The 144,179-nt window shown below is 39.9% G+C and overlaps 1 protein-coding gene across 1 annotated transcript; it reads left to right on the forward strand.

Moving 5' to 3' along the window:
* Positions 1 to 30,284: 30,284 nt before the first annotated feature.
* On the forward strand, positions 30,285 to 105,825 carry LOC134538631 (transcription factor SOX-8-like). Its single transcript, XM_063380066.1, has 5 exons — positions 30,285 to 30,381; positions 72,424 to 72,570; positions 96,536 to 96,742; positions 99,156 to 99,328; positions 102,144 to 105,825. Exons 2-5 carry the CDS (start codon positions 72,464 to 72,466, stop codon positions 102,791 to 102,793), a joined length of 1,137 nt encoding a protein of 378 aa, XP_063236136.1. The 5' UTR covers positions 30,285 to 30,381; positions 72,424 to 72,463; the 3' UTR covers positions 102,794 to 105,825.
* Positions 105,826 to 144,179: the final 38,354 nt, after the last annotated feature.

A 144,179-nucleotide genomic window follows, 5' to 3' on the forward strand; every position in this document is an offset into this window, starting at 1 on the left:
AAGCAAACCTCTATAGAAATAAAATCTTATAATGAACTATATTTCAAATATGATATTTAAATAAGTAAAAAATTAGCTTATAATTAAAATATAATTAATGTCTAAGATGTGGTTACTTATAGAGACTTTTCTTATGGAATTTTAAAAAATTTGCATGCAATTTGTTTTCATAATAATTTTCTTTTTGTTTCAAACTCTTATTTTATGAAAATCTGTTTGCAATTTTTTTTTTACTATACACTGTAATGACGTTTTCTGTACATTCAGGTACCCGCAATGAAAATATCTAGCCGAAAAAACCAATCCCATCAAACTCAATTTGTTCAGAATCTATTTTTTTATGTACCTTATATCATCTTAATCCCACAGCCTTTTATCGTTTTATTTTGGTAAGTTGGATAATCATGTCTTATAATGAATCTTCTGACAATAATTAGGCAGAGCTTGGTTTTTTAAGTTCCTTTGTAAACACTCGGTATTGTTACAGAAATCTAGAGTATCCAAAATTTTTTGGAGAGAATAAACACTCTTGGGATCAAGAAGTTACGGAATACAATCTTGCTACTAAAGTTAATATTCTGCAAATTAATAATTAATTTATAAATTATTAATAATAAAAATTCATAACTAAATATATACTCATTTTCCATGCAGTGAAAATATTGTGAACATTTTAAACTCAATGCATCCAGAATTGAATAGCTTAGACGAATTTCATTTTTGCCAACTAAGGTAATTATTCAATTGTTTTAACTTCAAACGTTAAAATACATTAATACATGCAATTTATGTTTTTTACTACATTTCCGCGACCGCCGCAAGAATTCACTGCCGCAGCAGCTACGTCGACTACTGAATCATTTCATTAGCAGAAACAAATTTTAAACTATCTAATGAATCGTAAATTATAAAATTGTGAAAAACTAGAAGAAAAAAAAGTACTAAATTCCGGCTTAGTATTTACCAAGGTAACACCATTAATAACAATTTTTTAAAAATCCCGAAGAGTTATCTTATTTTTATGTTTTTTTTTATAAGCTGTGTATTTAGGCTGTATGAGTTTATTTTTTCTTCGGGCGCGTTGATTGTTGAGGGTTAGTGACGCAGTGCAGCTCACGAGGGAAAGGGGAGGGAGGGACGGGGGAAGAAGGTGACTGCGCGGATTCCAGTGCCCCTGACCTCCCCCCCCCCCCCCCCCGGGGTCGAGCGTGGGCGATGACAGTCCTCTCGACTGGAGGGTGCACCGCGCCCGCCGTGGGCCCCCCACATCGAGGGCAGCGCCGTCTTTCATGTCGCCGCGCCGCGTGGCTCGTGGGGGAGGGGAGGAGGAGGTCACTCCCGGAGGCTGCGATCGCAGAAGGTCGCGAGTTCGATCCCTCTCCCGCCTCCACCTCGACGGCGCAGTTCTGTGAAGCACCGACCTCGGGCGAGGCCTGGATGCATAGTGCGGGGCAGAAGTCTGTGTAGCACCGACCACGGGTGATGCCTGGATGCATAGTGCGGGGCAGAAGTCTGATGCATGGATGTATAGTGCCGGGCAGAAGTCTGTGAAGCACCGACCTCGGGCGAGGCCTGGATGTATAGTGCGGGGCAGAAGTCTGTGTAGCACCGACCACGGGTGATGCCTGGATGCATAGTGCGGGGCAGAAGTCTGATGCATGGATGTATAGTGCCGGGCAGAAGTCTGTGAAGCACCGACCTCGGGCGAGGCCTGGATGTATAGTGCGGGGCAGAAGTCTGTGTAGCACCGACCACGGGTGATGCCTGGATGCATAGTGCGGGGCAGAAGTCTGATGCATGGATGTATAGTGCCGGGCAGAAGTCTGTGAAGCACCGACCTCGGGCGAGGCCTGGATGTATAGTGCGGGGCAGAAGTCTGTGTAGCACCGACCACGGGTGATGCCTGGATGCATAGTGCGGGGCAGAAGTCTGATGCATGGATGTATAGTGCCGGGCAGAAGTCTGTGAAGCACCGACCTCGGGCGAGGCCTGGATGTATAGTGCGGGGCAGAAGTCTGTGTAGCACCGACCACGGGTGATGCCTGGATGCATAGTGCGGGGCAGAAGTCTGATGCATGGATGTATAGTGCCGGGCAGAAGTCTGTGAAGCACCGACCTCGGGCGAGGCCTGGATGTATAGTGCGGGGCAGAAGTCTGTGTAGCACCGACCACGGGTGATGCCTGGATGCATAGTGCGGGGCAGAAGTCTGATGCATGGATGTATAGTGCCGGGCATAAGTCTGTGAAGCACCGACCTCGGGCGAGGCCTGGATGTATAGTGCGGGGCAGAAGTCTGTGTAGCACCGACCACGGGTGATGCCTGGATGCATAGTGCGGGGCAGAAGTCTGATGCATGGATGTATAGTGCCGGGCATAAGTCTGTGAAGCACCGACCTCGGGCGAGGCCTGGATGTATAGTGCGGGGCAGAAGTCTGTGTAGCACCGACCACGGGTGATGCCTGGATGCATAGTGCGGGGCAGAAGTCTGTGAGGCACCGACCTCGGGCGAGGCCTGGATGTATAGTGCGGGGCAGAAGTCTGTCGAGCTGCCAGCGCAGGGAAGGGATCGTGAAGGGTAAGCTAGTGGATAGAATGGAAGGGAATACGTGTGTGTCAAGTTAGCTACTACACACTGGAATTTACAGCTCATAATTTGTCAATAATCAGTGTGGTGGATTTGTTTTTATTTTTGGATTATAAAACAGGTTTTTTTGTTAAACTTACAGCAAATGTTTTATCAAGTGGTAAGTTGGTTACCACACAAATTATCGCCAGTTTGACACACGTGATAGGGCACGGCAATTTTCTTCGAAAGCTATGCCCATTCAGAATGTTATGAACACGTAGTGCTCGACGACCGATATGTAGATACATGCACCAGCGTCATTACGATGTTTGATGTTTTTAGAACAGTTCATGTGTGAGCCTCCGAGCAACGCGTTCCCATCTCTCTACGGAGCCCAGCTCGTAAGACATTTAAACCCCACTATATATGTTACATTTTAAATGATTTTAATATTAGGCCCACAGATATATATATATATAATCCGGCGTGACTTAACATTTATAAAGTCCTGGTTGTCAGCCACATTGTTTGGAACCCACGGAAAGCCTATCTCTTAAGTTGGTTTTGGTTTTCCTTATTTTTCTGATGAAAGATTTTCATCAATAAATATTACTATTCAAGTTAAATAATTTAATTACAATTATTGTACCTATGCTTTCCCAGTTGGGAGGAAAAAATAACTCATAGGCACTAATATCAATACAATTTAATGACGAATTAGTTTTTGTAAATATCATTAAATTAAACGATTACGTATTGGGAAAGGGAGAAATCCCCATGGCAGATTAGATCTAGTATTTAAAGTTTTACTTAATAAATACTGATATGTAGGTACATCTCAGAAACATTGCGCAATATCGTTTACAAATAAAACCAAAACGCGCATTACTGTGTAAGAATTAAGTACTTAAAAGTTATTTTAAGTTGTGTGTGTGTGTTGTGTAACATTTTAGCTCTCTGTATACGGTAATTACGTAAATGTGACGAAATTCAAGGAACGGAAAAGTGTAACAACCACGTGTGGCGGATGGCACGGACCGAAGTTCACAAACGGAAACTATATTGTATTAATTGTTTAAAATGTTTTAACAAAAAAAAAAAAAAGCAAACTCAGAATTACAGCACAATTCCGTGAAGAAAACAGATGTTTTTTTGTTTATCAGCGACGTTTTAGAAATAAGAAAAACAATAGCCGAGAACCAAACACCTGGCCACGTCGTCAACACAGCAGACACAACTCTGTGTGGCCGGTGACACCCGAGATGCAGCCTTTGCGTGGCCGCGGCTTCAGTGTGAGCTGGCTGCAGACTTCCGCCACCAGAAGGGGTGGGGGTGGGGGAGGGGCGGAGCCCACGGAGTGACTGGTCGGGACGTGATAGGTCTGTACGCGGCCAGCGCCCCCCCCCCCCCCCTGGTAAACAACCGTAAACAAGCTCGGGGACTCCCGGGGCGACGACCTGGTTCTCCCAGATGCCGCCTGGCCCACGGGGTGGGGGGGGGGGGGGGGGGAGTGAGTCTTCCAGTTCTCGCCGGAGACGTCGTAACTAACATCTTTGAATATATATACTGTGTAGAAGTCGCCAGCCCAGGTTAAAATTTCTAATACGGTTTTGAGGTAGTTGGTTAATTCGCCGCCGCAATCGCCACCATCTCTAGGGGCATCGACTTGCGGCGGTCCCTAGCGGACAAGTGTCGAACTCTTCAAACACCCCTTCCCCCTCCCGTTGAACGACCTTGAGCTGCAGTGAATGATAGATGGGGGGGTGCGGGGAATGACAGCGGGCGACAGTGCTGCGCTCTAACGTGTAAATAACAACTAAGACGATACAGGGCGTTACGGCAGCGCACTGCAGCGGTGAAGTTCCCAAGCTGCTCATTATACGCTCCTGAAAAACGTAGAGTAAATCCTATCCACTCGCGACTTCTATGCAGTATATATATTCAAAGCTAACATGCAACCCCGGTCACGTCCTCACGCTGCCGACACACTTTACAACACGAGCACCACGAATCGCACCCTGAGTACAAGACCATCGTAACTCAAGAAAAATTGAGTTTATGAGATATTTTTTTTTACCTTTAAGCAGCAAAATATCATTATCTAGGCACTGCAAGACTATCGCAATATTATATTAACTTTTACAGGACTTATGGCAAATAATGTAGTGTTGCACTCTGGAAAACATTTATATAAGAACATGTGCAAGACTATGGCATCTGAGTTGTGATGGTATTGCACTGATTTTTTGAGTTGCGATAGTCTTGTACTCAGGGTGCGAAATATAGGTACGCAAATAACGTTCGCAGGGCTTTTCATGGCCGTTGCCTGAAGTTAGCTTGGCTTCCGTGTTTGTAGCCGCGTCCTTGAGCGAATAACTCACCCGACGCGACGTCTCGGTCGAACATTGCAGTCGCCACCATCCGTAGGTAACTGCTCCCTAATGATGGATATTGCAATGTCGACCCGAAACGTCGGTGAATTGTTCGCCTAGTACGCGGCTACAACCCAGAAGCCAAGCTACTTTATAGGCACGCAAATTTATGTTTTCAACTACAATTCTAGACGCGAAACACTCCTGGTATCCGCACCCGCGGTCAGAATTATTTGTCGAAGCAGTAACTTCGACTATCGAATTATTCCAATTGCAGACCAAAATTTTAAAATAAATATTGAAACGGCTCCGATAAAAACGAAATAAAAGACTTTTAAAAAATTAATAAACACCTGCTTTAGACCAAATTTTCGACAAGGGGATTTTTATTAAAATACTTCCCATCTTGTTAAAATTCATTAAAAAGTTGATACTCTAGTGAGTTTAAGAAGCTTCGTAATGTATGTCCACACCTTCATCAAAAATGTGCTTAGGCTTTGCTAGATACACACGGAATTGCATTAATTTTAGTATTTTTTTGACGTGATAACGTCTTATAAATCGATGAACGCCGGCTGCACGCACGAAAATTTGTCACGTTCCGCCTGAGCCGAGCGTGCAAGAACCGGCCAACCACCGTTAAGGCGAGTATTTTAAAACTAATTGTTCGTGATTATATTTAAACAAATTATTTAAATTACATTTGCGAAAAAACTGTAAATAATATTTGAAAATTAAAAAAAAAGTATGCAATTTTTCCATCTATGTTTTCTTATGACGTTACCGCGTAAAATTATCGTCCGTAAACCGACTTTACAGACAACACCCCCTTTTTTCTAAATTTTCTTCAACTTTTAATTACACTTGTATTATTCACGAGTCTGTTTTCAGCTGATGTTATTCTGCGCAGATCCAAGTTTGTTGGCAAGAATAATTGGAAACGTGTTGTTCTGAATAGCACGTGGACGCGGGCCCGGGCTCCGGACTGTTAGACGGTGGACCCCAGCAAACACGCGCGTCCCGGAGTCCACAGAGCTGTCCACACGTCCCTGGTCCACCAGAGACAACAGCGCCGGGTTCGCGGTGTCGCGCTGCGGACCCGGGCGTCGCCAATATTTACTCGGCAACAGTACGCCCGGCTCGAGCGCAAACTGCACATTTACCAACTCACAATATTATACTTCCTTTTTTTTGGGGGGGGGGGGGGGGCGTGGGCCCGTGGGCCCCGTGTGCGCCGCTCTGGCATGACTTGAGTGTCCAGTCGTTACCTTCTCCCTGGCATTCTTCTTCGCGACCATCGCACCTGGCTTGTAGGCAACACTTCGTGCCGTGCCTGGAGTATAGGCAACACTTCGTGTCGTTCCTGGAGTATAGGCAACACTTCATAACGTGCCTGGAGTATATGCAACACTTCGTGCCGTGTCTGGAGTATAGGCAACACTTCTTGCCGTGCATGGATTATCTAGGCAACACTCCGGTAGGACAGAAAACTAAATTTGCCCAGTAGGCAAGACTGGCTTCGGCGAGCGGAGAGAGTATGTGACGCCATGCTTTTTAATTTACGCAGATTTACAGACGCGCAGTGATTTAAAAAAGGTTACTTTTCTTGCTAAGGTATCACAATTATCGATCACTTGATAATACTGTATGTGTATATTATTTTTAAAACGTGTGTTAGAAGTGTAACTTTACAAATAAGAGGAAAATGGAAGTTTTAGGGTACTATAATATTGAAAAACGTATAATCATGAGCTTAATATAGACCTTAATTCACTGGTGTCTGATCACGTCTTCAATGGAATATAAGAATTAATTAATGGATTTATGATATCTACAATTTGATATATACCCTGTTGGTAATATCCATACAAATTTTTACAATTCTACTGTTAACACCAGATCTAACATCTGAAAAGATAGTTTAGAGTAGCGAATCACGAGTTGTGAAAGTATGAAAAAGAATGCAAAAGTATGCTGCTGCTGATGTCTTCTGTAACCGACTGTAAATATGTTTCAATACAAAATCTTTATTTAACACTGCGTCATACATTACAAAAAGTTACACACGTTAACTCAATTGCCTACTCAGTACCTTACATTGTGATTCTTATATTACTCTACCGACTGTAAAGAAAGTTTCAATTCAAAAATTATCCTTCTTGATTCATTCGTTTACATGAGCCACAAGCGAGTTAAATAATTGTCACAACTTCAGGCTGTAACACCGTAAAATGGCTTAGGTATATATTGTTTGCACGGCCATCACTCAATAAATTTGGATGAATGCACGTTTGAAAACTGAAATTATAACAAAAAAATAAATAAATCCCGGATCTCCCATATGGGGCTCGGCTAGTCAGGGGTGAATTTGTGTCAGAGAGGCGACTCTCGCTGGTGCTTCTAACGCGGTATCGCCCCTAAGCGCAAGGCTCTGAACTGGCGCGCAGTCTTCTCGTCGTGCTTGAGGCAACTATGATGTTCGTGCAGGAACCATAACGTTATATGACGTAGAAATGAAGATAAATGTGTAATGCAAGTCCCTTGAGTGCTTTCAAGAATCTCTAACGGAAGTTTCATGCCAAAACATTTTTCTGATAACACGCTTTTTTTACCCACTTTCACTCTTCTAAAAATACAGTTTTTAACCAAAATACGGAAACAAAACTAATCATCGACCTTCAGTGTATTCTTGAATGCTTTTCGTGAATAGACATCACCCGAGCAACTTGAGTAGTTTTCAAAGCGCGTTTTTTTCTCTGAAGTTTTGTATACCGTGTGTGCTTCCGGGTAGAGGGGTTATAAAAATCTTTGTTACGAATGTCAGGTTCGAACCCAGGACCCTCCTTCCACCAGCAGAAGATCTAACGGATTATTTTTTTATTATTTAATGATTGGATTTGAGCTTATATTTTAATAACCAACAAACCTATCGTCCTCCATTTTAATGACTAATTTTTTGGCAACCTTAATTTTAATCTTGACAATTTGATCGTCTGTGACAAGACTTGGGACGTATATTCAGACAATTTCTCATTTATAACAACTTGCCTCGCCCGAGACTCGAACCCAGGAACACTCTGCCATGCAGGTCGGACGGCATTAAATGAAGTTATCGAATGATACCTCTGAAGTTAAGAGGAGCGGGTTATTTGGGAGATTTTTCCCCCCGCGTGCCTTGAAGACGTGCGTTCAACTCCCGCGGTATTTACACGCCTGTCCGCCCGTAGCCGGGGCGCCTCGGCTGAAAGAAACTCTCCCTCTCTCTCTCTCTCTCTCTCTCTCTCTCTCTCTCTCTCTCTCTCTCTCTCTCTCTCTCTCTCTCTCTCTCTCTCTCGGCGGACGGCACCTCGCCTGGAAGCTGCGCGCACAGTCAGCGGAGTGACACATTTCACGGTCGAAACCTCCACAAGCCATCATTTCTCTGAGTAAACAGCCCCGGAGAACTCCTGCTCTTTGTTTATACACGCACGCGATGGAGTTTACACTTCAGCTCTTCTTTCTTCCTCCTCTATTCTTTCTTCTTTTTTTTTCGCAGCCCGATGCTTTTTAATGGGTATAACCACAATAACGTTAGTGAATAATTAAACATTCGAAGGGGAGGGGGCGAAAGGAGCAGAAACAGAATGTGTGAACGGTTTACGTGGGGAACTCGAACGCAACGGGTTTACAACACGTGTTTTAACTTTGTCCTTTTTTCCTTTACGTCTGTCAGGAACCAGGAGGTTTTTGCTCCGGGAAAAAATCATTTTATTCCCTCTCGCCCCCGCCGACCTTTTGCCCCGCCATTGTCACGTGGTGCGCGCTCGCTATTCCTAGAAACAATAAAAATATACGTCCGCGGAAGCGGCGCCACTCAAGCCCGCCCCACTCCGCAGTATGCAAACATTCCCCTTAAGTATTTATAAGTGGCTCGCGGCTAGAGCCGAGGCTAAACGAAGGAGCGCGGGGACGTCTGTGTTTTTCCAAACCACACTTGCACGTTTACAGGCCTGCTCCCAGTGTTTATCGTTGACTTAAAATATTTACCTTGATTTATTTCTGGGCTCTTCGAAAATTCATGATGTCATTATTTTTTTTCCTTAGATTCCCATTGCAGTTTATTTCATCCCACATTCATTATCTGCAGAGTTTGGGTGAAATTTTTTTTTATTTCGCATTTTGGAACTACTAAAACCACCCAAAACATATTTATCTAATTTTTATAGACGCGGTAGTTTCTTATTGCCTACAGGACATAATCTGTACCCTGGTCGTGTTGTTTCTGTATGTCAATATTAATAATTAACATACTATCAACGAGACCATAAGCTCAAATGAAATATTTAAAACGTATTTTCGCTAAATCAAGATTGTGATAGAACTCAAATTAGGGAATTCGCTTTGCACTTCAATTTTTGTGTTTATTTTATATTGGCTTCTCTAGCATGTTGCTCGAATCCTATTCCATAATTATTTTTGTTTTCAATTTTTAAAGTAGGATTTATGAAACACATACAAACGGCATCACATGTTTGTCAATGCCTAAAAACTGTTCTCTGAAAACGTTTTTACAATAATTAAGTAAGTAATAATTACCTACGTGAAGTGCATATTTATAACAGAATACATTTTTGAAATAAAAAATATTACATTTATAAATAAAAAAACATCTTATACGCTTGTCTCTTTATCATAAATATTTTTGTAGCAAAAAAATGTTTTAAGATTAAAGTCTATATAGTCTTTTTAACTTCCTACACATCTAGCGTTCCAAATTTAAACTTTTTGAGCAAAGATAATAGAAAAAAGCCTTGTGTGGATTGAGCTTTTCCCTAAAATTTCTAATGACATAAATCTTAATATAATAATTGCGCTCACTTACATAGATAAGATGTTACATTTAACACAGATATTCCTACCTTTCCTCTAGTCCTCATAACTTCACTTTCTTAATTGTACCCATCTGGCTAGTTACTAGGTCATGTATAATGCGAGCCGTCCGATGAAAAATTGGTAAATGTTAACTTTACCAATTCCCAACAGAAAAACCTTCAACAAAAGAAGTGCCGCATCTCAGTTAACAGGAGTCACGGAAGCATCTTGTATGCATTTGGATTCTAGCCTGTCGAAAAACGCAACCTCGAATTATTCCAGTACTAGACGTAACATTAATTTTAGTAGTAATAGCTTTTAGTTCTTTACATAACATTCCCGTGATATAATGTGAAAAAATATAATAATATCTAGCATAATCTTTTATTATTTCATGTGGTTATGCAGCAGGGCGTTACTGTCCGCATCCCTGGTTGCCTACCCACCAAGTGTCAGGGGCTGCAGGCTAGTTCATAGCTTCGTAACGAAGTGTTCACAAGAAACATTAAAAAAAAACTATATTTCTTATAACTTTATTTTTACCTTTCAGAAGTCTGTTAAAATAATTATGACTACAACAAACCGAGTAAGGCGACAAAATGGACGACACAAGTGACTCTAACTAACATGACAAAAACAATATAACAAAAGCCTGGGAACAAAATAGAGGTACAAACGGCCAAATAACTTCTCTCAGCTGAATTACGATCTGTGTAATGTTTTATTTTTTCTATTGAATGTTTTATTAATTTTAATTGAATTTTAATGGGTTATTTTTTATTGAATTTCGTCATTACTTTTATTTAAGGGCTATTTCTAAAAATTTAACTCGATACCTCCTTCACATTTGTTGTTCTGCCATAGACAATTTTCAACAGATATTTAAGTTTCGAAACGTGAATATCTGTTGAATATGTTTGTGGCAGAACAGCAAATTCAAGGGGGGTATAGAGTTAAATTTTAAGAAATAGGCTTAAAAGAAAGTAATAACAAAAAATAATTGCTTGTCTGTAAAGTCGGTTTACGGACGATAGTTTAACGTGACAACGTCATAACAAAACATTGATGAAATGATTGCATACTTTTATGAATAAAATTGTATCATTTTTATTGAATTATCACTATTTTGTACGGATACAAAGAAGGAGTGAAATGAAATCTACAATTTAATTGATAAATTTACTTTTATTTGCACTCATTAATATTTTTATTACTTTAACGAAGAGATTATTTTAACTATAACTTTTATACATGTTTGCTATTTAACTTCTTCCAATCTGTGTTATTCTGTTAAGGATAGGACGACGATAGGAAAAGTAGGAAACGAATGGGAGTGTTTCAAGGATGATGTGAAGGAAAATGGCTTACCCAACACCAAGATGCAGTCAAAAATAATATTTTTTGCGCCACGGACTCTGCAGCAATGCTAGGAGGAACGGGTTAGCAAAGAGCAATGAAAATGTTACATTGAAATGCATGAAAACAGAACTACGCCACGGACTCGGTCGCAATGCTAGGATGTTCAGGTTAGCAAAGAGCGATATAAAATGAGCGTAACGGGACACAGCGAAACGGGACAACGTGCGTAATGGGACACTTTTTTCGTGCGTGCAGCCGGCGTTCATCGATTTATTAGACGTTGTCACGTCAAAAAAAAAACTGGGTCGACGATTACTCGTAGGTTTAGCTAACCCCGCCGTGGAACGCCACCCCCCCCCCCCCCCCCCTTTTCCAAACACACACACACAGACCGAACTCCTTCCTTGTGATTGCGGTAGGAAGCATTAGGTCCCAATTAGCTGTCGGCGCGCCCCTTGTGTCGGCGACCGCTCTAATGGGCGAATCAAGCCGCCCGTGGGGGTGGAGGGGGTGGAGGGGGTGGAGGGGTGGGGGAGAGGGTTGTGTGTCACGTGGTGCGACCCCGCCTTGTGGCGCTGGAAGCACCGACACACATCCCTTCCCCACACACTGAAGCAAAAAAAAACGGAAAAGTATATTTACTGTTCGCTATCTGTCTATCACTTCCACAATGCACTAATGAAATGCCATTCAGTGTGCAGAAATGTTGTCATTTCAACTTGCGCAATTAAATCAAACTTGACGGCCTCCTGAATTGGGGATGGCAGGTATAATTCCTCTTACTCTTATGCGTGTACTTATGTACGTGCGTTAGAAGTTATACATACTTAGCGTAATAAATAAATAACATTAATTTTTCCATGCAAATAATTAATATAAATAAAATAATAAAAGGACTGGAGTAAAATTATAATTACCGTGGGTAAGTATAAATGCAATCTAATTAAAAATGAAATAAATACTCATTACTTAATGTTAATATAAATTCATTATTAAATTAATTATTTAATTTAGTAAAATAATCTAGATTAATTTTAATTGATAATGATAATCAATAAATATGCTGATAGTTTATTCTAATTTATTAATTCTAATTATTTATTAAATAATAACATTTGAATAATTTATAATGCTAATGAATTATACATACTAGAACATAAATCACTTACATAAATACACTTTAAAATAGATTCGAAAAGTTTATAAACACAATATATATCACTAATATTCACATAAAGAAATGTTTTTAATGATATGAACCAGTATTCAATATAATTCACTAAATTATAATATTTATAAGCACATATGTAATTGTTATTTGTATGTAGTCTTTTTTGTAAGGAGGTTTTTTATTTCATCCTGTGAAAATTTCGTTGCATGGTGCGCGCGCATAGTAAAAAATTCACTTTTTTTTTACAAAGCGTCCAAAGTAGTATAAGTTCAAAAATTTATTGAAAAATAATTTTCAAGTCATTTTATTTCGACATAACACATATGTTTTTTTAAAATGCACGTTTTGCAGCGATTATAACTTTCATGAAACATAATTTATAATGGTATACAATCCTACGTTCAAAGATCCAATATTAATTTAATCTGTTCAGTAGTGTCATAAAACATCCTGTACATTTAATCGAGATAAAATATACAAAGGAAAAAAAAATTAATCGCAGCCGTAAAATCAATTTTGATTTCAACATGTTAATACTGTCATTAAATAAAGCTGAATTATTAAGGGAATTGCTGGGAAGAAGACAGTGGACTACTCTCCTGAACAATTGAGTTTACATGACGTGGTGTGCGACCGAGCATTATAATGTAAAATCATAGGTTTTCAGGGAAGACACCTATTTAGATAAACTTGAAATGCAAAATGTTAACTAAATATAAATTCTCATTTAAATATTTAGAGCCGTTTCCGAGTTACGAGAGATGTAAGTTTTTTATATTTATAAAAAAAATTGTTATGTATGTTTTATTTACGCGAGTAATTTAAAGTTAAATGTTTTATGCAGTGTTGTATCTCTTTGGCGGCAGAAATGTTTTAAAACCACAGTGGTAAGAGGTAAGGGAGTTTGTGTTTGCAATCTTAGCCATGTTAATACCTGAAGTCAGTGCTAACGAGCTATAAAGGAACATTTAGAGAAATATTTTTTGGTATAAAATCACGGTTTTTTTCTTTAAAAAAAATTACCTATGTAGATAAATTTGATAAGCAAAATTTTATCAAACTAAACACATTTATCCAAATCGTTAGAGCCGTTTCCGAGATGCTAATGTATATAGATAATAAAAGTAAATTTATTTCAATGGAAGCAGTATCTTGTTTAGGCCCATTCTACAATGGTACGGAAACGTAAAAACAGAAAGGGATCAGGTTGCACAAGATATTTACTGTTCACTATCCGTCTGTCCCTTCCACAATGCACTAATAATATTCACTGTGCAGAAAACTTGTCATTTTAACTTTCGTAGTGATACCCATTCACACGACAACAAACAATAATACACAATAAAACCATACATAGAATTATTACAAGAACAACCCTGGTAACAATGTTGGCAACAAAGCGAAATTTATTGAAACCAACTACTTAGTATTTTGTTTTATCTTCTTAGCACAGATAATATATTATTTATTTATTGGTGTTATATCCCTTACACATACGTTTAGTTTAGCTAATATATCAGTGGATATGGGGGAAAAAACAGGAGGTATGATGGACACAACTAATTAATTTCAAATGTCCCACATACAAGAAGTATTAATTGTCAAAATATCTGTATAAACTGGGTCATCAACCATTAAACTATTTTTAATTTGCTCATGAATAGTATCTCAGGGTAGTTATAAGCACAGTCTTTTCGTTTCACACCACTGGTTTAACAATCCGCACTAATGTTAAAATATTTAATTTCATCTTGAGGGTCCAAAAAAAAAAGTAGTTTTTTATCTGATCCAAAAAAATTGTTTTGTCTAGAGTTTTATTTTTTTTCACATGCTCATGCCTGTAAAGAACGAGACTGTGAAACAGGTTTTATGTCAATACTATGTCTCATCTAAATATATATAACTCAAAGGTGACTGACTGACATAGTGATCTATCAACGCACAGCCCAAACCACTGGACGGATTGGGATGAAATTTGGCATGCAGGTAGATGTTATGACGTAGGCATCCGCTAAGAAAGGATTTTTATTAATTCTACCCCCAAGGGTATAAAATACCACTAACTGACTCACTCATCACGTGATCTCTAAAACTATACACCAGATTGACTTGAAATTTAGCATAGTTACTTATTTTGTGATGTAGACGCTCACTAAGAACGGATTCTGCGAAAATCCGATCCCAAGGGGAGTTTCGGGGGCGTAATATATCAAAATTTCCAGTTTTTGGTAGGAAATCACCATGGCAACGGCTGTTGCTTTGTTGATGCTTCATTCGTCTCTATGTCAACGACTATTTCATTGTTAGTGCAGTCCTCAACACCGTTGAAATATTGGCGGGTACTTTAAATATCTAATATTGCCCCTTTTTTCAAGCATATATATTTTACAGACTTGAAACTTCACAGTAATGTACCTTATGTTACGCAGGATGACATTTTCCGAAAATTAGATCCCATGGGTGGTTAAAACCAGGCAACAGTGGGTACTTTGTCTGCATGAGAACAGGATTTTGCATTGTTCATGCCTTCTGCGTCTCCATGGCAACGGGCATCGCGCGGCAGTGGCGTACCCACAAGGAGGGGCATGTACGAGCATAATGAGCGGCGCAAGAGTGATCTGCCTGTAGACTGCCGTAGCGAAGTACGGGTTCATCAGTTGTACGTTGCGTGCACGAGTCGGGAAACCATCGGTGCTATTCATTTTCTCTCCGGTACATTATATAGGATTGTAATAAATTTTCACTGATTTTTTTTTAATTTACCATTACTGTAAATGGGAGATGTGGCTTAATTTTTTTCCATTAGTATAGCCGTGCGAAGCCGGGTCGGGCAGCTAGTGGAAAATATGTTTTAAGATTTTGTGCTTACTGTGTGCACATGTGCCAAAATATGGGCAGTGTACAGCACACGGGCATCACATCCGGAGATGTGGTGTCGGTTAACCCCCCCCCCCCCCCAACCACCCTAATGGTCCCTGCTGTCGGTGAAGTTTCACTTGCGACGCGCGTGGCGGCAGATGGCGGGACACTTGAAGGAGTCGGCGGGACGATGGCTCGCAGATGCGTCGCCCGCTAATTCAGGCAAAGTTTTGAGGTGATGGTGAGGGGGGGGGGGGCAGACACTTCCCCCCTCCCCCCCTACCCAGGTGTGGCTTCCCGCGGGGGCGCGCGCCCCTTCTTTGACGCGCCGCCGCCCGAGGGAGGGGGGGGGGGGTTGTTCCGGTCCGCGTGGAAGCCCCGGGGTCGAAACACCCACGTCGAGAATACCCCCTCCCTGCCCCCCCCATGTGGGGCCCGAACCCACATCCGCGATACTTCTCCAGCGCCCGTTCATAGACCACGAGTACAGCATACACGTTCATTTAAAATACACGAGTAATTCATTAAAAATTCAAATTTTTTTTAAAAATTATTTCTCATGTGTTTATACGTATGAAATGATAAAAAAAAGAGCACGTGTTAACTCACTACACATTACATTATAGAAGTGAAACTTCTATGACAAGTCCAACCTCGACTCGTAATTATATCGTAAAGGGTGAACCGGCAGCGGGAGAGAGATAAAGAAGACAATTTTCGAAATATTTACACCACAAAGAAAAAAACTGTGCATGTTACTGTTTATTCAAGCAAATTATGCCATTTGGATCACGTCAAATCTTTGAACGAAATATAAAAATCATAACTGGTAGCGCTACCTGTGCGGGAAATGCAGGGACTGTCTCAACAGAGCTCTCTGCGCTGCTGGTTGAACGAGGAGGAACGCGAGTGCGCTGGTAGCAAATATACATACAATTCAAGGCACTCACAGCTAACTGTATAGTATACCTATAGTATCTATTTTCTGAAACAATGGGCATGCGCACACTCTGTCTTATTCTCTCGTTCATCAATCTCTCTCGGTTTTTTTTTCTTTTCGCGTCGGACACAAATAGTACAACGAAAACGAGCCCAGAAACGTATATTGCATAGTGCTCTCTTTATATCTCTTTGGCCAAGTACCTATTCTCTGTCCTTTTCACGTCAGAAACGATTCACAAAAATTTTTTCACGAAAACGTTGCATTAAACCTTCAAATTTCACTGTAATTGCACCCAAAGTAGTTTCTCTTCAAATATATTTCACAAAAAAAAATGTTTTTAATGAAGAACCTCCTGAAAAACTATATTGTGTCTTAATTGTCTCTGGTCATTCATTAATCTTCCTTGCTGTGGATTCGATTCTATATTCACCAGGATGGCCACCATATTGGCCTTGCGATTCGTATGAAGGTGATCATTTTATCATTTGAACAGAGTTCGCAACAAAATTAGCATGCTGCAATTAAAATGATCCTTAAAATGTATTCGCGATAAATTTAATCCTATAATTAGGCGCTGTAAAATGGACACAACCGTGGTTGGCAGATTCATATTTAAAAGTGGAGGCCAACAACTTGAAATACATTAAACCGATATAAGCGGCCAAAACGTGGCAAACTAAGCCACGGCTCGCTAATTTATCACTGGAGAATGCTGGAACTATCAACCTCGTCAAGCTATGACGCTATGCCCCTATGCATGTTAACTTTGTGCCACGGACTCGGCAGCAATGCTAGGAGGAACAGGTTGGCAAAGAGCAATGAAAATGTTACACTGTAAAGAGTATGAAAACAGAGATCTTTCAGCGTTACAGAGCGAGTCATTTAGTCAGTCAGTCAGTCAGTGAGTCAATGATGAGCGTATTTATATTATAAAAATTTAATTAGCTAATAACCCGTGGCTTTCCTCGCACAATTTCAGGGTATTGCTGACATTATACCATTTTAAGAAAAGTACGTATTTCCAAACTTTTTTTAAGAAGGAAATTGACGCAATAAACTGTCAAGTGTATTGAATATTTAATTTATACCAAAACCTTTACAAAAATTATAAAAACGCTTACACATAACCGTATAAAATATCATTCTTAAACAATTTTGTTATGAATTAAATATTTATACAATTGGAATTTTATTGTGTCAATTACTTTCGTCAAAATGTTTGAAATTACATTATATTCTTAAAATGGTACAATATCGACAATACCCTGGAATTGCGTGAGCGAATTCGCGGGTTATTATCTAGTTCCAAAAACGTTCCAAAACATTCTACAAAATTCTGTCGTGTTCGTGCATTTTTGCTACCCAGTTAGTGAGTCTATTCTAAACAATCCTAAAACATTTTTGGGCTTCTCATTCGAAACAAATGTGTTAATTGCAGATTTTCACCATCCACTCCCACCCACGCACAGATACTGCTACCTAACTATCTTATTACCAATGGGAGACCAAGGGATATCTACCACTATAACCGCAGTGGATAGTTGGGGAGGAAAGTTGTGAGTTTACGAACACACACTTGACTTTTAATTATGTACTAGCAGAATCCATCTGACGTTGTCCTGCCTGCATGTATTTATTTTATTTTTATATCTAAAAATGAATGGTTTGTATTTTATCTAGAATCTAAGTATAATGCGTTATAAAAACATTTGGAAAAATTAAAGATAACTTATGGTGATAAGTTTAAATGGTATTTTCAGGTAAATTCTGATGAAATTTATTGCAAATACTGTCTGTAATATAAATATGGCAACGTAAATTTGTGTTGTGCTTCAATAGTGTAGCCGAAACTATATTCAGTTACAGAGATCCCTGATCCTGATGTCGCCGCCCTACTGTTTGCTTGATCCTAGCTGCAACTTGATCCTGTGATTCTCCAGAGATCCTTAGGCATATAGCGTAGGCCTACCCGGGGCTATTTTCAAAAAAGGCAGGGATATTTTAATGTCAGTACGTTACGGTCAGAGCAAAGACTGTTCTCCACCATAATTGGTTTTAAATTCCAAGTGAATATTGTTCAATAATTTTATTATTAGTTAATATATTAATATATTATTAATATAATAAATTAATGCGGATCCTCTCGGGAGCCAGTCACAGACACAGATAGTAACTCGGGTACGTCTGGCAACACTGATGACTACAATTGCAATCTAAACTCGTGGTTCAGCCGCGTCTCCATGGCAACGAGTGTAGCAGGAAGTCAGTGCGACACACGCGGCGTTGTTATGAACTACTTGCCGCCGGGACGGGAGGCGGCGGCTGTATTTTTAAACACTTGCGCCATCTAGCGCCGTAACCGCCAGACACTAGAAGCCTTCAAAGCTATCGCAGCGCCTGCGCTGGTGAAGGGTAACTAGACAACTAACTGTGGAGGCTGGGAGAGTCTAAACACCAGTAACTTTGTTTTAAATTAATAATTATTAAAAAAAAATTTTCATAATTTTTTGTACGATAAGGAAATTTTGTAATTATATAACGGTTAAGATTGTAAGTGCAGCATCACAAATTTTAGCACTGCTTTAAGGTTTTATATTAAACGATATAAATCTCTAAAAGAGTAGTTATATCACCTCACTTATTAATACTGAACCTTTTTATGTTTGAAAAATGTTATTACTTCTAAAATAATATTATTTGGTAAAACTTAAATATTTTTGACAATCAACTTGTAAGTGATCTTTTCCTCTCGCATTTATTTTGAACCATTTATATATATTTTTTTGGATTAAGTGACGTAGTTATCTTACTTCTTTTATTTATACTGCCGAGAAATCTTATGGTAGGTTCTTTGCGAAGTACCCATCTATTTTTTTAATGCAAAATAGGTATTTAATGGTTTTGACCCAGGGAAAGTTGGCTAACGTATGATTTTTTTTTTTTACTCGCAATAATTAAATTCCTTTTAAAATTCGAACATTGTTATTCTAAAGAACCGGAAATCGTGGTCGTTTCCCTTCTCAAAAATAATATTTTTAAATAGACGAAGGATACATGTTATGAAAGTAAAATATGTACACACATTTTCCCTGGGAAATGTGAAACACTGTCGCATTAAAAATGAAAGAGTGGAAACCATTCATTCATTTTATGTTTTTGTTTTTTTGACCATTTAAAAATTCATGGATTTTCTCACGCAGATTTTAGGATAATGTTTATGTTGTTACATTGTAACAAAGTGCTTAAACAATTTCGGGGTATTGCTGCAGACACCATCAGGGTTGAGAAATTAACAGTCAGTTGATTTCTCAATCCTGAAGTTGCCAGCTGTAAAGCAGAGCAAAACTTCGAGAACCACTTAGACGCGACTCAATATCGAAAGCCAATATAGTTCATTAAATACAGGCATTTTAACTAATACAATAGATGCAATTAAATGTAATATTCAGTACAATTTGTGTTTGTGAAAAATCACATCTTCCGCTTGGATTTTGTGTAATCGATTCTATATGTTACCTCTAATAAGTCCAATCATATTCAGTGTTATAAACCTTAGACATCCAAATAAAAATCTTGATAGTAAACTTACAATTTTCAAATTATATTCATAATGACATACTTAATATCACCTGTTTAAGTAGGAGTGTAATGTTTTTTGCAAAACAAACATGTAAATTTTTTGTGTTTTTTCTTTCACAGTTTCATACTTCCCGCTTAGGTAAAATCAGAGATAAATTTTTTTTTATAGAATCACTCACCCCTTTTACATACCTATTAATGTAATTTTCAAAATTTTTCCCAATTCTTAATTGTGGTAGTCAGGTTAGTTTTTACCTCTTGCCTTAGTTGATTTTGTTGATTTGGTGACCTGGACGTTTCTTTATAAAACAAAACTTAAATCTTTTACACCCGTATGGGAGGAAATATCGTAATGATGTGTAGCCTGGTTTTTATATGCCAAATACAGACAGCCAGAAAAAGACACATTTAATAACTATACATTTATGTTCTATATCATGTAAACACTGTTACCGATAGCAAATTTTTTTAGTCCATGTTATGTACCAACTTTCTATCCTGAACGGTTTATAATATTTGTACATTTACTAAAAATGTAAAGAAATGACACAATAAAAATGTTAAAAATTGTCTTGCACTATGATGTTATATTATGATTTTAAAAGACATGGTAAAATCAGTAGGTTTCTACTAGATAATTCGATCAATAAAATTTTATAGTATGATAGATTATTCACTCAAATTTAAAATTATCAGTCCAAATTTTAATGGAATTTTTCGAAAGGCTTGTTTCATCAAAATATTAACTTTGCAAACTTTATTTTCAAATAGTTTGGGACTAACGATTGACAGTTCAACAGTGATGATTGACAGTTCAACAGCTGTTACTAATATTGCTTGGTGTTTTAAACATGCTGTCTTCATAATATTTTTCTTATTTTGTAATTAAAAGCAAATAGCAAAAGCAAATATAAATGTATTGAAATAATTAACAGATGTAAACAGTACATACTACATGAAATATTCTGATGTATGTTGAACTTTGTTACATACATATATGTTTATAATGTATGTTCATGTTAAATTTTGTACTTATACATATTGATAGAACCAAGTATTGGCTTTACATTGAAATTCCAGTGATAAAACCAAAATGTTTGTACTACTAACGAGTGCATCGAGCACTTAAATCAGTTGATAAACCTTTTTGTTGTACCTAAACCCAAATAACTGAATGAAAAGATGTGTCTGTCGGTGATATTAAAATTATTACATATTCAACCATCTAAAACAAACTTGACGTTTGGTATCTTTCTGTCTGATCTAAACTCAAAACTTGCTGCTAATAATCATTTGAAGTTCACCAGTGTTTTAGATAATAGCCCTAAGATTAATTTAATAATTATTTAATTTTAGGTAGATTTCAAAGAGATACTATATTGTAGCCGTCACCATGGTGCGACTTCCAGTAAATGTTTGCATAGTTTTTCGATTCATTGCCAGACATGATTCAGTCGAAGAACTGCGCACAACGAGGATGATTCTGCAAAATCCAGGAAGTGGAGTGAAGGCCGAATATTAGACGAATATTAGACGAATCTCGAAGAAATTGAAAATGCTTATGCTAACAATACTATTCCAGATTTCGCTAATGGTTTTTTAATTAAAAGTTAACCAATAAAGTAGCGTCTTCATGGGAAAATGAAAAACATTGCGAAATCGAGAGCAATACAGAAACGCATGAAGCTGACAATATCTAAGTGTATGATGAAGCTCTGAGACCATAACAATAGATATTGTCAGGAAAATTTGTAACTTGGATGCTGCTATCTATGGTGAAGTTTGAGTATTTTAAAAAAAATAGGGTTGAAAATGTATTGAAGACCTTGCTTCATTATATATTTTAAAATTATTCGTATCTTTTGATCAAATGATTCAATAGTCGACGTAGCTGCTCCGTCTGACTATGCTCGGCATTAATTTAAAGAGTTATACATTAAATATCATGTCCGAAGCCCCCTTTTTTGTGTTTTAAGTGTATTTTTATAATTACCGACGTTAGATGTTACACATCTCAGGCTAGTACTGAAATAAACTATCAAATTTTTCTACGTAACTCTGTGACCCCCTTCCTCTGCCTTCCTTCAGGGGGTTCAACACGAAAACCCGTTAACTAACACATTTAAATTCAAAAAGCAAACTGTGTAACAAACTGCAGAGTGAATAGAGGGACAAATAATAACAGAGAGCAAAATTAAGAGGGAAATAATCTGTGTTGACTTCTTATTGCGTTTTCACAAATCTCAAACCTACAAAAATTAATACTAAACTAGTAGTCTCTGTTAAGTATTTTTTTTGTGCCACCAATTTATCACAATTCTTGTGTGTGCGAACGCGTCTCTGCACGACTCGTGAACGAAAATAATGTGATGTGAAAGTTTATTGATAATGGCTCCAAAACTTAAAATGCTTTGCGCAGACAGGTCCAGGATGAAAACTGAAAGAATAGTTCGTAGTAGAACCGCAGTATTATGCAACAAAAAATAAACTGATGTTCGCAACAGTTCTGGCAGTGCAGGCCTAGTGTAGCGAGCCTGTCACTCCCCCACTCCAGACGAGCAGGCGGCTACCGCAGGGGTTATTACACTGCACGCGTGCACCGCGCTCGCAGTCCATTGCGCGAGGCTTGATTACCCTGGACACTAGCCTTGGCCCCCACATTCGATTACGGGCCCTGGACCCAGGATCAGTGACGGAGGGGTGGGGGGGAGGGTTTGTGCAATTTCACAGTCACGTGCTACACATTTTAATTGCATGCTCATTTCTTACCTACACTCTTTTTATAATGTTACATGACCTGAAAATACAAGGTATAATTATGGTTACTATTTTATAAGTCCAAGCGAAGTTTTATTTATAAAGTTATTTTACTTCAGAATAACCACAGCGAGTATGTGTGTTTATTTCACACGCTGAGATGAAAGTACACAGGGCTGGGCCCAGGTCCTGTACCCAGGGGGCTACAAACCCCCCCCCCCCCTTGTGGGGGCCATGGGGAGTGTACTGCTTGCCATAAAATTGTCTCGTGTCGGAGGCGCGCGGAAACGCAACAGACGTCACGCTTTAACATTAGTTCCAAAACTAAAATGAAGTTGTTGCGGGGCTGTGAAAAACTGGAAAAATAGTTCTAAAATAGATCCCCCCCCCCCCCCACCAAAAAAAAGTTCCTTAACAAACTGTAAAGGCACTTCTTCCGTGAGACACTCAGAACAGATTTCCGTCACCATTGAGGCCGAAATACTGGGCGGATCTTACTTGTGGCAGTTGAGATGTTGCAGCCACAGTCCAGGCGGTGCTCGTCGCTCTGGCGTCGAGCGCCCCACTCTCCGACGTGTGCACACCACCAGGCGTCACGAAGACGATCAGCGCCGCGCATGCGCACCGGAATTCTGGTATGAGTCACAAGCACAGGGTGGCACACCCACACTTATCGTACACTTCCGGTACGCCGTTCCTGAGTTGGTGGCACCTTTACTCTGTTTAATAAAAATATTTTTTGTTTAAAAAAATATATTATTTTTGAAAAGCAAATTAAATAAAAGTAATGAAAGTAAATTTAAATAAAATTGACCTTGAAGTGAAAACATGTCGACAAAACACAAGTCATGAGGCGTGCCAACCAATTCAAATTTTCTCGTTTGATTGAGCTTTATGTATAGCATAATGGGATTATATAGCCACGATTATGTATAGCATAATGGGATTATATAGCCACGATTATGTATAGCATAATGGGATTATATAGCCACGATTATGTATAACATAATAGGATTATATAGCCACGATTATGTATAACATAATAGGATTATATAGCCACGATTATGTATAGCATAATGGGATTATATAGCCACGATTATGTATAACATAATAGGATTATATAGCCACGATTATGTATAACATAATAGGATTATATAGCCACGATTATGTATAACATAATAGGATTATATAGCCACGATTATGTATAACATAATAGGATTATATAGCCACGATTATGTATAACATAATAGGATTATATAGCCACGATTATGTATAACATAATAGGATTATATAGCCACGATTATGTATAACATAATAGGATTATATAGCCACGATTATGTATAACATAATAGGATTATATAGCCACGATTATTTAAAACAAAAACTAAAAAAAAAATAAGACAGTCATGGGGACTGCCGACAGAAGTGAAAACTTAAAACTTTGTAATAACTATGGTCTATTTTTGAATTAGTTATAGACTGAATAATTCCATAATTTGTAAATTGAAATTATTAACTTTAGTCTGGTTTTCACATCTATTGGAACTCCGAACAATAATTATATTTATTTTCAAATAGTTTATTTATTAATTAAAACGTATGATGGGCTGCACAAGCTCAGTACAAAATATCAATACTTCGTTGAAATAATAATTAGTATACAATTATACTATTTATTTATGAAAACACAATTATATTTAAATATTAAATAAAATAATTCAATATGACTCAAATACAAAAAATAGTAGACAAAATATCGCAACACTCGGGATCCGAACCCAGTATATATAGCTCGCCAGACGTATGCGCTATTCACAACTCTATGCAACCAACTTACAGGCATGTATTTTAGTAAGTGATTTAGTAAATCACGCCTCTGAAAATAACAATATTTAAGGGAGAAGGGATAAAAAGTCATAATCACATGTACAATTATTATGTACGCAGTTGGAAAATATATAAAAGTTGTAAAAATACTTACAAATTAATGAAATATAAATTATTGATTTATATTTTATCGGGTGAGGGCTTCAGAAGATTTTATACAAATAACAGCATGATATCATTTATCCTTACATCATGTTTTAGTCAACAGATGTCAGTGGTATGTCAAAATTTTGTAAAAATTCATTACCCCTAGCTATGACTTACCAGTGATGTCAGACCTAGTTCATGTGTTCACTGGGCAATGCACAGTATACACAATTTGAACTTCACGTGGTCAATTTAACCTCACTTACTGCTACTACAGCATGTCGGTGACGTGAACTCACAATAACCAAAAGAGTCCAACACGCACATGATAAAATCGAGTATATACTGCGCGTCGCCCGTTTGGCGCAACACGTCACTAGCATTTCGGTGACGCGATCCCGTAAATTTTTCCCCTACCAAAAAAATCACTCAACGCGGCTAAAGAAGTTTTCACTTCAAAAAATATTTTTTGCAAAACTCCGTTCCCCCGGAGAAACCCCCGGAATGGCCACCGCATGGGGAGCCCAAGAAAAGAAACGGGCTCCCCATTTGGAAGCCACCTGGTAGGTTTTTTTCTGTTCCACCCACCGTTTCTTTGGTAGCCTGACTTGTTACAAGGGATTGTATTCCAACCAGAAAAAATGCCACCATTTTATCTGGGCAATCCGCCTTGGAGGAGCCGGGGCGCGAACCCGGGTCCTACAAGTCACAAGGCAGGCGCTCTACCCCAGAACCAGAGCGGTAGAGCGAATACTTGCAGTCTTATTAACACTGACAAGATGTCATTAGCCCATTTGGTTTGTCATTAATGCTCACTTGGGAAGCAATAATATACGTATGTGGCAATCACGTAAGTATGTAGTGTATTAAAAAAAATAGTAAGCCAGATGAAATATTTGCCAATGATGTTTAAACATCTAAACTCGGCAACGAGCAAAAATTCGAGTGTTCTCATGTTACAAATAAACCCGAACACCAAATTTAACGTAGAATGCTTTCAAAAAATTCCAAGTGTAATAAATGTATGAAAATTAAAGGTTTAACAATATTTTCTATCGTTTTTGAGGTTACAATTCTTTAGGCGCGTAAAAAAAATGCAACGAGATAAGCGCGCATTACACAGTGTAATTATGACAGGTTGAAAGTATAATGTGCATGCATGCAGAAACTGCAGTCACGAGTCGAAGACGTCAAGATTGTGGACCCACATGGTGTATTGGTGTACCATATTAATTTTTATGGCACCGAAAGTATCCTGGAATACAGCAACCTTAAAAAGACATTTAATTTTTTTGACGTGACAACGTCTAATAAATCGATGAATGCCGGCTGCACGCACGAAAAAGGATTACTCATTGTCCCGTTACGCTTATTGTACGCTTGCGCCGCATCTATCTCTCTTCCACTTGATTGGAACAACCATCGATTTTACTTTTTCGAGGCACATAAAACTTCAAACATTCTTATTCGTTTCCTACTTTTCCTATCATCGTCCTATCCTTAACAGAATAACAGAGATTGGAAGAAGTTAAACAGCAAACATGTATAAAAGATTTAGTTAAAATAATCTCTTCGTTAAAGTAATAAACATATTTGAATTAATGAGTGCAAATAAAAGTAAATTTATCAATTAAATTGTAGATTTCATTTCACTCCTTCTTTGTATCCATACAAAATAGTGATAATTCAATAAAAATGATTCAATTTTATTCATAAAAGTATGCAATCATTTCATCAATGTTTTGTTATGACTTTGTCACGTTTAACTATCGTCCGTAAACCGACTTTACAGACAACCAATTTTTTTTTTTTTTTTTTAGCCAGGAAATTTTTAGTAGGACGAAAACGTCGTCATGGATATTTAACATTTTTTTAATACGAACGTGGCGCTAACCATAAGTTGCTGTCCAGTTGTTCCCCGGACTACAGGCAGTTCGAGAGCTTGTGCGTCAGAGGCCTGTAGCGTGGGCCGCTGCCCCGCTGAGCCAATAGGAAGAGACGTCTCTCCCATGTTGGCCATGTTGGCGGAACGTCCTTATTGCATAGTCTCTTTCGGGGCTGGTGGGTGGGTAGGAGGTCTCTGTATACGTACCAACCTCAGTCAATGCAGACGGAAAACAAAACCATCAAATAATATATATATATATATATATATACATTTAATATGTAGACGTGCCTATATCATGCATACTAATTCAGATAACTTACACATTCGTGTTAAAAGTTTCGTTTCTTCCTTTTGTCAAAATAATTTTTTTATCTATACATGCACAAAAAAAATTGTACGGTCATGCAAGCAGGGAAAAAAAAGGGGGGGGGAGGATTTCCTTTTTTTTTTACATATGCCTTCGTTTCGTTTCCTCCATTTCCTCCTGATTTCCAAATTTTCCAAACAATTTCAATTAGAATTTTTTTAGTTATCTAGCAACAAAAACCGTCAAAGTATACACGTGCAAATGACTATAAACATCTGCCACAAAAACAAAATCAAGTAAGTACCAGTGTGACCACTCTTTCGGAAAATGCGATATACGTCTAATATAAATGTGATGGTTTCCATAAACTGAAATTAAATCGTTTTATAACCATCAGATATTTCAAGACGCAAAATTAATGATTTGTAGTTTACCGTGAAACAATAAAGTATTTTCGCTCGAAAACAGAATAATTTTACATCATACGAAGTTGGTAGTAGTCCTGGACTGCCCCTGCGAATCCTACAGTTTTTGAGGACCTAATAGCTTTTTACATTTCCTGCTCCTTCGACCGTTCAAGGTTTTTGTTCTCTCGTTGTTCCCCACAAAATGGCGGGCAAACGAAGATATGATGATAGGGTTTATTGAGTGTTGGAAAAATAACCGCTGTTTGTTGGGACATAAAAAATGTATTATTCTTTTTCAAATCACGATACCCGAAACGTGGCCAACAACAATTTGTCCGGATAAATTTTAAAAAATCCAGCCAACTGATCATTGGCCTCGCATTCTCTCTCGGACTGTCCTAGCCGTGGTTTGGTCCGACAGTGGGCACACTAGCCACGAACAAGGATGGATGGTTCGTCCGAAAAATCTTATCTGAGATTTTATCCGTAGTGAGACATGAACCGTGCCAATTTTCTATCGTCTAGTAATCAAAATTTGGCTTCGTTAGGATCCCCGGCTGCCCGGGGTCACATACGGCTGCTGAGAAAAAAAATTGGTTGTCTGTAAAGTCGGTTTACGGACGATAGTTTAACGTGTCAACCTCATAACAAAACATTGATGACATGATTGCATACCTTTATGAATAAAATTGAATCATTTTTTTATTGAATTATCACTATTTTGTATGGATACAAAGAAGGAGTGAAATGAAATCTACAATTTAATTGATAAATTTACTTTTGTTTGCACTCATTAATTCAAATATGTTTATTACTTTAACGAACAGATTATTTTAACTATAACTTTTATACATGTTTGCTATTTAACTTCTTCCAATCTGTGTTATTCTGTTAAGGATAGGACGATGATAGGAAAAGTAGGAAACGAATGGGAGTGTTTCAAGTTTAATGTGCCTCGAAAAAGTCAAATCGATGGTTGTTCCAATCGAGTGGAAGAGAGATAGATGCGGCGCAAGCGTACAATGAGCGTAACGAGACACAGCGTAACGGGACAATTTGCGTAACGGGTCACTTTTTCGTGCGTGCAGCCGGCGTTCATCGATTTATTAGACGTTTTCACGTCAAAAAAAAACAAGAAGTTTGAAAACCGCTCAAGATATCAAAGTGGTGTCTGTTTACTAAAAGCATTTAAGAATAATCTGAGTGCGGATGAGTGGTTCCGTATTTATAGGGGAGTGCAGATTGCTAAACCGAGTGTTTTCACATTGATTTGTAGACAGAAAGTCGTTTCTCCGAAACGCTCTTCATTAGCAGGGAGCATTTTAATTCACAGTTATTCTCTTTTTCCAATACACGATTCCTGCCATTAGCTCTATCCTTATTTCGTTGCGCTCAGTTGCCAGATACACGCCATAGAGAACAAAAGATTAAACACTTCTTTTTAATGTAACAAAAAAAAGCTTTTTTTAAATGTTTCTGAGCCATTGTGTTTTGTAAAGAAAAAATTGAAATTTGAATTTTAGAAATATATTTCATTGCAGAAGGTATTTCTTTAAGAGCATCATCAGTTAATACTCAATTTTTAATTCTAAGGAGCTGTAACAGAAAGCCGCCATCTTGGTTTCAACCGTTTGTCAAACAGGTTTTTACACTACTTAACATTAAAAATGTTGTATCTGTTCGAGTTTATCACTTAATGGAATGTTCTGTTGATAATAGGATCGACTGCTACAAATAGTTTCTACTGCATGACAATAAGTGGTGTTCAGCACCGAATTATTATTTATTTACCTTTCAGAAAAGACTACGACTTCACACTTAATAAGATTTTCTGGGTCGTTACCACAACGCCGAAATACCACAACGCCAAACGTACAATAACGCCGAATAGCATAACTCCGAATGCCAAATTGACCGCAACGTCGACAGCTATAAAGCTGCTGTGTACCACAACGCCGAAATACAGTAACGCCGAAAAATGTTGTTGAGGGGAGGGGGGACCACAGAAGCAAAATGAAAAACAACTGTATGAATTTGTGTGCTAACCTTACCTTACCTAACCTAACCTTCGTGGCAGTCCTGCAGTGACATTTATCGGCGTTAATGTATTTCGGCGTTGTGGTAATTCGTCGTTGTTGTACACAGTAGTTTTCTATCTGTCGGCGTTGTAGTCAATTTGGCATTCGGCGTTATGGTTTTCGGCGTTATTGTACGTTCGGCGTTGTGGTATTTCGGCGTTGTGGTGCGTCCCCAGATTTTTCTAATGTAAACGGGCCGGGTTAACGTCAGTCTGACAACAGTGGGCGCCATTTCCTCAGAGCGCGAAACACGCTACAGTGAACGCCAAATCGTAGTTCACCTCCCTATGTCGGCGCCGCTCGAGATCCGGTCCGTGCGTTTAAGGGCGACGGATGATTTCGAACGGCGTCGACGTTACGCCCTACGTGCCGGCGCACAGCTGAGCATCGCGTGCGTCAGCGGCGAGGGAAAAATAAAAAAATAATAAAAAAATAAATAAGCCGGCGCGGCATCTGTGCGGTTAATTTTTTTTTTTATCCTTCTCGACTCTTCTCGCCAAAAGGAAGTCTCGGTCCGCGGAAGACGATGCTTAAAAATCCGCCAGAATAATTAACTTCTCGTCGACGACGCAGGGAAGGTGTCGTGGTGGGGAGAATGAGGAAGAAAGAAAAAAAGGGGGGAAGGGGGGGGAGAGAGAGAAGTTAAGTAGGAGGTGGGGGAGGAGCTGAAGAGGAGCCTCCGTGATTGGTCGCCGCAGATCCGAGGCGGCTCGCGGTTGGATGGTGGAGAGCGGAGACACCAACACTCCCCGGGTAATTTTTCCCTCTCTTTTTTTTTTTTTTTTTTGCGCGGGGCCACGTCTTCGCGTCGTTATTATTTTTTTATTTTACTTACTTGCTTGCCCCTCCTCCCCCTTAAGGGCCCGCCTGGGTTCTTGTTGTGCCGGGCCGACAGGGAGGGAGGGAGGGTCGGGAGGGAAGCAGCGCGTGATAAAGTGGTGTGGCGGCGCGAACAAGCACCCATTCATCAGGCGCTCGTGCGCCGGGTACGTAGCGCGCGCGTCCCTTCACTCGGACCTGGGTGGGGGGCAGAGTCCCGGAGTCCTCGCGCGCGCGATATGCTGTCCGCGGCGCTGCTGCTGGCCGACGGCTCGGAGGCGGCGCATCCGCCGCCCCCGGCCGCGGCCCCCAGGCCCGTGCTGGCCATCGCGGCGTCCGCGGGGGCGGCGGCGGCGGATCGGCCCCCGGCCGGAGACAAGCCCGAGATAGTGGACGCCGTCACCAAGGTGCTCGAAGGCTACGACTGGACGCTAGTGCCTACCGCCACCAAGTGAGTGCCCTCGGTCCTCCACGTCTTCTACACGTCATTGTTTCATAAACATAATACGTATGCACCTATTTTAATTTTCCTTTAAAATGTAAATAGGGGCAGCATAAGTAGGGACCGGAAAAATTCGCGGGTTCAATGACCTGTAGGATGAACTCCATAGTTCTACTTACACTCGTTCAAATGTGACCCACTCATTGGCTGCTGTCTTGTGAGACGTCCCAGTGTAGCAGCCTGTGATTCGATACAGCTTTGGTTGGGCGTTTCTCACTGGCCCAGAGTCATCCAGGTGAGTTGTGAGCCAATAGCAGAGGCAGCACTGAGGTATAACTATTTGTACTTCAGCCTATCGCGAAATGAACTCGCGAATTTTTCCGGTCTCTACTAATTAGACTGCAACACGGTACCTATACCCGCACCTGTGGTTTCTTCCCTGGTGATTGGCGGCCGTCTAGCAGAGAGAAGTCGTTGCCTTATTATTTTTGACAAAGGGCCAATTCGGGACGCGTTTAGGTGCTTCCGCGCTGAATCACTGTGATTGGTGTTGTTGGTTACAGTCGAATTTGCACCTCGGAGGCAACTCCGCCCAGTCACGAAACACAGGCTGTGCTAACAGTTTTTAAACTTTTATCCAGTCTCGAAATCTTTTTCGCGAAATCTGCATGCCCCTAAATATAAATGCCAATTTGTATGTCATTCGTAGCATGTATACAGTTTTAAATATTCGTTTGTGTGTAGCCTTTGAAATATACATTACTTGATTTTTTTTTGTTTATAATTGATAAATAATAAATAAATTTTTGGATTTCCAAAACCCTGAAAAAAAAAATTTTTTTATTGATTTTATGAATCTCATACAAAAATTAATTTAATGCGTGTCATAGGTTTCACAAAGTAGATTTATTTAAAACTGTATTACAACACGAATAGGCGCATGCCCTTGGTTCGTGGCATTAAGATTTAAAAAAAACTATTGAATAAATACGTATTACATTTAAAAAAAACGCTGTATAAACAATTAGCAATAGATAAATGATAATTTATTTAAAATATTAAGCGAAACACTAAACTATGGAAGCATGGAAGCAAAATAATTGAGGATACAACCAACTTGATACCATAAAATAAAACTTGTTTCTTCATAAAGAACTGTGATGTTATTTAAAACTCAATATTTATTTTTCTTCTTATATTTCTTTTTTTGTACAGTTTTTTAAATTAATTTAATAAATAACTTAAATTATTTAATAAAGTATTTTTCTACTAAAAAAAAGTCCTTATTAATGGTGTTTATTAACTTAAAGACAAATTTTTTATCAGTCCTAGCAGAAAACAATAGTGTGTTATAGACATGAAACATTTCCGAAACCATATAAACCTATGTTTTCAGGGTTTTGGGGAAACCAAATTTATTTATTGATTGAATGAATGATATGCTAAAATAAAGAGTTTTAAGATGAAGGCTACATACGAACGATTAATCGAAAGCTGTATACCCCACGATTACATGCTTACTAGAAAAACACTTTTATAAACAATCAAATATATTATATTTGGAATATTTTTGAAATAATGAACAAAAACATGAAATAGGTATTAGAAGGAAAATAATTGAGCATATTACCGCCTCAGGAAACCAATATTCAACAGCTATGAAGAAACTATCATGATGTTAACTCAAAATATATTATATTGTTGAGACCGATTTATTGCTCAATTGTCTATTCTTAGATCTGTTTCATCACACTCCAAAACGACACGAAATCAAGGAAAAAGAAAGAGCGAGTGTTTGTTGATATAAATTTGCCGACAAAATTTGGGATTCTTCATTTTTTTTTTTTTGTAATTTACCTCGCTGATTAAAGGTAGGCTATTATTGCATTAAGATACAGGAATAATACAAATACGTTGTATTGAATGATATTTACAATTATATGCCTGGTTTTAATCAGACTGGTGTGATTATCAAGCCGGAGGGCAATTTTTAATTGGGTTTCATCTTAATTTCTGATCTACTAACTGGCCTGGTACTGAAACTCCAAAAAATGTATGGCTTTATATCGGTGCCTTGAAGCTACGCTAATTGCGAGCAGTGGACTCGCCGCTGCTGTTCCCGTCGCTCGGTGTGGCCACCTGTTCCACCAACCACCTGGGATCGCCCTCCGAGCCGAACAAGCGACCCAGACCCTCCTCCTTACGTCAACGTCACATTTCCCAAAATCCTTAAAAAAAACACTACCGTGGCCATAACTGCACTGCAGATTTCCAGTGAATTTGATTAGAAATAGACTAGTAATTTTCATACTTATATCAGGGTAAAACACACGCATTAAAAAAAATTTACTTGTAACTTAACTGGGCCCATGCAACCCTCCCCCCCCTTTTTTTTTTCAAACTCCATGTCACTTCGTCTCTTCTCGTAAATGTTTGGTTTTCGTTTTTCTTTCTTATTACAGACTTTCACGAGGATATATATATATATATTTTTTAATTTTGGAAAAATTTAACAGTGTCGTGTGTATTTAAACAGCTGAGTAAACACAGTAAATGGAAGTCTAGTGAGTGGTACGACGCATTTATGTAGGCAAAAAAAAATTAAATTATGAGTGATTGCCTGCGACGTTTTACAAATGGCACTTAACATGCCTTAACGGACCTGACGGGGGAAAAAAATAACAAATGGATGTAGCGTGTAATGCTTGTGGGTGCAGTGAAACTGGCGTAGGGATTGCAACAGTTTTGCCAGTCATCATCCACACAATTAGGGTACAGTCACGCCTGCATTCGAGTACAAGAAGTTCTTTCTTTGGGGTGTTATTCTGGTACATACACAAAAATAATAAAACAAAATATTGCTGACTTCTTTAATACAAATATCATGTACACTGTTATGTTATTGACCGTAGGATTTTAAAATGTGACGTCGAGTGGTTGGGAAACAAAAGAGGGGCAGGGATAATGTAAACTGATTTTTAAAATTATTTTTGGAGAACTATATATGAAAATAAAAATTATATGGCATGTTTACGGCGAGGGTCTCACAATCTCATTACTATAATTTTATCACGATACACAGTAAAAAATATTCTGTACTTTTACAAAATATTCATTAGGAAATCAGTTTCCAAGAAATAGTTTGTAATACTACGGGAAAGATATTGTAAATTTATACAACACATGGCTATGGTTATTTTTGCATGTGATACATTGGTTTTTCGAGATAATACTAACATTTTTTACAAAACTTGGCTAAACTTTTTTATTTTATTTTAATTGAGGTTTCAATTCAGCAACATTTTTTTTGAAACCATGGGGAAAAAATAATCTTATATTCAATAATTGTACTTATTTTTACTATGCGTATTAAAAGTGCGCAGTTATTACTTGTAAACTATTCAGGGAACGGTTTACAAATAACTTTAACTATTTGAGCTACTGGAACAACACAAAGAATAAAATTCCCGGGTAAGAATACGAACCCAGTATTACCGAGAACACTGTTTTGTAATGATACGGTTGTTTTATGTAAATGTAGAAATTTACTGATATTTCTAATTTTACATGAATATTACTGTTACATTAAAAAAAATTACAGTAAACATACATAACTCTTTCGCACTGCTCACACATGCCACTCCTTGTGGGTACGCCACTGACGCGCTTTGGAAAGAAAAAAATATATAATTTAAAAAAAATAAATTTACGAAAAAAACATAATAGTTACAACTAAGATAAATGGAAGGGAATATAAACAAAAAAAACGCCATCTTGGAATCAACAGTTTTTAAGAGGCCTTCGAATTCGCATTCATACGAAGACAAAAAACATAATAGACGTTGCCATGGCGATTAACGAAAAGGGAAAAAAACGTGGTACGAACAGTCACCAAAAAATAAAATTATAAAATACTAAAACTAAAAGAAATTTTGACAAAATCTCCAAGGTGCAAACGTACTTTCTCTTCCACCCCCCCCCCCCCTTTTTTTTTCCGCCCCTCTTCGAACACTACCCTTCCTGAAAATCCACGCACTATATTCTACGGTTCCAGGCCTCAGTTATTTGCCCTACGCTAACTACAGACGGACAAAGTCTCCCTTTTATCAATATGGATTTCACTGATTCATATAAATCGTGGACCTATATGTTTTTTTTTCCTGGCCTCTTTCAGTCTCTGGGAAATGAATGTGCTCCAATAACTTTAACGCGATCCTAAATTATTATTTTTTTTTTAATGACGACTGTATCGCCGTTGACAGAGAAGAAGACTCGCGAGTACTCGAGAATGTCAACCGGGCAGTTCTCTGAGGCTCTGCCCAGTGTTCACTCCCTGCTTTTTGCCCTCGTCCGCCGCATGGCGACAGCAACACTGCACAGACCCTGCGACTTGAAGACCCGCGCAGACACAATGGCTTGTCCGGGGCAAGTGGTCTGATCACTGCCTCCTGTCTCTCACGAAGAACTGGGGAGGAAAAAAACCCAATCAACGAATTTCTGTTAAACAAAATTGTTCTACAGTTTGGTTGTTGGTATTTGAAGACTTTTGAAAGCAACTAATTACGAAGTGGAATAGTGACACTGCAATTTCTGGGAGAATCCAGAAACACTACAACCTTAGAATTGTCTTCCAATTTGTAGTTTTATTATTGTTTGGCACCGTACAATATATTGAATTCCCGAAAATGCTACCCTGTCCCCCCCCCCCCCTTTCCATCCTTACATAATCACCGCTAAACCATGATATTTACAAATGTTAACGGATTTTTGTGAACCTCAATTTCATTGGTTTTTATTGTTTTAATTAACTGTGGTATTTAAAAAAATATATTTAGTTGGTCATTTTGACCAATTAACTTGTTCCAAGAAGCAAGTTGACTCGTTTCGTAAGTAAGGTATGTTCTGTTTTGCTGGTTGCAAAAACTCAGATTTCTTGTTCATCAAGTTTTGTTTATTACTCAGTATACATAACTACGTCTGGAATATGGAGGCAACTAATCAAAACTAATATTTTGTTGGGTGTTTTTTTTCTTTTAGTTTACCGTATCCATTACATTGCATTTCAAAAATGAAATAAAGTAGATCTACTTGTATTTATTTTCAGGATCAGAGTAGAGCAAAATAATAAAATGAGAATCAAAATAATATTTTGGTCTTGTGATGAAAAGTAACGTTTTCTGTCATGTGCGAATAAAATTATGCTAGGTTGCTAATGATTTATGAATTAATTATTACAAATATAAATTAATTTTCACGTAGAGATTTTCCAAATTGTGTGTGCTGCATGAATTAATAAAGTAATGTACAGACATAAAATAAAATACACATAAAATAAAAAAAATTAAATTTACAGTTTTATATAACTCTTCATAGGGTTAATTAACATGTATATAGTTGGCATTTATAAAGCAGGTACAGTAAAAAGTGTTAAAGGGTCGTTAGCATTGTAACTCTTGTCATTAATACGTTCCTTAATAATTGTTTTTGCCAAGTGAAAATAATTAATGATTTGTAAGCACAGTGCTTTTTAATAATAAATGTTATGAAAGGAAAAGTCTGTAATATGCAGATGAAAAAACCAAGACTCGTGGAAAATAAATATTTGATCGAAATAACGTAAATATCCAACTTTAATATTCAACGAACGTGTTATAGTTGTAGAAAAACTTTACTCCCGTTTGCTACTCCACAGTGAGAACTACGGCTTGAAATGCATGCCTAAAACACAGAATTTTACTAGAGAAATTTATTTTATTTAATAGCTAAGGTCTTGCAAACTTGTTTATTAATGAAAACACATTACAATTTTGTGGTGATTTTTATATAGGGGGCCTACTTGAATTTTTACTCGGGGACTTTAAAAAATATTCCAGAGATTGCAGAATGTCTGACTTCGGAAATGATAACAGCCAAAAACCAACTGTAAGATGTGCTACATTTATGTGAATTTAATTTGTTTATGATATGAAGGCTGCATTTAATTGAAGTAATAATTCACATATTTTCTTAAATTGCGTGAATTAATATTGCAGCTATAATTTTAAAATATCGAGATATAAAATAAAAAATTAAATGAATTTTCGATAGTTAAATTTGGCGTTAAAATATGATAAACTTAGAGGGGTCGTAGGTTTGGCATCAAGATTGCAATTCGAATAAGTTAATTTTTAAAGTAATTCTCAAAAGGGCTTCTAATCCAAAAACTTCATGTCCAGCAGAGAGTCTATAAACTCATAGCAACGTGATTGTGAACTAACTAAAGCTGTATTTAAAAAGTATGTGACTTACATTTTAAAAAACTTACAAATGAGGGGCTCCATAATATATTTACTTAAGTCATATGTTTCGCAAATTTAATTTTGCCATTACCAAATAAAATTTTAAACTTTTAAGACGTGAAATACATGAGTATCTAACCCAAAGTACAAAATTTTGGGCTTAACAGAGCCCCTTAAATAACTCTCAAGGAGAAATTTATAACAAATGTTTTAGTATGCATATATGAAAATTAAATCAGTACATGTAAATGTGAGGGTGTATCTATACCTAATTAATATCATATTTACATTTATTTTTACCATGTATTGTTTGGTTGAAGGAATATGTGTGTCCCTAGGTTCTTCAACTGGCTATATAAATTACCTGGGTTTGAAAATCAAGCTAAAAATTGATAAATGTTTAAAATTGAACCTAAAGTCTCCTTGACGGGGAGGTGATTATGTCACAGAAAGAAACGCAACATAAAATCGAGGATATTAGGGAAGTAATAGACCATCTTGCCTTGATTTACGTCAGGAAACAATAGAAAACTGAAACAGGGAAATCTAAAATCGAGCCGGTATTCGGTGTCTCGCCACTTCTCGCCTGACTCCGTTAGAGATAAATTATTATTACAATTCAAAGTGACAGCCTCCAAACAAGGGAGATCAATTTTGCTATTTCGCGCAGTTTAGAGGTAACCAATTCATTTCAACCTTATCGTGGCAGAGAGAACCAGCCAACCGCTCGGGACAACCAGATCGATTGGTTCAGTATTCATTTCGGTGACACGGATACACTCTCTCCTCATAGATTACGTAGTTACTCGGCAACGGCGTTCTTTCTGCAGACAGCGTTGCGCAAGAGGTGACGCTCATTCTTAAAGTTTCAACGGGGGTCGTTACCGCAACGCCGAAATACCACAACGCCGAACGTACAATAACGCCGAATACCATAACGCCGAATGCCAAATTGACCGCAACGCCGACAGTTAGAAAACTGCTGTGTACCACAACGCCGAAAAATGTTTTTGCGGGGGGGGGGGGGGGGGCACAGGAGCAAAATGAAAAACAACTGAATGAATTTGTGTGCTAACCTTACCTAACTTAACCTTTGTGGCAGTCCTGCAATGACATTTTTCGAGGTTGATATATTTCGGCGTCGTGGTAATTCGGCGTTGTGGTGCGTCCCCTTAACGGTGTTTGATTTCTGTATGTCATTTTAAATACATTGCACTGATCTTTAGACGTTTAGGAGTGTATCAACTCAAAAAAAGTAAACACTTGAAGAATTTTCAAACACACTGTGAACATCAATATGACGAGAATGCTTTATTTTCATGGATTAAACATGGCCAAATAATAATTAGTTAATTAATTATTAATGTGTCTACCATTTCAAATTATTCTTTCAAACTTATATAATTACCCAATGACTCATGTAATGACACAATCTTAGTTCTTGCACCACTCACGCAACTTGAACAGTTATCAGGAGATCTTTATTTACTGCTGCTAATACGTGAACCAGAACGTTGAACACATTGGAGCTGTGCGCTTCTGACACATTTATCGCTGGACATGACTACATCTCTGACATGACTTCGTAAGTGAAGTGGCGTGTCAGGTTAGTGAAAGGCAAAGTTCTTGTAAACATTCCTCGGTGATGTCTGAACGGAATGTTAAGACATGCAGTAGTAAAAGTTAATAAAATCTAAATGTTTCATTTACCTACGTTCAAATATTTTGGGTAATTAATGTCAAATAATACTCTCTATTCTTCATCTTGCCTGGTTTGTATGGTAAAAATGTATAATATTATATCTCGTTTATTTATTTCTTAATCAATTTTCGGACAACAGACTTGATCAGTTTTCAGACAACAGATAAACACGAGTGAATTTCGAGCCAAAGTAGCTGGTATGCTTTAGTTTAAAACTGCTGTGGAATTAGCCCTACATTTTGCCATTGTACATTTCATTAATTTAAATTGTAGTTCCCAAAAACCTTTCATGAAACGGTTTTCAAGTTTTTATTTTCCTCTCTCTACAATATTCCTTATAAGTTGTGCCTTATAAGGATGGTCTACAAGATAATGATAAGTGTCCAGGAAATAAATAAAATGTTTTGTGTTTTTTTTGTCCTGTTTCAACGGCGAAATTCATTACACATTATTGCAGCTTATAATGTTGCACTCTTTTGTACCTTTTTACAGGTTTTCTCATAGTTTACAGTATGTATTCTCAAATTTAATATTCTGTTTGGTTATTTGTTCATAATATTCACGTGGAAGATGATTTTAGTTCATCAGTGGCCAGTGCATATATATATTCAGTACAAGGTTAGTTGTAATTGGTAGTTTTTCCACCATGAAAAAATAAGTATTAATTAATATATAAATTCTTCTGTTTTCCAAGGGGGCCCGTAGGATTAAATGTATTATTCCTGTTTCACAGTTAATCTCTTGCAAGTGCCAGAGAAGGGCTTAGGGATTCTAGGGGGGCTGCCCCCCCCCCGTATCTACGCCCCCTAATATAAAGGGATGGTAAAAATTAGTAACATCGCAAACTTGCGACGCGAATAACTCAAACAAATATCCAAAGAAAACATTTTTTTCAAATAGGCATAGTGGATAAGAAATTAAACGAAGTTCTTCTCCCTTTTAAAATATATTTTTTTAACAAATCTACATGAGGATGGTAAGTTTAAAAACTCGATAAAGGCCGCCATTTCGTTTTTATTTAAATATATTAACATCTTAATGTGTATCAAGATTGCTAAGCCAAGGGTCTTTTTCACAGTTTAGATATATATGGGTAATAATTCTGAACGCAATGATTTTTTTTATTAATGGCACAACTGGTAGCTTGATAATTTAAAAATAAAGAATAATAGGGCGAGCATGTGTGGTTCGTACTCGCTCGCCGAAGTTTGTGCACCACGCGCCCATGTCGGCTCTTAACTTACAAGCTGTTTTGTGCAGAATTATCCTCGGTATTTTTTGGTATATATATATTTGTCATAATGGACACATAATTTAAAACCGTAATCCATTAACTATTTATGGCAGTAAAATAAACCTTCTAAAGTGCCATCCCAACTATCATAACTTTAAACCTCATTTAAAAATAAACATAAAGGACGTTAACGTTCTACTTACTTAGCTCTTTGTAACGATGTCTGGATTAAAGACTTCTCTTTGCATGTACATGGATTGTTTTTCTAAAATAAATCATACAAAATTTTGAATGCGAATTTCAGAGGTGGATTGAAGAAACGCATTGTCTGTGGAAATAGAAAATGTATAATTGATGCCGTTTACGATCTGAGAAGGCAAAACCACAGACAGACACGAACCGTTGCCACAATAATAGCACTCCGTGTTGAAGAGTACATATCCCCAAAAAATTAACGTAAATAAAATCTTATAATTATTATCGAAATGAGATTTTCTCGTAAAACCAGTATTGAATTTTTAAGTCAAATTAAGTATTTAATAAAGAAACAGATAATTTTGTGGACTAGTTTGGTTTTAAACACGCTGGTTTTTATTTTCCATATTAATGTTTTAAAAACAATTTAAAATCAAGCGGTATTTTCTCTGTCATTGATTATAAACTATTTAAGGCAACCAAAAATAAACGTGTAGGTACATCCCATTCTAAAACTTTCTCATGCTTCGTAATTTTCATATGCTTTGGCACTAATACACCCCACACTGCGTTACAAATCGTTGTCTGCATATTTCAATGATACACAGAAAACATTTTTCTGGACTTCTACAAAAGATTCTTTTAGAAACCGGTTGCCAAGAAAAAATTTGTAATACCACAAGAAAGATATTGTAACTTTGTACAACTCATCGATATGGTTATTTTTGCGTGTGTGAAATAATTTTTTCGAGATAATACTGAGTATTTCTTACGAAAATTGGTGCACAATTTTATATTTTAATCGATATTTTTTGAAGCCATGGAAAATATAATCGAATATTCAACAATTTTACTTTATTTTGTTGTATATTGCTTATTATGTGCGCAGTTAATACTGGAAAACTATTCAAGTAACAGTTTACAAATAATTATTAGTGGTACTGGGACAACACAAATCATAAATGCCCGGATAAGAATCTGAGCCCAGAGTTACTATAAAAACATTTTGTGGTGACAGCTAAGTACAGTTGTTTTCATGCAATTGTACAACTTGACAAGTATCGGCAGTATTTCATGAATACTTCTGTTACATGTACAAAAAAACATTACAGTCTGATGATTTCTCGACACTAATTTCCGCACTGCGGTTTTCATTGGAAGATGATTCTGCAATAAACTACTGTTGCCGTCTGCAACATGTATGTGATGGGATGACACAGCAACCTGTCATAAATCCACGAATGTAATTTTTCTGTAAGTAAAATATTCACAACCTAGTCGGGATCGAACAAGGGACCTTTGGCTCATTAGCTAGAAGCTATGATCACATCCAGCATGTTTTACCGCGCATGTACTAATAAATTATTATTTAATCTGCTCAATTTAAGCGCGGGAGAAAAACTTAAATGCTGTGTACAAGAATTTTTAAAGTTCATTTTCCAAGCTAAAGGCACTGCCTCCTTATTCAAAAGATTAAATTAAAATAATCAATCTAAAAGATTTAATAACAAAATATATTTTTTAAACATTTACATTAGTTGTCAAAATGATTTATTTAAAAAAAGCTGTCTAATGCACATAAACTGATAGTTATTTTAATTGTACTATATGTTTATCAAGAATATTCTGTCTTTAGAGAAATAAATCATTTTAGATTCAGTTTTAAACACCATTTTTTTTGCTCCTTATAAAAATAGAACACAACTTTTATTAATTTTTCTTCCCCATATTTATACTAAAACTAAATGAGTGAAAAATACTCATAACTTTATGTGCTTATTTACAGGAAATAATGGTAGAATCTACTGCAAGTACTAATTCCACATGTTATAAATAGTTTTACTAATTTAGCCTTAAATAGGCTGAAGAGACACATAAGTCCTTCCATAAAATGTAATATTCGAATAATATTAAATTATTATTACTATTTTGGACACAGAAATGAGTGTTCCTGAAAGGCATTGATGATATTGTAATAATAATACTTTAAAAATCCATTACAATAAACCAGTTTTAAATGTATATAGCACTTTTTTTAATGTTCATTAACTACTAACCCACGTATCTGATATAACTTTAAGTAATTAAAAATGATGTACTTAAAAATAAGTTCATGTAATATAATTAAGTTTTTACATAACAAAGCTCACCATAAATTAATGCAGGTAATATTTTCTCAAAATATAGGTAGCATTAGATTAATTTTAAATTTTAAAGGTCTATTGGATTTACGATATATAAAGGATTTCTTTTTTGCATTTAAAGAGTGTTTTTTTAAGTTAATTATAACTATTGTTTGAAGAGCTTCTTTCTTGAATCTCTATTTTCCCAAACCGGCAGTATCAAAAACAGTGTTTATCTCGAGTGTAATTATCTTGTGGTCATAACAAACAACAGTTGAGTGCCGAGCAAACAGTACCTACTCAAGATGTCGGGAGGTAGACAAACACAATCATCTACAGCTTAGTCGTACTTACGTCTAGTGCATATCACCATGTGTAGGTCACTGCTTTGATTCTGACCACGGGTATCAATTTAAGGCACGCTCTTGGGTTTTGTTTAGATTAGATTACGTCGTCCACGCTGCCCGTGTTTTATGTTAGCGATTCTCTTTCACTGCTCCACTCCAAGAGTTCCTAACTTTCTTCTCGGAGTTAAAATAATATTTCACAAATGAAATGCATAAACAACTAGTACCTTCTTACTTTTAACACTAAACTGTTAAAAATACTGCAAAACAGTGACTTTAGATGGAAAATCTGTTTGAACCTCGTAATAGTCGGCCATAAATGTATGTTTTTTTTTTATTTTTAACTGCAGTCAAACGCCATTAATTAAATAATTTAAAACAGGGTCATATTTATTCTCTAATGAGACAATACTCTCCGTTATATCTATTACTTGAGTTTGAAGCTGAACTTCGCAGTTGGTTCGTGATTAAATGAATGAATGTCTGTGAGTTCGAAGAGAGGATGATTTCCTTGGGGTTTTAGCGACCATCAATGCAAAACATGCACAGCATAAAAAGATTACTAAAACAATGGCCAAAACTTTCATAAAATACAATAAAAGATTTATGGAAGAGAAATATTATAGTTACATTTAAAGATGCTATATTGATACAGAATGTAAAATACTGAACAAACAAATAGTTTTGAAGTAGTAGAATATTTATCTTCAAAGACTCCGAAGGGAAGTATCGGTAGTTCAATGACAACAGTGCTGTTTCTGCGCTTACCTCTGCGGAAATAATTATATAAAAAAATTAATACTTAATTCAATTTTTAATGTGAGAAATTAGATTTAATGAAAAAATAATAATTTCATGGTGTATTTATTATCCGAGCGTATAAAAAAAATAATTAAATAACAAAGTAGATTTCCGAAATTTCGTGATAAACGTTAATCTTCAATTATTTTAATCGAATTAGAATAAAAAGAAATACTGTTCTTTTGGAATATATGAACGATAGGTGCATGTATTTTTCGCGAAATAATCTGATCCTTCATTAGACGGCAATAAGTAGGGACGTGTATTTTTTTTGCGAAAAGATCTGAACGCTTATAAGACTAGGAATATGTAAATCACTAGAACAGGCGTCTTCGGGCAAAATTTTCACATACAAAAAAAATCTCAAATTAATTTAAGTGCAAAATATTAATTAAATTACTTGCTGGGCTTTAAAGTTTTGAAAACTGGATAATAATTCGAGATATCCTAAACGTGTTTTTTTTTTTGTCATTACTTAAATTTCTACGTATAAACGTTGGACTTCTAAAACTCTACCTTTCCCTGAAATTTGAGTGAGGTGATTTGTTTTTAACTTAATATTAAAGAAAATTTACTCATAAAAATGATATAATGGATTTAATGGACCCCCTATAGGCATTACACACCGGTACGCCTTGACCCCAAGTAAAAATCTGAAATCACGGCTCTGCCGCCAGGTGGCATTACTGCGCTCAGGACCTCAGCTAAGGGGGAGGGGGGAGGGGGGAGGGGGTGTCCTTGGGGTCGGGACCCTCCCTTCCAGGATTTAAAAGAATAAAGACAGAAAGAGAGAAGAACGACTTAGCTACGTAAGTTCACGCAGGGATTGTTGTAATCCTTAGTGGACTACAAGCATGTGTTCCCTCCCTCTCACGTCGCGACGTGTCATGTGTTAACAAACTAATCCAATAATTGACTTATGAAAAAAAAATTAATAAAAGCCATCACATAAAAAACCTATACATACATTTTTTCTCGAGCAAAAGCATTGCTTAAATTTCCATGTGTAAACTTTGGAGTTCCAAAAGTCTACTTTTCCCTGAGATTATCATGTAATAATTGACTTATGAAAAAAATAATAAATACCATCAAAAAACCTATATATTTTTTATCGAGCAAAATTATTGCTTAAATATCTATGTGTAAACTTCGGAGTTCCTAAGTCTAATTTTTCCTGAGAGTATAATGTAATAGTTAATACAGAAAACTTCCTCATGAGCGTGACCTTCACAGAATGTTGGCCACGCCACGAGAGCGACTCGGTAAGTCCGACGATGACGTCAGACAGCCGAGAGAGAGAGAGAGAGAGAGAGAGAGAGAGAGAGAGAGAGAGAGAGAGAGAGAGAGAGAGACAGACGTCTCTCGCGGGACCGCAGCCTCCGAGGCAAGAAGCGCCCTCGTGGTACCAGCCCCGGCTACAAGCTGCTGCCTCTTGCCGCGTGTCGGCAGTCCACGCAGTCGCCATCGTCAGAGCCCACCGCAGTGCACGTGGCAGACCGAGGCCAGACCAGTGGCGGATCCAGAGGTTCGCCTCGGAGGGGGGTCACTCTTAGGATTTCAGAGTTGCCAGAGAAAAAAAATTCTCTTAAAATTACTAAATTTGTATTTAATCTACTCACACTACACATACATAACATCCCACCACCAGATTTTATGATTCCACGAGAAATTCATTAATTATATTAAAATATTTCATTGGTTTCAGAAACAATCATTTTTGTCGGCAATATTAATGTTGCAGACAACTGGTTTTTCGGTAGTTGAGGGGGGGGGGCACTTGCCCCTGGTGGACCCCCTCCCCCCCCCCCCGCCCCCCTTGGATCCGCCAGTGGGCTAGACTCACATTAAGCGAGTGCGCAGCAGGCCATACGCACGGCTTGTGCCAATTGGGTTCACAGTTGATACCCTAATGATAATTTTAGCCAATAAGATTTCACTGACAAGAGTTTTTTTAAACATTTAAATTAATTTGGGTTATGTAACATTTTTAGTTAAAAATTCTAGCCATGAAAAGTATTTTTTTTTACATTAATTGCTATTGACTTTTTTTATAACTAATAGCATAAATAATTTTTTTAAAGTATGAATTGCACATGAGCATTGTAATATCTCGACAATTTCTTGCCACAATATGATTGATAAATACAAACAGTTCTCCAGTTCCACCAAAATGGCTTCCTACTCTACTCTCACTGGTTGGTGCGCCGTGCGTCCGTAACAGAAGATTTGAAGAAGCGAAATTTGTAAAGATGAAATTTCCTTTTTTTTGAAGTGAAAACTTATTTAGCCACGTTGAGCGATTTTCGGTAGGGGCAAAACTGATGGGTTCGCGTCACCAACATGCTAGTGACGTGTTGCGCCAGACTGGCGACGCGCAGCGGCCTGTGTACATGTACACGCATATATACACTAACACATTGTATATACTCGACTGTATCATGTGCGTGTTGGACTCTTTTTTGGATAAGTAAAATCTCGTGAGTTCGCGTCACCGACATGCTGTAGTAGCAGTAAGTGAAGTTATATTGACCACGTAAAAAAAAAAAAATTTTTGTATACTGTGCATTGCCCAGTGAACACATGACCTAAGTCCGACATTACTGGTAAGTCATAGCTAGGTAATGAATTTTTACGTAATTTTGACATACCACTGACATCTGTTGAGACTAAAAAATGATGTAAGGATAAATGATATCATGCTGACATCGTACTGATATAATACCAAAATCCTTTTCTTACGTACATTTGACGTAGAAATGATGTCATATTACACATTTAAAAACAAAGTTTTAAGTTTTCACTTCTGTCGACAGTCCCCATGACTGCCTTTTCGTTTTTTTTTTTTTCAAGTAAATCTCCTACAGACTTGAAACTCGGCAGTGATGTTCCTCACATCAACTGAGAACGAGATTTTCCGAATGTCATCTCCCAAGGGTGGTTTAGCCCGGGCAACGCCGGGTACTGTATAAGGCGCGATACTAAATGTGCTGCTATCCGGGTCTGAAACACGAAGTTTCGCGATCCCAGTTGGAGGCCGGATTCCACACACACACACACATTCCCCAACCACACCGCCACGGATCACTTCGTGAGTGATGGTATCTCAAGGTCACGGCCAGACTGCGGTCAGCAACACTGATCCTCGGCAGAGTTCTGTAAGAGAAAACCAAGATTAGTTCTTTTTTTCTTACGTCAAGGCTATTTTTTTTCCTCTGCCACTGGATGATAGAGCACGCCGGCGAAAAGTTGTTCCGTTTTATTGTGCGCTTTCGGGTATACGTTGTCGGGCACACAAATTTGCGCAGAGCTTCACGAGAAACCACGTGACTTGATAAAAACAAATCTGCTCACAAAGATCAGCCGCGGGTATATTTGCGAGAGAAAAAATAAGAATGCGCTGAGGTTGGGCAAGTTGTGTCGTTTCCGTATCTAGTTTTGAAATGGTTAAAACAATAACTCATTTATTGCCAAGATGTTGTTTACTAAATTTATCTGTGTAAACTCAGAAATGTGTTCACATTCCTTTCCTTTTCCAACTGAATATTAAATTTCTAAAACACATGTCGATTTAATAAAATAAAAAAATTGGGTGTGTCTACTTATGTACGCGCGTTATAAGTTATACTTACGTACTTGGCGTAATAAAAAAAGCTAATTTTAATTTTACTTGCAAATAATTAACAGAAATAAAATTATAAAAGTAATGGAATGATATTTTAAACACGGTTGGTAAAGTCTAGATTTAATCAAATTAAGAAGCATAAGTAAATAATTCAATATTTACATAAGCCCATGTATAAAATTAATTATATAAATTAGCAAAAAATCGAGTAATTAAAACCAATAAATATGCACATTTCAATTAAATAATTTTAATTGTTTTTTAATAGTGTAATAATTTATAATGCAAATAAATTATACTTACACACGGGAACATAACCACACTTATATGAACACACATTGAAATGAACGTGGAAAAGTTATCATTAGTATTTATACTTTTTTGAATAGAGCATTTTTTTTGTAATCCTGTGGAAAACTCGTAGCATGGTGCGCGTGCATCGTAAAAATTCTTCATAACGCCCCAAATAGAGTGTTACTTGAAAAAAACCTGCAAGAACAGATGGCTGTCGTATGTTCGGTACGTACGTAATGACAAAAAGAAAAAAAATTATGTTCGCAGGCTTTCACGGCCCGTTGTCTGAAGGTAGCTCGGCTTCTGGGTTGTAGCCGTGTCCTTGGCGAATAATTCACCGACGTTTCGGTCGATATTGCAGTCGCCATCATCAGGGAGGTGTTACCTTTTGTAGGTACCTCAGTAGGTAACTAACTGCTCCCTGATGATGACGACTGCAATGTCGTCGGTGAACTATTCGCCTAGGACTCGGCAACAGGCGAATTGCCTAAAGGCGGTTTGCCTAAACATTAATTCGTTACGGCGATTTGCCTAAAGTCATTTCGCCTAAAGGCGTTTTGCCTAACGTCGAATTGCCTAACGGCTATTTGCCTGAAGGCGAATTTTCCTAAAGGCGATTTGGCCTAACGGCGTTTTCCCTAACGGAGTTCTGCCTGACGGCGACTTGCCTAGCGGCGTTTTGCCTAACTCCCATTTGCCAAACGGCGTTTTGCCTAAAATGTTACTATGATGACAAAACCTCGTTTTTGCCTAACGGCGTTTTGCCTAACTGCGAGTTACGTAACGGCGAATTGCCTAACGGCGTTTTATCTAATGGCGAATTGCCTAACGGCGTTTTGCCTAACTAGGATTTGGCCAACGGCGTTTTACCTAATGGCGATTTGCCTAACGGCGTTTTGCCTAACCTAACTTAACCTAACCTAACCACTGTCAGAAAAATCCTGTAGGGCTGCCCTTCCAAGGGGCAACAATTCAGACAACCTTTCAAAAACACTACTGTCAGAAAAATCCTGAAGGGCTTCCCTTCCAAGGGGCAATAATTCAGCTCCCCCCTGCTACCTACGGGCGCCGGTAGCTGGCGCCTGAATGCCGGCGTAAGGCGCCATCAGGGTCTTCCCCGGGGTCTAGTCTGGGGGCGGCGCCAGGACCTGCCCCCGGGTGGGGAATGTTAATAGCCCAAACAAGTGACAGACGCCGGGCGGCGCGGAGAGACGCCCCTAGCGCCGGCGACGAGCCGTCCTTCGTCGCCGCGGCGCACACGGGGCTGCGCCGCTGTAAACATCCTCTCCGCCGCCCGGAGCCGGGGGGTGGGGGGGCGGGCTACACTATATCCACTTCTGCGGGGCGTCGACCACGCTTCTGTCCATTAGCAGCCGCAGATAACACCGGCGCGCACCTTGGCTGAGTTACGAGCGGACCCCAGCCTCGGGTGGTGTGGAATACCTCCCGGCTAGATGGGGAGCCAGAACATTTTGTTTTTTTAAAATCTAGCAGCCACTCAACAGGCTAGATAAACGCATTTCTGAGGTCTCGATAAGTCACTATAACATCAGTGGGTAGTTTTTTTTTTTTTTGAACGTAAAATTTGAAAACAAAAAGAAACAAAAAAAGCCTGGTAATGGTTATAATTAAAAATGTTTAATCCAAAGTTGTTTATCAATGTAACACACCCTACATTTTTTTTAAAAAAATCATATATCATTTTTATGTTATAAATAATCCGAGGTATTCCTCTCACACTTGCAGACTCGGTCATATTTTTCTGGTGTTAGGGATGCACCCTTTATATGCTAACAGAAGTTTAATCAACCACTTCCACTAAAATTTATATAATAATATTAAAAACCTACCATAAAACGGGGTAAATATGATCAGAGAGATGAATAGGATCAAAAGTTTGTAATATTAGATTATAAAATATAAGTTAGCAGAAAAAATTATACATTTTACATAGTTATAATATATAGTTCTTTGTATGATTATTTTTTGCTATTTTATTTTTCAAAATACGTTACCAACTTTTAATCCTATTCACCCCTCAGGTTCTATTCGCCCCGTTTTACGGTACTTGAAATGTCAGGTGCGGCCTTGAGTAGATTTTGGTTTTATTTCTAGGGGTTGGGGTGGGGGTATCCCCTCACTTAGGCCCGCCACTGCGGTTGGGGTGGGGGTATCCCCTCACTTAGGCCCGCCACTGCGGTTGGGGTGGGGGTATCCCCTCACTTAGGCCCGCCACTGCGGTTGGGGTGGGGGTATCCCCTCACTTAGGCCCGCCACTGCGGTTGGGGTGGGGGTATCCCCTCACTTAGGCCCGCCACTGCGGTTGGGGTGGGGGTATCCCCTCACTTAGGCCCGCCACTGCGGTTGGGGTGGGGGTATCCCCTCACTTAGGCCCGCCACTGCGGTTGGGGTGGGGGTATCCCCTCACTTAGGCCCGCCACTGCGGTTGGGGTGGGGGTATCCCCTCACTTAGGCCCGCCACTGCGGTTGGGGTGGGGGTATCCCCTCACTTAGGCCCGCCACTGCGGTTGGGGTGGGGGTATCCCCTCACTTAGGCCCGCCACTGCGGTTGGGGTGGGGGTATCCCCTCACTTAGGCCCGCCACTGCGGTTGGGGTGGGGGTATCCCCTCACTTAGGCCCGCCACTGCGGTTGGGGTGGGGGTATCCCCTCACTTAGGCCCGCCACTGCGGTTGGGGTGGGGGTATCCCCTCACTTAGGCCCGCCACTGCGGTTGGGGTGGGGGTATCCCCTCACTTAGGCCCGCCACTGCGGTTGGGGTGGGGGTATCCCCTCACTTAGGCCCGCCACTGCGGTTGGGGTGGGGGTATCCCCTCACTTAGGCCCGCCACTGCGGTTGGGGTGGGGGTATCCCCTCACTTAGGCCCGCCACTGCGGTTGGGGTGGGGGTATCCCCTCACTTAGGCCCGCCACTGCGGTTGGGGTGGGGGTATCCCCTCACTTAGGCCCGCCACTGCGGTTGGGGTGGGGGTATCCCCTCACTTAGGCCCGCCACTGCGGTTGGGGTGGGGGTATCCCCTCACTTAGGCCCGCCACTGCGGTTGGGGTGGGGGTATCCCCTCACTTAGGCCCGCCACTGCGGTTGGGGTGGGGGTATCCCCTCACTTAGGCCCGCCACTGCGGTTGGGGTGGGGGTATCCCCTCACTTAGGCCCGCCACTGCGGTTGGGGTGGGGGTATCCCCTCACTTAGGCCCGCCACTGCGGTTGGGGTGGGGGTATCCCCTCACTTAGGCCCGCCACTGCGGTTGGGGTGGGGGTATCCCCTCACTTAGGCCCGCCACTGCGGTTGGGGTGGGGGTATCCCCTCACTTAGGCCCGCCACTGCGGTTGGGGTGGGGGTATCCCCTCACTTAGGCCCGCCACTGCGGTTGGGGTGGGGGTATCCCCTCACTTAGGCCCGCCACTGCGGTTGGCTGCTGGTCAGGAGACTCCTCTCCCGGGTTCGATTCCAGGAGAGGCCACGCCCTAATGTTTTTTCGCAAGTGAGAAACTTGGCTTACGTTTCCGTGAGCCACCACCGAAGACCTTTTTACAACAGTCATTAACAAGGAACTTCCCGTCATCATTTTGCCTGATCAGGCACAATGATGACGGGAACAGTTCCCGAAACGTCGCAACTGTTTCGTCACAGGAAACCTACTGTGTTCGTTTGTGTTGTAGTCGTTGTGTTTTCCATAATATCTGTTCTTTTTTCCTTCGTTGTGTTCGTATATTTGCTGCGTTGTCCAGGTTTTGTTGTCTTTCTGCATTTCCTGTTATTGTTTAAACGGAGGACGCACCACAACGCCGAAATACCACAACGCCGAAATGCCAAATTGACCACAATGCCGACAGCTAGAAAACTGCTGTGTACCACAATGCCGAATTACCACAACGCCGAAATACACTAACGCCGAAAAATGTAATTGGAGGACTGCCACAAAGGTTAGGTTAGGTTAGACTAGGTTAGGTTATGTTAAGATAGGCTAGGATAGGCTAGGTTAGGTTAGGTTATATTACGCTAGGTTAGGTTAGGTTAGGTAAGGTTAGGTTTGATTGTTGTATTTCGACGTTAAGGTACATTTAAGGAACACACACAAATTCATTCTGTTGTTATTTCGGCGTTATGGTATTTCGGCGTTGTGGTAACGGTCTCGTCTTTGTTAGACTGCTGTGTGCTTCTGAGCTGTAATTATTTTTTTATGACTAAATTCCTCCCAGGGTATTCTTGTGCTGTCTGATATTTCAGTTTTGATGTGTTAGTCTGTGCTGTCGCCGTTGTGTTGTCCATAATACCTTATTAGGTCCATCGTTGGGTTTGTATATTCGACATCAGCTGATTTAGGCTTGTTCTCTGTTTTTTTTTAAATCTTATTTTTCAATCATGGTTTTTTTCTCATGAAAAACAATGCAAAACTGCAAAGGCGTATGTACAAGAAATTTAATTGTATATTACAGATGCGAGGCTCCGACATTGAACGGCCAACAAATGTAGGTAACCGTCAGGAAAATGTGTCGTGACGTATGCAGTTGGCACATAGCACCTTGCATGTTAAAATTGCGATGCAATCAGATGCGAGGCTCCGACATTGAACGGCCAACAAATGTAACCGTCAGGAAAATGTTTCGTGACGTATGCAGTTGGCACACAGCACCTTGTATGTTAAAATTGCGATGCATTAAGGCCCCACCTATCTGGGCACACATACTGTGTGAAGATCTTGAGATAAAACCACGTATTTTAAAAACTATTTAAGATATCAGAAGTTGTCTATTTACGAAAAACATTTAAGAATACGGAAAGAGCGAATGAGTAATTAGGTAATGTAATTTTAGAAGAGTGAAAATGGCTAGAACGCGTCTTTTCAGAGATTAATTTTTAGGCACACATCCAACCTAAAGTCCATTTCCTCCTAAACTTTGGCTAACAAGTCCGGAGTAATGGAAACAATAGCCTCTTCAATTCCGTGTCTCAGCTCTGGCAAATCATTAGGTAGCGGCGGAACGTAGACACGATCTTTTATAAAGCCCCAAAGTGAACGTGGAGGCCAGTGAAAAAAGAGCGCTGTCGTCTCGACCATTACGACCAATCGAACAGTCATCTGTCTTTAAATCACGTAGCAACTTTAACCGCTATAACGAAACGCATGTTTAACTGAAATTACAGATTCACACTTAGCGAACTGCAGAACACAAAACGCTTTACGCTAAGGAGTCGCCATTTTGCGTTGGTGGCGCTGCAAGCGTGAAAACAACAAAGCAGTACTTGCGAATGCGCTTATCTAAAAACTGCGATCTTGAACCAAAACTTTACAACTCCTACAGTTGATACTATTAGAATTTATAACTGGGACATATTTAAGTACAGTTCATTTTACAATGTGTATTGTAAAACCTGTAAGCAAAAACCAGTCAGTAAACCAAAATATGTAACCAACAAAAACCAAGTTCCCAAGGTTAGCCTCCACGCTCGCTGTCTCCCGACACTGCTGAGCGCGGCCTAGCGGAAATGCGGTCGGTCGATGCGTAACGGAAGTGTGACGCTCAAGGGAGAACGGAAGTGTGACAATCAGGAGTGGGGCGCTTGATGGCATGTTTGCAGTTGTACCACTAACGTATGCATCCTTGCACAATCGCTTTCTTGCGCACATACTCATACAGTCTTACACCTCCAGCTGTGAAGTTTCACTTGTAACGCGCGTATAGCGACCACGCTCACGCATGTTTTTTTTTTTTTTTTTTTTTAAGTTGCCTTTTAAGAAATTCCTCAACGCGGCTCCAAGACTTGGCCTCTTCCTCGTAGTGTCTGCGATGATAATTATCGCGTCTGTCGTAACTCAGAGCAAATATGCAAAAGAGGAAAACATTTCTGCCACAAATTAGAGTTAACTAGGAAATGCCGCGAGTATTTTTTTTTCCCCTCGCCGTGCGCTGTTTTGTAGGAGTCATCGAAGTCGTTAGGATGGTGAGTCGGCCGCCCGTCTTAATGGGTTCGTTAATTAGCTGACCGTCTTACGTATTCCACCAGAATGCCTTGGGAGGCGCGAAAAAAAGCTTTCTTACAACTCTTTTTGTGGCTCAAGGCACTTCGCCTGGACGTATAGCTCTGAAACTGAAAATGACTCAAGCGAGGGTTTACAGTTTGTAGTGCTTATCTGTTAACACGGAAATAAGCAAAAACGCGTTTTGTCTTTCTTTTAAACAGTTTTAGAAGATTGAAGGTGTTATCTGGTCTCTACGGAAATTTTTAAGCTCCCGTGGTTTTCGCTGTGGCTGACGTAACTTAAAGTCAAGGGTTTGATCTGTAACTTTGTTTGGAGAACTGTTTACAGAAATTTGCAACAATTCTAACGTGCAGACCATTTGATGATAAAGTAATTTCAATGATTACATTTACATTCTAAAATGATTTTTTTTAATAAATCATATTTTGTAATTTCAGCTTATACTACTGAGGGTCCCGCCTAGTCAGCTATGTACCTGTGTTAGTGAAGCGGGATGATAAGTGCGGTGTTCGCTGGTGTTTCTAGCGCGGTGTCGCCTCTAAGCGCAAGGCTCTGAACTTGCACGCTGTCCTCTCATCTTGCATAGGGAAACTGTGGGGTTTTAGCGGTGACTATAACATTACATGGCGGAGAAATGAAGATAAAGGTGTGATGCAAAGGCCATTGGGTGCTTTCAAGTATCGTCAACCGGGCGTTTCATAGTTAAAAGTTACTCTGAAAACACTCTCCTAAAAATACAGTTCAAAAACAAAATATGGAACCAGAACCACCCGTCCGCCCTTACCGCGTTCTTAAATGCTTTTCGTTAACAGACATCAGTCGGATAGTTTGAGCAGTTTTCAAATCACGTGGTTTTTTTTCTGAAACTGTACATACTGTTGCGTGCCCGGGTAACACAGATTTAAAAAATAAACATAGATCCAAACTATTTTGTAGCACTTGATAGACCAGACACAAAATGTACACAAAACGTTGCAATTCCGTCAACATTAACCAAAATTTGTATTTTTTTTTTATAAATCATTTCATGTTGCATTGCGCACACGTCCATTTTATTCTCGAGCTATACCTTTCCGAGCTCACATGTATATATATATAAGAACTTCCTAAAGAAAGTGGGAAAAAAGATAATTTGATAAATTTTTTGTAGAGATTATCTGTTTCCTGTTTATTCAACATGTCACAGCCGATAAACACAATCTAACATCCCTTGTGTTTTCTACATGCTTGACAGATAGCTTTAGTTTGATATACGACCATTTCCCAATATTGTCACATCGATGCATGTCTTATCTACCTCTCTTCCCCTCCCCCTTAAGGTTTTTATTTCACTCCAGACGCCGAAATTCAAGTTCAGAAGTATTAATGGAAAATGGAAGAATAACAGCTTTCCTCCAAGGTCACAAAATACTATTGATAAAAATATCTTGTTGTTATTTGACTTCCCCAGTCGTCTGATAGTACATAAACTTTGGACAGCTGCCAGGCGGGAGAAAGAGAAAAAAAAAACCTTTATCTTCCCGCGTTTTTGTGACGGTAAACCGAAGAGAACATCAGCTACGAGACAGGAGAATGACGTCACAGGGTATTTCATAGGGATTGCCGTAGATTCATAGTTGAAAGTGTAATTTGTTGGGGTTTATTAAAAACAATAGTTGTGGTACCCGACTTTACAAGGGTTGGTAAATATTTATAACAAATCAAATTTTCATTTGAGAATTAAAAAAAAAAAACTGAGATCTGCATTAATGTTAAGTTACAACTTTTTCTAATCTGACCTTCAAATTCAAATTAATGTAATCAATATTGTGTCTGCATGGTGGCCAAGAAAATAGCAAAAAGACTGAATTACGGTCTGAAAATGTTGATCACTCGTGAGAGATATAATGAATATTATATATATAAGCCTAAAAGTACATAAGATGCCATATTTCGAACACACTCACGCATTAATTCCAGTGTGATATGATTATTGTTATATTTGTAGGTTTTAATCAGCGTATTTCCATTAAGCAGTTAATATGATCGCTCTCGCATGTTATAGCTACAAATATTGCTATATATTATCTGCTATATATAATTTTTGTTAATGAAACACAGGCTATATCCTTATTGTTCAATGTCGCTTGTTAACGGTGAAATATGAAAATATGAAAATTATGAAAATATTGATTTTTCCTAATCCTGTTGATGCCAAAATTAATTGATGTGCTAGTGATTGGCAAGAATAGAAGAGGAATTTTGCATGCAAATAGGGATTTTAAATTTCTACACGTGTGTGTGCATGTGTTTGTGTACAAAGTGAGGTATAAAAAACGGTGAAACTTTAAAGTAGTATTCGTGAATTCCCGGGTGGTAATACCAATCCATTATTCCTGAACTGCATTTTCCACCGTTTGCAGAATTCACTCCATGCAAATGCTGGAATGGTTCCTTGCAAAAAAATGAACGATAATAAATTTTCTGAACATATATTCTAATTTATTAATTATAATTATTTATTGGATAACAATGTAATAATTTATTATTTATGTTCCAAAAAAATTATACATATGGGAACGTAATCTCACTTGTATAAATACACTTGAAAAAGTTTATAAGCACAATTTCTATCACTAATATTCACAATAAATAAAATATCTTAATTATATGGATAAATATTCAGTATCAGTTACTAAAGTGTATGATTTAAAAGCAATATATAATTTTTATTTGTATGTAGCCTTTTTTTTCATCCTGTGAAAATTTCGTTACATGATGCGCGCGCATCTTAAAAAATTCACTCCCATCATTTTTTATAACGCGCCTAAAGAAGTATTACTTCAAAACTATATTGTGTGTGTGTGTGTGAGTGGGGTTAGTGTGTAAGGGGGGGGGGAAGTGTGTACAGGCGGTGGAAACTTGTCAGACTTACGGCGGGACAGTTTTATTTTTCATTGGAAGGGATCATCGTCCGTGGCAACCCCTTGTATCACCGGGCGGTTCTATCAGGTGTGAAGCCTCCCTGCTTCCCTCCCCCTCCCGCTCCACCCCTTGGCACAGACCGACCTGCGAGGAGGACGGGCGATATCTCTCGCTTTGTTCTCCCCCGCAGACCGCCACACGCCTTGTGGCGCGCGCCGTTGCCAAGTCTCCCACAAGTCACGGATTTCACGAGATTCTTCTTTTTTTTTAAATTCTGATTGCACTAGAAGCATTTCAAGAACGCATATCGAAAATTATAATATTTTATACTATCACGCTAATAAATTTGTAATAAATCACCAATATTTTTTTCTTTACTTCAACTTACAACAAGAAACCGTGCACACGCATTCATTGGCACGAATTCACACGATAATTGTAAAGTGAACTTGATGAAGTAATTAATAATAACCACGGCTGACCGAAGCGACACCCCTTCCACAAGAGCAGCGCAGGGCTGACCAGAGGAATTGTGGGGGTGGGGGGGGGGTGGGGGCGGTTGCGATGACTGGGACGAATTGGATGAGGCGAAACTTTTCAAATACTTTTTCCCGTAATTTTGAATTTCGTCAGATCTACAAAGCTCTCCTTCCATGTTTTTCAACTTTTCTACTTATTTCCCCCCTCCCCCAGTTTTCTTTTGATAATAGGTTATAACCGTGTGTTATTAAGGCCCCCGCCTCGTCAGGGGTGTATCTGTGTCGGCGAGGCGGGATGATAAGCGCGACGCTCGCTGGTGCTTCTAGCGCGGTGTCTCCTCTGGACTGGCGCGCAGTCTTCTCGTCGTGCACATGAGCGGTGACCGTGACATTATATGGCGGGGAAATGAAGATAAAGGTGTAATGCAAGACCCTTAATGCTTTCATAGAATCTGTACCGGTTGTTTAATGCCAAAATATTACTCTAAAAACAGGGCTTTTGTTCATTTTAACGCTTCTAAAAATAAAGTTCAAAAACTTAACCCGGAAACAAAACTGCTTATCGGCCCATATAATATTTTGGGCGTCACAGAGCGTAGATAGTAGGGAAAGGGCAGCGGATCTGGACCACACAAAGAATAAGCAAATTTGGGTAATTAATCACTGTCACCTCCTCCGTTCACTGCTCGCCATTACACCTCCCCCCCCCCCCCCCTCCTTCATTCTATTGGACATACTGGGACAACACAAAGCATAAATTCCCTTACTCAATTTTCGTATATTTATCACACTCGGCATTATTATTTTTTTAAGAATTCTGCGATTAAATTTGGTGTCCGAATTTCGTTGTATAAGTTTTTTTTTGCATCATTAAAATCATGATTTTTCTCGTTACCGAGATTAGATTGTACACTCGCCGAGATTAGATGATGCCTACACATCTATGGCGAGTACTAAAGCACTCTCTCATTTTTTTTTCCTACCGAGTTACTTTCAAGCTATTAAACAAACATCTAGCATTATACATGATACATATATGGTAGGTTTTGCTAACCCAATGGTAACCAGAGTGACGTAAACGTGAGACCAGACACCCACTCCATAGACTAATGCCGCCATTTTTTTGTGTTACCTTCCTGGATTTGAGAAGTGATTTTTTTCCCCCCAGAATATTCTCAAAGTACCTATATTAAAATTGTTACACCAAATATTGTAATCTTAAAACCCCTCATGAACTTTCCTCACGCGTTTGTTTTTAAAAAATGTTCGCGTAATCAGTCGCTCCACGACGAGAAATTGCGTGCCAGTTCAAGGCCTTGCGCTTAGAGGTGATACGGCGCTAGAAGTACCAGCGGGCGTCGCACTTATCCGCCTCGGTAGGCGAACTACTTAATTTTTAAAGCATGACATTAACGTTTTTTTTTTTTTTAAAAAAAAAATAAAGCGCCTGAGTTTCCTGACTCTGGCTCACTGGCGGCCGAATGTTTATTTTTCCTCTTACGCAAAGCTTACACTTCGCGCTGTCGACAGAAGGAGGTGGGGAGTAAGGGCGAGAAAAATAGATGTTTTGGGAAGGGGGGAGGGTTTTTTTTAGGGGGGAAAGGAAAAAAAATAATAATTTTCACGGTTCGGGTAGGTATTATTTCAATTAGCAACAATTGTCGCGCACTTGTCGGCAGTTTGAAAAAAAAAATCCGTGTCGCTCGCGTTTTTTTTTTCCGGCTGAAAGGCGGCCGTTATGTGCGCCGACAAGGCGGCCCTTTGAGCGCAAGTCGCGGCTTGTCGCGCAACAATGGCGCCGTTCTGCGCGCGGCGGGGCGGTGCGCCCGCCGTGTGAAAGTCGTGTGCCGCAGTTAGCGCTGGTCCGGTGGGGCGTAGACACCGCTCCCAGTCGGGGTGAAGGATCTCCTACCCCCTCCCTCACACACACACACGTGCGGCATTCGGACCGCTCTCGCGATATGTCGTAGAACAGGGGCGTAGCCAGGGAGCCAGGGGAGTTTTAGGGGTTCAACCCCCCTCCCCTTAGCAACCAAATCTTTAATTAATTTCTTATTCATCACTCAAACAACTTTCATATTAAAATTAATAAAAATTTTACTATTACAATATTTAAATTTAAGAACCGAAAACTGCTAAAATAGCACTATTTTACACCTTAAAATCCAAATTTTCCCCGGGGGAGGACCCCCGGACCCCCCGCTTTAATACGGGTGCGGGGGGAGGGGGAAGCCATGCTTCTTAACACCCCCCCATACACAAATCCTGGCTACGCCACTGCGGTAGAAGTACACACACGCAAACAAGCTAAAAAAATCAGGCGATCTGTAGCTTTCCCGTGGGCTGACAACGAGGAGGCTGGTTTTTTTTTAAAGAACAGATAAAAAAAAGCGGGGGGTTTGTCTGTAAAGTCGGTTTACGGACGATAATTTTACGTAGATAACGTCATAAGAAAACATTGATGAAAAAATGCATACTTTTTTTTTAATTTTCAAATATTATTTACAGTTTTTTTTTGCAAAAATTTAAATTTAAATAATTATTTGTTTAAATATAAATCACGAACAATTAGTTTTAAAAAAGCCCGCCTTAACCTGTTTGATATCATAGACGGTTTTCTCGCACGGTGGTTGGCCGGTTCTTGCACGTTCGGGTCAGGCGGAACGTGACAATTTTTCGTGCGTGCAGCCGGCGTTCATCGATTTATAAGACGTTATCACGTCAAAAAAAAAATTATGAAACAAATCACGTGATCGGGACAACACGGCGACGCACGGGCGAACCCACAGACGAAACTAAACAAGATACTCGTGTTGGCGACAGGACGGCGTCTCATGCAGACGCAGCAGGCTTCCTGAAGACGAGGACAGTTTTTGACTTTCCGGTAACTGGCGTCTGTTCCCGTCATCAGAAAACTGACCTAAAAAACGGTTGCTCAACTCTAGGTTCTGGGGTGACTGAAATGCTACCCCTTGGAAGGGCAGCCCATTAGGATTTTTCTGACAGTAGTGTTTTTGAAAGGTTGTCTTAATTGTTGCCCCTTAGATGGGCAGCCCTTCAGGATTTTTCTGACAGTGGTTAGTTTGTAAAGTGACCTAACCTAACCTAACCTAACCTAAACTAACCACTATCAGAAAAATCCTGAAGAGCTGCCCTTCCAAGGGGCAACAATTCAGCTCCCCCGAGGTTCTGCTACAACCGCCACGTAGACTGAAGGTGGTATTTTGTATTACTTGCCCCGGGTGTGTGTTGGAAACTAGAAGACGAACCTTACGTGAGTTACCCGTGACGCAGTTATTCAGAAACAAATTTTTGGTTAAAATATGTTCTCTGGATTTCTAAAACTATAAGATACCAAGTTTTTGTTGTGTGCAAACAAAATTTGCTTCAAAACACACAGTGCAATACGTTCTTCAAAATGGTTCTTGCAATGTGGATGGTTTATTTAATATTTCTTTAGGACATACGCCACTCTATGGCATAAAGAACCTCAATAACGGACAAAAAAATATGACTATAAACACACAGAAAAGAAGCCAAAATCAACCTATGTCAAAAGTTAAAAACATAGCACAGAAAAATCCATGGAAGGAATTAGTCAGAAAGTTCCAACGTTGTGTTTGTCTTTATTTAATTTTCTTGTTGCAACTATCTCCTCATTGTCAGCCCGCTGCGTCCTTCTTTGCTGTAATTATTTTTCTGACGAATCCCTTCCACGGATTTTTCTTGTTCTATGATTTTAACTTGGGCTCGTTCTCTGTATTTGCGTGTATTAGTTCCAGATCTCGTGAAGCCAGTATGTTATTTTTGGGTGATGCAGGGCGGACTGTTACAACGCCTGGAATAAAAAAAAACACTAAAGGGAGCGATGCGTGTTGAGAAAGATAATGCAACTGCCCAAACATCCTTTAGTTGCCTTAAATTTATATATATATATATATATATATATATTCCCCCCAAATCCCCTCTCGAAACAAATTCTTGCATCCGCCACTGAATTCCTTATTTCTAGTGTTCCAGTTCATGCTCCATTTTTTCTTTCCTCCGGTCCAGCAGCCAGGCACGTGAAAGACTTTAGGGTAGGTAGCAAATGTCCTCACACCCCCCCCCCCCCCTCCTTTTCCACCATAATAACAATAACTACAAATCCGATCTGGGGTCGTCACCCTGCCTGGTCTGTGTCCAGTGCGCGGGCTTCGCTAGCAGCTGAGCGGACAGCGTCTAATTGACGGACAAACATTCAACACGGTAGCCGCTTTGGGTAAACCCTCCCCCCACTCCCCCTCAAACCAACGAGGGCCGGATGTGCAGGAGTTATTCGGGGTAACGCCCGTCGCGTAAAACCCCTTACACTGTAAAAAAAAAAATAACATCCAGTCATTACACAATGTTTCCGGAAAATATTTACAAAGATCATTTGTATGCCAACTGATTAACGTTGCTAATCACGGCTGTTCGAATAAATAACGCGGTGCGTCAAACGAGGTTAGTCAACGAATTATCGGACAATTATCTGTTTTTGAGCCCCGTTCTACAAAGACACGTAAACGGAGACGGATCTCACAGGACAGGGGCGACGGAAGACTAACATACTGGAAAACTACCATAATGACAGTATTACGCCTGGCCTCTTTGAAAAAGGCGTAAAAGTACCATAATGGAAAACTGCCATAATTTCAAAGGACGAGGCGGAATTCTGACACATTTTGTTATACACTCCATGGAATGAGTACAGCTGCTTTTCTCTCGAAGTAGTGTGAAGAATACATCGCTAGGCAGCGCTGAAAACCCCCTAGTTGTTTCTTAGGTTAACTTAAAAGGTTACAGATAGCGCTTCTGACGGTGACTTTCTGTAGTTCCAGCCATAAATCAACTCAACAGATCGTGCACTAATAGAAACAAATGTTTCCAAAAATGGGTTATAGGAAGCAGCACTGTATACTTATAACCACGATCTGTTAAAATAAAAATAGGGTATCTTTCCATTATGGCACATTTCCTCCTGTTTTGACGGGGGTCGACGGAAGATGTCATACAGGAAGACGGCCATACTGAAAGACTGCCATAATGTAAGACTACCATAATGGAATTATTCCGCCTAGGGGCGACGGAAAACTACCATAAGTTAAAACGTGACTATACAGTCCTAATACTCGAACGACAAGATTAAATTATGTCTTTTATTTTAGAAAAAAATTTGTATAAATAAGTAGCATACAAAGTCTTGTGATTCTAATTAATGTTTTAACTCCAGGTCACTAGTTGAAATGAAATGACCGAAAATCACAATTACCTAACAACCGACGGTTAAGTAAAATATTGCATGATTTATATCATATGTTTGAAATGCCACGACAGATTATCACCATCAGGTGTACAGTCATCTATAGTACTGAGATGGCAATTCAATTGAGTTATTTTACGTCATGTCTATCAAAAGAACGATAAACTAAACTTAAGCATGAATTATTTAACAAAAAAAATTACGTTACTACATCTTTAATAATACCCACATTATGTTTCTGATGGGCTGTTGGGTTGCACTTTTCATGGGTTGACTTCACTACGACCTTACTTCTTAATGGCTGTGGTGTTGTTTTTGTCATCTCGGGGCTGTTACAGGATATTGTGATTCCAGCATTATGTTTTTAGCATGTGCTGTGAAAACCATTAGAAAAGTATATTAACATATAGATGTACAGAAAAACAATTGCCATTAAGAATAGATCAAAACAATCACAAATGTGAATACGGAATTGTGAGAGCGATTCATGTTTGCTGTTAAGTTTTATTGATTAAGTAGTTGTGACATTAAGCCTATATTTTAACTGCGTCAATGACTACGAAATCATTTAAGAATATTAATTTATAAAAGCCTTGAAATCATTTTGATATTTGTTTACCAAGAGAATAGCCTATTTCCGATATTTTTTCTTCTTATTCTAAAATGCTTGCTTGTCCGTAAACATATTAATAGCGAGGTCAATGAAGACGACAAAACACAACTCCACAGTAGAGCGACAATGTGAAAGGAAATGGCCATGACCTACAGTACGGAACCAACCATCCTACCAATTTTCTAGAAAAAATCGGTGGGGCTGTATCGAGACTCACGGCAGTTGGTTTCACGTGAAACTTCTGTGTTAGCGAGTCGCTTTTAGTGTAATGGTTTAAAATAAAAATAATAAAAACGAGACATTGTCTACGTACTAAATATTTTAATTCAAAACAGACACTAAATGGTAGCTTACTATTCATTTCAATTAATATTGGACTAAAATTTTATTTAACATTGGCCTGTGGTATGAGATATCGAAGACATAATATCAACATTAATGTTTTTTTGGTGAACGTACAATCTGTAAAGCCCAGTGTTTTCGGTTCTCTATACACAAACACACGAATCACCGCACTATCATGTCTGAGTCGTGAGCTACACTGAACAGAATTATTTTTCTAACCTAAATTAAAACTACGTGTACCTATTTAGGAGGTCTAGGTAGGAAACAATATTAAGTGCGTCTCAGGCCGAAGCCTATATAGTTAGGAAAATATTAAAGCAAGATTATACAGACATTTTCTTCTGTTCTGGTGTCCATATGTTTCGCTGTGATTTTAAGACGATTCACGTCAAAACGATATGACAATGGCCAGCCGGGATTTTACCAGTGTTCTCTGGGATACTAATCTAGTGTCTTACGACTTGATCCATAAACTTCGATAACGTATCTTTTCTCATCTTCAGATTGCCTTGTAGTGATGCTTCATGTTACAGGCGTGAGTGTACGATCATTGCATAACATTACAAATACATAGTTTCAGACTATAATACTTCATGTAGGCTATCATCACATGTCTTGAAAAATTATTGACATCTAATATTATAAGTACAATTACCAAAAATTACAGTTACGAAAATTTTAATTCACGTCTTTTGAGTATATCGTGTACTAGTGCGTGTAACTACATGTGATTTTGTTTACACATTTACCATGGGTGTAGATAGTATTTGTGGAAAGGGAGGGCAGAATCCAGTCCCTCCTCCGGAAACTCTTTTACAAAGATAATGCTTGAAAATATATTTTTAGGCTATTTGACGATCCCTTAAGTGCTTTTGAAACTCCTGCCATTATAATTTTTGTAAAATATTTTTTTTTGTCTAAACAAATCTGGCCACCCTGCCGCCAACCCCTCCTCTTTTTTTTTACTACGTTCTTGACACTTATTGTTACAGAAACAGGTTCCTCTTTTGAGTAAGCTTCTCTGCACTCAAACCTGTGCCTTCTTAATATAAGTGTAAACAAATATGCACATAAAACAAAACAAAATACAAATCTGTTTAAAGAAAGTCAGTATATAAGTGAATTTCAAAAATAGTGTAGTTCATTGAATAAAATTTCAACCGACAAACAACATTTTAAATAATAGGTAAATTAATTCAAGATGTAGTTTCGGACATACTCTATTACTCATTAAACTGTATGTCACGAGAAACCTTAGTCTGTTTGTGCCTTAAGAAGGCAAAACGTCGCAGCTGTTTTCTTGGGGAAAACATACTGTGTTATTCTGTATTACCATCGTTGTGGTTTTCAAAATATCTGTTTTTTGTCGCTCAACTGTGGCTTACGGTGTTGGTCTGTGCTGTCGTCGCTGTTTTGTAACATCGCTGGGTTCACCTGTGCGTCTCTGTATAACAGCTGTTTTTTTTTTTCTTCCAATTTTTATCTATTAAGTTTTATTGTTGGGTTATTCTGTTTGCCGTTGTGCACAGTAAATTTTCTTTGTAAATGGAACAGAGATTTTCATGTAAACTTACATATTTGTTCATTTGTACATTAGCTTGAAAATAACTGTATCACTACAAAATAGTGTTACCATTTTTGTTTTGTGTTGCCCCAGTACCTCCAATATTTAAAAGTTATTTGTAAACCCTTGTTTGAATAGCTTTCCAGTATTAACTGCGCATATTAAACACGTTAAAACAAAAGAAAGCCAAATTGTTGAATATTTGATGGATTATCTTTTCCATGGTTTAAAAAAAATAATTAAAAATGTACCGAATGTAAACATCAATTGAAGTATAAAATTATTAGCCAATTTTTGTAAGAAATACTCAGTTATACCTCGATAAACCGTATTTCAGATGTTCCAAAATAACCAAAGCTATGTGGTGTACAAAGTTATAATATATTTATTTTAGTATTGAAAACGATTCCTGGTCAACTGTTTTCCAATAGAATATTTTCGTAAAAGTACTGAAAAATCAATTCTGTGAGTAGTCCAAAGTATTTTTCGTCTTTATTTACTATTATTGTTGCTAATATCTCGTCTTTGTTAGCACACTGTGTCCGCCTGTGCTGAAATAATTTCTGTCTATGTTTTAAATGTTTTGATGTTCCCTGAGCTTCGCTTGTTTTCTGTATGTTTGCAAATTTATCTTACTTGTCCGTTATTGAGGTTTATGACATACATTTTAATCAGCATAGTGTATGTCCTAAATTATATATATAATCAATCTCCCCAAATTACAAGAACCATTAAAAAAAAAATTAAAGTATTTATTTTGTATTTGAAACCCGTACATTTGCAGAAAAAAAGTATTTAAAATAAAATTATATATTATTTCGCAAAAATCTCAAAATATCAAGTGTAGTATGTATGGAGAATTTAATTTCATAACGAAATTATTATATCTACTTAAGTTGTTGAACTGAAGGAAAGGTTCGAACATAATAATTTAAAACAACAAAATTATAAGAAAAGTGAAATCTCTTGTTGCAGAATATTTTTTTGTACAAGTTATTTTTTTGGACAAAAATAAACATACACAACCATTAAATGAACTTTTTATACTGTAACAGTTAAAACATAATACATGTTTTATACTTTTACACATCCAAAATAAAAACACCGAATTCCAATTTTTGTTACAATTAAAATTACAAATAATTAAATAGCGATGTCACTGCGATGTGTACAAATATCAAATAAAAACTTTCTGTAGTTGTGTACTCAAAGAAGTTCATGTTTAATAATCCCGATGATCTAATTTTCTGAGGGTTTGATTATATGAAATAAAACATTTATGTTCCTGCTTAACCTTGAGGTAAACTATTACCAAGAATTATGTACTCAGGAGTACTTTAAGTTCCAATAAAATATAGTTGGATTCAAATAATGTGAATATTTCTCAATAAGTAAGCAAATCTCACAAAACTAGTATCATCTAAATTCTTAGTCAGTATGAAATGTACCTTTTAATTTGACATCTCCAACACTTTCATTGATTTAGTACTTAATTTAAAATTTTGAAAATGCCTATTTGCAAACAGTTGTTTTAATAGCTTTCCAGTATTAGCTGCGCATATTAAGCACGGTAAAAAAAAAATGCCAAAAGTGATATAACGAGGTTAACTTGCCTGGCTTTAAAACCAAATAAATAAAATATTATACAATAACTTCATGCTTGTAAGTGCACACATATTTTAACTAAACACGCTTATTTATTTTATTTCAAAATAACTTTACTATCGACAGTGCAAGCTCTTTACATATTTTTTTACTAGTCTATAGTTCTATATAATTATTGTACAGCGAGACTGTAAGTTTGTTTGCAGAAAATCAACTAAAAAATTACCAGACTAGTTATACAAATTATATTTCACTGCTATGAAATTACATAATTCATGCTGAACGAACAACATAAAAACACATAAATTTGTTCGTTACCGAGGTTAGATGTTACTGCACGTGTTAATGACACATGAAACTACAGTAAACTCGTTGAATAACATCATGTCAGTGTTAAGAAGACTGCCGATTGTCGCTCTACCACTCTGGTTCTGGGGTAGAGCGCCTGCCTTGTAACTTGTAGGACCCGGGTTCGCGCCCCGGCTCCTCCAAGGCGGATTGCCCAGATAAAATGGTGGCATTTTCTCTGGTAGGAATACAATCCCTTGTAACAAGTCAGGCTACCAAAGAAACGGTGGGTGGAACAGAAAAAAACCTTCCGGGTGGCTTCCAAATGGGGAGCCCGTTTCTTTTCTTGGGCTCCCCATGCGGTGGCCATTCCGGGGGTTTCTCCGGGGGAACGGAGTTTTGCAAAAATATTTTTTGTAGTGTTTTAGTTTCTAGTAACTGTAGCATTATCATTCCAACATGTTATAAATAAAGCTCAAACAATCATTTAAAACATTAAAACAAATATATATACATAATACTGTGTGTGTTAAAGACAATCTTCCTTATTGAAAACTACGTGGTTTTTCAGAAATAATATTTTTAGGAATAAATGTGCCTATAAATATTTGTTTCGTCAAAAACATCTAAAATACTATTAGTTGCACTTGAAGATCGTAGGTCTTATTAAATTTATTACTTTCTCTGCAGCAATACATGATTATATTCTTTGTTATTCAAATTGATTAGCTATGAAGTAGAATATTGTGTCGTATTTTTTAATTAAATAACTAATTTTAATTGTAATAGAATTGAAAGTATGCAAAAAAATTCTTAAATTAATATTTTAAAATTTTTGGCTATTAAATCCCTTTTAAATATGCTACATTCCTATATTTATTTAATTTGCATTTTCTATTTACTAGACGTTCAATCAGTGATAAACATTTTATTATATACGTTTTATTACGATTTTTGATGCTTCAGACATAATATCTCGGTTTGGATTAAGAATTTCCACTTGCAGTTATAGAATTAGTGACACTTTTAAAACCATTAGTAACTATAAAATTTGTAACAAATTATAACTTTTTGAATAATCTAGACATTTTCATTGGTAAAAAACTTAAGCAAAAAGTTCTTTAAAACTTTTATAATATACATGTTTATTTTGTTAACACCGTTTATGTTTAAGATTTTTGTGAAAACTAAAGTAACCAATTATAACCAATTAGTTACTATGAACTTTATCAGTCTTTATCTGTATGATGTGTTGTTTCGTGTTCTGTCGTAAAGTTATTGATGTGTATCATTGTATGTCTTGTATAATGTGTTTTTGGTTGTTATTCTATGTGCTTATATGTGTCATTTTTAGTTTGTAAGTGTCGTTCGGCACAAAAAACCGAATTTCAATTTGATCTGACAGTTATAAAGAAGCATAGTAATATTTTTTTATTTCGTAATAGAAAAAGTACTTCATTTATAGCAGAGTTTATTTTTGAAAGACTGCAAACCTTTGTAAAGTCTTTGTCTCCCCTAGAGCGCCTGTGCTGCTTGACCTACTACACTACACAAAAATATTTCCCTCGAATTTCAGCATCTTAAAAATACATTTTTTAGACTTTAATTTAATACGGACATAATGTCCGTTAATATCGGAGATTTTTGTGTTCTATCACCCTAATAATGAAATAATTACATAAGAAAACCCTTGAACATTTGCGTTGGATTTGCACTAATTAAATAATGATCTACAATTACTTCAATTATTCGAGTGTGCAAAAATGTAAATTCTTTGAAGCTATTTACATTGCAATTTTATGATTAAGGCCGATTTCCTCATTCCGTGGAATGTATAAGAAATGTTCGTCCATTTTGTTATAGCAGTTTTCCGTTATGGTACTTTTCCGCCTTTTTCGAAGAGGCAATTATGGTAGTCTTCCGCGCCTCCACAGGACAGAGTTTTTACAATATCAGGCCAACGGAGGCGAACCCGTACGGATTATTCCGTTCACGTTGTTGCTGCGTTCGACCAATAGAAGCCGAGTATTTGGTTGCGGAGGTAGCCATGTTTGTTCATGTTCTAAATACGTTAAGACTGTTAAGTACAATAATATGTAGTGTTCTATTATTACTTGATGGTTTATTTTTGTTATATATGTAACATATGTTTGTTATGATATCGAGGCATTATATATATGTATATAATGCCTCAATATCATAACATAACACAAATATATATGTATAAAATTCATATTTCGTAACCTTGAAATGCAATCTAATTGGTTGCCATTTGTTACGTTACCATACATTGTGGAAGCAGCAGACGCGATAGTGAAAAGTTCTGGTAGATCCGTCTACGTTTACGTGATCCGTTAACGTTTCCGTACCGTTGTAGAACGGGCCTTATCGCTACTAACCACATAACCTGAGGTCTTACGAGTAACGCATATGTGTTAGTCCTTGAGAAAAATATTATCTGTGTTCGAGGAGGAGACTTGTTTTCATTTTGATAAGTTGTTTCATGAATGGAGCTTCTTCTCTCGAAAGAAACTTGTGAATGAACGGGGAAGAAAATCCTGGCCAGCATATTTCACGTTTTGTTTCCTTAGGTCTCTGTTTTGCAACATCATTAAAGACGAAGATTATGAAGCATTTTTAATAGTTAAATATATCTGACAACCTTTTTACATATATAATGGTTTTTGAAGTAATTCTTAGTTCGGCGCGCTGTGAAAAAAAAAATGATGAGAGTGAATTTTTATGATGTGCGCGCAATAAAATGTTCACAAAATTAATAAGATGCTACATACAAATAGAAAAAAAATTATGTGCTTTTACATCTTATACTTTAATTATTGATATTGGATACTAGTCTTAATAATTAAACATTCCGTTATTTTGAATATTAGTGAGAGAAATGGTATTTATAACTTTTTTTAATGTATTTAAGTAAATGAGTTTATGTTTCTTATCTATAATTAATTTGCATTAAAAATTATTACATTATTTTTATAATGAGGATTTTAATTCTTGGTTGAACCGTCATTTGCATGATGCCTACCTCCACCTTAATTTGGGATATATCTGTACACTCTATGGCATTTAGATACGTTTCTTTCTTTAGGTAAGACCATTCACGCTGGTATTTGAAGCTTGATTAAATTTTTATTCAGATGTAAACTAAAAGATTTTATTACGTTTTATAATTTAAAAAAAAAGCACTAAATCTTTGTATTATTTTCTATAAACCTTTAGTACCACGTGCAAAGGTAAGTTGCAACAGATATTTAATTTTTTTCTTAGTTTTTCTTTTAATTATAAATAATTTGATTTCATATTTTTACATTATTTACACCATGACAAAGTATTTTAACACCCACAAATAAAACTTGCGCGCGTGCACTACTAAACTCTTTACTCTACGTGCGGTATTTTAAATATTTAAACCATACTATAAAAATTACAAAAAAAAATTAAAAACCGCAACAATATTAAATGCTACATATTTTTTTTAAAAGAGCAAACGATTTTTAAGTAAAAAAAAAGTATTATATTGAGCTAACTCCCATGCACTAAAACTCTATAAAAATTAATTTATTTCCTGTCCACCTTAATTTTCAAGAGTGATGGTTAAAAAACAGCCTGTGACACTGAACCTTGTCGACCTTTTTTTTCTTTGCCTATAGTGGTGGGTTCTCCCTCTCCTCGTCTGATGAGCTCAGTATCTCGCAAGGGAACGATTTATCTGGGCTCTATTCCCCCCCCCCCCCCCCCCAGACATGGGGTCGTCGAGTGTATTTCGTTTTTCGCAGACGCGCTCAGTCGCACCGCGTCTGGATTTATTGCGTGTCATCAGCGCGGCAATTATTCTTGGCACGAGTCACGAGGCGGCTGTGATTAGCAGACACAGCCTTTTCCAAAGAAGGAATCAAGTATCACTGACATTAACTGCGTACATGACGAACATTTTTTTTTAAATTTTATTTCACTCTATTTATTTTTCATTGTGCCGTAATGATTGTAAATACTATTGCTCTCAAAACTGTGGTTTACCATGAGACTTGATAGTTATTCGAGTGTTTTTAAATACATTTATTTACATGCAATAATTTTAAAAAATGATTTAAATATCAACATAATTAAAAATTAGACACTTCATAAAGAAGGGGAAAAAAACTTGACAATATTTAACCTCGTCTAAAACAAATTGACCATATTCAATACGATGAATACCTACTAAAGACAAATGAGTCGAAAATAAAGACAATTTATTATAATGTAATGTTCTTTGGTTTTCTATGAAAGGCACACACACAAATTTATTCTTTTGAAATTGGAGAGTCTGAACAACTACCTTCATTTGGCGAGCGAACACTAGTAGTACGTTGAAAAGATAACTTCATTTATGGCCATTCGCAACTACCCTAGGTTTTCTGGACCACCATTTCTTGTTAATGGCTAACAATAAATTGTATTAAAATTCGATTCATATATAAAATTGTTATAATATCAATACAATTAAAAATAGTAGTAAGTTTAAATACCCTGAAACACATTCTTGTTCATTTAACAATTTTTTGTAGGATTGGATCCGTTGTAGAGTATTAACCACGAAGTCAGTTGCGTAGCCAGGATTTGTGTATGGGGGGTGTTAAGAAGCATGTATTAAAGCGGGGGGTCCGGGGGACCTCCCCCGGGAAAATTTGGATTTTAAGGTGTAAAATAGTGCTATTTTAGCAGTTTTCGGTTCTTAAATTTAAATATTGTAATGGTAAAAATTTTATTAATTTTAATATGAAATTTCTTTGAGTGATGAATAAGAAATTAATTAAAGATTTGTTTTAAGGGAGGGGGTTTGAACCCCTAACCCCCCCCCCCCCCCTGGCTACGCTCCTGCACGAAGTTAGCAATTGTCAAGAGATGTTATTGCTGAGACTTCAACGAAGTCACTTTCTACAGCACCGTCGCTATGTTTCAACGGCAAGAACATTGCGGAAATAAGTACAAATCAGAATTACCATCGTTAAACACAGTCACTGCCATAAAACACAGTCCTTTGTAGTTGTTTCCACGATAATTTCGGGTGTCACAGAGCGTGGATAGTAGGGGGTGGGCAGCGGTCCTGGACCACACAAAGAATAAGCAAATTAGGGTAATTAATCACTGTCACCTCCTCCCCTCACCGCTCACCATTAACCCTTCCCACCCCCCCCCCCCCCCCCAACCACTATTGGTGGTACTGGGACAACACAAAGCATAAATTCCTCGGGTAAGAATCCGAACCCAGTATAACTACGACAACTATTTTGTAGTGATACAGTTGTCTTCATGTAAATGTACCAGTTTACAAATATCTTTTATTTTAAATCAATGTTTCGCTTCCATTTCCAAAAAAAAAAAAATACAGTGTATATTTTTAACTGTGTGTAACTTAACGTAAACATATTGGATGTTCGTCTTTCTATATGTTATCGAGGGCCTTGTACAGCGAGATGAAGAGAAACTTGTTTTATAACTGCACAGAGTGTCGAGGGTTCGGTTTTCCTCCCCTGTTCTTCTCGCGTCCTCTGGAGATGGCCGTACTCGTCCTGCAGCGACTCGTGGCCACAGCAGTAGAGCCGGGCTTATGAACCACGCGAGGAATGCAAGAACACAAAAAAAAATTCAAACAGTTCAGAAATTGTGTTTTCAAATACTCGTTTATGAGCTACACAACATGCAAGAAACACACACACAACGTAAGTGTGTCCCGTCAGGCGGTAATGGTATAGGGACCACTAAGATTTTACTGAGCTCCAAAATATTTGCTTGACGTCTTAAGTGCTCACCAATTAAAGCCATGCCCGGAGTGTTGGGATCGAACCCTCGACCCCATTAACTGAGATAATATTAATATTGTTACGAACGAGCAAACATCATCCCTTACATCGCACCTCTGTCGCAACACACTACCTCGCTCTACTCGCACACAGCACAGTCCCGATGCACCAGTCTCCCCACGAAGCCAGTGGCACAGTCCCGATGCTGTATTTTCAACTTCTTTCCGTTTCAGCTTGCGTTTCCCTTCCACATTTGAAGTGAAGAACAATAATAAAAAACATTTAGACATGCAGATGTCGTGTGAATAATATACATGACGTTCTTGCTTGTTGAACTGTCACCGGTGAATTGAAATAATATTTTAAAACAAAATAAGTTTTCGTGATGGACATCACATGTATTATCAATTTCAAGTTGTAGGGCGTGGGGCATCTTCATGAAGGATTGTGATTATCTTGTGTTTTTTTTTTATTGAATCTTTGTATTCCTTGTGTGTTTCATAAACCCGGCCTGAGTGAACAGGTACGCTGAGAGAGTAATTTTTTTTCTCGTTGTGCTGCCTGCAGGGCTTCTTCTGACAAACGGAAACTGCACGTGAAGAGGCCGATGAACGCCTTCATGGTGTGGGCCCAGGCGGCCAGGAGGAAGCTGGCCAACCAGTATCCTCAGCTTCACAACGCAGAGCTCAGCAAGACATTGGGCAAGCTCTGGAGGTGAGCCTGTCCTTCCGCCAGGGTGCGTCCCCATCGCATGGTGAAGCCTGACCACGTCACTGCAGTGTTGGTCCGCCGAAACTGCACTGGAGTTGTATGTTCTCTCAATGATTCTTGCAATGTGGAAGATTCATTTGAATTGTTATTTTTGGCATACACCGCTGCTAGTTTGGACTGTACGTCTAAGATATTATCTTTGAAATATTTGTGAAATGGGAGTGCATGACGTGATGTAAGCTTTTGGACATATGCCATTGCTAAACACATTTGTTTAGCAATGGCGTATGTCCAAAAGCTTACCTCAAGTCTTGCACGTCTAAGAGAAAACCTGGAGGATGGACAAAGGAAGATGAGTACACAAACACACAGAGGAAAAGTCAAAATCAGCCGGTGTCAAATACGTTAAATGTAAACACAGCACAGATAAACCCGTGAAAGAAATCAGTCAGAACAACATCGTTTGTATTGTGCTGTGATATCCTTCTGGCTACTTACTTCTGCAGAATTATCTCTTCTGTCTTTAATTTAACATTTGACAATGGAATATTTTGGCTTTTTTTTCTGTGAGTTTGAGAATTAATCTTTCTTTGTCCTTTCCTCAGGTTCTCTCTCTATGACATACAGTCCAAACAAGCAGTGGTGCATGCAAAAAATAGTGATTTAAATACATTGAATTGAGTAGAAAATTCCTTGCGATCGGGGCATCAACCAGGAGGAAATGAGGTTTCACTCTACTATTTCACACCTCCCAATGCCATCACCTTCCCCTCAACACCATTCCACTCCTCGTAAACATAACTTAGAAATGAATCGGGGGTTTTGTAAAGAGCACCAATTTCTTTTTGATACATAAAATTAGTTATTAGTGTTGTTGTGTTCTTGAGACTTTTTTACTAAAATAATATTTTCTACACCATTTGTAGGGACACCTGTATTTCGCGATTTCATTTCATGTCAAGGTATTTCACAAAACACTGTAGCTTTTTCTAAGAGTCATGGCAAATTGTGAGGGTGCAGCAGTACGGTGACCACATTCTCATTGGCCCCGTCAAGAGCGGGACGACACCTCTCACCGACCTCAGCCAATAACCACAGGAGAAAAGCTACAGTATTTTGTGAAATACCTTGACACGAAATGTATTCGCGAAATACAGGTGTTCCTAACCATTTGATATGGAGAGGAAACCAATTCAATGATTAGTGTGACTGTGGTATGAAACTGAATTTAGTGTTTGTTTTGAAAAGGGCATCAGTCATCATTACTCATTTGCTATAGAAAAAAAAGTTTAAAAAGAAACCCCACTGTGCATTTAAAATGAAATTGCACTGTTATGTTTTACAGAAAAAGTGTTCAACATTTGAACATTGATAAATACTCAGTAAGAGAAACTTAAAATAGCTAACTCCTACTAATTATTTTATAGGTGTGTTCTCTTTGGATGCATAATGCGTTTTTTTTGCAAGCAATATTGTGAAGAATGGCTAAGTAAACCCCTATCCTGTAATGTGGGTCCGCTTAACAAAGGGTTTGTTGGTTTTAGTAAGGTGGGATGATAAGTGCGAAACTTGCTGGTGCTTCTAGCGTGAAATCGCCTCTAAGTGCAATGATCTACACTGGCATGCAGTCTTTATGTCGTACATAGATTAATGTAACATTAATTGGTGGACAATCGAGATAAATGTGTATTTAAAGTTACTTTAGTCTTTAAAGAATCTCACGGAGTTTCGTTTTTAGAATTACTACCTATTGTACTTATATTTGTTTAATTACATGTTAAAAGTATAATATCTCGGGGGATCGTAGAAGAATAGGTATGAAGAAAAAATTTATTTGCATAACGTCATAGGTTTTGAAGTAGCTTGGCTTCTGGCTTGTAGCCGCGTCCTTTGGCGAATAATTCACCGACGTTTCGGTCGACATTACAGTCGCCATCATCAGGGAGCAGTTACGGTGAATTATTCGCCAAAGGACGCGGCTACAAATCCAGAAGCCAATCCATCTACTTCAGACAAATGGCCGTGGAAAGCCTGCGAACATGTCAGAGGTTTTTTGATGTTAATTTTGTAAATTTATTATTTTCTTCTGAATCTTTTTTTCCCCCTCGAATATCGAATCTTTCGAATACCAAAGATTTGATGGTGTTTGAGGATTTGACTGGCCCGTCCCTAGAAGAAGGAGAAAGTATGGATGCCGCCCCGCAGACCACGTGACGTGCTGCACGGTCAGGCGTGGGAACTGGGCGCGGCTAACGAGGACCACATCTCCCAGTAGGGTGGGGGGTGGGGGGGACGTATCGGCGGCCGTCATCGGCCATTAGCGGCGCCCCTCCGCGGCGAGACGCCGTGTCGCGCATGCGCGTTTCATCAGCGGCGGCCGCGCCTTCTTACTGTCGTGCGGGGGGGGGGGGGGGGGGGGGGCTGACAGTCCCCGGGCCCGGACACACGGCATTCTCTCTCTCAGCGGACGACAGTTAGCATAAACTTATGTGCACACGCTAGATGTTATAATATGAAAAAAAAATTAATTTAATTCTGCATGCCAATATTCAATAGAAAAAAAAATAATAAAATTCCTGGAATGATATTATAAAAAAAAGTTGGAAATTTAAATTTTTTTTAAATAAATACTCTGTATTCAATATTAATATTGCTACATGTATAAACTAAATTATTTAATTTAGTAAAACAATAGACCTGCTAGGACCTTACAGGACATGCTAGGACTTGCTAGGACCTTACAGGACCTGCTAGGACCTGATAGGACCTTACAGGACCTGCTAGTACTTGCTGTTTGACGACCCCGTGTCGCTGGTGGGGTGTCTCGAGGTAAACTCGCCACCCCCTGCATGCTGAGAGAGAGGGGGGGGGGAGAGAGTGAGAGAGTGTGAGAGGGGGCTGAGGGAACGGCTCTCGGCTGTTGCCCCACATTCCAGGCCTCGTTATCACCGCCGCCGCCGGGAGAGCGCGTGTCTGGGGGCAGGCCCGGTGTTGCCAACCTAGTTACCCCCTCCCCACTCTCCTTGCCTTCTGGGGTTCCCATTGGCACTTTGGCAGGTGACGCTTCCTCTCTTAATACATACCGAGCTCCATGTATAGAGTTAAGGAAATTTCGCGCAATCATTTAGTCGCAGGTTTGAATGCGAACTTTCACACTCTCGCCCTGTGCTCGTGATTGGTCCGCAAGTTATCTGGACCAGGGGTGTAGCCGGGGGGGGGGGGGGTTAGGGGTTCAAACCCCCCCCCCCCTTAGCACCAAATCTTTAATTAATTTCTTATTCATCACTCAGACAAATTTCATATTAAAATTAATAAAATTTTTACCATTAAAATATTTACATTTAAGTACCGAAAACTGCTAAAATAGCACTATTTTACACCTTAAAATCCTAATTTTCCCGGGGGAGGACCCCCGGACCCCCCGCTTTAATACCGGGGGAGGGGGGGCATGCTTCTTAACACCCCCCATACACAAATCCTCGCTACACCACTGATCTGGACACGCCCCTCTACGACCGTGAGCCAACGATGTCCAGCTAGGAGAGAAGTAAGCGAATCAGCTAGTGCCAACTATCAGGGATAAAAATGTTCGCGCTGAGAAATCAACCAATGGGAAAGCAGACATGGGTTGAGCACACCTACAAATTCGAATTATACCCTGAGGCCAGACGAATCCGCGAAAATTTCCGGGTGTCCAATACATGTTCTTTTCGCGAAAATATTTCAATCCCAGCTGTGTGTTTAAACTGTGTAGCATTGTCTGTGTTCCGTGGTTGGCTGGGTTTATTACAGGCGCATGTCCGCTGTCAGCGCACCAATCAGAGTCATCAGCGTCCTGAATGGTCCGGCCAAACAGGGCAGCCGCCTGTCACAAGGGACCAATCACTAGCCCGGGCATACCTCATTGCGGTCTAATGAGAAATCAGATTATTTGGCGAAAATTACATGACACCATACATACCTACCGCTTTGTCCCATTGATAGGGAGCGGAAAAATTCGCTGTTTCAATGACTTGCAGGATGAACTCCATAGTTCTACGTACACTAGGTCAAATGTCACCCACTCATTGGCTGCTGTCTTGTGAGACGTCCCAACGTAGCAGCCTGTGATTCGATAAAGCTTTGGTCGGGTGTTTCTCATTGGCCCAGAGTCATCCAGGTGAGTTGTGAACCAATAGCAGAGGCAGCACTGAGGTATAACGATTTGTATTTTAGCCTATCGCTAGAGACCGGAAAAATTCGCGGATTCATTTCGCGATACGCTAAAATTCAAATACATATACCTTTAATCTGCTTTTTTTTAAAATTGGTTCACTGTTCATCCGGACGACTCTGGGCCAATGGGAAACACTCGGTTAAAAAAGTATCGTATCACAGGCAGACCAGTTGAGACGACTCACAGGTCAGCAGCCAATGAAAAGGTGTTATTTTCTCGAGTATACTGAGGACCGTGTAGTCAATCCTGAAGGTCATCGTAAACGCGAAATTTTCCAGTCCCTACCTATCGCTTAATGAATTCTGCGAATTTTTCCGGTCTCTAGTTACCACGTAAAATTATCGTCCGTAAACCGACTTTACAGGCAAGAGTGCAGATCTGCAACGGTAGTTTGTCCCGAGAACTGGGACAGCGAGCGACCGCAGCGCCGCGGCGGCGGGAAGGACAACTGCGGCCGGCCTCCCAGGCTCGCTGACGGCCAATTACGGGCCGGACAATCAATATCCCCGGCGGAGATGAACGACCGGCTGTTTTGACCGCCCGCTGGAGGCCGGACACGACCCCTTGTCGGCGCCGGAGACCGGCCCGTTCGGCCGGGGATTGACTCGTCAGCGTTCAGCCGCGTCATCGCGGCAGATTGCCTGCAGCCCCGCGTGTGCGATCGCCCTCGTCGAGATTAAACACCGCGCAGTCGGTAAACGTTGAACATTAAAATAATTCGGTTATACCTATCTCTCTTTTTGTTTTTATATCCTCCTCCATTGATATTATCTTTGAAAGATTTGTGCAATGGGAGTGCATGACTTGATGTAAGCTTTGGGACATACGCCATTGCTAAGCACATGTATGTCTGTAGAAGAAAACTACAAAATACCCAAAAGACAAAAAACACAAACTAAGCAAAAAAATTGCTGTTGTCAACAGAATATAAACACCACATAATATTCCATAACAGGAATATGGTCAACAAACAGAGAAAAACAAAGAAAAATGGACTAACAGAACGAAAAAAAAACCCACAATAATGACAGCACAAAAATATTTAACCCAAAAAAATTCAGTACAACAGTTGAAACGAGACAAAAACACGACAAACGAAAAGACGAAACAAACACAATAGTTTTCCAAAACAGAAGAGAACGAAAAAAAAACTCTAATGATGACAGCACAAAAAAAATTTAACCCAAAAAAAATTCAGCACAACTCGACAAACGAAAAGACGAAACAAACACAATAGTTTTCCAAAACAGAAACAAGCGACGTTTCGGGAACTGCTATCTACTCCCGTCCTCAGGCAGAGACGCACATGGTACGAAAATTGGTTTAATCTTGTGGGCATACATACGTATACGTACAGTCAATAATATTATATTAAAAAAAAAAATTGTTTTAGGAACTAAAAAGTAATTTTTTTTTAAATTTTTTCCATATTGATTTTTTTTTTTTTTTATAAATTTAAACAAATTCATCCAAATTCAAAGTCCCAAAAATTTCGTGAACAAATCACCTCCCCCCTGAGGAGGGGCGGCGTAGTTTGAGCACCCCGAATGGCTCGGAGAAACACTCCAAAACGAAAAAAGAATCAGTTTTTGACATTTTCGATATTTTGTGGCTTAGAATGTTCTCTCTCTCTCTCTCTCTCTCTCTCTCTCACACACACACACACAAACCCCCCCCCCCCTCCCCAAAAAAAAATGGGGCAGTCGTATTCGGGTATATTTCACACCATGTCCCGGAATCATGGATACACAAAAAGCATGATTATTGCCCATTGCATTGTGTTTTTTTTTCTCCAATAATTTCCCTCCCCCGCCCCCTTTTCGCAACATCGGGTCATAGTCATGAAATTATTCTACTGTCAAACGGATTACATATAACTGTACAGTTTCAAATCGATACGACATTTAGAAGTAGGTTAAAATGGACTTCCCAAATTTGATTATTATTAAGTTACAAGTGAAGCTACTAAAAGCGTGTTAAAAACAGAAAACAAACAAACGTGGATATGGACAAGGAAAATTCGTGTTTTTTTTTGTGACAGTGTAAACAACAAACATGGGTTGGACACGTCCCTCTACGACTGTAGACCAGTCAGCTACCAGCGGAGACCGGTCCAGGGGGCGGGGGAAACTACCATACTGGAACACTACCATAATGATCCATAATGGAAGAATTCCCTTTGGCCTACTTTAAATATAGGGGAAAGTACCATGCTGGAAAACTATCATAATGGAAGAATTCCGTTTGGCCTACTCGATACACATACTACATGTTTAGGTTCAACGTTGGGTTTATGTGTTTGACATCAGCTGATTTAGGCTTGTTTTCTGTGGGCTTATGTTTGCACTTTTATTTCATATTGGGCATTTATTAATTTTATCCCATGAAAAACACAGTTCTAAGCTGCATTGGCTCCTTTCCGAGAAACTGTATGATATCTAAATACATCATTGTGTGGATCAGTTAAAGAACTGTAGTCCGATGATGAGCACAGTGCGAGAGGTTGTAGGGTTTTCCTTACAACTTGCGACTAATTGAATGCGCGAAATTTCTGTGTCTGTTGTCGGATCCCACGCCTTGGTTCTGTCTTTGTCGTGACCTCCTGCTCTTGCGTCGTGACGGCGGCGTCGCGGCGCCAGGCGTCCGAAGATGGCGTCGCTTGCCCTTCGCGTCTGAATGACCGCGCGCTTTTCCTCTATCTCTCCATCTCTCTCTCTCTCTCTCTCTTTCTCATCCCATTTCTCCCCCCTCTCCCCTTCTTCACGAGTTCACCCACGTCAAACCATCTTTGCAAGACCCCCTATCCAACCTCGCGGCGCTCAGGGTTGCCAACTCCGTCGTTTTCCGACCAAGTCCGACTGTGCGGCAAAGGCGGTCGATTCCTTTGGAAACCAATTGCAAAGAAATAGCTTGTAATAACACAACACAGATATTGTAAATTTTACAGCATACGGCTGTCGTTATTTTTGCATAAACGAAATAAGTTTCTCGACATAACACTTGAGTATTTCTTAGGAAAATTTGGCGCAAATTTTGAAATTATTATTTAATGTTTCATTAAAGAATTTTTTTTTAAAACCATGGAGAATATATTCAAAAATTCAATAATTGGGCTTTATTTTTTATATATAATGCTAATTAATGCGCAGTTAATACCAACTTGAATTCCAGGGAACGGTTTACCAATAACTGTAGCTAACTATTGGAGTTTCTGGGAAAACACAATGCATGGAACAAGACTGACGACAAGGCCCGTGCTATATGCAGAATATCACCGACGTTTCGGTCGACATTGCAGTCGCCATCATCAGGGTAGAGCTACCTATTGAGGTGAACCTCAGTAGGTATGATGATGATGATGATGATGATGATGATGATGATGATGATGATGATGATGATGATGGCTATTTACTAGAGACCGGAAAAATTCGCGAATTCATTTCGCGATAGGCTAAAATACAAATCGTTATACCTCAGTGCTGCCTCTGCTATTGGCTCACAACTCACCTGGATGACTCTGGGCCAATGAGAAACAACCGACCAAAGCTTTATCGAATCACAGGCTGCTACGTTGGGACGTCTCACAAGAAAAACAGCCAATGAGTGGGTGGCATTTGACCGAGTGTACGTAGAACTATGGAGTTCATCCTACAGGTCATTGAACCCGCGAATTTTTCCGGTCCCTACTAATTACTATGTTATTTTACAGTATTGTTAGTTGGTTTCGGAAGGAGTTCCTAGTGGGGATGTTTTTTTTTCTTCTCCCGAACGGTTGGCCACACTGCAGGTCGACTTCACGGAACATCTCGTTGGGGAGCGGCGCACGTGTGCGGTTGGTGCTTCGCGAACCTCTTTCGCGGAAGCCGAGATATGATCCCCCCCCCCCTTCTTGCTCGCGAGCGGATTGGGCCGGCGCCATATTGGGGCCTCGGCCTTCGACCGCGCGGCGAGATCAGTGGAGAAGTAGTTATTTATCTCGATGCCGTGGCCAGGATCCACAGTGCAGCCTGTAGGTCATTCTTTTTTTTTTTTTTAATGAGTAAGTGTTCTTCGTAGTTTATGTTTAAAGTAAAATTGATTATCACACTGGAATCACAGGGAATAGCATAATTTAAGAACTCCAACACTTACTCATACAAATTTAAGTAATAATTTTGCCTGGAATAAAAAATTGAGCATTAGTTAGTATACATATAAATGGAAACAGGTTCCAGGGTGTGGATTGTGGATTATGTCCGCCATATTGGATTGTGACGTCACGGAGGCCATCTTGGTGTATAATTTACTCATAATTGGCTCAAAATTATTAGAAATGTCCCTATTTCGAGGGGAAAATTCCCGTTTTCCGGGAAAATTCCTCTTTTTTTTCCCCTCAAAAATATCCGGAGCAGTAATTTTCGTCAGAGAGGCTTAAATTCCTTTAGAGAGGCTTGATTTTCTTCAAGGAGGCTTAACTTTCCTCTGAGAGGCTTATATTCCTTAAAATGCAAAAAAAAAAAAAACTAAGCCAGCGGGTCATGACCTTGACCTTGATCAGAAACTTGTAAATCTTTAATTTTCAACCAAAACAGCTGAAGGTGAACAAGAAAGGATTTCAGTGCTGCCAACAGCACGAAATTTCAATGCGTACTCTTACCCGCCGTTACCCTACTCGGTGCTTCTTCCTCATTGGCCCAGTACAGGGAGACATCCAGATGAGCAGTGAGCCAAAGCAGCTGAAGGCACGTGTCGCTGAATGTCAGACTACCGCGAAAGGTATTCGGTAATGCATGAAGGGGTTGATGAAGGGGGGAATGGGAGCGGGGAAAACGCTCTCCTTCTGTCTCGTCTGTGCACGTCGCAGCGGCCGAGCTGGGGTCCCGTCCGCGCCGCCGCACAGTGGAATCCGGACTCCGTCGGGCCGGGAACAATCGCCCTTAACTACCGTGACTGGCGGTCCGGGCGGACAGCGGCAACACGCGCGCGGCTTGCCTTCCTGTCACTCCCCCTCCCTGGGGGATCACGTGACAGAGGGGGGTGACAGGCCTCGTCGCCGGGTCAACACTGCAGACACCCGGGTCGTTACCACAACGCCGAAATTTCCACAACGCCGGATCCCATAACGCCGAATGTCAAAATTGACCGCAACGCCGACAGCTAGCAAACTGCTGTGTACCACAACGCCGAATTACCACAACGCCGAACGTACAATAACGCCCGATACCATAACGCCGAATGTCAAAATTGACCGCAACGCCGACAGCTAGAAAACTGCTGTGTACCACAACGCCGAATTACCACAACGCCGAAAAATGATTTTGCGGGGGAAGAGGGGGGCCACAGGAGCAAAATTAAAAACAGCTGAATGAAATTTGTGTGCTAACCTTACCTAACGTAAGTCCTGCAATGACATTTTTCGGCGTTAATGTATTTCGGCGTTGTGGCATTTCGGCGTTGTGGTGCGTCCCCCAGACCGCTCCCGCAGCGCCGGACCCTTCCTTCGGCGCAAGGCAACCCGGAGTCGTTGCCAGACATTCACCACACTGGAACATTATTATTATTATTGACGTGACAACGTCTAATAAATCGATGAACGCCGGCTGCACGCACGAAAATAGTGTCCCGTTACGCACATTGTTCCGTTACGCCGTGTCCCGTTACGCTCATTGTTTCGTTACGCCGTGTCCAGTTACGCCCATTGTACGCTTACGCCGCACCGACAGAAGTGAAAACTTAAAACATTGTTTATAAATGTGTAATATGAAATAATTTCTACGTCAAATGTACGTAAGCAAATGAATCTGATTACTTATATAATTTCAAGTATTTATTCTTTTATTACTAAAAAAAAAGTAGCATATGTCGGCGAGTGCAGTTATAATAGGTTATGTTAGATATTTGATTACAGTTTATTTATATGAAAACTTGTTCATAATTAAATTTAAACTTTTTAGCTAGAAGCCAGTTTTTAAAATTAATAATACAAGTCATCTACACGTGAACTGTTTCGTCGACTGTTTATAAAGTGAAGTGAAAAGTTAATGTGGTTTTCATTGCTTATTACAACAACAATTTCGGCAATAAAGGTTAATTATTCTTGCATTTTAAAAATCTGATTACTAGTATAATTTCAAGTATTTATTATTTTATTATTAAAATAAAAATGATTCAATTTTATTCATAAAAGTATGCAATCATTTCATCAATGTTTTTTATGACGTTGTCACGTTATACTATCGTCCGTAAACCAACTTTACAGACAAACTTTTTTTTTTGTAAATTGAACAGAACACATAATGTCCGCAGGCTTTCACGGCCGTTGTCTGAAGGTAGCTCGGCTTATGGGTTGTAGCCGCGTCCTTGGCGAATAATTCACCAACGTTTCGGTCGACATTGCAGTCGACATCATCAGGGAGCAGTTACCTACTGTTGTAGGTACCTCATTAGGTAACTGCTCCCTGATGATGGCGACTGTAATGTCGACCGAAACGTCGGTGAATTATTGGCCAAGGACGCGGCTTCAACCCAGAAGACCAGCTACTTCGAACAGAACAAAAATTACATGGTATTTTGAAAAAATTGGTACATTTACATCAAAACAGCTGTATCACTACAAGAAAGTATTCGCTGTAGTACCGGGTTCGAATTCTTACCCGGGCAATTAAAGATCTGTGTCGTCCCAGCACTCTCCAACAGTCGAATTTATTTGTAAACCGTTCCGTGAATGTCTCACAAACCTTCTTTACCTTGTTGCAACCACGTATTTACTAGCAGTCTTTAGTCTGTAAGCGCTGCGAGGAAATAACTTACTATTTCACGCAGGCAACTTCAACTGCCATGGTAATCACACCAGTCCACAAGTGTTGACTTCGACGAGTAGCCAAAGCCTACTATATTATCTTTGAAATATTTGTGCAATGGGAGTGCATGACTTGATGTAAGCTTTTGGACATACGCCATTACTAAGCACATGTATGTCAGTAGAAGAAAACTACAAAAAACACAAATGAAAAAACACAAATAAAGCAAAAAATTGCTGTTGTCAGGATATACCTAAACACCACACAATACTCCACATCCCTGACCATATTATTGTTGTGGAGTATTGTGTGGTGTTTATATCCTGACAACAGCCATTTTTTGGTATTTTGTATTTTTGTCATTTGTGTTTTTGGTAGTTTTCTTATACAGACATACATGTGCTTAGCAATGGCGTATGTCCAAAAGCTTACATCAAGTCATGCACTCCCATTGCACAAATATTTCAAAGATATCAATGCTCGGTATGGACCCGGTATGCATATTTCTCTGAGGAAGGTTGGAAAAGAAAATAATTGATCTATCAAAATGTTCCAATAACTTGACTTTTCTCTGTAAATGTCGCAGTAAGGGAGTCATTCCTAGGGGACCCACAGTCAAATCCCCGGTCAACAGCAAACAGGCTCAACAAATAACGCGGAAAATTGCTTAGCAATGGCGTATGTCCAAAAGCTTGCATCAAGTAAAGCATACTATGCCATGTCAACCCCAAAAAAATAATAATTTATCACGGAAGCTGGAAAAATTCGCGGGTTCAATGACCTACAGGTTAGACTACACTATCCTCTACACACTCGGGCAAATGCCAACTGTTCATTGGCTGCTGACTTGTGAGTCGTCTCGACTGGGTGGCCTGTGATTCGACACTTCTATGAGTGAGGGTCTCTAATTGGCCCTCATTACTTTAGATTAACAGTGAACCAATGGCAGAAGCAGCACTAAGGTATAATTATTTGAATTTTTAGCATAACACGAAATGAACCCGCGAATTTTTCAGGTCTCTAAACATAATATATGAAATTGCCCCGTAAGGGCTGTTTCATTGGTTCCCTCCCGTGACGTGTCGATGGCGACCACCCCTGTGTGCTGTGCGGGGCCTCAGGGGGAAGTGAGATGGGAGGGGGGTGGCGGGGCAGTTAGCGGCCCGGTCGAGTGGCGAAGTCGTGTGAAGTGGCTCTAAGCGGGGCGGCAAGGCTGGCCCCTACCTTCTGCGTCCCCAGGAATCCAGCGCCCATGGTTCCAGTGACCTTGTTCCTGCTGCGACGTAAACAACCTGCAACCGCGGAGTGACGTGCATGGTTGAAGTCACTTCTCAAGCTCGCCATCGCCGCACGACATGGCGGGAATTGCGGTTTTTATAACGTCTGACGGTGGTTAGCGAGTGTGAACTAGAATCTCCAAAGTTACAAACAGCCACTCTCGTGTGCTTGGGCTCCACCGGTGACAGAGGAGTAAATTATTGCCTATTATTGTACAGGGAGATTATAAAGTCCGTAAAACATTTCATAAAATCGGTACAGCGAAATGGAAAAGAATAACGTAACAAATTATATACCTACCACGTGAAAGAACAACTATCAAAGTTTTTTTTTTTTAATGTAGCGCCAAAAAGCTATTTTAAAAAACAACCGACAGGGGCGCTAGTGCATGTAGTTGCTGAAAATGGCTGCGAACCAGGCAGAGAAAGCCTTTTGTGTGCTTGAATACGCACGTAGCGAATCGGTAGTGAGTGTCCAAAGAGCTTTCCGTGGCAAGTTTAACAAAACACCACCCGTTTACAATAGCATAATGAAGTGGTACAATAAATTCGAGGAAGACGAAACATAATTCTTTTTGGCTAAGGTCTCAGGGGAATAAAATTATATGCAACTATGCAAGTATGTGACTTCTAAATTATGCTATAGCGCAAGTATGCGAGTGTGAAAGTGTGCAATTATGTAGGTATGCATTTTAAAGTAAGTATGCAAGTATGCTAGTGTATTGGTTTTCGACGTCCAGGTTCTATTTTTTAGTGACACTATTAATATTTTCATTTTCAATTTACGAAGCACGCTGGTTACAAATTACACATGGTTCTTCGTAAATTAACGGATACTGAGTTAGTTTACTTTGAACATGAATCCAAAAAAATAATCTGAGTTTTCAATAACAAAACAGTAAAAAAAAGCGGTGAATTCTACAGAAAGAGCCCTTTTCTTTCGTCCACCTTGTTAAGAACGAAACAATACAACTCGGAAGTCGAAATACGGGGTGTTTTCTACTAATATTCAGTCATTTGAAATTACGAAAAACTCTGGTTTTATTTCAAGTGAATTCTTCGTTGGAAAGTCAGTAAAACTACTGTAATTTCTAACAGTGTACAAACAGGGAAAACACACGTGGGAATAAATAATTAGGTTTTTAGCAGTAGTCTTAACAAGTTCTTTAATGTTTCTCTCACATACCAAGATTATTCTCGTGTGTTCATTTTCAAAGTACGTGAACTTAGAACCCGCAAATCTACGAAGATAACGGTAAAATTTACGAATATCCCTGGGTAAAATTCGTAAACAAGCGTTCTTCGTAAATTTATAAGGTTTTAAAATATTTCTAACAGCGTAGTGTCTCGAAATATCCTTCCGCGAATAAATCGCAAGCCCCTTACCCGCGAGCTGTTCGGAACCAAGATGGCGTCTCACTGTCGCGGCGCGGAGTGACGCAATGCGCCTCGTGTTTGCGCACGTGTCGACAGCTGCGCGCGCGCCGTCTATTGTTGCTTCCTGTTAAAGAAACTGTGAACCCCCCTACCCCCCCCCCCCCTTAAGGATCGAGCGGGAGACTCCTGTAATCTGGGTTTCCGCAGGTGTTTCCGGGGGGGGGGGGGGGGTCGCGAGTCGTCGTGAAGGGGTTGCCTTCATGCCGCGCCCTGCCGCCGTCGATAAATAACGCTCTTTATTACGATATCTCGGCGCTGCTTCCCCCCCCCCCCCCTCCTCCTCCTCGGTCGGCGCAGCTGCAAGTATTCCTGTCACCTGGGATGCACCGGATTTCTCTGCCCCTTCTGAGAGGGAAGCCTAAGATGTACATCAAGTTGTCCCTGCCCGAACACGCCCGAATATTCACCTTCGGCCAACCTCGGCTTTATTTATATATATTTATATTTCTCTGTTTATTTTTATGTAGCGATACTAAACTAACTAACCGTCCAGAGTGTTTTAATGCAGCTAACCTAACCGACCACTTTTAATATTTGAATTCATTTTTCCTGCGCAAAAATAAAACAAATCCCGAGGATGGCCGAAGGTGAATATTCGGGCGTGTTCGGGCAGGGACAGAACTTGATGCACATCTTAGGCTTCTCCTTCTGAGACGTCTCTAGCACTTCTCACCTTCGAGCTGCAAACAACCCTGTTACGCATTATCCAGGGATCTTCCTACATTTTCTCTGAACATGACTCTCACTCCGAACATGAATCTAGACATTGGCATATTAACAGAACATTGAAATACTGGTTAAGTATACAATAAGAACACTCTTAATTAAATCCACGTGTGTATCACGTATGTGTCTGCCTTTGGTTAGAAACGAAAAATACCACTAGTAAATAAGTACAAACTATTTATTTAAATTCCAAATTTCATCGAAAAAAATGACTCATTAATATAATGTTTGATTCGATCGATTCATATTCTTTGTTCGATTCTTGGTCAATGCAAAAATTAATTTTATGTAAAAAAAAATATTATTAAGTTCAATAAATATGATGGAAAGTCCTAAAAGAGGTTTATTATCCTAGCCAACCAGCCTGAAGTAAGTCGATTAAGACATATTGACCACCATTTTGAATATCTGTAATAATTAACCTAGAAATTCGGGAAATATTTCTATGACGGCATTGTTTCCACAAAGATTCAGTTATTTCGAAATTACGAAGAACTCTTCGATTGGTTGAGTTAAATTGTACGTTGAAAAGTCTATAAATTTACTGTAATTTCTAACAGTGCAGTGTTCCTCTTTCCGGGTCTCCTATATGGTGACGGCAAAATTTGCGTTATAAATTGGTGACAGTCTTCAATACCTGCATGTTTTTTTTTAAATTGATATAGCCAAGAAAGTAATTTATTTTATTTTATTTTTACATTTAAATGTAAAAAAATCACCGTTTAAAAAACACATTGAAGTGATTTCATAGATAAATATAGTGATAAGAACCAACAAAAATTATAAGAATAATAAAAATAGAACTAACCACCAATTCACAAGTTTAACCATCTTTCGAAAACATTTTGAGACGCATTTCAGTACAGACGCGTACCGCTACGCGAAAAAAATAGAAAAATATTTTCTATGTCGCAGTCCGCCATTTCGTTCGCGCTGTCGTGACGTCGTGGTTGCGTGTAACGTGATTGGCTGCAGCGCCGTCGCGCTACAGTGGTTCCAGAGGCCTCGACGGCACCTGTGGATCACGGCGTCTGTGACTCGTCGCGAGGGGTCGGTGTTGTTCTGGGAGTGGGGGGTTGGGGGGGGGGGCTAGCACCCCCTAGGCTCTGCGCAGCATCACTCCTCGCTGCTCTACAGGGCTCGCTTATCTCCAGACGGGGGTCCTTGTGCCTCCCCCCCCCCCCCCTCTTTCACCACGGGGTTCACCCACCTTTTCCTACCCTCATCACCAGCTACACGAGTGCTGTTTGGCTTCCACATGGCCTTCATTGGACTTTATTGCCGTCTGCTTCGTATCCCGCGAGGAAAATAACTGTATCCGAACAATTTTTCTTTTAAAACATATAAACCTGTTCCACGTTTTGGGGGCCCGTGCTTGTTAGAGAGAGAGGCGGGGGAAAAAAAACCATCCAAAGCTTATTATAATGCAATAAGGTCTGTTCCACGCCAGCGGTTGGTTACTTGTGATTGGTGGCCTGGAAGAGAAGCAATTGCCTTATATGGTCGGATCATTCAGGACGCGTATGCTTCCGCACTGGATGGCTGTGATTGGTGGGCCGACAGTAGACATGTATCTAGGAGAAACTCAACCAATCAAGCTATACAAACAACGGAACAGTTTTTTTTTACCACACAGTCTCGAAATCTTATCGCAAAAAGTTCATGCCCCTGGTTATTATGCTTTCGTGAGGCTACACTGTAAAAAAATTGTACTTTATACAAGGATAGCCCTTGGAAACTCTGTTGTGAACGATATCACTTGTAAAATTACAAATGGTATAAATCTCTGCCTTGAAGTTTTACAAGTGATATCGTTGGCAACAGGGTTTACAAGGATTTTACTTACAAAAAAGTATTTAAAAGTTTTTACGTATGGGAATAACCTTCTTCGGTAGTTTTAAGTTTAAACTCGAAAATGACATAATTTCCGGAGATGTGATTTGGAGCCAAATAAAAAGTTTATAAGTAAAAAACGGAAAATTTCGCGGTTTCATTTAACGATAAGCAGTTGTGTTTATTTTAATTTGGGCTTTATGTCCCTGCATCGAGATCAGGCAGAGCGAGACGTACGAGCAAAACACTGCGTCGTAACCCGGGGAATAACCCCGCCATGGCCTGCGCAGTAAGAAACCAGCCCAGCATTTCCCTGTAAGGACTCAGGGAAACAAGCGGGGCTCTGCAGTCAAGATGGTGCTGGCGATGTAACTGCAAGTTCCGTGCGAAAACATTCTTGCCTTAAAGGTATTTTTTTAAAAAAAAACGACATTGCCTACAAAGAATTAAAGTTTGTATCTTTATGCATAGATTTCAATAACAAAACATTGTGCTTTCATTTGCCAATAAACTAACTAAAATTAAAAGATCTGAAGTGATATTTTCACTTATCCGTCAAAAATTCTATTTAAAAAAATTATTATTTCATATTTAATATTACGTGAAAGCTTCTATGCTTATGATTTCGTTTTACGTTTTTTCCTTGACAGAGGGTTTCCCAAATAATTCACATAAATGTGGGCATCAACTAGAAGAGTGACGACCAATCCCTGGCCCGTCAGCCACTGCCATTGTTAAACCTCACTAATCGACTGGTAAATAAAGTTAGATCAAACAGTTACCTACACATTAAGGGGCAGCTGAATTGTTGTCCCTTGGAAGGGCAGCCTTCAGGATTTTTCTGACAGTGGTTAGTTTGTAAAGCGACTGGAAGGGCAACCCTTCCAGTATCTTAAAATGTGTATATTTTCGTAATTTTAAAATCCTGAATTGTTGCCCCTTGGAAGGGCAGCCCATCAGGATATCTTTAACAGTGGTGTTTTTGAAAGTTTGTCTGAATTGTTGCCCCTTGGATGGGCAGCCCTTCAGGATTTTTCTGACAGTGGTTAGTTTGTAAAGCGACTGGAAGGGCAGCCCTTTCAGTATATTAAAATGTGTATATTATCGTAATTTTAAAATCCTGAATTGTTGCCCCTTGGAAGGGCAGCCCATCAGGATATCTTTAACAGTGGTGTTTTTGAAAGGTTGTCTGAATTGTTGCTCCTTGGATGGGCAGCCCTTCAGGATTTTTCTGACAGTGGTTAGTTTAGGTTAGGTTAGGTTAGGTTAGGTTAGGTTAGGTCACTTTACAAACAAACCATTGACAGAAAATCTCCTGAAGGGCTGCCCTTCCAAGGGGCAAAAACTCAGTCGCCCCCACATTAACAACCGTGCCTTGACCGGGACTCGAACCCAGAACCCGGTGTGCTCTGCGCTACGGAGACCACACACCGCCCTAACCACTGCGCCTCTTCCCTGCACTCGGAGTAACTCCAAACAATTTATTATTTAAACTACGTTTTCTGGTTCCCCCTGTTTTTTTTTTTCTTTCGAGATGGGGTCCACGTGAAACGTGGCACACACATAACACTCGAGCGTAAGTGGTGTTAGGGCGACGTGTTATGTTACGTCGCCTCGCGCGCGCCCGCACGAGATATCGACATCGAGTAACTCTCGAAACTCGTTTCTTTTTTCTTTTTTTCGTTTTTAAAAGAAGGGTGGGGATGGTGGGGATGTGGCGTTTCTTATCTGGCGGCCCCACACGCAGCCAGCCGGAGAAGTGAAGAAGAGAGAACATGCGCCCTCAGCCCCCCCCCCCTCCCCTCATCAAGAGGCTACTGGCTGGTTCTGGTCGCGTGGGGCCCACCGGACAGAAAAGAAAACTCCCTACTTTTGTAAAAGAATCCTTTGGAAACCAATTTCCAAGCAAATTTTTGACGTGACAACGTCTAATAAATCGATGAACGCCGGCTGCACGCACGGAAAAGTGTCCCGTTACGCACATTGTCCCATTACGCTGTGTCCCATTGCGCTCGTTGTACGCTTGCGCCGCATCTATCTCTCTTCCGCTCGATTGGAACAACCATCGATTTGACTTTTTTCGAGGCACATTAAACTTGAAACACTCCCATTCGTTTCCTACTTTTTCTATCATCGTCCTATCCTTAACAGAATAACACAGAATGGAAGAAGTTAAATAGCAAACATGTATAAAAATTATAGTTAAAATAATCTCTTCGTTAAAGTAATAACCATATTTGAATTAATGAGTGCAAATAAAAGTAAATTTATCAATTGAATTGTAGATTTAATTTCACTCCTTCTTTGTATCCATAAAAAATAGTGATAATTCAATAAAAATCATCATTTCATCAATGTTTTGTTATGACGTTGTCACGTTAAACTATCGTCCGTAAACCGAATTTACAGAGTAGACAACGAATTGTTTTGCAATGCTACGAGAAAGATACGTTCTTTAAACGATTCATGCAACTAGGAAATTTTGATTTAATGCAGGGTTTTTTTTGGACGTACGTCACTGCAGTTGTACACTGTTTGTCATGGAAAAATTCCAAAAAAATAAAAACAAAATTAATGAAAATATGAAGATAATATCACAGAAAACAAGACTGAATCAGCCGATGTATAAGTTCATTCAACGGAATTCTTGTGCTCTATATTTTATATGTTGAATATTTCTTTTTGTATGTGAAGTCGTCGTTGTGTTGTGTATAGTAGAAATAATACTTACTTGTTTAGTTTCATCTTTGGTTCTTTTTGTCCGACATTCAGTCTGGTATTCTGTGAATTTTTTATCTTCATAATTTTTTTTCTGAATTTTTCTATGCAATGGCGTATGTCCAAAAAAAACTGCATTAAATACAAGAAATATATTGTAACTTTTGATTCAGAACATTTACAACAATACTTTTTTTTTTTTAGATAATACTGAGTATTTCTGAGTGTTAAATCAAACGAGACTGTTTTTAATGGAAAAAATTGCATGCAATATTTCAACACTTGCCAGTGACGTGTAAAATTCTAACGTCGGTAACTAGCAAATTCGTGAGTTCTCATGTCGAAAATACGCATTTAAAAATAATGCCCAGCGTGATAAATACGCGCAAATATCGTTTTCAACTAAATTTCTTGACGCGAATCAAGCGTAGTTCCCACACCCGCCGCTAGGCTTCACTGCCAGAGCAGCTGCGTCGACTACAGAATCATCTGACTAGTTGACGGAAATATTAAACTACATAATTAAACAGCTCCGATAAAAGCGTCTTAAAAAATACTAAACCCCTCGGCTATGGACAAGATTTTCGAAAAGTAATTTTATTAAAATACTGCTAATCTTGTTAAAATTCATTAAACAGTATTGCTTAAGGTAAAGTTTCCCCTTTGTCTTTTGTGAACATTGCTTCGCGCCGTTCGCCACAGATGCCAGAACCGTTGTTGTTACACATTTCCGTCCCATGACTTTGATCGCATTCACGAAATTACCCCCACCAAGTGTCGCATACCGAAAGCTAAGTGGTTCCACATTTTAAAAATAATAATGATGTTCTTAATTTTTAGGCTGTATTGCTACAAAGACTCCGTTTCCTTCGTTATTCAAACTATATATCTATATGAGAATATTAATATATTTTATACTCGCTTTTTACTGCACAGTAATCGTATACTTAAGTTTAAAAAAAATTGAAAAAAAAAACACAATTTGAACAGATATAGTGTTATCGTTAACACGTCACGTGACCATGTCGATGACGACTTACATGAATTTACTCCCTATCCAAACCTTCCTATAGACGTTTTCACGTCAAAAAATCATACGGATAGGGGGAAGGGGAAGAGAATATCATAGATAAATAAACCGTTAAGGAACTAATTTTGTTTAAATAAGATTATTTCTCTATAGTCGGGTACTCTGCCAGAAACGAGGTCCAGTGGGCCTGCTGCGGCGGTGCTCCACAGTGATCGGAACCTGCTTGTACGGCCAGCAGACGCTGAGCAGACGCGTGGAATAAAATAAAAGAAAAAAAACGCTCGTAAAACGAGGCGCGCTGCAGTCTCTGGCCTGGCTCTTCGGGCGGCTTCGGCGACGCTCGGGTGGCGTCGGGGTCGGTCTCGTGATAGGGAAGTATGTCATATCAACCCCCAGTTGAGGGTCTGCTGATGTTTAAATACGTCATGGCTGATGGCATTTGGCGCGACGTCACAATTATCCCGTGTAACGTATTTAGGCTTAACGCAGTAAGTCCTTTCATATTTTGTTATTACGTCATTCGAATACGTCCTTGGTTAAATTACTAATTTACGTTTAGAAATTAAAAACAAAAACAAAATGTCTATACACGTAACCAAACCCCCGTGGATTAATTTGCGACAGCTGAAGTTTTAAAAAAAATTGTTTGTCTGTAAAGTTGGTTTACGGACGATAGTTTAACGTGACAACGTCATAACAAAACATTGATGAAACGATTGCATACTTTATGAATAAAATTGAATCTTTTTTATTTTAATAATAAAAGAAAAAATACTTAAAATTATACTAGTAATCAGATTTTTAAAATGCAAGAATAATGCCGAAACTGTTGTTGTAATAAGCAATGAAAACCACATTAACTTTTAACTTCACTTTATAAACAGTCGAGTGGAAGAGAGATAGATGCGGCGCAAGCGTACAATTAGCGTAACGGGACTAAGCGTAACAGGACACTTTTACGTGCGTTCAGCCGGCGTTCATCGATTTATCAGACGTTGTCACGTCAAAAAAAAAAATTCTGATGGAAAATGGTAAGGCAACTGTGGCTTGTTGCGCATGTTTCATGTAGTCTATGACGAGCACGGATGCACTCGGGACGGGTTTGCTTCCGCGCTGAATCACTGTGATTGGTGCTGTGTGACACTCGACACGCGCCCGGGAGAATACCCCCAAGCACGGAACGCAGACTGGCAGAGACTTGTTGCTCAATCAGGCAACACCGCCGCAGGGTGAGCTGCAACTGTACCGTCATCACAGCCACATGCGGGCCTCGAGGTCCGAGTGCAAGATCCGGGCATCGAACCACAGGCCCCCGGGTAGAGTTCCAGGCCGCGGATTGCCGCCCGCTACCTTCTAGTTGTGGAGATAGATGTTAGGTTTCAACGGTGATGTAGATAACGGATGTTTGGTGACCCCTGAGGTGTTGTGAGTTGTCGGAGCGCAGAAGGTGCTGCGGTGTTCCGACCGTCAGCTGGGCTCGGAAAGTGCGTGCCCCTGCAGAGAGGGCGCGACCAGCTGGTCCTAGAAGAGGGGGTGCAGGGTGGAGGGGGGGTCTCCCTCTCGTAAAGGCACCGCCGCACCGCTGCGGTAAACAAGCGACGGCGCGGACAGGCGCGCGATTAGCCGCAGGTCAAATAAACCCCGGCGCACGGGACAATGGCCGCCCAGTGCGGCGCCCTTCGCCGGCCGACTGCGTGCTGCTAGGGCCTCTTCTCCGCCGTCGAGCTCCTCGCTGTGGACCGGCACTCCGCCGTCACTCCGCCGTCACTCATCTATCACTCCGCCGTCACTCCACCGGCACTCCGCCGTCACTCCGCAGTCACTCCGCAGTCACTCCGCCGGCACTCCGCAGTCACTCCGCCGTCACTCCGCAGTCACTCCGCCGGCACTCCGCCGTCACTCCGCCGTCACTCCGCCGTCACTCATCTATCACTCCGCCGTCACTCCGCCGGCACTCCGCCGTCACTCCGCAGTCACTCCGCCGGCACTCCGCAGTCACTCCGCCGTCACCCCGCCGTCACTCCGCCGTCACTCCGCCGTCACTCCGCAGTCACTCCGCCGGCACTCCGCCGTCACTCCGCCGTTACTCCGCCGTCACTCCACCGTTACTCCGCCGTTACTCCACCGTCACCCCACCGTCATTCCGCCGTCACTCCGCCGTCACTCCGCCGTCACTCCGCAGTCACTCCACCGGCACTCCGCCGTCACTCCGCCGTCACTCCGCCGTCACTCCGCCGTTACTCCGCCGTCACTCCACCGTTACTCCGCCGTTACTCCACCGTCACCCCACCGTCATTCCGCCGTCACTCCACCGTCACTCCGCCGTCACTCCGCAGTCACTCCGCAGTCACTCCGCAGTCACTCCGCCGGCACTCCGCCGTCACTCCGCCGTCACTCCGCCTTTACTCCGCCGTCACTCCACCGTTACTCCGCCGTTACTCCACCGTCACCCCACCGTCATTCCGCCGTCACTCCACCGTTACTCCACCGGCACTCCGCCGTCACTCCACCTTACCTCCACCGTCACTCCGCCGTCACTCCGCCGTCACTCCACCGTCACTCCGCCGTCACTCCGCCGTTACTCCACCGTCACTCCGCTGTCAATCCGCCGGCACTCCGCCGGCACTCCGCCGACACTCAGCTATCACTCCGCCGTCACTCATCTATCACTCCGCCGTCACTCATCTATCACTCCGCCGTCACTTTCTACAAACGATGTATCTTGTAAAACTGCAAGGCAGAGCTTTGTAAAACTGCCACTGGTACAACGCTCTGACTTGCAATTTTTACATGTCTCTGTGGCAAACTTACAAACTAAATTACCTCATAATATTAGTATGTATATTATATGGTAGGTGGGTGTGCCATTATCCCTGCTAGATTTGATGGTTGTAGCTGTTCTGTACGTATGTAAAAAAAGATAGAGTACCGTAGAGTCTCGTCGCCGACCAGTTCGGTGCCTGGCGCGTAGAGGCGAAGATACGAATGAAGCGCGGCCAGTGTCGCCCTTAGCGCCAGGCCAGGCGCCCACCTCAAGACTCTCGGGTAAGGTAGCGAACAAGCACTGCCTTGTTTGGGACACGACTGCAACCTGACTCGCGGGTCCGTATTCCAGAACGCGTCCACACCGAGGCCCAGTTAAGGAAACAACAAACTGTGCCCTGCGCGAGGCTGGAAACCGGTTCCGACGCATTCCAGCGGACGTTTTGGCATCCATCGACTCAATTGTTACCGTCAAAAATACTAGAGGTAGCAGCACCATCACGCAAAAAAATAATATTTTTTTTGTTCTAATTTTCTCAAGTACTTTTTAAGTTACGATTTTTTTTTGTAATTACCATTAAAGTGTACCAAATGTAATCCAGGATAGTTTCATTCAGCACACCAACACGCCTTGGCATGGGCGTCGCAACCGGGGGGGACGGGGGGGGGACACGTCCCCCCCCCCTCAATAATAAAAGTCTTCCATTTCGTCCCCTCCAATAGTATATTTAGTTTCATAGTTATATTAAAAATATGATTTCTGTGATATAACCCATACGTTGCGCATGGTGCATTTAGTCCAATCGTGGTAATGTGAGCAATGTGTTTTTTACATATTTGTTCTCTGAAAATATTTTTTTATAAAAAATAAATTATGTATTGCAACCAACTATAATTAGAATATCTACGTAAGAAAAATACCTGAAGACACCTTCTTGCACCTTCAAACACCAAATTTTCCCGAGGGAGGACCCCCGAATCCCCCGCTTTTTTTTTTCTCCAGGGGATGAATATTCCTCAACAACTAAATCAATTGCAGTCTCCCCCCCCCCCCCAAATATATCCTGGCGACGCCCATGCGCCTAGGTACGCCCCCCGATGACCACACACGTGACTGTATACTAGCGGAGCTCGGGCACAGGGAGTGCCGGCTAGAGACCCCACAGGCGAGGGCCGGGTGTGACCGCAGGCTGCTGAGCGAGGCGGACAAGCGGCCCTTCATCGAGGAGGCGGAGCGCCTGAGGGTGATCCACAAGCGCGAGCACCCCGACTACAAGTACCAGCCGCGGCGGCGCAAGGGCGTGAAGCCCGGGGGCGGGGGAGGCGGCGGGCCCCAGCAGCAGTCCCAGGCGGGCGGCCAGCACGGCCAGCACCACGAGTACGGCGTCAAGTTCAGGTGAGGCACTCCCTATACCTCCCTATACCTCCCGCCCTATACCTCCCTAATTACCTCCCCTCCCTAACTACCTCCCCCCCTCTTTCCCCACAGTCCCTTCCACCCCCCTCCTACCACCCCTCCCTCCCTCCTTACCACCCCACCCTCCCTACCTACCCCCCTCCCTACCTTCCCACCCTACTTACCTCCCCTCCCTACCTACCTCCCCTACCTACCCCCCTCCCTACCTACCCCCCTCCCTACCTACCCGCCCTCCCTCCCCTCTTTACCTCCCCTCCCTAACTACCTCCCCCCTTTTCCCCACCCTCCCTTCCACCCCCCTCCTACCTCCCCTCCCTCCTTACCACCCCACCCTCCCTACCCTCCCCCCTCCCTACCTTCCCACCCTACTTACCTCCCCAGCCTCCCTACCTCCCCTCCCTCCCTACCTCCCCTGCCTCCCTAACTCCCCTCCCTCCCTACATCCCCTCCCTATCTCCCTATACCCTCCCTACCTTCCCTAAATACCTACCTCCACCCCTCCCTACTTACCTCCCCACCGCCCTACCTCCCTCCCCTCTCTACTTACCACCCCCCCCAACCTACCTACCTCCCCTCCCTATTTACCTTCCCACCCTCACTACCTCCCCTACCACCCTTTACCCTCCCTACCTTCCCTCCCTACCTCCCTCCACGGTCAAGCCTGGCGTCTGGCCGATCAACTGTCCCCCGAGAGGGCAGTGGCCTTCATTACTTTACTCATATTATTTCATGTTCTTGTTATAATTATTATTTGAAAAATTTCCTGTTATATCCCTATTTAACTGTCCATAAATGTTATTATACCATTGACATCTGAGTTCTTCAGTGTTTTGGGAAGAACTATTTTTTATTGATTTAATATATTATATATTGAAAATAAGCGGTTAATCCAAAAGGTGTATACCACTTGAATACATGCGAGTATTGTTTTTAAAATTTGCCTTGAAGTTCATAAAACCATTAATTAAGAACTTGTTTAGTAGAAAAAATACACATCAACTATTGAATTTGCTTATAGTATTATTAATTCATTTAAATCCATGAGAAGAAAAACATGAAATATTATAAGCTAATTAATTTAGGATACTACCCTTTTTTTTATTAATTTCTGGCCTTTACTATTAGTTAAGAGCTTTTCATGCTTATATCATGCTTATCATGCTAATAATTTCAACGAATATTCACTAACGTGTGTAAAAAAAATCGCGAAAGTGATAATAATTATTTACAAAGACATGCGCTAATTTTTTTACAGTTCGTGAATGTCCATTGAAAATACCTGAGTAGGAACAACACATGCGAGAGATCGTGTTACTAGACACGCAGGAATAGCTCCTACATGACAGCTGACGGAGGCACGCGAAACCCAGTGATAGCGATCCTGCAAGGCGACCCGACTGTGCGCCGACACGCGCTGATAACAAGTCAGGGAGTGGGCATTGCAACATTTTCAGTGCAAAGGGTGTGTGTGTGTGTGTGTCGCATTCCAGGTCGTCGTTTTACATTTGCGTTCGACGCGGTTAAACCTGCCGACTTTCTGAGTGGCTGAAATTTCACAAAATAAATATATATATACATACATAATACATACAGCGTACGTTTTTGCATAATTATCTGGTAAAATTGCATTTTTTAACGTTTTTTGCAAGGAGAATGAAATGGAATATTAAACTGGAAATTTTTTTAGGATTAAAGTAAATTGTACTGGCTGTAATGTGGTATGTTTTAATTCCTTTCAGAGTTAAATATATATATATATATTTAATCTTACCTGGCCTTTCAAAAACAAAAGAAATCTTTTATGATTTCAAAAGTTTGAATAATAAAATAAAATTCAAATTATCTGGTAAGAATTGTGAGCCATACCAGGCAGAAGCCACCGACATCAGCGCTCAAGTGCAGGGCCGGTGCAAGGTAAATTGGCGCCCTAGGCGAAAACACTTAATTTCCCCCCCCCCCCCCCCCCATCCCCAATCGCGGGCCACACACCCAAAAAAAAAATTGTCCTTGCCTCAAAATACATCACGTAAGCCTAAGATTTTGTCAACAATCAAATGTAAGCAGGCTTGTGTTTTTTTTTACTTTTTTACTTATTACAAATCATAAACAGGTCACCGTGGACTTTAAATAATTACTTATATTCAATATAAACATCCCAAACTGTTACAAAAATCCAATTTTCATCTAGTTTAGTTTCAATAATCGTTAAACACATCATATGAGCTGTTGTGTGTCGTGCTGCGCCGCCCCCAGCTGCTTGGCGCCCTGGGCGGTCGCTTAGTTCGCCTGTATGGTCGCGCCGGCCCTGCTCAAGTGTAATCTCTCTCCGCGGACTAGTTGCTCGTGGCTCCACCACAGTTGCCGGGACTGGAACTGGAGGAGGGTGTTGCAGCCCGTCGTCCTTCAAGCACGAGGACGCGCTGGGCGGCGGACAGGCGTCTCCTTGCGGCGCCGCGACGGCGGCGTCTCCTGGCAGCGCGCACGGCCCGCCCACTCCCCCCACCACGCCCAACGGCGGCGAGAAGCGCGGCGGAGCGGGGTCCCTGCTCGCGCACCAGCTCAGGGGTGAGTCTTACCCCCCCCCCCCCCCCGGCTATACCTGCAGTCGCCATGCAGTCTCGCAGCCTTGTAGCCTCGTGGTCTCTTACACTCGGTAGCATTCTGGCCAAATAGCATTGGAGCTGTTGAAGCTAAAGGCAGTTGGAGCCAATGACTGTTGGAGGCAGTGACTTTTTGGAGCCCAAAGACTGTTGGAGTCAATGACTGATGGAGCCAAAAGACTGTTGGAGTCAATGACTGTTGGAGACAATGACTTTTTGGAGCCCAAAGACTGTTGGAGTCAATGACTGTTGGAGACAATGACTTTTTGGAGCCCAAAGACTGTTGGAGCCAATGACTTATGGAACTAAAAACTGACGGATTCATAGACTGGTTCATAGACTTAACATTGACGATCGCATCCTGCCGAGTTGAATGCACGTGAGAATGTACCTCCTTTTTCGTTAAAATGAGGTTTCCTTTTTGTAGAATGAGCGCTTCCTTTCGATTGACCACTTCCCCTGCACTGCTTTGACCTCCCCTCCACGAGACCGCCTCGCCTGCCTTGGTCCGCCCCCACGGAAACATCAATGTTCCCGTTGGCAGTGGCCTATTCTCTCCCGTTTACCTTTTTTTGGGAATCAGCGAGCCGTGCCGTGTCCATCGGCAACCTGACAACCCACGAGCCATCAACCATTCCCAAAGAACATGTCGGAGTGAAACTTCTTCGGGCGCGACGACAGTAAAGTTACAAGGCCGAATTTTAATGCAATGTAACCTATTATAACTCTGAAAGATACAGAGAGCACTATGCTACATACATTTCCGGGCTCGTTTAACGTTCTCCTCTTTGTGTGATGATTCGTGCACCCCGCCCAAAAAAAAATAGAACCGAGGGAGATAGATGCACGAAATAATAAGACAGAGAAAGTGCGCATGCGCTTGTTTCAGAAAATAGATATATATTTGCCTTAAATTCTATATTTGCTACCAGTGCGCTTGCGTTCCCCCTTGTTCAACCAGCAGCGTAGAGAGCGCTGTTGAAGCAGTCCCTGCATTTCCCGCGTAGATGGCGCTACCTGTTATGCATATAATATTACGTTCAGAGATTTGGAGTGTTACAAACGGTAGTATTGTTTGAAAAAACATTAACAATCCCAGTTTATCTTTATGGGAAGAGTATTTGAACAGTAATATTTATTGTTGACGAATAACTTTTGATGGATTAATAATTATTGATATATCCTGAGCAGTTATTAATAGTGAGTAATATTTATGTTATGTCATGTTTATTAATTTTATTTTTATTTTAAAAAAAATTTCTAATAATATTAAAAAGTTATTATTCTTAAATACTTGAAAAAAAATTTTAAAAAATTGGTTGTCTGTAAAGTTGGTTAACGGACGATAGTTTAACGTGACGTCATAACAAAACATTGATGAAATGTTTGCATATTTTTGTGAATAAAATTGAATCATTTTTATTGAATTATTACTATTTTGTATGGATACAAAGAAGGAGTGAAATTAAATATACAATTTAATTTATAAATATACTTTTATTTGCACTCATTAATTCAAATATGTTTATTATGTACTTTAACGAAGAGATTATTTTAACTATAACTTTTATACATGTTTATATTTTACTTCTTCCAATCTGTGTTATTCTGTTAAGGATAGGACGATGATAGGAAAAGTAGGAAACGAATGGGAGTGTTTGAAGGATGATGTGAAGGAAAATGGCTTACCCAACACCAAGATGCAGTCAAAAATAATATATTTGCGCCACGCACTCTGCAGCAATGCTAGGAGGAACGAGTTAGCAAAGAGCAATGAAAATGTTACTTTGAAATGCATGAAAACAGAATTACGCCACGGACTCGGTCGCAATGCTAAGGAGGTTCAGGTTAGCAAAGAGCAATATAAAATGAGCGTAACGGGACACAGAGAAACGGGACAATGTGCTTAACGGGTCACGTTTTCGTGCGTGCAGCCGGCGTTCATCGATTTATTAGACGTTGTCACGTCAAAAAAACCGTGCCCTCTTATTTTTAAAAAATATTGTATTCTTTTTCTATCCCACTTCCCCTCTCTCTCTCCTTCTCACTCATACACTCTCTCTCTCTCTCTCTCTCTCTCTCTCTCTCTCTCTCTCTCTGCCGTTTTACCCCTAAATATATACTTACCAGTCGAGGTTTGAATTGCCAAAGAAGCTTCACTTCTATTACTGGTACTGAGTGACACACGCTCTTTTTTATTTTCCTGGTCGTACGTAGCTGGGAATATTCACCATAAATTTTTCAGATCGTCTATCTTCCAATACAGAACAACCAAAACACTCTGTTAAAGCTCTTTATTTTATGTTTCAAAACTTAAAAATCGCATAGCCGCAAAGTATGAGTGTTGAAAATCATAACTTCAGTTTCAATTGAAAAAAAAACATTTACACACGTTCATATGGCAGCCATGCTTATATTTCATTGCTACCGAGTTAATTAAACACTGTCAAAATAATTTCCGAACTGTAATTGCTTACAATAATTATACTCAACACGCAAAACTCCGTTAATACACCATTCTATAAATTGTGAACTTGGAATATTTGTAAAATTACTTCTCTTTTAAAATTTAATTTTGTTTGAGACGTTTCTATGTTTTTATTTGTGTTTTAAACTTAATTTACGATGTTGGAATTTCTGAACCGCACAGTTTTTCTTAGTTACCGTGTTCCTCCGTTCAGTTGCCCCCCCCCCCCTGCCCCCCCCTCTTGTTTTAAGGAAGAACCTGTCGAGAAACTGCATTGCTCTGGTCGTTGACTCGAGAGTCGCCCCGGTTGCAGATCACCAGGCGGCGGCCGGCTTCGACCTGAGCCGCATCGACGTGGGCGAGCTGGCCTGCGACCCGGGCATCATGCTGCCCGAGGACGAGGGCCTGGTGGACGGCTCGGAGCTGGACCAGTACCTGCCCCCCGGCCATCAGCCGCCGCCCCCGCCGCCCCCGGCGCACCACTACCTCCACCCCTCGGCGCAGCACCACGTGCTGTGGGCGGCGCACCACAGCGCTCGCAGAAAATCCCCGTCCGAGGAGGAGCAGCCGCCTTCGCCGTCGTCCGTCTTCCACGTCAACGAGGCCAACAACAACAACAACAACAAGGGCAGGAGGTCCTTCGACGACGCTCTGGCGCTGTACGGCGGCTACTGCGGCGACGACCCGGGTAGCCTGTCGGCCGCCAGGTACCACGAGCTGCAGCCCACAAGCCTCGTCAAGACGGAGCGGGATCTGTTCCACCACCAGGGGCCGTCGTCGTACGTCGGCCACCTCGCTCCCGCGGCGACCGGCTACTTCGGCGGCGGCGGCTCTTCCTCCTCCTCCGCGGTGGGGTCCCACCACCACCAGTACCTGCCCTCGTACCAGCACATACAGCAGAGGACCTTGTTCGGCAACCCGGGGCTGGGGTCGTCGGAGACCGCCTGGTCCAACTACGGCTGACGTCTCGAACCAACGGCGACCGGCTACTTCGGCTCAGAGACGCTGCTGTTTGGAAAAACCCCAGCGGCGTGTTCTTCCGCAAACAGCCCCGCACTTTAAGAGATGAAAAAAAGCAAATTAAGAGACGCCATATTGGATTCAAGACATTTCATCAAGGGAAATGAATGTCTGGCTGCTCGAAGTATGCATTATTTTGTGACAATGATTGCAGCTCACCATAGATTTTTTTTTTTTTTTTTTTTTTTTTTTTTTTTTTTAAAGAATGATTACAGTTGTAACATATCGTAAAATCAGTTTGTGCATTTCTGGAATTCTCTGCCTAGACGAAGGCAAATCGTCGACAAGTAGGCGGTGAAATATTGTTAATACCTTAAAACTTTTGGATCCAAAAATGACGTCTTACGGTTTGATATTCCCCCTCCCATTTTTTACTGTTCGTAAGCTAGCGCATCGATGATATGCGTTGAATCCTGTGTTGTGCTTCCAAAAGTTTCATTTAACTTAAATACAGCTGTTCTGAATAGTAGTCCAAAAATAAAAACCTTTTTTTTATTGCATTTACTTCCTAAAGTGAGCTATTATTTATAGACTAGAAAACGAAGACGTTGAACCACGCGTTATGAACAAAATGAACATTAATAACCACAATTTGGAATTGTGGATCTGTGCTTACCGTGTTCAACTGAAAAGATTTTACGTATTTCTATAAAGGTGTTTACATGCATACAACGAATTTGAGTGTCTTTGTATTCAACTGGCTAATGCACTGAAGAATACATTGCGCTGAACTGATCAATTACAAGCAAGTCAAATGAAAATACCAAAAAAGTAAGTAAAATGTATTACTTTTTTTATCTCTGTGCCAATCATTTTATGTCCTTTTATTTGCATATTTTAACAGATGTGATTTTGTTTTGAGTTGTATTATGTTTTTGCTGTAATAAGCTTGTGCAATTCACTTGAAACCGCATAGATATATGTATTTAACAGTAGTGATGTTTAATGTCGTATACAGGGAAGTTGAATTTGAAGAAACAGGTATCCCGGATTTGTCCAACTCTCTATTATATCGTTAAATAAAAAACTAAAACTCGTCATGTCAAGTAAGTGGTACAGAATGTGCTAATAATTCTATAATGTTATAAACCTGACCGAAAAAACTTTCAACGTAATTTCTTTCCCTTTCTTAGTTGTACGTTTTATTTAACGAAGGTCTTTTGCAATTCGTTTACAGTAATTTTTATGAAATCATTTAGCAAAGATTAATTTTGAGTAAATTTGGCTTAATTATGGGTTATTGATTTTAAAAAAAAAGTTTGTGACAGACTCTATAAAGTTCTGTCATTTGTACTAGTACCTGATTCCAAGAATACCTAAAAGTGAACAATTGATGTATATCCAGAAGCACAAATATTTTGAACTCGTAACATTTATGCCTAGAAATGTAATCAATACTTAAATTTAAATGTTAAACTTCATGATCATAAAAATTATCTAGGCTTGTAAATGCATAGTGAAGATTTAGCTTAGTATGAAAAATAATATGTCCTAAGTAGACAAGAAAAAATGTACAAAAACAAAATTTGTATTTTGCAATTAAGCTGAATTGTCCAGAAATTACTCATAGAAATATTTTAGAATTATTAACATAAGGTGCTTTATAAACAGAAGGAGACAGTCTATAATTAAGTTCGTTTTATAAATTGCATTGCATTATAGTTTTAATTGGCTTTCAGTGACAATCTTACTAAAAAATTAAGTACACTCTTCATGCCACTTTTATTTGATGCCAAAATAATATTTTCTTTTACACATACAAAAGTATTATAGAACTTGATCAGCTATCGTTTCAGAAAAAAAAGCTTGTGTAGTATAAGCAATATGATAAGATTGATAATTACGTTCAATTTAAAGAAAAGAGTTTTAAAAAAATAGGTATGTCTGTCTATTTTTGTATTCGGATGCTGACTAAAATGTCAGTTTCATGATTCATAATTTCGCAATTTCTTCCTTGGTTTACGTACTCTAGATTTTCTTTTTCCTATTACTAATCAAATGACGGAGGATAAAACTTATTTTTTTTTGTAAAGACATTTTATCAAAACATAATATTTGGTCAATTTATTAGATGTGTTAAGAAAACAATATTTTAATAGTAGAAAATATAATCATAATGTTGCACAATTTTTACCCTACGAAACATTTACATTTAAAATATTTGTTTTATTTCACGTTTTCGTTTACTCCGTCTATTTTTGGCCAAGTACCTATTATCTGTCCTTTTCACGTCAGAAAAGTTTCCCAGCAATGTTTCACGAAAACGTTGCATTAAAATTCGGGCTTGAAATTTTACTCCTATCGCGCCCAAAGAAGTTTCACTTCAAAAATTGGTTTTATTTCCCTGGTAATTTAACAGAGATGTTTTACTTTTGAAATGCTCGAGAGAACATTTAATGTTGAAAATGAAACAGATGTGTATAAGATGGATTCATTGTAGAATACAAAAACCACCCTAACTTTGGAGACATTTGTTGTTGTAATGGCGAACAAGCAAAGAACATGTGGTCATTACGGAAATATTAAAATAACTACCATTTTCATATTGTGCCATCTGAAAAACTTAATAGTTGGATGGAATAAAATATAATATGAATACGGCAAAGAAGTGTGTATGGGCTTTTCAAACAATTAAAATAATTGTATATTAACTAAACATAACATGCCTATAACATAGTGCCTTAAATAAAGTATTTTATTACTTCATGCTTATAAAATATATCGTTATGTTTTGATAAATTATACCAAAAATGTTTGAATGTGTATTTAATGTGTATAAAATGTATACAAAAAATATTCAAAAGACTGGTAAGATAGCTATTTCACGATGTGTTATGTTCATAAAAGTTTTAATGAATGTACTTTTTTTCCCTGAAAATAGAAAGTTATATAGTATTTATGTCGGAATAAACGATATTTTATGTTAATGTAAATTTTGTATCATTTATAAGACAAATAAAATTCTAAATACTAAAGATTGTTTCATTTGTTTACCTGTTACCAACACACAAAATAAAATACTTATTAAAACAAAAACAAGTAAACAATGAGATTCAAAAAATATCTACTTGATGACTATAAGTATAACAAAAGCACAGAATTATGAGGTAATAAATAAAATTTAAAACTAAACACATTTGATTTTTTATTATGGTGTACAAATATTTACATTGTAGAGGTGTGCTCTGGTGGTGTGCAATTACAATGCAGTGACTATTTAGAGTTCCTCTTGCATAATTATTATTTATATACAGGATATATATACCTATATATGTATATATATGGGGTTTGCCTGTGGGTGTATCAAATAGGTGAATAGTAAAAGTGTTTGTGATAAAATATACTTAGTTCTACAGCTGACTGATCAGTGATGTTAGAACACAAGTAGGTTTTGATAAATTATAATTTCAGAATATTTATATTACTGTTTTGACATGTACAACACACAAAGCATATCAATAATATAAGGAACCAAACACATGCTTTAAATTATACTTTGTAGATATAATTACAGGAAGTTATGTTGGGTCCGGCTTCTAACTAAAGTTCAAGTGTTATTGAATATTATTGTTTATGAAAATTATAAAGAAAATAAATTTGGGTTCGTAATATTCTCACATATAGACTGTACCTCGGCTTCAGTTCGGTAGATTTAGATAATCATATAATCTATAGGATCACTAGTTTTAACACAAGTTAAGGGAGAAACAAAGTTATTTGCGACTATTTCAATAGTGTCAATTTCTGTGACCACACAAAAATATATTTGGTCAAGCTAATATTCGTAAATGGTTAAGATATTCAGCTCACCTCAGTCCTAGCTTTAGGCACATTAATCTCGCTCGTAGCAATAATTATGTTCATCACAAATATTATCGCAATCATTTAATTTTATCTTGAGGCCTTAATTCAGTATAAAATACCATGATTACCATGATTAATAAGCTTGCAACACTCAAAATTATACTGGTAATGAAATTTACTTCACATTTCTATCAGGCCATTTTTTTAGACTCTCTTCTTCAAAACTTTCTTAGTAATAAGATTTTCTAATGAAATTTTACTATGGTCTGGGGTCATAGTTCCTGTCAACCTTAAAATGAGAAACACTTATAACGAACTATAAACTAAACAAAATTGTAACATTAAAACAATTAACATGAACAAAGAGAAAATAAAATGAAATTGAATAGACAAACTATATGAATTAAAGTTAAAATAATAGTATTTGCAGTCTGTTTGCATTACTGCTGCTATGCAATTGTCCCATAGCTTTATAACTATATAATGTTTTTGAATTATTTCAGACTTTGACAAATGTTTAAGTAATTATATACATATAAGAATTATTTACTTATTATTTTTGTCTATTCTGAGTGGTCATTACCCGCTCAACATTTTTTTACAGTTGCAGCATATCAAAAATATTATTACAATGATGGAATATGAGTACCACATAGTTAACCTAAAAATTATAACTTAAAATTAGAAATTATATTAAATTTGTTTCATAACATCTTGAGTTTCCTAGACAATTTTTACACAGTTTTTCCTAGAACTCAATGTTAAGACGAGAACAGATTATAAGCCAATAAAAATGTTCTAAATCAAAATACAAAAAAAAAAAAAAAAAAACTATCGTAGATTACGAGTTATAGGTTTTTTGTCAATAGTTTTAAAAATCTCCACTTTCCACCAAATTATTAGGTACTGTGGCTGCAAATTTCCATACACTACTCATCTAACATTTTTTTTTTTTCATGGGTGTAACAAACCACCAAATAACAACAACTTCAATAGTTTTTTTTTTCGTTTAATAATATCAACGAAGTAATAATTTTTGTCAAGAGTAATGCGCACTATGGAATTTTTAAATTTATAACTAGGGACTCAGAAAATTCGCGGTATTATTGACCTCTAGGATAGACTCCACGATCCTCTATGTAGATCACGCCTGCTCATTGGCTACTGACTCGTCACACCCTTTGACTGGCTCTGAGTCCTTCTGACCAACTGTGACGTCGACAGCTGGGAACTGACCCTACATAAGACCTGCCATGAGCTCATTGTGCACCCAGCATTCCGTCCGTACCAACATCAGAGTTCCACTCACATTCGGAGCCTAAATGTACAGGAATCGGGAGATCTCGGTAAACGTTCATGCTTAAATACCAGCAGTTATGTGACCACGTGTGTTTGCATGTACTAGTTGATTCTTGAAGGCACACATTAATGGTACATTCCTTTTTGCGTAACTTAAAATAAAGCTAATTTGCATTAGATGGGCATTTTTGTAAATTAATATCGCGATTTTACCAGCCAAAGATGGTTATTTATTATGAAAAAAAACTTGGTTAATCTAACGTTATTTTAAACCAACAACGAACACCACCTTCCATATCTAATATAAATCTTATAAAAACCCTTGATAATTAATTACAAGTTAGAAAATATTTTATTAAAATGTATAAATGTATTAAAGAGACCTATATCCTGAACCCTGTCTCCTAAGCGTGTCTCCAGAGCGTGTCTCCTCAGCGTGTCTCCTCAACGTGTCTCCAGAGCTTGTCTCCAGAGCGTGTCTCCTGAGCGTGTCTCCTCAACGTGTCTCCAGAGCTTGTCTCCAGAGCGTGTCTCCTGAGCGTGTCTCCTGAGCGTGTCTCCTCAACGTGTCTCCAGAGCTTGTCTCCAGAGCGTGTCTCCTGAGCGTGTCTCCTCAACGTGTCTCCAGAGCTTGTCTCCAGAGCGTGTCTCCTGAGCGTGTCTCCTGAGCGTGTCTCCTGAGCCTGTCCGTGTCTCCTCAGCGTGTCTCCAGAGCGTGTCTCCAGAGCGTGTCTCCTGAGCGTGTCTCCTGAGCCTGTCCGTGTCTCCTCAGCGTGTCTCCAGAGCGTGTCTCCAGAGCGTGTCTCCTGAGCGTGTCTCCTGAGCCTGCCCGTGTCTCCTCAGCGTGTCTCCTGAGCGTGTCTCCTAGCGTGTATCCTAGCGTGTCTCCTGAGCGTGTCTCCTGAGCGTGTCTCCTGAGAGTGTCTCCTGAGCAAGTCTCCTGAGCCTGTCCGTGTCTCCAGAGCGTGTCTCCAGAGCGTGTCTCCTCAGCGTGTCTCCTCAGCGTGTCTCCTCAGCGTGTCTCCAGAGCGTGTCTCCTGAGCGTGTCTCCTCAGCGTGTCTCCTCAGCGTGTCTCCAGAGCGTGTCTCCTGAGCGTGTCTCCTCAGCGTGTCTCCTCAGCGTGTCTCCTCAGCGTGTCTCCAGAGCGTGTCTCCAGAGCGTGTCTCCTGAGCGTGTCTCCTGAGCGTGTCTCCTAGCGTGTCTCCTGAGTGTGTCTCCTGAGCCTGTCCGTGTCTCCAGAGCGTGTCTCCTGAGCGTGTCTCCTGAGCGTGTCTCCTGAGCGTGTCTCCTCAGCCTGCCTCCTGAGCCTGTCTCTATAGCTGGCGCTCGGCTTCGTGGGGCACAGGTACGTGGTCTTATTGCGGGCTCCTTGTACAAAGAATGTCCCAGTTTCAAAGGTATATTATAATACCTTAATTAGACTATTTATAACAAATCATACGTCAAAACGAAGGTAAACTAACCTAGTTCAATATTTGCATCTTTAGTTATACGGCACACATCCAACCTGTGAAGTCCAATTCTTTCCCACACTTTGGTTAACACGTCCGGATTAATGGAACCAATACTGGTAAATCATTAGGTAGCGGTGGAACGTATACACGATCTTTTATAAAGCCCCAAAGGAAAAATTCGCACGTCGTTATGTCAGGTGAACGTGGAGGCAGGCGAGAAAGAGGTCTGTGGTCTCGACCATTGCGACCAATCCAACGGTCAGGGACTTGGACCTTCTACCACTCTCGTACAAAGAGATTCCAATTGGGAGGGGCTCCATCGTGCTGCCAAATAAAGTTTACAGGTTCCCCCTCTACTAACTGGGGAAAGAGCCCTTCTTTCAACGTAAGTGGCGCTGCAAACGAGGAAACAATAAAGCAGTATTCTCGGAGGCGCTTATCTAAAACTGTTTTGAGTTACTCTTTAATTGTGACCTTGAACCAACACACCACAGAACTTACTTTTAAAATTTATAACGGTATACATTATTTTATGGACATGATATATTATGGCTAAAGTCTTTACCGAAGAGCCTCGGAAGTGTGAAATAGCACCCAGGGAAAGGTTGAGTTTTGCGGGACCACAAGGACACTTTAAAAGTAATTTATTTGAATAAATGTTTCCAAACCAACCTGTAACTTAAATTTTGAATATGGCTTTAATAATTTGTCGTAATAAATATTTATAATTTCGTGTAAAATCAAACGCTAAAATATTTTACGCAAAATCAAAATGACCAGCACATTAAAATACACGTAAGTAAAAGTTTATACCTATTATATGTCCATATTGCCCGGCTCACCCTAGCCTGGCGCCAGCCCTGGAGCTCAGTATTGGTCAGTGCTATTATTGGCCAACGTGCAGAGGCGCCTACGGTTTCGAGGGGGTCGGCTTACTGCGTATCAGCTGCTGGATGAGTAAGCAAGGAAGAAAAAAAAAAACAACTGATGAAACACGACACCAACTGCTTCCCGCTGTTTCGCAAGGATCGGTTTCCCCCCACTAGCTGATACCAGGAGGGCCAATCCTAGATGCCGGTAGATAATCGGCCTCATTCGCGGAGTTGACGCGACACAGTGGGCGACCGAGTCACTGAAACAAAGTTAGCTGACAGAAGTTGTAGCACATTTTGGTGACAAGTAGCTGGTACTGACGTCGATATTGTTTTCGGGAGTCGCGAATCGTGTCTGCAAGTGTTCGGGAGGTCTCGGCGCGAGGCCATCGACGACATGTTCCAGTTTCACTGCATGACGACGTGCCACCTGCTCCTCGGGTTCACGATGGTCGTCGGCCACCCCGTCCCCTGTCCGTCAGACGGGAGGGCTGCCCCCGCCGACTGCCCGCCCGGCGGGGTCGACGCGACGGACGCCGTCCAGCCGGGCGTCGCGACGCCCGGGGGGAGCGAGGTCGTGTACCTGCCGGACTACCGGTGGGTCTGCTGCTGCCTGGTCCTTCTGGCGCTGACGTTCTACCTGCTGCGCCGCGCCTGGACGGCCGTGGTCGCGGCGACCCCGGGAGTTGTCTACCACCAGGTCCTGGCACCGGCGGGTCACCTGCGCCGACACGTCCTCCTTCGGCAAGGTTCCGCACCTTGGAGGCGTCACCGCACGGTCACCTATCGCCAGCTCCTCGGCCGCAGGGTTCCGGAGCTGATCAAGGGAAAAGTTCATCTCCGCGAGGAGAGCTCGGATTCACGCTGCAAATCCGACGGAAGTCGTCTCCCCAAAAGCGGCGAAGCGCAGTCCGCCCAAGTCTGGAAGTTCGGGAAACGCGTGCTGCGAGATCCGCCTCCTCTCGGGGCTGCGGATCCTGCTTCTCGCTGCAACCGCAAGCATGCCACCAGCTCTTCTTCGCGCTCTGGTTTGTCCCGATTCATCTCGCGGGAGCTGTCCCAGCACCTGCGTCTTCACCGCGACCACTGGCGCCACCTCGGCGATCGGGCGGCGCCGTCAGATCTTCGGGAGGATCCTGCTGCACCGGATGGCGAGATCGTCGACCCGGTCCTCTGCAAGATCATCTTCTCTGACGTGGCAAAAAATTTCAAGAAGTAGCGACGGTGCATTGCACGTTGACAGCAATACCATCCGCGAGTGTTGTGCCAGTAATCCTGAGCTCCCGGTGCTATTGTTTGATATTTTGTTTTCATTTTTTTCCAATCCAATGCCCAACAATAGCATTTCCTTTGTTTCAATAAGCTGAAGAATATTCTAGTAAAAAAATTATCTTTATATGAAAAATGGTAATATCCAATTCAGCGTTTAACTTCTTTCTGGATTTATAAATGTTAAATATGATGAAATATGCAATGTGAACTAATTTAACTACGGTATCTACAGTAACTTAGTTACATATATTATTTTCTAAGTGGCTGCCATTCATTATTTAGCCGTGTAATTCAGCTGCTTAAGGTTAGGTTTTGTTATTTTTATTGTTTCTGTCATTGTCAACATCACCGAAAGTTTACATGGAATGTCACTCAATATTATTCGTAAGGTGTTATTTAAATAAGAGTTTTATTATATTTGTGACAGTCGCTTTTTTTTTTTAAATAGTGTTTCAGAGAGATGATAGAAAGTTTTTGCGGAACGTTTAGTAAACAAATACATAAACATATAAGTAGTATATGGTAATGGGAAATGCATAAGTATATTATATTTATATTACGAATGTATTAGTTTATTATCTCAATAAAGTATTATAGCAAAAATATTAATTTATTTCGTAACAAATGAAATTTGACATAAATTATTTTTCGAAACGTTATATTTGAATGATCAAATGTTGCATTTATTTCATTGTGAAGTGTGTAAATAATTGTATAACATATTATTTTAAATTTTTAATTCATTCTGTTGGCATTAAAATAGATTAAGTACTAAGAATACTGAGAAATCTACGAGTAGGTTAATGTATTTTATCTGTTACCATGATCATCCTAAATTTCTTAATTTATTGAAACTTGATTACATTATCAAAACAATTGCCCAGGATGTTCATCCTGTGTCCTACCGTTGATTAATTACTATCTGAATATCTCTGGAGTCAGTGATTACTGAGGCTAATCGCTCGTGAGGCGAAATTAAGCTTCGTGGTTTTATTAGCTTTTTTTATTTTTAATCATTTGAGAAACACTCTACATATATTTGACCGAAAACATAATACTCACACAATCTGGTATTGTATACGTGCAGAAACTTATGTTAAATATTGTATCAAAAGAAATAGTTATTTAAACGTATTTTTAGGAATGGGGAAAACGGGCTCGTAAGGGTAGCGCAATTAATTTTATACAGTTTTATTTGCTACTAATATTTGCGTTACTAATTAAAGCACCACAATGTCTGTTCACAAATCACTGTAAATTCAACATGTACGGAAAAAAATAGTAAAATTTATATTTAAATTTTCAAATTTATTACCTACTTATATATTTAAAAAAATCTCATTATATATCAAACTGTCAATCCATTGTTTGATATATGTTTATTTATTTTTAAAAAAATTATTAAATGTTTATGGAATAATAGCTAAAACAACTTTTAGAATTAAAAAATATATATCTATGTCTGTGAAGTGGTGAAGCGATGGCGTGGGTGACAGGTCTATAACCACCGAGTCTGTCATCGGGCGGTTTTAGTCATGGCTCATGTCAGGTGCCCCATATAAATAATATGTGAGTAACCTTGCTACGTAAAATACTATACTTATACCAATTTTGCAGATGATTTTAGAAAACAACCAGATCAATTGAAATGGTTCCCCCCCCCCCCCCCCCCTACACATGAACCGTTCAAAAACAAACGGCAGTTTTGCAAGTTGAGCATGACCGGGACAAGTCTTGATTCATCTCGTTTAAATGTTGATGTAAGATTTACACCACAAAAAAAAACATAGGCCTACATTGTTTAGCTATGTGCAATGCTTCAAGAAACCTAGAAAGTATATTAAATACATATTTTCATAAAAAAAAATTTTTTTAAGTAATAGTTCAACAGTACAAACAATTCTTCAAAGTCCTACAGCAGTAGGTTGGTATCTCGTACCAAAAAACTACAAGCTCAAAGTCTAACATAGTACATATTCAGTATTTTATACACTTAACGACTGAACTCAGAAGGAATCTTTTTTTTTTTTTGTAAAAGTACAGAAAAAAAATTGTTTCTGTGTAGGGTGTCCATATTAGTTGCAAATTTGAGCTTTTCGCCGAATGAGTCCACGGAAACTCCGGGTCCCTGCAAACAAGCGCTGGAGCAGTTGGAAGGGGGGGGGGATTCTTTCTCACGGCGCGGCGCTCGGAGCCGGTATCGCAGCGCGAGCGGGATTTAGGAACACTTGCACTTCCGGCGCGGGGCGGGGCCGCAGGATCAGCGCGCCCTATCAGCGCGGCCACTTCCGGCCGGCGGATCCAGCTTCCGGCTGCGGGCAGGTGTCGGCAGTGCTCCCAGCCGAACACTTGCCGGCTTTCACACTCCGTCATTACTGAAGTGGAAACTTCTATACATAGAGAGGTTTGGATAGGGAGTAAATTCATGTGAGTCGTCAGCGACATGGTCACGTGACGTTTTAATTATTTTTATACATATATTCCAAGGATAAAACTTCATTTATTCTATTTTTTAAAGTTACAAGTTTTTTAATTTTATCTTTTTTTTCCTAGACAATTTTAACGTTATTGTGTGGTACATATTGCGAGTATTGGATATATATATTTTTTAGTAGGTAGTTAAGTTGAGGTTATGTTTATTTTTTATTTTTTTATTTAATTTCTTTCAATGTCAGGTTATTGATTTATTTGAGATAATGTTGATTATTTGCAGATTTAAGTTAATAATTTTTTTATTCTTTCAGTGAAAAATACTTTATTTCTTCTAGTTTTAAAGTTATTATTGGTAGGGGCAAAACTTATGGGTTCGCGTCACCGACATGCTAGTGATACAATACCAAAATCATTTTCTCTGCCTACATTTGACGTAGAAATGATTTCATATTACACATTTAAAAACAAAATTTCAAGTTTTCACTTCTGTCGAATGTACCCGTGACTGACTTTTAGTATTTTATTATTGGATGCGTAACATCTCAGCTCTCAGTGCACGGCTTCTTGTGGAATTGATTCCGTGAGTGGACCGGAAGTCGCGTGGAACGGAAATGTGTAACCACGGTGCTGCCATCTGTGGTGGATGGCGCGAACCGAAGTTCACAAAAAGCCAAAAAGAAACGTTATAGTGTTGACTGGTAAATTAATTTTAACAAGATGACAATATTTTATTAAAATTCCGTGTCGAAAATCAGGTCCAAAACCGGGATTTAATATATTTTTTAAAAGTATTTTTCGCTTTTATTCGTGCCGAATCATTATACCTATAATTTATCCTTCAGCTCTGAAAATTGCTCAGGTAGCGAATTCCAGCGGCGTGTGTGGAAAATACATGTGATTCGCGTCCATAATTGGAGGCATAATTTGCGTGTATATTTATCACGATCGGCATTATTATTTTTAGAATTCTACGTTAAATTTCGTGTCCGAGTTTCGTACTATAAGGGGAGGTATTTGCAACACGAGAACACGTGAATTTTCTAGTTTACTGGGATAAATGTTACACATCTCTTGCGAGTACTGAAATACTCGCTCACGTTAAATTTTATTTGTTTCAAAATACATATTTTTTTTAACTTCCATGCAATTTCTGGGGGAGGGGGGAGCGGAAGGGGCGTACAGACGAGGAGAGGCGATGACGGAACTACGAAGAGCATTCGTTCTTTAAATGATTTGTGCAATGCGGAATTTTTGATTTAACACACTATCTCGGACATGAGCCATTTTGTCACGGGAAACCTACAGTGTTCATTGGTATTGTCGTCATTGTGTTTACCATGATATCTGTTTATCTGCATCGCGTTTTGTTCGTATATATTTTTCTGCGTTGTCCAGGTTTTTTTTGTCTGTGTGCATTTCCTGTTATCGTTGAAATTCTTGTGCTGTATTGGTACTTAAGTTTTAATGTGTTAAGTTCGTCTATACTATCAAAACAAGCAGCCGTGATGGTTATTTTTTTAATTTATTTTACAATCAAAATTACAATTAAATTTTTAACACGTTTATTGAAAAAACAACTTATATTACTATTGTCACTAACACACGGTGGAAGCTGTAGGCGACATAGCTTCTAACAAATGAGTACCATTCATAAAAGGGAGGAGGGGGGTTTACAGTTATGACATTTCAGTGACGTCAAGTGATATTCAATGATAACTAATTGAATTTTGTGAAATATTTAAATGTTAATTGAATCTGATGTTAGCTTGACCTGGGGCAAATTGCCCTTAATCAGTCCCGCAGTGGGAAAGCCGATTGAGGGCCTGCTCTTATGGTGGTTTCACACGGAGAATGAGCCCTAAGTCCTGCCGCCATGGGGCCCCCACGTGCGTGTATACGTATACGCCGTATACGTAGGGACCTGAAAAATTCGCGGATTCATTTCGTGAAATGCTACACTTCAAATAATTATACCTGAGTGCTGCTTCTGCCGTTGGTCCACTGTTAATCTGGAGTAATGAGGGCCAATTAGAGATCCTCACTCGTAGAAGTGTCGGAATCACAGGCCGCCCAGTCGAGACGACTCACAAGTCAACAGCCAATGAGCAGTTGACATTTGCCCGAGTGTGTAGAGGATAGTGGAGTCTAACCTGGAGGTCGTTGAACCCGCGAATTTTTCCGGTCTCTACGTATACGCAATCAGGAAAGCCGTTAGAGTGTCGGCTATGACGAGAGGCTGACGCTCTATACCAATCCCAGCTTGGCCGCTCACTCAGCTGACCAGACAGTTGACTGTGTCCTTAGCCCTGCAGACTTTGTCAGCACTGCTGGCGTCTACCCTTAACTACCACTTCACCCGGGACCCCTCAGTCTGACCCTGGGCCGCTGTGGGAAACCCGCTCTGCTACCAGCTCGGGTGAATTTGTGCATTCACATTAAAAAAAAATATTTATCACTAATATCTGTAATACTGGGTTCAGATTATATTACCCGGGAATTTACGCTCTGTGTTGTCCCAGTACCTCCAATAGTTTAAGTTATTTTTTGTAAACCGTTCCCCGAATAGCTTTCCAGTATTAGCTGAGCACATTATTAAGCATGATATAACAAAGTACAATCTAATTGTTAAATATTTAATTATTTTTTTAACTGTCTAAAAAAATATTATGCTTGAATGAAACATCAATTAAAATATAAAATGATGCGTTAGTTATCGTAATAAATACTCTGGAAAAAAAACGTATTTCATTATTGCCAAAAATCTCTCTTTTTTTTTTTGCTGTATTACCGACTATTTCTTTGCGGCTGTTTTCCGATGGAATCTTCTGCAGAAGTACAGAAGGGTTGTTTCCGTGTGCTCCCTCCGTGACTGCGGACATGCGGTGGTTGTGACGTCCACAGCGACGGCAGTGACTACTGCAGGGCCCAAGACACCGGCAGTGCAGTGTGTGTCTCCGCGCGTCTTTGCCCGGGAAATATTTGCTCCTCAAACAACATTGTGCAACTCCTTTGCAGAGGCGAGACCTTGTTTTTCGCCAACCTACGCTAGGTCCTGCCTCGTCGACCTGCGATTTACGACGGTCGTGCGAATAAAAAAGAGGGGTAAGGGGGTTTAATTTCGCGCTAAACTTGTTGCTTGCTCGCGCATACGCCCCTAGTGGCCGCTCTCCAAACATCGGGAGGAACTGCATTCTCTGAAGGGAGATACGGAGCGACCCCCCCCCCCCCCACCACTACTTTACCTTTTCACCCCTTTGACCCCTTCCCCGCCGCGACCCCCCCTAGTAAATGTGGGAAAAAGCGGTGGTGTGCAGAGTGCATGACAATGTGTTTATGGGAGATAAGATACGAGAGGTTATTTTTTTAAACATTTTGTAGAGGGGGAAGGAGGAAAGGGAGTGCGTGTGACATTCCCACCGGCTCATTCTCATGCAGAGAGGATTTGGTCCTTGGGGAGGGAGGGAAGTTGGGGGGAGGGCAGATAAAGAGAAACAACCCACAACCCTCCATGGAGGTTGTATTTGCCGAAGCACTTGAGGCATTCAGCAAGACCTGCCGAGCTCCAAGCTGTATTTTTTTTTATTATTTGTAGATTTTGGTACATTAACGTGAAAACAACTGTATCACTGCAAACTAGTGTTCGCAGTAATAATGGGTTCGAATTCTCACCCTTGTGTTGTCCCAGTGCCTCCAATAGCTAAAATTATTTTTAAACCGTTCCCTGAATAGTTTTGCAGTATTAACTGTTCACATGATAAGCATAAAAAAAATAAAGTCTAATATTGGATATTAGATTATCTTTTCCATGGTTTAAAAATATATATATACTTGAATGAAATATCAATTAAAATATAAAATTATGGGCCAATTTTAGTAAGAAATACTCGGTATTATCTCGAAAAACGTATTTCATAAATGCAAAAATAGTCACATCCATGTGTTGTACGTTACAATTTATTTCTTGTAGTATTAGAAACTATTTCTTCGCAACTGGTTTCCAAAGAAATATTTAGTAAAACTACAAAAAAAAATTTCTGTGAACCCATGATACAATGAATAAGGGTGATTCATGACTATCGTCAAATAATAGCAATAGCGCGTATTTTGCAGGTCTCCAAATAATTGGATCTAAAAAAAAATTATCAGGTGATACGAATTTTGGGCAAACAATTCCAAAAATAATATCTCACCGATCTCAATAATGGTACAGGTATCGATAAAATAGTGCTGACCTTTTAATAATGGTACAATTAACAATTCAATTCACAATTCATAAGTCTCTTTATTTGCAAATTCACATACATTGATAATACATCAAGAGTGGCACTCCAGCACAAATTTGCGCTCTTTTGCCAATGGATTATGTAATACAAACAAGCGGATAGGACATAGCATACAGAAAAATCACACACAATGGAACATTGACATATACAGCTGTAAACATCGAGGAAAAAATTTAAAAAACCTCTAGGATACCTTTTAATAATGGTACGAGCACCGAGATAATGGCGTATGTGCCGATATAATGGTACAAGTACGGTTATAATGGTACAAGTGCCGAAATAATGGCATGAATGCAATATCATGAAGGAACTGCCAAGATTATGGTGTGATTGCCGAGATAATGGTGTAGGTGTCGATATAATGGTACAAGTACGGTTATAATGGTACAAGCGCCGATATAATGGTACAAGTACGGATATAATGGTACGAGTGCCGAAATAATGGTATGTGTGCAATATCATGATGTAAATGCCAAGACTATGGTGTGATTGCCGAGATAGCGGTGTGGGTGCCACAGTAACGGCACGGGCAGCGAGACAGCCACGGCTCAGGCCGGTCACAAGACAGAATGGCCGCCGCGGTGACTAATGGCGCCCGTCGTCTGGACGTCTGCCACGGGCAAGTGCGCGCGCTAATGCGTCCCGGCGCCCTGTCTTGGGGCAAGAACCGTCCAACCGATACACATTTCCCGAGTAAATTAAGTAACCTTTTAAAAAATGTTTACACCCATATACAGCTACGAACTAATCCATCTTTTAAAAAAAATGTTTCAAGTTACGCGAGTTTTCAAACCGCTAAAATAAGCTAGGGAAATCATACAATTTAGTACTTTATTAAACGAGAAACACGAGATATATTTAACGAACAAAACTGACGTTTCATTAGATTTCTCTGTTTTCTTAGTTCCATGACTGGACGTATAAATCAGTCGTAATTAGTGAAAATCCTCAATCAGAGCTTCAGAAGAAATCGCGCGATTTATTAACTGCTAAAGATATCCGAATGGTGTCTGTTTGAGAAAAGTATTTAAAGAATGAGCTGAGGGTATATTTTCAGAAGAGTATAAACGGTTTACACAACAGAGGTCGATGGTTTGGTGCCAACCGCTTTACAACCAAAACACGACGCAGGAAAGAATTTACATAGAAACGTTTTATGTAGTCCTCCAGACACATACAAGGAAGCATTCCCCCCCCCCCCCCCCCCCCGTGACATTACATCTTAGCTCTCGGTATACGGCTTTTGGTAGGAGTAATTTCATGAATGGGACGGAAATGTGTAACTCCAGTGCTGCCATCTGTGGAGAGTGGCGCATACCAAAGATGAGCTGTAGTTTATTATTTTTTTCAAGTCTTTTTAGCTTCTGTCAGAGCCGTTTCATTGAATAGTTTTAAATTTCGCTCTGCTAATCAAATGACTGAATAGTCGACGCGGCTTCTCTGGCAGCGAATTCTAGCGGTGGGCGCGGAAACTACGTGAGATTCGCGTCAAGAAATGTAATTGGAAACATCATTTGCATATATTTATCACGCTCGGCATTATTTTAAAGAATTCTACGTTAAATTTCGTGTCCGAGTTTCGTATTATAAGAGTATTTGCAACATGCGAACATTTTAATTTGCTCGTTACCGAGGTGAGATGTTACACATCCCCGGCGAGTCCTGGAAAACTTGCTATCTTTTTATTTTTAAGCTACGTTTCAGTTGCGTACAAACTATGAAACTTGAACTTCTTAAGTGTTCCTCTCCTTTTTTTTTAAATTTTTCCTGTATGATCGCAGCCAGGGGCGCAACAACAAGGGGGGGGGGGGGCAAAGGTATTTTGCCCCCCCCCCCTTTTGAAACCTTGAAGTGGGGGCAAACAGGGGCAAAGAAAGTGCTGTGTAATTAATTTTTAGATAATAAAACTGCTTAGATAGCACCATTTTCCACCTTGAAATACAAATTTTCCCGGGGGAGGACCCCCGGACCCCCCGCTTCAATAGGGGGATCGATGATTCTTTATAAAATGGTATATTGCCCCCTCTTTGAAAATTTAGTTGTTGCGCCCCTGATCGCAACAAACACTATGTAAAACAATGAGATGGGTAGGAGGGAGAAGGGAAATTGAGGAAAAAAAAACTAGTTTTTACGAGCTTGGATCCGTAAAATCAAAATATTTTTGTGGGTAATAATTTTTGAAACGCGTAGGAAACAAGTAAGCGCTCTAGACTGGTGGAAAGATTTTTAACAACTCGGTACGTATTTCTTCTAAAAGCCTCCGATGTTGATTGACGTAGTTTTAGTTTTGCGCGCAGCTGGAGGCCAACAATCCACGCGACATCTGGGTCGAGGAGGCGACGGAAGTGACGTAGGCGATAGACAACCCTGCCGCTGGGTAAAGCAACTGCGCGCAGAAGGCAGATAAGCCGGTGCTTTGGACATGAATGAACGGTGACAACAGTGGCTTCATTCATGCTGGAGGTCACAATCTAACGCAGGCGCCATCTAACCGCTGAAAGAAGGAAGTCGCATGAAACGCAAATAACAAAAAAAGAAATATTTTTCAGTAAAAGAAGGCGTAAAATAAATAAATTAGCAGTACATTAACAAAAAGTATACGTTGCATGACTAAACACATCTTACAAAATAAAACAGTTTGAAAATATGCGGAAATAACGTTTGGTAAACGATTGTCAATTTATGCCTTACGTTATGTACAGATAAGAATAAAATTCCATCAGTTAGAAATATTATGTTCATTTACAATTGACAATGTTCTCCTAAATTTACACAAAAAAAAAGTACATATTATAAGAACAATTCTATCAGTATTGCAATTTTCTCGCCATTACTATTATTTAAGGGTTGTTTATTGAATTTCAAGTCAGTACCTCCCATAGGCGTATCGAGGGGGGGGGGGGTTGGGGGTTCAACCCCCTCCTCCTGCCCCCGATATAAAGGCAAGAATATTATGAACACTCGTGTCATTCGAAACTCATTTTCTGAAGTTTCACACCGAGCGAAGAGAGAGAACTTCACCAAGCAGTTAACGTAAACAAATTTGGATTGCAGTGGTTGGTTCATGAATGTCCACTACAACATCCACGTCGACCCGGAGAATGTGGTTACTGAATTTGCCAAAAAAAAATAGAAGAATTATTCTGTAAAAAGTTTGTAAGCTTAAAAAAGTTTACTATAAACAATTATATTAGGTGTTTATGCATTTGTTCTTATAAATCAGAAGCCTCCCCCTCCCCCCCTCCCCGAAAAAAATCTGGAAGAAACCCCCCCTCCCTTTTCAAGAAAAAAAAATCCTTGGTACGCCTATGGCTACCTCCCTTAAATTTGTTGATCTGTCGCCAACAATTTCAATGGATATTAACTAAGTGTGATATAGTTAATATGTGTAAAACGTCATGCAAGTTTTCGTAATTATTATCACTCTCGCGTCTTTTTACACCCATTCATACATGTTGAAAATATTTGTCAGAACATCCAATACAAGGGAGGTATCGAGTAGAAATTTTAGAAATAACACTTCAATAATATTAATAACGAAAATTTAAAAAAGAAATAAACTTGGCTTGTGAGATAGACTTTTGAGAAACAAACTTGTGTACAATTAATTATTTTGAGGCCACAGTTTAATTTTTTTTAAGTCAATGAAGTTTTCGTTTGTGAGTGATCGAATGGAAGATATAATTGTTTTTAGATCGAGCTAGCTGGCGTATTTTTAAGTCACAGGATTTGCATTCAGTAGAGCACTGGTTCGGATCCCGTCACAGCCATCGAATTTATCCGTTCTTCCAAGGCTTTCCGAAACAACTCAGCGCTAATCCTTGCTGCACAGGAAAAAAAAATGTTCTGTACTTTAACTAGAGCTTTCTTTGGAAACCAGCTGCCAAGAAATAGTTTGTAATACTGCAAGATCTCTATCAAGAGACTTTTAATATTTGGTCGGGGTGAACTGACGCATGAAAAATATATATTTCATAACTTAATGAGGATAATATTTCGCCATATTGCAATAAAGCTCCTGTGCTAAATGTAATTGGTTTAACACGGCATTGGGCTAAGCTTTGGCTACTTGTTGAATTCAGCACTTGTGGACCGGTGTGATTGGGGAACGCACCACAACGCCGAAATACACTAACGCCGAAAAATGTCATTGCAGGACTGCCACAAAGGTTAGGTTAGGTTAGACTAGGTTAGGTTAGACTAGGTTAGGTTGGACTAGGTTAAGCTAGGCTAGGTTAGGTTAGGCTAGGCTAGGATAGGCTAGGTTAAGTTTGGTCAGGTTATATTACGCTAGGTTATGTTAGGTTAGGTAAGGTTAGGTTTGATTGTGGTATTTCGGCGTTAAGGTACATTCAAGAAACACACACAAATTCATTCAGTTGTTATTTCGGCGTTGTGGTACACAACAGTTTTCTAGCTGTCGGCGTTGCGGTCAATTTTGACATTCGGCGTTATGGTATTTCGGCGTTGTGGTAACGACCCGTGTGATTGTCATGATAGTTGTGGTCGCCCGCGTGAAGTACCAAGTTGTCCCCTCGCGGCGCTCAGAGCCTGGAGCCTGTTAGTGCGTGTGTGGCTGCGACAAGGTTTGGAAGGCCCGGGAGGTGTGATCTGTGCATTGACATGCCAAGAATTGGGATAAATATAGTTCGAAATTAGAATTACAGGAAAAAAAAGTTGGAAAAATTCCAAGATTGCGATGCGTGATCCCCCATTAAACGGACCCCATGTATTTTGCACTATCCCCCCCCCCCTTCCACTGTCTAGTCACAACACAGCCCCTCGGCTGCTGGGAGATTGGATCTCCGCACAACCATGACACGCCCAGGGCCGGTGCAAGGTATATTGGCGCCCTAGGCGAAAAACCTTAATGCCCCCCCCCCCCCCCCCCCCCCAACAACTCCGCCGGACACCCCCAAAAAATTGTTTCCTTGCTTCAAAATACATCACGTAACAACAATCAAATGTAAGCATGCTTGTGTTTTTTTTTTAACTTTTTTACTTATTACAAATCATAAACAGGTCACCGTGGACTTTAAATAATTACTTATGTCAATATGAACATTCCGAACTGTTACAAAAATCCAATTTTCATCTAGTTTCATTGATCGTTAAACATATTGTATCATCTGTTATGTGTCGTGCTGCGCCGCCCCCAGCTACTTGGCGCCCTAGGCGGTCGCCTGGTTCGCCTGTGTGGACGCGCCGGCCCTGGGCACGCCCCTTCGTGTTCCCGCGAGTTCGCGCGGCCTTGGGGCCCCGGCTCGGGAAGTTGAGGTGGATTTGGAAAAAAAAAAAAAAAAAAAGGAGGGAAAGGGGAAGGGGGTTGCCACGGTTCAATATTTGAGTTTGAAACTTTATTTGAGATTGGGGGGGTGGGGGGCAAAGGGGGAGAAAAACGCACCTTCGCCGATGCGCGACCCTTTTGCTATCTCCCCTTCCGCGCGCTCTTATCAGACCCCCTCCTACCCTTCCTCCTTTTTTCCGGCGAATTGTTGTTTCTGTCTCTCTCTCTTTGGGAGCACGGACCCCCCCCCCCCCCCCCCCTCGGGTGGACGCGGTGAGGTTCGCACGGGAAGCCTAAGATGCACATAAAGTTCTGCCATTCCCGATTACACCCGAACAATTCACCTTCCGCCAACCTCGGGTTTATTTTTATATATTTATATTTCTCTTGTTTATTTTAATGTAGCTATACTAACCTAACTAACCGTCCATAGTGTTTTAAAGTGTTTTTAATGTAGCTAAGCTAACCGACCACTTTTAATATAATTGAATTCATTTTTCCTGCGCAAAAATAAAAAAAAAACATATCCCGAAGTTGGCCGAAGGTGAATTATTCGGGCGTGTTCGGGCAGGGACGGAACTTGATGTGCATCTTGGGTCTCCCGGTTCGCACGACGAGCAGCACAGAGAGAGAACTGCTGGTTCGCCAGGCGCTGGTTGTGGGCGTGTCTGGTAGAAGGACCGCCCAGCGCCGTGGTGCGTCACAATGTACTTGTGCACGAGCGTCGGAAGTTACACTTAAGGCCCCTTCGCCTCGTCAGGGGTATGTGTGTTAGGGAGGCGGAATGATAAGCGCGACGCTCGCTGGTGCTTCTAGCGCGGTGTCTCCTCTGGACTGGCGCGCAGTCTTCTCGTCGTGCACATGAGCGGTGACCGTAACATTATATGGCCATACGCCATACGCAAGTCCCTTAAGTGCTTTCAAGAATCTGTACCGGTTTAACGTCTAAAAATTACCCTGAAAACATGCGTTTCAGCCATTTTAAGTCTTCTAAAAATACAGTTTAAAAACTTGATCCAAAAGCAAAAGTACTTTTCGGCCCTCAGCGAACTCTTAAATGCTTTTCGTAAGCAGACCCCAGTCGGATATCTCGAGTAGTTTTGAAATCACGTTGTTTTTCCTAAAGCTCTGCGCGCCGCGTGTGCCCGGACGCAGGTCTTCCTTCAGGCCGAGCAGAAAGAGGACTTTTTCCCTCACTTGAACTTAAATAGACCTTCTTCATAGTGCTATCGTAACCGTTATTTGTAATGATACAAGGAAGTGCTAACGGCGTAACTGAACTGAAGTTCGAGTGCCAAGTCGACCCTACGCGCGAGGTAATCTGTAACAAAGTCCAATGTAAGATCCTTTGGGAGGAATCGTAAAATATATAGTTGTAAGGGTTTAAGATGCAACAGTACAAAAATTACTATTACCTACCTGTGTTGAAAGGTCTCGTGTTAATGTTAAACAAACGCCAAATGTCTTGAAACTATACACATATCCTAGTCTGAGTATATATATATTTTTTTTATATTTCACGTGATAAAAATGCTGTACTTTTCTGTAGAAACGTGCGTTACAGAACACCACGTTGCAACTTTGTACCTGTACTTCACTTAAATACTAATTTTTATTTAATTATATTTTCATTTATTCATGTAACAATGTTATAATTTATAATAATTTATACGTTTTTAGTTTATACATAATATTGAATTTTAATAAATTTATCTTTTTAACTTTCATCTCTATATAACTAATGTAACGTTTCTTGGGTAATATTTTATATATTTATTTCTCAGTTATTATACATTTACAAATGTTTACAATCGTCAGAATATCGCATGTAATTTGAAGTGACTATATGCAATCACATACAAGCTTGCTTTCGTGAGTGCTAAATTTCCTGGTTAATTAAGTGAATATTTTTAACAAAGTGTAAAAAAAATGGGAAATAAATTATTATTAATTTCGCTCCATGCGCACTGTTAAAATATTTCTCCTTAAAATTACAGAGAACGTTGTTTACAAATGGTCCAGGGATCTGCGCAAGTGTGCGGGTATCTTCGTTAAATTAAGAGTGCTATGTTTGCCTACTCTGAACATGGATACACAACAATAAACTTGGTATAGTAGCAAAACAAACATTCAAAACATAAACACCTGAACACTCTTATTTCTTCTGCGTGTGTCCCCGCAAACATTTCTCGGAAGTCGAAAATACGGCGTGGTTTTTGACGTGACAACGTCTAATAAATCGACGAACGCCGGCTGCACGAACGAAAAAGTGTCACGTTACGCACATTGTCCCGTTTCGCTGTGTCCCGTTACGCTCATTTTATATTGCTCTTTGCTAACCTGAACCACCTAGCATTGCGACCGAGTCCGTGGCGTAATTCTGTTTTCATATATTTCAATGTAACATTTTCATTGCTCTTTACTAACCCGTTTCTCCTAGCATTGCTGCAGAGTCCGTGGCACAAATATATTATTTTTGACTGCATCTTGGTGTTGGGTAAGCCATTTCCCTTCGCATCATCCTTGAAACACTCCCATTCGTTTCCTTCTTTTCATATCATCGCCCTATCCTTAACAGAATAACACAGATTGGAAGAAGTTAAATAGCAAACATGTATAAAAGTTATAGTTGAAATAATCTGTTCGTTAAAGTAATAAACATATTTGAAACAATGAGAGCAAATGAAAATAAATTTATCAATTAAATTGTAGATTTCATTTCACTCCTTCTTTGTATTCATACAAAATAGTGATAATTCAATAAAAATGATTCAATTTTATTCATAAAAGTATGCAATCATTTCATCAATGTTTTGTTATGACGTTGTCACGTTAAACTATCGTCCGTAAACCGACTTTACAGACAACCTTTTTCTTTTTTACGAAGATCCAGCCTATATGAAATGTCGAAGAACCTTTCGTTTGAGATTACTTCTTCGTTGAAAGGTCCGCAGATGCACTGTAAGTCCCGGCGGTGCTGTCCATAGCGAGGTCGTCGCACGAGCAGAGCCCGGCGGGAACCCCTCTACTCGCCAGCCGCAATTTCCCTCAGACCTCCGAGCCGACGCGAGCCGACCATTCGGACGGGGAAGCCTTCATTTCACAGACGAGAGAGCCGAAACCCGAAGTTCCCCGAAGTTCATGCTCGCTTTTTCCCCCCCGTATCTTTAATGTAGCTATCCTAACCAAATCAACCGTCCACAATGTTTTAAAGTATTTATAATGTAGCTAACCTGACCTAATTGACCATTAGTAGAGACCCGGAAATTTCGCGAATTCGTCTGGCCTCAGGGTAGAATTCAAAGTAATAGGTGTGCTAAACCGATGTTTGCTTATCCATTGGTTGATTTCTTAGCGAGAACATTTTTTATACTTGTTAATTGGCACTAGCTGATTCGCTTACTTCATTCCTAGCTGGGCATCGTTGGCTCACGGTCGTAGAGGGACGTGTCCAAATAACTGCTGTCCAATCATGAACACAGTGCGAGAGTGTGAAGGTTTGCATTCTAACTTGCGACTAAATGAATGCGCGAAATTTCCGTATCTCTAACCATTAGTATCCTTTTATCAACACATTTACAACGAACAAAAAAAAAAGAAACCCGAAGATGCACGATGTGATGTTTGGCTCTCTCGTCTGTGAAAAAAAGGCTTCCCATTTGGACGGTTTCATCAGCGCGGGTCTCGCCCGACCCAATCAGCCCAGTTGCTGCCTCCCCCTCCCCCCGCCCCGCACGGAGGTCGCAGTCCGCACAGGATGTGCGCCGGTGACGTCACAGATAAGGCGGGGTCTTGTTCCTGGAAGCAGGGGGCGCGGGGGGAGAGGCTGGAAGCAGGGGGCGCGGGGGGAGAGGTCACCGGCGAAAGGAAGGCCACAGACGGGGGCGGAGGGGGCGGGCACGTAACCTCTGACCCCTCCTCACTCTCTTCTCCCCCCCTTCCACCCTCAGCCAGCTTCACAGCTGGTTCGTAGAGGCGACGGATTATAACATCTCACAGTCTCACGCGGAGCCCAAATTATCTCGTTTCTAATATTTCGTGATTGTGCACATGATCTATTTAAAACATATTATTACATAATTACATAATAAAATATTTAAAAAAAATAATAATAAATATTCAGTATATTTATTGATTTTATTATTAATGAAAATTTATTTCTATTATTTTACTAAATCAAATATTTAATTAAATACACGTGTTTTTTGTAAATAATAAATACTGAGTATTTATTTACATTTTTTGATTTGATTGGATTTATACTTTTCAAGCCGTATTATTTATATAATTCCTTTTTTTATTATTTTATTTATATTATTTATAAAATGCAAAATTAAAGTTAGTTATTTTATTACTACGCCAATAAGTATAACTTCTAACTCGCATACATAAGTACTTACACACTTTTTTTTAATGAGCTTTTTTTTTTCTTAACTTGTTTTCCCAATAATTTATGATGCACAAAAATAATATCAGAAGTAAAACATTAATGTTTTGTAGTTTCCTACAATGATAGAAGCATGTGGTGAATCGGGAGCGACGTATCGCGACACAGCGTGACGCCGAAGTAGAAGCGTGCTCGTGACTCTTGGCGCGGTAGACTGCCTGCTAGTAACGCCTGGCGCGGTAGATTGCCGGCTCGCCACCCGCACATAAAGGCCGGTCCACATGCAACGTTTTCAGCAACGATTTACCTGCGCAGGTCGCATCGTTGTAGACAAGACTTAGCGTGTAGACAGGAAAACTGCGCAGTTTTGTGAACTGCGCGGAGACGGAACACGGAGAAGGAAAACTGCGGCCAAGAGCATTTATGTCCGCGCAGTTTAGTCGACCTGCACAGACTTGTCGTAGCGTGTGGACACTTCCTCCGTCTTCTCCGTACACGGGGCTCAGTTCTCCCTCGGTATTTGTGCCGGAACAGTGTTATCTGTTCAACGATGTTCACGTGAATTTCTAGCAGAGTTCATTGGTCTGTACAAGTCCTTACCGTGTTTGTGGCGGGTCAAATCAAAAGAATATAGCGATAGGGACAAAAAAAGTCAAGAATATGAAGCACTTGTGCAAAAAAAACAAAGAGGTTGACATCGCGGCTAACAGAGATAAAATCACAAAAAAAAAAAAATAATTCTCTGTGGTCGGTATACCGGAAAGAATTGGCCAAAGTAAGGAATTCTCACAACTGATAGGATAAAACTTGGTTGCGAACTGTGTTGTGTGGACGCGGCTAAACTGCAACCTTTTGTTTGCACAGTTTTGCCTGCGGAGTCAAAACCAAGGTTAGTAGAGAGAGGTTGTCTCGATCCCATAAGAACAATGTAGACAGCCCGACACTCCGCTCTGACGTCATCTGCAGCCCCGCCGTTCCCAGCCGTAATACTACACCTGCTGACTGACGGCTTTCTCTTATCAGCTCGGCTCGTTTCACATGTCTGATAAGCAATACTTATAGTATTTCATTTATGGTTTGTAGATTACTGTTAATTAAAATCGCTTTGATATGCTTTTAAAATGACAACATGCTGTGACTGAAAACAAGGATGAATTATTACTTCAACATATTTTTTTCAGTGACAGTAAAAATTTTCAAAATATCAATGATGAATCCATGAATTTTTAAAAACTAATATAATTAATATGTAACTAGTAAACAAAATGGTTTAATTGTATTCATTTCTCAGCAAGATTATAATATTTAAAATAATTGCATATCAATTTCTTAGTGTTTAATAAAAGTAGCCATAGCTCATTAAAACGTTTTGGGAATGTTTGCAATAGAAATAAACTGAAGTTAGATTTAAAAATAAATTTCTAACATGAATAGACCAGTATTTCGTGCAATCGTTTCATCCTCCTTTGCATCATACTCGAGCGTTTTCTTCACTTTTACTTCGTCAAAGAACAACAATGTGTTCGAAGTCTATTAACGAAGAACGTGTTACATTCAAAAATTCAAACATGTTTTACTAGGATACCTTTTCTCATGTCAAATGAAGATTCCCATCGTTGAAGAGTTGAAAGTCCAGGCAATGGGAAGTTAAGTTTCTGTTTTAAAAATAAATAACATCGCTTACTGAAATAACGCAAAGTGAAAGCGAGAACTATTTCATAATTGGTCCAGTTTACACTTTTTTTCAACGAGAGTAATAAGTCAATTTGATTTTTTGAAAAAACACTATGAAAGAATATTCCGCATACGGAACTCTAATGAAGAACGGTTTTTTTTTGTTTGTTTTTAAGATTTACGTTTTATTTTTTTTATTTTTTCATGACTTCCAAATTTAAAACTGACTTTCTTTCGGCAAGAAACAAATTTTCTTTAAGAATTTGGATTTCCTTCCTAAGCATTTCAACCGAGTCATTGTTAGAACAAGACTTTGAATGCTTTAACTGACTACAAGAACATGTTTCTTCCTCACTTACATTTTCATTTGAATCTACGATTAATTTACATAACATTTTTTTTTTGTTTTCCCTGCATTTAACTCCGTCTTCTCGGCGCACACGACTTTCCAATGTTTCTACAGGTGTTGTAATTCCAAGTTTTAATGAAGGTACAGCATTTGGTTTAAGACGTCTTTTAGCGCATGTATTTAACAACTCAGCTTTCAAGTCGGGCTCGTAATCATCATCTGTAAAGTGCTCTGAACAAATGTAAGTGGTTTTTGGATTCCACTCACCATCACGTCGGCATTTCTGAACCCACACTTTCAACAGATGATAATCACGTGGGAATCTATGATATTTTATATGATTTGTTTCAGGTAAAGATTGTTTTTACCAAGCTATTTGTACACTCAGCCACTGTACACCGCGTACCTGGCATTGTAATGCTAAATACAACTTTTAACAGCGTTTAGTCTAACAAAACAAATTCACTTTAAATAATTCGTGTTCTTAACATTTTGCCTGCTAGTTATAATTAACGAAGCACCTGTGCACTTATGATATAAGCAACACTAACATTTTATAACACACGCACTCTCAATTAAACTCCTCACAACAATAACTCTCCCTGCATTACGCTGTAGTTTGACACGTTATTACGAGCAGATGTGCTTGTAAACTAAGTAACTGATAGGAGCGGACGGGCTGGCAAGCCGAGCCGGGGCTGCAAGTGACGCGATGCGCAGAACGATGCGCAAGCGATCCAGGCAACCTCTCTCTAATAACCTTGAGTCAAAACTGTGTACAAAACGTTGCGTGTGGACCGGCCTTAACGGGAGGGGTTCGCGGGGTGCGGAGTGAAACACGCGGTCAGATTCCCTGGAAGAGACACGGTTCGTTTTACAGCGAGTAACTCTACCTTTCAGTCAACTGAACCAAACACTATCATCAACTACCGGAGAGTTGAGTCACTGTCAGGTCGCATTTCTGATTGCAGCACGACAAATTTCTAAGAAACCGCTTGGAATTGTTTGCCATGTGATCTGCACTACAATTGAAATTAACTCTACTGTTTCAATAAATATTTATTGCTTTCCATTTGTGATCATTTCTTTAATAATGCACCCAGTACTACACATAATAACTGCAAACGAAGATACATACGCGCAACAAGCTGACTAATTCACAACCTTTTTGGCGGAAGTTGAAACATCCTGTTTGAAGCCAATTCGTTATCCTCTCTTGTAATCGAGCAAGTAACATTACCATTGTGTTTATAAAATATGCATTTTCTATTGATTTTTTTATTTATGATTTTACTTGAATAGAAATAAAAATCAGCTCTAGGGAAAAATCTGTTACACTCAAACGAAGATAATAATATTGAAATCAGAAAGTGCGCTAACACCGTAATTTTGTTTTTTGCTTTTGAAAGGACAGCCTTTGGAAACTGAGTTTGCCAACGATATCACTTGTAAATTTGCGAGGTAGAGCTTTGTACCATTTGCAATTCTACAAAGCTCCGCCTTGAAGTTTTACAAGCTTGTAGAAAGTACAAAAAAAATTTACAGTGTAGTTAAAGCGTATAGGTCTGCATTGTCCTCGTTGCCCTACAATGCATCCCTGGGCAACGAAAAACTATTTACTGACAAAGAACTTTTCGTTTATTTGAGTTAAATTCTTCGTTGAAAAGTCAGTAAAATTACTGTAATTTCTAACAGTGTGGTCTTTAATTTCCAAATGGAATCTAGAATTTCCCATTTTAATAGATTTGTTTAGGATACAGAGTCTAAAATTGTATTTTCCATAGCATCTTAATTTACGTTCTTCGTCACACACAAAAAAATCACGTTGTCATTATGTGTTGTTTTATGGCATTGTCAGCTGTTCAAGAAGCAACGTAAATTGCGTTTCAAAGTTAATTTGGATACGTGTATTAATTTCTGTCTCGCATAGATGTGAATTATGATCATTTCAGTGTTGGATTTTTCTTGCGTTTGATGACTGAAGTAAACTTGATACATATATGATTTTTTATGGAGATAAAAAAAGTCACTACGATTCGGTGTAACTTAAACATTTCGTGTTTACCGTTGCAAAATACCACATTGGCTTCTCTTTTGTTGGCCTTCTCGTGTGATTTTGTTTAATATATTTAATTATTAAGCAATATTGGTAATCGACGCTAAGCTGAATCGCAATGGTATTGTGTACCAAAGTTTCGTCAGAGGTATTCTTGGAAAGTATATACATATACATATATAACCGTACCACGACTAAGCGCTCATTTTATTTCTCAATCCTAAATATGTTTGCTGCGATAGAAAACGAAACGTCGGCGGTACACATAATGTAAATGCATTTTTTTTTCAATATCTGTTGCATAATTTTTATTATAACGTATTTATTTTGACAGGTACAGTATTGTGTTTCCAAAATTACTGCACAACAAGTATTTTAAATATTTTCAAATTAATATCAATATATTTCATGCAGAATTCCTTGCTTACTTTCTTTTTAACTGTATTGGTAAAATAACTAAAAATACGAGTAATTTTAAACACATCATAATATTAGGAACATCACTACTGAGTTTCCAGGCTTTAGGGACATTCACTTGAAAAACAAGAAATTTTTATTTTAAAGGCACACTGATTGCACAATCTCTGTGCATCGAGGCTCCGCATCAGCAGAGCTTCACTAAGCGGATGGGTTTCACCAAGGAGAAGGATAGATAGTTGCTAGACCTTACCAGATGACCGTGTGGCGGACATAGAGAAATGACACAAACTCACTGTTTGAGTGTCTATGACCTACCTCCTATGATTATCTATTATAAAACTGTATTTATCCCTTTTACATTCTCTGAGGGATGGAATTTCTTAATTATATGAAGGCTATGTCACTCTCCGACGCATAGACTATCAATATGCAGAGAGAAAAAAAATTTTGATCCGTGGCTCCGTTACTGCGTGAAAGAAGGACAAACATCCAAACACACGTTTCCATGTATAATATTATTGTGAATAGGGATATTGTGTAAGTTTCAAAGTATAATGAAAGCTCGCGTTCATGAATAAACTTTAAATTTAGAAGTACCGTAATTTGAAGATAGTTCATACGTTTTTTTAATTTTTTCTGTGACGAACAAGGCGTTAGTGAACGCGATACGTCGGATACAACTGTCCAAGAATGTTGAACTGAGATATACTTAATTTCGTTGAATTCCCCGAAGCCCGCTTTTATCCCGAAGTGGCGTCGAAATCGAGTTCTTGGAATGCAGCAACAGAGGAGGGGGAAAAAAATTTTTTTTTAAAGAAGTGGTCCATAAAAACGAAACAGTTGACTGGTGAGCGTGTTTTATATCGGGCTGGTTAATAACTCGAGGCAGGTTTACAAATAGTGGTTAGATATGCTCCCGGTTGAAGTGGGAAGGAGGGGGGGGGAAGTAAGGGTTCTAGAATAATTTTTTTTGGGGGGGAAGGGGAGGGACAAGGGGTGGCTGACCCGTCACGCGCCCCCGTCTTTGTCGTTGACCTCCAGGGTTAAGATACCGCAGACTGCTTTACGATCAACCCCCTCCCCTTCTTGCTTCACTGCGACACATTACATCAATCAAACCACCGCAGCACGGGTGGTGAGCCGGGGGGGGGGGGGGGTGCTGCGCCCGTTCCGGATCCAAGAGGGTAGTTGGAAAGACTTAAATGTTCCGCTGAAAAATATATTTTCCAAAAACATATGTTACCATCTGCTTGTTTTCTTATACTCGAAACATTTATTTCATTTTCTACTGGGGGGAAATAAACTACGTGCAACTACATTCAAACCAGCAGTGTTCAGGGACAGGACACTGTTATACTAACTACTTCAGTCATTTAATTTATGAAACTTGTGTGGACATTATATATATACAATGTACTGACATAAAATAGGACGTTGATTAATTTAACACTTGTTGTATGTGTGATTTTACATTTATATATATATATATATATATATATATATATATATATATATATACTTATATTCAAATGTGTTAACACATACTTTATTGAAACAAAATATTTACATTTGTGTATTTTTACAATTGCATGATGAATTAGTAATGTTTTACACAAGAAATGTGTAATAATTTACCAAATCGATTTTTTTTTTCAAATAACTCGAAAAAAAAATTTTAATACACTAACACAAAATGTGTAGTTTTACAATCAGTCTAGACTGTCTCTAAATAATTTCGCAAATTTTGCATGCCCTAGTGACTGGTGTGTGGAATGGTGTTGACAAGAGGGGTGGGGACCTTTGTTTTGGCTGGCCAGAGTCTCACGTCGGACGGTCCTGCACAGGAGCTTAAGAAGTGTATGTGTGTCAGCGAGGCGGGATTATAGGTGCTTCTAGCGCGGTGTCTCCTCTGGACTGGCGCGCAGTCTTCTCCCAGTGCATAGGACAACATTATATGGCCGAGAAATGAAGATAAGGTGTGTAACACAGGTCTCTTGAGTGCTTTCAAGGATCTCTACCAGGAGTGTCATGTTTAAAACTTAATCCGAAACACGCGTTTTAAAGCCTTTCCGCTCTTCTAAAATCACAGTTTAAAACCGAAATACGTTAGTATAACTACCCATCCGCCCCCAGAGTGTTCTTAATTGCTTTACGTAAGCAGTCACCACCAGGGGCGCAACAACAGGTGGGGGGCCAGGGTATTTTGCCCCCCCCCCCCCTTCGGAAACCTTGAAGTGGGGGCAAACAGGGGCAAATAAAGTGCTGTGTAATCAATTTTTAGATAATAAAATTGCTCAAATAGCACCATTTTCCACCTTGAAATACAAATTTTCCCGGGGGACGACCTCCGGACCCCCCCCCCCGCTTCAATAGGGGGGATCGAAGATTATTTATAAAAAAAGGTATATTTCCCCCCCACCCTTTGAAAATTTAGTTGTTGCGCCACTGGTCACCACTCTGGTCGCTGCAGCAGTTTTATTCTTATTCTCTGCGCACGTGTGAGTGACAAAGGGAAGCGGATTTGCTTCTGTGATGCTACCGTGGCCATAACTGTGAATGTGCACATCACACACCGTGTGAGGTTTCCAGTGAATCATGTTATCAATAGACTTGTAGAGACTACAGCTCATCGATTAAAAAAAACTCTTAAAACTTAAAAACTCCCCCCCCCCTTTTTTTTCCCGTCCTCTTTTTGACGACTCTGCCCATCTGTGGAAACAGTCAAATTGGGAGTCCTAAATTTTGAAATAAATAATAGCCCTTTAAATGGCTACTTTAATACTCTCCCTACGTCTTGAACAGTAATTTTCAAAACTATAGTTTTATGTGTTTTTTAAAAGTTATTAATTTAGACAAAATTGCACACAATACAGTATCACTAAAAATGTGAAATAATATGTTTTTATAAAAAAAATATTTAAAAGACTTAAAAGTTCTCACGAGAACTTCATAATTAATTTATATATTTTATTAGGATCGTTATTAATAAAGTTAAAATGTTTCGTCAGGAAAACTTCTGTGTAAAATGATTTTGCCGTAGTATATTTATGTAAAAATGGTGGGGGGTAAAAAAGGGTAGTTTCGGGAGCAAAGTGGGAAAGCTGACACATTCTGAGTAGATCATTAGTAGGGACCGGAAAAATTCGCGGGTTCAATGACCTGCAGGATGAACTCCGTAGTTCTACGTACACTCGGTCAAATGCCACCCACTCATTGGCTGCTTGCTGTCTTGTGAGACGTCCCGACGTAGCAGCCTGTCATTCGATAAAGCTTCGGTCGGGTGTTTCTCATTGGCCCAGAGAGTCATCCAGGTGAGTTGTGAACCAATAGCAGAGGCACCACTGAGGTAAAACGATTTGTATTTTAGCTTATCGTGAAATGAATTCGCGAATTTTTTCCGGTCTCTAATCATTAGTAGCCTACTAGCTTTCCAGTTAGTTTTATCCAGTTTAGTGTCGTGTGGAGGGGGGGGGGGGGGGTTCGCGGCTTTCAGCCCTCGGGACCGCCATGGTCTGCTGTATGACGACGACACTAAGAAACTGGTCCCGTTGACGCGGAGGTCATCCGTCTGTAGTCTGGAGACGAAGGTCTGACGGACGACCGCTCGCGATGAATCACGGGCGCGGCCTCCTTTATCTGACGGTCCCGCCTGCAAGGAGAGAACAAGAAGAAGAAAAAGGGGTTAAATAAGACAGAATGAGTATCGAGGCGCGGAGGAAAAACAGCTTTCGGAAGTGAGGGTCGCGCGCTTAAAGAGGTTTCTCCCGCCGCAGAAGCTGACCCCCGGCATCCGGGGAGCTCGCGATATTCGCGGAGGGGTCGCGCGTGTCGCGGCGATAGCGGCGCGATAGCGAGGCCTCCCCTCCCGGCCCGCCCCCTCCCCTCCCGGCCCACCCCATCCCCTCCCGCGGCACGTGGGCCAAACCTTTGAATATATATATACTCTATAGAAGTCGCGAGTGGATAGGATTTACTCCACGTTTTTCAGGAGCGTATGATGAGCAGCTTGGGAACTTCACCGCTGCAGTGCGCTGCCGTGACGCCCTGTATCGTCTTAGGTTGTTATTTGCACGTTAGAGCGCAGCTCTGTCGCCCGCTGTCATTTCCCCGCACCCCCCCCCCCCAACCCATCATTCACTGCAGCTCAAGTTCGTTCAACGGGAGGGGGAAGGGGTGTTTGAAGAGTTCGACACTTGTCCGCTAGGGACCACCACAAGTCGATGCCCTAGAGATGGTGGCGATTGCGGCGGTGAATTAACCAACTACCTCAAAACCGTATTAGAAATTATAACCTGGGCTGGCGACTTCTATACAGTATATATATTCAAAGGCCAGACTGTCGCCCGCACCGGGGAGCAATATGGCTAGAGACCGGGAAAATTCGCGAATTCATCTCGCGATAGGCTAAAATACAAATCGTTAATACCTCAGTGCTGCCTCTGCTGTTGGCTCACAACTCACCTGGATGACTATGGGCCGATGAGAAACACCCGACCAAAGCTTTATACGAATCACAGGCTGCTACGTTGAGAAGTCTCACAAGACAGCAGCCAATGAGTGGGTGGCATTTTACCTAGTGTACGTAGAACTATGTGGAGTTCATCCTGCAGGTCATTGAACCCGCGAAATTTTTCCGGTTCCTAAATATGGGTGCGTGTGATCATGTGCGCGCGTTAGGAGTCGTACTTGCTTGGCGTGATAGCGTACTGACTTATATTTGCATGCAAATAATCAATACAAATGAAATAATAAAAGGACTGGAGTGATATTATAAATATATTAATAGAGTATGCATTCAGTCAAATTAAAAGATTTAAAATAAATAATTAGTATTTAAATTAATATGAACATACAAATAAAATTCGTTTTTTATTTTGTCAAATAATTTATATTATTTTTTATTAATAATGAAAATCAATAAATATGCTGAATGCTTGTGCTTATTTATTATTTTTAAACATTTATTAAGTAATAATGTAATAATTTTTAATAAAAATAAATTATACATACGGCAACATAACCTAATCTATATAAGTACACTTGAGAAAGTTTATAAACACATTTTCGATCACTAATATTCACAATAAACAATTTGTTAATGATTTGGACCAGTATTCTATACAAATCACTAAGTAAAAGATTTAAAAGCGCATACATAATTTTTATTCGTAAGTGGATTTTTTCTTATGTAGCCTCTTTTTCATTCTGTAAAAATTTCGTTGCATAGTGCGCGCGCATTGTAAAATTTCACTCCCGTCACTTTTTTTTTTTTTTCATAATGTGGAGAATGAGTTGGAAAATAAACTGAAACATTTGAGGTTTAAGGTCAACTTTACTGGCTACAATGTGATGTTTAATTATTTCCGAGAAAAAAAATAATTTTTACAGGCCATTTAAAACCCTGAGAATGTTTATGATTTTAAAATGTAAAACAAAATATTTTTTTCAATAAATTTTAACTACACCACGCGGTAGCCACTAGCATTGACTTTAAACCAAAAATAATAATAATAATGTTGATTATTCTAATTTGGTTCTCCTTATCCATAATGCTCAAAAATGTTTTTTAAAAAATTCAACTTTTCCAGATAATTATGAAGAAAAAAAGTATGCATAGTAAAAAAATTTATTTTCATTTTGAAGTTCAGCCACCAAAAAAAAAAAAAAAAGAGGTTTAAAACTGTAACCACGTTAAACTTCAAAATACAATAAAGACCTGGAACAGGACACACGCCCTTAACTCAGCGGAACGCGCGTTGTGGTCGTTCCTACGGAGAAACAAAAAGGGCGTCAGCAAACACACGAGTGCGCCGGACAAAGCCTCTATGGCAGCAGCCGCGCGCGCGCTCCTATTAACTCGGCGGGTTGACGCTACCAAGAGCCCCGCGAATAAAATATGACCCGCCTCGTTAACCGGTAGGCCCACTACGAGACAGCTTTACGCCGTCGGGAGACGAGTATCCACACGGACCTGGAAACATTTACGCCTCCTTCCACCAGGGGGAGGGGCGTCCACAAACACATCAATCCGCGGCGCCGGCGCATCGGACGGCGCGGTGGCCGCTAGAACCAATAAACCAAGAAGTGAGCACCGTCGACGCGGGTTAACAATCCTCCCTCCGCCGTCAGTGGTGGGGGGAGGGCGCAGACACTGCGCAGCCACCGCCTTTTGTTTTTGTAGCGCGTCGCCCGCTGGAGAGACCAGGGGCCTGGCTGGCTGGCGACTGTCCGCCGGGGTACAGTCTCTGGGCGCTCCAGCTGGACCTCCGACCTCCGTCGGGCCTTTGAATATATATATACTGTATAGAAGTCGCGAGCGGATAGGATTCACTCTACGTTTTTCAGGAGCGTATGACGAGCAGCTTGGGAACTTCACCGCTGCAGTGCGCTGCCGTAACGCCCTGCATCGTCTTAGTTGTTATTTACCCGTTAGAGCGCAGCACTGTCACCCGCTGTCATTCCCCGCACCCCCCCCCCCACCCATCATTCACTGCAGCTCAAGGTCGTTCAACGGGAGGGGGAAGGGGTGTTTGAAGAGTTCGACACTTGTCCGCTAGGGACCACCACAAGTCGATGCCCTAGAGATGGTGGCGATTGCGGCGGTGAATTAACCAACTACCTCGAAACCGTATTAGAAATTTTAACCTGGGCTGGCGACTTCTATACAGTATATATATTCAAAGGTCGGGCGCACTCGGGAAACACGCGAGATGTGATTTCCCAAGTTACGGCGTAATCTACGTTCTGCGGTTCAGGCGTTGATGAATCTCTAGGTTTACGTGCTTCCAGCTCATGACAGTTCTGAGGTGTGTGTGTGTGTTATCAAGTTCGCGTAGTTAGTTCTTATGGTGTGATTTTTCTAAGTTACGACGTTTTCTACGTTGTGCGTTTCTAAGTTACGATAGGTCTACGATGTGATTTCCTAAGTTAGTTGTGTGTTTCTGCATTTAGGTGTTTCCAAGTTATTGTCGTTCTAAACTTATGACAGTTCTAAGTTATGTGGGTTTTTTTTTCTTCGAGAATTCTAAGTTATGACTGTTCTAAGTAGTGTTTTTTTCTACGTTATGTGTGGATCGCGTGCGCATTGGGAGTTGGGAATTATTGGGACCAGTGGCGACCCTAAACTTTGCAGACCCCAGGGCCATTTACTCTTGAAGGGGCCCTGATATCTCATCAGTAGGGACCTTACCGAGAGACTGGGAAGTGGAAAGCATTAGCCCCCAGAGAAAAAGACGTTCGGGTGCTCCAACCTGGAAAATTTGAAAATAAAATTCTTTGAAACAACATTTTTAAGCCAAGTAACAATTAAATTTCAAATAATGTTTTGCTAATTCATATTTAGATATTTTAATATTCTTTCCTGATAAACTATACTCGATAACGCACCTCTATGGGACATACTTCGCTACACAATTTACAATATTGTGTGTAGACTCTTTCATGCCTAAAATCGTCCGTGAGAACACCTGTTTTTTTCCTTTTTCACTGTCCAGAAGGTAGACGTTATTGAAGAGACCATGAAAAGAGACTTGCATGGACAAATGAAATGGCGCCGTCTGGTAGGGGTGTATATGTGTTAGAGAGGCGGGATGATAAGCGCGATGCTCGCTGGTATTTCTTGCGTGGTTTAGCCTCTAAGCGCAAGGCTCTGGACTGGCGCGCAGTCTTCTCGTCGTCACGTGAAACTGTGGAATCTGAGCGGTGACTGTAACATTATATGGCCGAGAAATGAAGATAAATGGTGTAATCCAAGTCCCTTGAGTGCTTTCAAGAATCTGTACTGGTTGTTTTTACGCCTAAAAATTATTAAGAAAACACTCATTTTAGCCATTTTTACTCTTCTATAAACATAGTTTAAAAACTGAATCTGAAATCAAAAGTACTTTACGGCTCTCAGCGAACTCTTAAATGCTTTTCGTAAGCAGACCCCACTGGGCTATCTCGAGTAGTTTTCAAATCGCGTTGTTTTTCCTGAAGCTCAGCGCACCACTAATGGGCTAACTACCCATGGATGTTCTGTGTTCCTAGGGGTTCGTAGGAGCGGCTCGCACAGCTTTACACTACACGCCACACCCGAATTTAACTAGGTCACTTGAAATTACAGCACACATACAAGTCTCTATTGCACACCAACACGACACTACATCACGCCAGTTAGCCGATCTAGCTGGTGGGGAGCTTCTCTCCCCCGCCGAATTATAGGTACACGTAACTCTTTTATAGCATCACACAACCTGCCAGCGCACACACAGGCCTGTGTGCCAAACCTATCCCACAAGACACGCACCCCCGCCGTCGATTCAAATGATTCTTCACCAGTGTGGGGTGCACCTGAATTACTATGCACTTGGCGAGTTGTAGAAACTTCGGTTTCTGGCCTCGCCCACGCTTACTGCCCCGGATGGCAATATGATGAATCGGCGGCTCAGCGCATCGTGTGGCATGGGCCTTAAGGGAAACGCAACCGCGATCTTAGCTCGGCCCTGCCGTCTGCTTCGTGTCAGGAGTCGGGGCGGGAGGCCAACATGGGCCGAGGTCTTCGCCAGCTGTTCTCTCGCCCCGGGCTGCGACATGCGAGGGGTGGCAGGTATAATATCTGTTGTCTGCGGCGACTGGAGGAGACAAGCCAGGCCGTTGGCAGCGAGGCATGACGTCACTCCCTTCGGCAGACACCAACTTAGAAACACATCATCTTGGTTTAAAAATATTTTAAGTCATAATCGATTTTTAACAGTAGTTAAAATTATAATATTAGGGAAAATTTTAAACTTTATTTTTTTGTGAAAGTTAGCTGTATTAATGTAAATTATAATTAATTGTTTTGTATCTCGTTTTTTATATCTTTTAGGCTACGTTAAATCACGTTGAGAATATATTTTTTTAATTTTATCTTTTTATATTCCCGAGTAATTTTTTTTTAAATTTAGTTTTCATGGTGTTTGTAAGTTTCTTTTATTTTTATATTATGGATTTCGTTTAGGTTAATTTAGTTAAGAAAGTTTTATTATTAATTTAGATGTACTTATGTAATTTGTAGTACATTAATGTGGTGGTTAAGTGGAATACAAGGCGGCATGGCATTTATTAACTTCGCCAGATGATATAAGTCGATGCAATAAAAAATAATTGGTCTTTGTAAAGGCATTATACAGTATGTTCATAAAAGAATATCCCAGTTATTAGTTTTAATAGTATCAACTGTAAGCGTTTTAGAGCGTTGGTTCAAGGTCACAATTAAAGAGTAACTCAAAAAAGTCTTAGATAAGCGCATGCGCAAGTATTGCTTAGTTGTTTTCTCGCTTGCAGCGCCACCTACGTTGAAATAATGGCTTTTTTCGCAATTAGTAGAGGATGAACCTGTAAACTTTATTTGACAACAGCATGGAGTCCCTCCCCATTGTAATCTCTTTGCACGAGAGTGGTTGAACGTCCAAGTCCCTGACCGTTGGATTGGTCGTAATGGTCGAGACCACAGACCTCTTTCTCGCTGGCCTCCACGATCACCTGACATAACGACGTGCGAATTTTTCCTTTGGGGCTTTATAAAAGATCGTGTCTACGTTCCGCCGCTACCTGCTGATGATTTGTCAGAGTCGCTTTCATTACTCCGGACTTGTTAACCAAAGTGTGGGATGAATTGGACTTTAGGTTGGACGTGTGCTGTATAACTGAAGGACATATTGGACACATATTGGACATTTCTAAGAAAAACTAGGTTTTTACCTTCAATTTGATGTATGATTTGTTGTAAATAGTCTGAATTAAACATTTGATATAATACCATTGAAACTGGAACATTCATTTATGGAGAAACCTGTACATGAAAAAAAAATTTTGTTACCGAATTAGCACTTTTTTTGTGTTTGCGTGAAGATGTGTAGCCTAGTGTGTAGCGAATGAGTTTTATGTGTTTCGTTTCCGTGACTGATTTATTTATATTCATTTATTTATCTTATTTTGACGTGAATACGTCTTTAAAATTGCTTCCATAGCGGGAGGCAATTCAAAAAATGAATGATAAATAAATCGGGGGATACAGTTTGGTGTTGCAGCTACATATCTATCATCTCCATCCAAAATTTAATTATACCACTGGATAATTAAAGTATCAAATAATTCGTTGCGCTAAGTGAGGACTGTGACGCATCGCGCGCGGTGGAGGGGGAAGCGCTGTCATTTTGAGGTCATTTGCCTGCGTCTCGAGATTTCCATTTAGCAATTGCATATATAAAACATTAGTTTAATATAGTTACAGTTAATATATGGTGTTAAAAATAAAAATTGAAATACATGGAAACCCGAAGGACTTCTTAGTGTTCAAACATGATTATAACATACATAAAATAGCGTATCTTATAATTTGTATAGAAAATATTTCCTGTTACGTACACGTATTCACGTACAACACACGGCCGTGTCCGTGACACAGCCACACCCCCCCCCCCCCCCCCCCCTTTTTTTAACGTGGAGATGTTAAGGAGTGGACACCGCCTTGTCTGACACATATTTAAAAATAATACTTTGTAAATAAAAATAAAAATTAAATAGAAAAACAAAAAAGTGATAACTTAAAACAAAAATAAGCTAAACAAAGAAAGTAGCTGACGCTCAAAAAAATTTTTCTCAATATGTGCTCTCAAATGGTGGTCTGATTTCTTACAGATAGAAGAATAATCACAATATAATTATAAAATTAAAAGAAACGAATAGATAAACAAGAACAATCATTACAATTAACAAAGAAAATTAAACCTATGTAATCTGCTGAGTGTAACTTTAAAAACTATTCATTATTTTACCATTCATATTAAGCCTGTTAACTTATCTCGTATTACGTACATATATTTGTCAACCATACACACAATACTCGTACCTGGAGTTGCTTAAAAAAAATTGAATTTTAAAAAGTTCATTTTCTCATCGAGATAATTATATCTCTCGATAGTGTTTTTTTACTGTTGCTTGCAGACACCACTCGATCAGCCGACATTATCGGCATGCATGTCAGCAGGCAGGCTCGGTTGCCACGTGGATGCATCTCAGCGCAAGCACTGCGAGCATTCATGCCGGTGTTCCAAGACACAGAAATAAGGTGTCAGGTATTGAATACGCTACACCTGTACCTTAACCATACATATTCCTAGTGCACGACAGTAAACGGCCAGTCCCTTATTGACGTGAATCGATGAACGCCGGATGCACGCACGAAAAAGTGTCCCGTAACGCACATTGTCCCATTACGCTGTGTCCCGTTACGCTCATTGTACGCTTGCGCCGCATCTATCTCCCTTCCACTCGATTGGAACAACCATCGATTTGACTTTTTTCGAGGCACATTAAACTTGAAACACTGCCATTCGTTTCCTACTTTTTCCTATCATCGTCCTATCCTTAACAGAATAACACAGATTGGAAGAAGTTAAATAGCAAACATGTATGAAAGTTATAGTTAAAATAATCTCTTCGTTAAAGTAATAAACATATTTGAATTAATGAGTGCAAATAAAAGTAAATTTATCGATTAAATTGTAGATTTCATTTCACTCCTTCTTTGTATCCATTCAAAATAGTAATAGTTCAATAAAAATGATTCAATTTTATTCATAAAAGTATGCAATCATTTCATCAATGTTTTGTTATGACGTTGTCACGTTAAACTATCGTCCGTAAACCAACTTTTCAGACAAACCATTTTTTGTAGCTAACGATTTTTTGTGTCCTATCCGTTGCCGTTCTGT

The sequence above is a fragment of the Bacillus rossius genome, chromosome 13 (assembly GCF_032445375.1).
Source record: "Bacillus rossius redtenbacheri isolate Brsri chromosome 13, Brsri_v3, whole genome shotgun sequence".
NCBI lineage: Eukaryota > Metazoa > Arthropoda > Insecta > Phasmatodea > Bacillidae > Bacillus > Bacillus rossius.

Bases quoted from the DNA above. Each gene is read 5' to 3' on its own strand.
- LOC134538631 (XM_063380066.1), top strand. From the start codon at position 72,464: ATGAACGCCTTCATGGTGTGGGCCCAGGCGGCCAGGAGGAAGCTGGCC. The intron at 96,743-99,155 runs GTGAGGCACTCC...AGGGTGTTGCAG, and splicing joins GAGTACGGCGTCAAGTTCAG to CCCGTCGTCCTTCAAGCACG. The intron at 99,329-102,143 runs GTGAGTCTTACC...CCCCGGTTGCAG, and splicing joins GCTCGCGCACCAGCTCAGGG to ATCACCAGGCGGCGGCCGGC.